General features: G+C 41.2%; 2 protein-coding genes and 1 long non-coding RNA gene across 6 annotated transcripts; 1 reads left to right on the top strand and 2 right to left on the bottom strand.

The window, feature by feature from the left end:
- Positions 1–3,217: 3,217 nt before the first annotated feature.
- On the bottom strand, positions 3,218–38,335 carry lrp2bp (LRP2 binding protein). 2 transcript variants are annotated; one of them, XM_043705951.2, is made up of 10 exons: positions 38,221–38,335; positions 35,299–35,401; positions 31,419–31,534; positions 29,263–29,378; positions 25,761–25,874; positions 14,109–14,251; positions 13,816–13,921; positions 11,274–11,497; positions 6,276–6,441; positions 3,219–4,731 (listed from the first exon to the last, which is right to left on the bottom strand). In XM_043705951.2, exons 2-10 carry the CDS (start codon positions 35,325–35,327, stop codon positions 4,666–4,668), a joined length of 1,080 nt encoding a protein of 359 aa, XP_043561886.1. In that variant the 5' UTR covers positions 35,328–35,401; positions 38,221–38,335; the 3' UTR covers positions 3,219–4,665. The 2 variants fall into 2 exon arrangements, with proteins under 2 accessions (XP_043561895.1, XP_043561886.1); XM_043705960.2 differs by lacking the exon at positions 35,299–35,401 and having other exon boundaries at positions 3,218–4,731; positions 38,221–38,322.
- Positions 38,336–38,510: 175 nt separating this feature from the next.
- Positions 38,511–42,874, top strand: LOC148151993 (uncharacterized). 2 transcript variants are annotated; one of them, XR_015750876.1, is made up of 3 exons: positions 38,511–38,700; positions 39,892–40,009; positions 42,508–42,874. It is a non-coding gene; the product is annotated as an uncharacterized LOC148151993 (long non-coding RNA). The 2 variants fall into 2 exon arrangements; XR_015750877.1 differs by lacking the exon at positions 38,511–38,700 and adding an exon at positions 39,140–39,308.
- LOC122556135 (ufm1-specific protease 2-like) lies at positions 40,236–105,159 on the bottom strand. Of its 2 annotated transcripts, none has more exons than XM_087973427.1 (12): positions 104,895–105,159; positions 90,930–91,008; positions 84,735–84,918; positions 71,702–71,765; positions 64,709–64,863; positions 56,993–57,185; positions 48,942–49,085; positions 48,624–48,788; positions 44,668–44,789; positions 43,338–43,414; positions 42,890–43,014; positions 40,236–41,401 (listed from the first exon to the last, which is right to left on the bottom strand). In XM_087973427.1, exons 1-12 carry the CDS (start codon positions 104,895–104,897, stop codon positions 41,318–41,320), a joined length of 1,395 nt encoding a protein of 464 aa, XP_087829553.1. In that variant the 5' UTR covers positions 104,898–105,159; the 3' UTR covers positions 40,236–41,317. The 2 variants fall into 2 exon arrangements, with proteins under 2 accessions (XP_087829553.1, XP_087829547.1); XM_087973421.1 differs by lacking the exon at positions 104,895–105,159 and adding an exon at positions 104,462–104,488.
- Between the last annotated feature and the right edge of the window lie 16,737 nt (positions 105,160–121,896).

The following is a 121,896-nucleotide window of genomic DNA, read 5'->3' as shown; positions in this document are numbered from 1 at the left end:
CTTGTATGGTGGACAATCATCAAGGAGACAGGTGAGTTACTTGCTATATCAAAGATATTGACACTTTGAATCCACTGTCTCAAGCAGTTTCTTGATGTCACATCGAGTAAATCTAATTGGTTCAAACCTGGCATGTATGATGTTGGTTGGCCACAGGATCTATGTATCAATTATGTGTGTGGGCCAAAGTGAATGATCTTTTTTTTAGAATGCCCATCAAAATCACGATGGCAGGAATGCAAAGTTTGTTCTTATTTCTGGTGCAGTTCTATTGTTTCATCAGATTAGCATCTACTTTTATCGTGACGTCTGATGCTGTTCTGACTATGTTATCCTGCACACTTCATTGGAACCCAGTTTTCATCTGCTCGGTAATACAGGCAATTCCTGGGTTGCAAACGGATTCTGTTCTGTTTGTTAGTCAATTTGTAAATAATCTGAAACAATACAAATGTTTATGTGACTGATCTTTAAAATTAATGATAATACAACTGTATGGGATCGCATTCATAAATATGAGCATTTGTAAGTTGGACATTTGTAACTCAGGGACTGCCTGTACTGAATCTATCCCATTTAATAAAGTTAATAGATATCCTACAGTGTGGAAACAGGCCCTTCGGCCTAAAAAGTCCACACCAACCCTCCGTAGAGTAACTCACCCAGACACGTTTCCCTCTGACTAATGCACCTAACACTAAGGCCAATTTAGCATGGCCAATTCACTTGACCTGCACATCTTTGGACCGTGGGAGGAAACCGGAGCACCAGGAGGAAACCCACGCAGACATGGGGAGAATGTGCAAATTCCACAGAGACAGTTGCCAGAGGCTGGAATCAAACCTGGGTCCCTGGTGCTGAGAGGTAGCAGTTCTAACCACTGAGCCACCATGCCGCCCCTAATCATCAACTATGCTGGACGGTATCTTAGTGTGAGGACAGGACTTCACGTTCACAGGCCTGTATTTAAATGATGAATAACTACAGAAAGCTGCAACACAAAGGGTCTTGGGGGGAAACTTATGCACAAAGTACAGAAAGCCAGCAGACTGGTTTTCTGGAAGGTTAATGCAATATTAGACCTTATTTCAAGGGGGTTCGAATGTGAGTAGAGAAGTCTAATGAAGTCCTGTTGAGACCACATCTGGAGCAATGTGAGCAGTTTTGATCCTCTTATTTAAGTACAGATATCATTTCAGTGGACATAGTCCAGAGAAGGTTCACTAGGATAATCCCTGGTATGGAGAGACTGTCTTACAATCAAAAGATTGGTATTCTATTCTCTGGAGTTTAGAAGAATAAGAGGTGCTCTCACTGAAGCATACAGGATTGTTAAGGGGCTTTACAGGGTAAATGCTGAGAGGATGTTTTCTCACGTGAGAAAACAAAGATCAGAAGGCATTGTCTCAGAATTAAGGGAATCTAAGACTGAGATGAGGAATTCCTTACCTCAGAGGGTTACATGTCTTTGGAACTCCTTCCCACCAAGAGCTTTGGAGGCAGAGTCCTTGTGGATATTTAAGGCTGAAGTATTCTTGATCAGTAGAGAAACTGACGGTTTTGAAGAGAGGACAAGAAACTGGATGTGAGAAGTGTCAGATCAGCCATGATCCTAATAAATGGTAAACAGGTTTGATGGGCTGAATGGCCTACTCCTATTCCTAATTCTTGAGTATGGTGACCACTTTTATCAATGCTATCATAACTGGATAAATTGGCAAAAATAAGGAAAATTACTTTTTTTCCTGGTTCTCATACCACATCCCACAGGCCCAGTCTTAAAGATATGATTTTAGGAGTTGGCTAACCTGCTCAGTGATGGTGCTACCAGGACACTTTGGTGATCAACCCACCCAGAGACTATCTGTGCCCTTGTGACCCTAGTACTACGATCAAGCAATGTTCAACTTGAAATTATTAGCTGAGGATGTGGAAATTGGCAGACTTCTTTTGCCTGTGGGGTTTCATGTTCTGAGTGGTTAATAAGGATTTCCAGTGCCAATTTTACTTAATTGTATAACCTTGTGCCACCACTTTTGGTGGGTCTTCCCTATTAGAGGGAGGTAGACTACAGCATTGGCTATAAGGTATGAGTCAATTGGTATGACCATGTCAGGCTTGATAAGTCTGTAGAACAGCTTTCACAGTTTTTGCCAATAATTCCTAGCTGCTGGTAAAGATTATTTTTCAGAGCTGAGTTTCTAATGTCTAGGTCAATGCTGCATGGTCCAACTAGTTTTTAAAGTTTCTCTAGCAGTTTTAGTATAAGCAAGTGGCTTACTTTTAAGATGTACACCAATCCAGAAACAGGAACAGAGTGTCTTCCCTGAGGATATTAATACTTCAGTGTGGTGGTTTCATGATCACAATTACCACAACTAGCTTGTCAATCCCCATATTTATTAATTCGTGGAATTTAAATTGTGTATCCAAAGGGTTAGTCCAGGATCTCTGGATTATTACTGCAGTACCATTATCACCATTCTACCATTACCAATACCATATTACTAGTCTCGATCATTATCACTAGACTATATGTTGTACTAAAATAAACATGCACAATAAGAGTTTTATTTTCCCTTTTATTTTAGTACTGCAGTTTTTGTTTTGCCGGTATTCCTTTCAACCAGCGATTGTGACAACTATGGAATTTTCCAAAGTTTATTTTTTGACAATTATATTTTTTGGATATTACATGGCAATGGAAATAAAATTTGTTAGAAGATAAAAACCTACCCAAATTTGGGAGAATGAAAGAACCTGCATTTACAGGAACATTTAGATTGTTGAGACGAGATGAAAAACATTTCAAAATTAAGTAAGCTATTATAGTGTACACAAAACACCCAATTTATACACTGAAAGGGCTTACAAACAGAAGCTGAATTCTTTGCCTGTGATAGGGGAGATCTCAGCTCACGGGGAACTGTGCCGTGAATTCAGTTAAACGACTCAAGGTAGAAAATCAGAATTTGATTCAATGTCTCTTCTAAAATCCCTGTATTGAAATTGCCAGCCTAGTTTAGAAGCTCAAATCTTGAAGTGGACTAGGCTAAATTAGATAGGAGAAAGTGAGGACTGCAGATGCTGGAGATCAGAGCTGAAAATGTGTTGCTGGAAAAGCGCAGCAGGTCAGGCAGCATCCAAGGAGCAGGAGAATCGACGTTTCGGGCATGAGCCCTTCAGGAATCCTGAAGAAGGGCTCATGCCCGAAACGTCGATTCTCCTGCTCCTTGGATGCTGCCTGACCTGCTAGGCTAAAATAGATGTTGAATTTCTATTCAAAACACATCAGGGTGATGTGGAAGTTTTGCTGCTGACGACATGTGAATTTGCATATCACTTGATGTTTAAACACTCTTAAGAAATACACTGGTTCCAATATTTTAAGTGTCCTAATGAATAGCTCCATATAAATAACGGGCAGGATTTTTCAGATGGCATAGTCTCTGGCCCAAACAGTCAGCAGGGAATGAACTGTTGTAAACTGTTACCCGGCAGCCATTCAGAGCATTACATGGCTGGAGAGGGGCTTCTCCAGCTTAACTGGTTGTGCTCCCTTGCAGGGGTAGGTGAGTGTCCAATGAGGAACTGAGGCACCCAACCACTCATCTCTTCCACTCTTCACCTGAAGCCCTTTCCTGGGCTTCACTCTGCTCCTGAACTCTTCCCACGATCTTCGATTTTGAGACTGATGAGAAATAACCACTAAAGGACATTAGTTGCCCTTGGTAAATGTGTGTGCAGGCAGAAGAACAGTGAGAAGGCAATCTGAAGAATTTTGCACCCCCTGAAAGCCATAGGCAGAAGACAAATTCTATCTATCGGAGTCTGTTTATTATAGACTGTTTATTTGTCATTTGAGACTTCCCACTTCAGCTTGTCCACTTTCAAAATCATTTGCATGTTTATCAACTCCAAATTAAATGTTCTCGAGTTCTTGGACTGTATGCCCATCCCCTTGACACCTGAACCTGCTCAAAATTTCACTTGCCTATAATCTTTATTGTCACTTATTTGGGCCCCTGTGCTTTACACGTAAAGTTCTAATCCTTCTGGTTAAATATTTCTGTTGCCTCACGTCTTTTTATTTCTAAATCTTTCTCGAGCACTACTTGGTACCACATTCTGTTCCACTTCATTGTTCTCCCAAACTCTTTCATTCTGTCAACTCTCACTGTGCCTCTTTCTTCCTTCAACCCATTATTGTTAACCATATCTATAATGGTCTGTAAGGATCCCGAGTTCACCCCATAAATCTCTCCCCATCTTGCTCTCCTTTACTCCTAATGTCTCCTTATGCATGATCTTTGGGCAGATTCTGCTTTCAAAACAAAAACCAAGACATTATATTAAAGTGTTCCAGGATTTCTTTTCAATATATAGCAAAATTCTGATGTATTGTAAATTGTTACATTGAGAGTTTGAGATGAACATATGGCACAATTCGATTAAGTCCTAGCTCCTATTTATCTAGTAAGAAGAAGTTGAAAATGTTTTCAGGAATCGCATGTCTTTTTACTCTCAACTTAGTTCTACAATTTCTTGTTTCAAAAATGTGGAATTAACTACACAATGGAAAAGCTGTAGTTTAACTATACTTAATTGTCATTATAATCCACAGGTGCAGGGTCTATTGAAGGACTTCATCAGAATGATTGCTTCTTAAATTCTTGCCATTATAACTTGAAAATGCAGGTCAGTTGCTATATCACGATCCATGTTAATTGCCTTAGATTAGAAAAGCATTGAAAATCAGGTTAGATAGAGAAAAACAGCTATGTGCAATGTACTAACACATTACGTGTTATGTTCTGAATGGTTGGGTAATAAGATTAGATTCTCTACAGTGTGGAAACAGGCCATTTGGCCCCAAGAAGTCCACACTGACCCTCTGAAGAGTAACCCACCCAGACCCATTTTCCTACTTTTACCCCTGACTAATGCACCTAACACTATGCTCAATTTAGTATGGCCAATTCACTTGGCCTGTGCATCTTTGGACTGAGTGTGGAAACCAGAGCACCCAGAGGAAAGCCACGCAGTCACTGGGAGAATGTGCAAACTCCACACAGACAGCCACCTGAGGCAGGATCCCAGGTCTGTGACGCTGTGAGGCAGCAGTACTAACCACTGAGCCACCGTGCCACCCTAAATATAATACAACCTTGCATGTGTCACCCTCACTCTAAGTCCCAGTAACATTCTCAGCATAACAATCAGAGACTGGGATCTTTTTGCTGGGATACACAATACTGAAACATGAAACTGAAAACCATTTGCAAAGTTCTGTTTGTGAGAGGTAATTGGGAAGTTGCTGTGGAGACTAATTTAGTATATTGAGAAGTCATTAGCACTCCATTCTCTTTCTCAGCTAACATATTGGGTTGATAAACACCTGCTTTTCACAAAAGTCATGGATATTAATTAATTATGCTACATATTCTCTCTCTCTCTCTTGGCTCTTAAGCAAAAGTCTAAATTACAACAGTTCTGACATTATAAAGACAGATATTCACCAAAAGACGCTGTAGTTCACTTGTGGGACAGGCCAACATTGAAGTAGCTTGGAATTGTGTAGGATATGTCATATATGCAGTAATTCACAGTTTTACTTGTAGTAAATTCTTATAAATTTCATAACAAGTTCAGAAGGCATAAAAGCAGGGTGGCTATGTTGGAACTCTGCAGGACTTTGTTTTTGACTTTGTGGAGTACTGCGTACCGTTCTGGTGACCACGCTATAATAAGGCCCTGGGATCCTGCCTCAGGTGGAGTACAGAGGAGGCTGACCAGGATTTTTCCTGGAATAGAGCTATTAGCTACAAAGAGAGGTTGGATAAGCTCTGGTTGTTTATTACAGCAGAGAAGGCTGAGAGGAGACCTGACTGGGGTGTATAAGATTTTAAGGGTGTGGACAGAAAGCAGCAGTCCTCCTTCGTTGAAGAGTTACTAACAATGAGCCATAATTTTAAAATGAAGGTTTAGAGGAGGTCTGTAGAAAACATTTTTCACTCAGAGGGTACTGGGAATCTGTAATGCAATGTCTGGGAGAGGAGTTGAGGCAGGAAACCTCTCAACCTTTTTAAATGCTCATCCAAGTACTTTTTTAATGTCAAAACATTCAAAGCTATGGGCCAAGTCTGAAAGTAAGACTGGTGTAGATTGAGCAGTTTTTGTTGGTGCAGACTCAGGGAGCCAAAGGAGTTCTTATATAATGTTTGAATCTTGAAATCAAACTTGTGATGATACATTGTAATACTTTTTGAACCTACCCTGCAGTAGTACTTCATGGCTTCTGTCTGATTTTGTTGTATCCCTAAGCCCAACTGTAGACATCTGGCGTAGTAGAAAGCAGCCATGGCGATACCCTTTGCTATGTAAACTGGTAAACAATCAGTTTCTTTTGCTATTCGTGGGATATTGTCATATTCAACAACCCTGGTTTACATTTGAGACAAATGAATTTGGAAAAATGGTTATGGTATGAACAATAAACAATGCACTAAATGTTCTAATTAAGTAGAAATCTCAACAAAATGATAACCAGATAAATCTTGTAACACCTCCAACTGAAGATAGTACTAATTATATTGACAATTAAACAAATTCTCGTCACTCAGCCTTACATTTTTTAATATATGAATAAGTTGTCATAAGAAATATCCAAGACCTGAAGGGGAGGTGATAGCCTAGCAGTATTATTGCTAACCTATTAATCCAGAGACAAAGTTATGTTCTGAGGATCCTGCCACAGCAGATGGTAGAATTTCAAACAAATCTGGATTAACAGTTTACATAGATTAGTCTATGAAACCATTGTCAGGAAAATTCCACTTGTTTCACGAATATCATTTGGAGAAGGAAACTGCCTGATCTAGCCTACATTTGATTCCAGACATTTGATGTCTTATGGCTTCAGGTTAAAGATGAGCAAGGAAACATAGGCTTGATGACTATGACACAGTTTGGCTGGATGAATCTGTACTCTATGTACTCATTTGGAGGAAGCACTAAGGGTGGAAAGATTACACAAGATCCTTCTGTGGCATTATCACTGTGCTAAGTGGGACAGACTTCAAGGATCTAGCAACTCAAGACTAGGCATTCATTGCACACTGTAGGTCATCAACAGCAACAGAATTTACTCTGCCACAATCTGCAAACTCATGACCTGGCAAATCCCCCACTGAACCATTACCATCAAGCCAAGAGATCAACCCTGGTTCAATAGACAGCAGTAGGGAACGCCAGGAGCAGCTGCAGGCTTACCTAAAAATAAGGTATGACCCTAATAAACAAGACTACTTGCTTGCCAAACAACATATGTAGCAAGTGATAGACAGAGCTAAGTGATCCCAAAACAAAGACTGTGGGATCTTTGTGCTGCAGTCCTACCACAGTTATGAGTGGTGGTGGACAACTAAATAACTCATTGGAAGAGGTTCCACAAGTATCCCATCCTCAATGATGGAAGAGCCCAGCACATCAGTGCAAAAGATAAGGCTGAAGCATTTGCAGCTATCTTCAACCAGAAGGATTGATTGGATGACCTATCTTGACCTCTTCCAGTGGCTCCAGCATCACAAATACCAGTCTTTAGCCAATTTGATTCACTCCATATAATGTGAAGAAACTGCTGAGGGCACTGAATACTGCAAAGGCTACAGGCCGTGACAACATTCCAGCATTGTACCATGCTCTTGAACTTGCTGCTCCCGTAGCAAAGCTCTTCCAGTACACACTGACAGCTACCTTAAAATATGGAAAATTGCTCAAGGATCTCTTGTACACAAAGAAAAGGACAAATTCAAACCAGCAATTACCACCCCATTAGTCTACTCTTGATCACCAGTAATGTAATAGGTGTCATCAGCAGTGCTATCAAGCAGCACCTGCTTGGCAATAACGTGCTCAGTGATGCCCAGTTTGGGTTCCACCAGGGCCACACAGCTCCTGACCTCATGACAGCCTTGGTTCAAACACAGACATAACTGAATTGTACAGGTGAGATGAGTGTGTCAATAAGCTGGACAATAACCTGATGTGTGATTTTTAATTTTGTACACCCCAGTCCAACACCGGCACCTTCAAATCATGACTTCCTAAGGTCAGAAGTGGAGATGTTTACCGATGACTGCACGATGCACCATTTGTGACTCCTCAGAAACTGAAGCAATCAGTGTTCAAATGCAACAAGATTTGGACAATATCCAGGCTTGAGCTGACAAATGGCAAGCAACACACAGGCCACATAAATACCAGGCAATGACCATCTAGAATAACAGACAATCAGAATGGTTGCTGCTATGCAGCCCTTTGTCCATAACTGTTTCCTGCAAGAGTAACAGTTAGTACTACTCCGCCACCTGTTCTTTCCTTCCTGTAATTATGCAATTGCTGATATGAAGAATGAAGACTGAATGTCTTCCCCCTATATTCTCAGCAGTGCATTCCAGATCCTAATCACTTGTGCTTTTTTTTAAAATGGTTTTCCTCATGTTGCTTTTAGTTTTTTGCTAGTCCTATTGAAGTTGTGTTTTTTGATATTCCATTGTTCCACCATTATGTTCTCCCTAGCTACTGTCTTCAGGCTCCTCATTATTTTTATAACTTCCATCAAATAACAACATTCCCAAAGGACATTGGGCTCAAGTGCTCCAATCTCAGTGTGACTGAAAGTCCACCTCCCAGAACCATTCTTGTAAATCTCTTCTGCACCTAAATGCCTTTATTCAATTACTAAGAATGTGGTGCCTTAGTTTGATCTTAACTGGATAATTGTGTCCAAACAATATTTTATAAATGTTCCTCATAATTTATTTAATTGTATATTCTATATTTCTATTCATAAAATATTCCATATGCCTTATTAACCATTTTCTCAACTAACGCTGCCATATTTAATGATTTATAAACATATATCCTAGCTGTCTGCTGCTGCACTTCCATGGGATTCTAATTATTTTGATCAGCCTGTTTGGACATGTTATGACACATGTCGGGGGAAGATGAGACATTACCACTACACCATAAAATCCCAAATGTAAATCAAATAAATTCGATGTACTGTTAAGGTTAATCACTACCTTCCTTATAGTATACATTAAGTTTAATCAGTCTTTGATTCTAGTTTATCTGGGACAAATCTGCTTTCACCCCATTGAAATTCTTGCCCCCCACCACAGCAATTAAGCATATCTATTCCAAATTGCTGCTGGTTCCATTCATTATTGCATTCTGGGTCTACATGCACAGGGTGGCTGTACATCTTGGTTTTGGTTGTGCCAATTTTAGCACGTTAGACAGTCCCTCAGGATGGAGGATGACATTTTTTGTATCTGTGCCATTTTTGCAATAACAAAGCATGCTCAAGGGGCTGAATAGCAGAATCTTGCTCCTAACTCACATGGTCATAATGTGACTGTGCCATTTATTAAATAATTAGATTGAATTTAACAAGAACAATCAAGAAATGCATTAAGTACCCTGATAAAACATGCACAGTGAAGCAAAATCCCATGAGACCAATATTGGCAGAGCCTTTGCAGCAGGTATGCCCCAAATTGTGTTCATTATACATTAGACAATAGGTGCAGGAGTAAGCCGTTCTGCCCCTCAAGCCTGCACCACCATTCAATATGATCATGGCTGATCATCCTTAATTAGTATCCTGTTCCTGCCTTATCTCCATAATCCTTGATTCCACTATCCTTGAGAGCTCTATCCAACTCTTTCTTAAATGAATCCAGAGACTGGGCCTCCATTGCCCTCTGGGGAAGAGCATTCCACACAGCCACCACTCTCTGGGTGAAGAAGTTTCTCCTCATCTCTGTCCTAAATGGTCTACCCTGTATTTTTAAGCTGTGTCCTCTGGTTCGGCACTCACCCATCAGCGGAAACCTGTTTCCTGCCTCCAGAGTGTCCAATCCTTTAATAATCTTATGTCTCTATCAGATTCCCTCTCAGTCTTCTAAACTCAAGGATATACAAGCCCAGTCGCTCCAGTCTTTCAGCGTAAGGTAGTCCCGCCATTCCAGGAATTGACCTCGTGAACCTACGCTGCACTCCTTCAATAGCCAGAATGTCTTTCCTCAAATTTGGAGACCAGAACTGCACACAGTACTCCAGGTGTGGTCTCACCAGGGCCCTGTACAGCTGCGGAAGAACTTCTTTGCTTCTGTACTCAATCCCTTTTGTTATGAAGGCCAGCATGCTATTAGCCTTCTTCACTACCTGCTGTACCTGCATGCTTACCTTCATTGACTGGTGTACAAGAACACCCAGATCTCTTTGTACTGCCCCTTTACCTAAATTGATTACATTTAGGTAGTAATCTGCCTTCCTGTTCTTGCCACCAAAGTGGATAACCATACATTTATCCACATTAAACTGCATCTGACCACTCACCTGACCTGTCCAGGTCACCCTGTAATCTCCTAACATCCTCCTCCATTTCACCCTGCCACCCAGCTTAGTATCATCAGCAAATTTGCTAATGTTATTACGTATACCATCTTCTATATCATTATCACATATTGTAAAAAGCTGCGGTCCCAGCACTGATCCCTGCGGTACCCCACTGGTCACTGCCTGCCATTCCGAAATGGAGCCGTTTATCACTACTCTTTGTTTCCTATCAGCCAACCAACTTTCAATCCAAGTTAGTACTTTGCTCCCAATACCATGCGCCCTAATGTTGCTCACTAACCTCCTATGTGGGACTTTATCAAAAGCTTTCTGAAAGTCCAGGTACACTACATCTACTGGATCTCCCTTGTCCATCTTCAGAGTTACATCCTCAAAAAATTCCAGAAGATTAGTCAATCAGGATTTCCCCTTCATAAATCCATGCTGACTCTGACCTATCATGTTACTACTATTCAGATGTGTCGTAATTTCATTCTTTATAATAGAAATTGTGTTCATATATTGTATATTGCCACGAGCAGACAGAGTTGCTATCATGGACAACTCAGGATTATATTACTCTGTCAAAATAGAGAAAATAAAAAATAGTTATATAACGGAAATGTACTTCAAACAATGTTGCATGTTTGTAGCTTTGACAAACTTGCTGCATGCATTATGATATTCTGAACACTCATAAATTCAATTTTCTATATAATATTTTGTGCTGTTTTAGTCAAAAAAATGGAACTGCTAAAGGCTCATTGGTTTTTCTATCTAGTTGTCAGTTTTCTTCTCTTTAGGCACAATTAGATTTCTGTATGGTTATGCTGATGAATGATTAATTTGATTATTCTTATTACCTTTGAGCAAGATCAACAGTGTTATAGTAGAGCTTACGACTGTAAAAGTAAGCAACTAGGTGACCCTGAGCATAAACATTGCCTCTGCTTGATGCTTCCTTCAGGCAATTCCATGCAGACTGTGTATCCTTACGGATACCTTGCCCAGTGAGGTACATTAAGCCCAACACACCCTGGGACTCTAGACTTCCATTGCCACATGCTTCAGAATGCCAAAAGAATGCCTAAAAGAATGGAAGCACATAAGAGCACAACTGTTAGAATGAAATATGGTCCAGGTTGTAGCACTATTAAGTTTTATGGTAACCCAAGATGAATCTCAGCAGTAAAAACTGTAGTCTTAAAATCTAAACAACTAATCCCCTGGTGGAGAAAGTGAGGTCTGCAGATGCTGGAGATCAGAGATGGAAATGTGTTGCTGGAAAAGTGCAGCAGGTCAGGCAGCATCTAGGGAACAGGAGAATCGACGTTTCGGGCATTAGCCCTTCTTCAGGAATCCCCTGGTGGCTCAAGTGGTCAGCACTGCTGCCTCACAGCACCAGGGTCCCAGGTTTGATTCTAGCCTCAGGCGACTGTCTGTGTGGAGTTTGCACATTCTCCCCATGGGTTTCCTCCCACAGTCCAAAGATGTGCAGGTTAGGTGAATTGGCCATGCTAAATTGCCCATAGTGTTAGGTGCATTAGTCAGAGGGAAATGGGTCTGGGTGGGTTACTCTTCGCAGGGTTGGTGTGGATGTGGTGGGCCGAAGGACCTGTAGAGAATCTGATCTAATTCAGTTTTAGGTATTGCAGTTCTGATTAATTTTTAATAACAGTCATTAATATTTTCCATTGAATGTATTGCTTTGTAATTCTTTTTTGAATTTTCACTTTTTGAAAAAGCAGTACAGCCATTGGACAGGGATTTTCTATTGCAGTGAAATCACTCATGTAGTAGTTGGAGGGGAAGGGAGATTTTGTATTTTCTTCAACATTGTGTTCTTAATCCTGATTATCTTCTGGGATATTATCCTTGGTTAAGGTGGGATGAGGCAATTAGAATTGTAGGGAATAAATGTTGATATAGGCCCAATGGACCAAATAGCCAATTTCTATGCTTTAGATTCTGTGTTACACATGATCAGGGTACTTCATTCATGAAAATTAGTGCAGAAGATTGTGCACCAGAAATGCATATAATGTAATAAATATATTTTTATACAAAGGATGCAATTAATATGAAATGTATTTTGATGGAAAGATAAATTTTATAAGTATTTATACTTGTCTGCTAGTTCGTATGTCTAGGAAAAGTTACACTGTTGCTGAGTTCTCAGCAGTGTCATGAGGCAGAAGGTTTGGGCACAAAATTTATGTGGAACATTTTATTCAAAGAAGGTTGTCCCATGTTGAAGTTTAAATTTAATCTGTACCTCATTGAAGAGAAGGTAAGAGTTTAGATTGAGTGGTGAAGTGATTTTGAACATTAAAGGAGATTGCAGAGAGAAAGAATGGAGTTCTAGGTATGTTAATGAAGATAAGTGGAATTAGAACTTTGTGAAGTTCTGGTCACATTATGGAAATTGCACCAGAGCAATTATAGCTATGTGAAAAAGTTGGATACATTGGGCTAATTCTTATTAAAACAGAGGGGCTGAGGTGAAATTTGATCAAAACATACAAAATTGAGAGTGGTCTGAATAGAACGGATTGAAAAGGCCTATTTATCTTAGCAGGGAGGTCAGTGACAAAGGTAATAGACTTAAAATGATTGATAGAAAGATTAATCATTTTCATTTGGAGGGTAGTAGTGGTATAGAACTCTCTGCCTGAAAAAAAAATTGTAGAGTTAGACAATCTCTCTTCTTCTGAAAGATGTCTGGATGTGCACCTCAAATGCCATATACTGGAAGGCAACAGAACAAATGCTGGGTAGTTGGATTAGGCCTTGGGACTTGTTTCTTGGCCAACACTGTGACGATGGGTGGGGTGATCTCTTTCTTTGTTATGAACCTATGACTCTACAGGAGTATGGGTGGTGACTGAGTAATAAATCTTCTCACAATCTTTGAGTAATAAAACACACTCTTTGGGCTGAATATTAGATGGTAGCTAAAATTAGGCAATGGAGGAGACAAGTTAGTTATTGCAGATGGTTACAGTGGACGGTTAGGAAGAAGTTCAAATAGGAAAAGAAAGTGTTGGGGGGACAAAAAAGCAAGGAAAAGGTTTGCGAAGTATGTGCAAATATGTGTGCGCACCAGGCAGGGTAGTACTGGGTGAGTATTGGGTGAACATTGGGTGAGTATCATGTGTAAGTGAATTTGGAATGAGGTTTCTAGACATGGGAATAGGATGAAAGGTTTATCTGGGGAATGGAGATTTTGATGAGATGAGATAAGATGAATGAGCAGTGGGAGTAGTTTTTCATCATATAAGCCATAGGAACTGCAGTTTTGTTTGGCTGCTCTTTCTGTATAGTAAGAAGCACAGTAAATGGTTTCATATTAATATTGATTATACTGTGCATTTAATATAGAGATCCCCATATTTTCTCTTGTACCTTTTGCAAATCCTGTGACTCAGATCTAGAGTAAAACAATCCTAGAATAGTTTGGGCTTTCACACTAGCTTTTGGATTACCATCATCTGCAGCAAGAAGCCATAGTCTGTAAAGACAAAAAAAAATGCGCAGTAACTGTTTTAAAAAAAAACTTGCATTAATACAGTGCATTTCATCACCACTGAACATCTCTAAGCACATTATAAACAATTAAGTACTTTTTGAATCGTGGCCTGTGCTGTTACTCTTGAGTCACACACACAATAATGTAAGAAAGAAAAACCCTCACAAACCTCTCCGCTTCTGCATTGCTCTGCTGGATGCCAAATCCTTCGAAAGAAGCTCTGCCCAAATTGTAATATGCTACAAATTTCAAATGTTGTGCTCTTGGATCTTCAGAGTTTATGATTCTGTTCATGTATTCCACACCCAAAGCCTGACATAAAAAGCAATGTAATTAAACACTGCAAGAAAATAGAAAGACTATTTACTTTGAAAAACAAGCTTGAATTTCCAGATATCATTAAAAGTTCTAACGTGGCAGACTGTGGGACTCAGTTTCCCTGACCTCCGATATCTAAATTGTGACCCAGAGGCCATATGTCACCCTTGAGCTCTGGCAATCCAGCACCTTAAGAAAAGATAACTAGTTTCTATATTTTTAAAGAACTTCCTTGCGTTGTTGATTTTGAAAGTGCAAACATTTGGGAGGAGCTGCTCTTCATGCTAACACTTCATTTATAGATAATTCCCAAATAAATTAGTATCCTGGTTTGTATCAGTAATTGCTGACAAAAGCAAAGTGATGGCAGCATAGTTTAAATCATTGTATTCAATTTTGATTCCATGTGGGTGTTAAGTAGATAGAGAAGGAGCAAGTTTAAAGTCACTTGCTGTCTTGGGTATTGTAATTTCCAGGTCTTATCTATACGTATGATTTTTCGTCAATTGTATTAAAGAAAGTAATAACCCATCAGGAGACAGGAAAGATGTTTCAGCAATGGTAATACTTTTCGTAAATAAGTAAGCCACAGCAAGAGGGTTTGTGAAAAGGGATCCTTTGACTTTGCTTGCCACAGAAGGAAGTTTTAGAGTTATGTAGTCTTCTACCTGCAAGCTGGAGATTTGCAGATGTGATTGATGCCTTGTTCATAAAAGGTAGTGAGGATAAGCTCAGCAAAAATAGACCGATCGATTTACCTTTAATGGTAAGGAAACTTCTGAAACCATTATTTGGGGATAGTCACATGAAAAAAATATAAATTAATTAGGAAGAGACAGCACAGATTGCTTAAGGGCATATAGTGTTTAACTGACTTGCTGGAGTTTCTGAACAGAGAAGAGACAGAGTTTGATTAGAGTAAACTGTTGATGTGATATTTATGGACTTCCAAAAGGTATTCAATTCAGCACCACACAGCAACTGGTCAGATAGCTCATGGACTAAATGGTACAGTAGCAACATAGATAAAATATTGGCTGACGATAAGAAACAACGAGTAATGGTGAATGGATACTTTTCAAACTGGAGGAAGATTTGTAGTGGACTTTCCCAAGGGTTGGTTTTGGAGCAACTAATTATTTTGAAATAGACAGTTAGGTGACAGATGCAGTTCAATGTGGAGAAATGTGAGGTGATACATTTTGGTAGATTGTGGAGATATAGTATAAAATAATGGATGTGCAGGAGCGGAAAGGCTTGGAATTTTATGTACTTAAGTTGTTAAAGGTGACAACACAGGTAGATTGAGCAGTAAATAAAGCCTGCAGTATTCTGGCTTTATTTATCCTGGGTATAGAGGTTGTGAACAAGGAGGTTATGTTGAACTTGTATAAAGAAAGAGTTAGACCTCAGCTGGAGTACTACATACAGTTCTGGGCATATTTATGAAACACAAATGTTAGAAGCAAGGGGAGGCCATTCCTCAACCCTGCTCCTCTGTTTATTATAAGATGATCATTGACCTCAATACCTTAATCCTGTCCTTCCCCATATCCGTTGATCATTTTAGCCACAAGAGCTATATTTACCTCCTCCTTGAAAACAGTGCTTTTTCCTTGACCATTTTTTTGGAGTAATCAATTCCACAGGCCCACACTCTCTGGTGAAGAAAGTTTTCCTCATCTCAGTCATTAAAGGTTTACCCTTATCCTTAAACTACGACACCTATTCTGAACTCCCCCATCATTGGGAACATCCTTCCTCTGTATCTAACATATCTTGTTAGAATTTCATAGGTTCTACGAGAGTCGTTGCTCCCTCCCCATTCTTCTAAACTCCAGTGAATATAATCCTAACCCACTCAATCTCTCCTCACACTGCCAGCCCCGGAATCAACTTGGTAAACCTTTGCTGCACTTCCTCTACAGCAAGAGCATCCTTCCTCAAATAAGGTGACCAAAACCACAAGAAAGGATGTGAACACTTTGGAGAGTGTAGAAAAATTTCACAAGAATAATTTCAGGGGTGATAAACTTTAGTTAAGAAGATACATTTGAAGAATTTGGGACTATATCTCCTCAGAAGAGGAGATCTGATACAACTATTCAAAATGATGAGAGGACAAACAGAGAACATAGTAAGAACCTGTTCCCTCTTGTAAAAAAACTGAGAACAAGACAGTGCAGATACAAGGTAATTTGCAACAGGAGCAAACATGATGTGCGAAAAAAACCTTTTCACGTGCAAGTAGTTAAGAGTCTGACATGGACTATGTGGTAGTCTGATGCAGGCAAGTTCAATTGCAGCATTAAAGAGGCGATTGGATGACTACTTAAATAGTGACATTCTCCTGTCTTCTTCATATATTGAATATTGTTTCTAAGTTATAATACTCGTTCAGAAGGTCAGGAGGAATGGGATACAGGGAAATTTAGCTGTCTGGATACAGAATTGGCTGGTCGACAGAAGACAGCGAGTGGTAGTGGAAGGAAAGTATTCTACCTGGAAGTCAGTGGTGAGTGGTGTTCCACAGGGCCTCTACTCTTTGTAATTTTTATTAATGACTTGGATGAGGAGATTGAAGGATGGTTTAGCAAACTTTCAGATGACACAAAGGTTGGAGGTGTCGTTGACAGTATAGAGGACTGTTGTAGGCTGCAGCATGACATTGACAGGATGCAGAGATAGGCTGAGAGGTGGCAGATGGAGTTCAACCTGGATAAATGCGAAGTGATGCATGAGTACAGGATTAAAGACAGGATTCTTGGCAGTGTGGAGGAACAGCGGGATCTTGGTGTGCAGGTACATAGATCCCTTAAAATTGCCACCCAAGTGGACAGGGTTGTTAAGAAAGCATATGGTGTTTTGGCTTTCATTAACAGGGGGATTGAGTTTAAGAGCCATGAGATCTTGTTGCAACTCTATAAAACTTTGGTTAGACCGCACTTGGAATACTGCGTCCAGTTCTGATTGCCCTATTATAGGAAAGATGTGATGCTTTGGAGAGGGTTCAGAGGAGGTTTACCTGCTGCCTGGAATGGAGGCTTATCTTACGAAGAGAGGTTGACTGAGCTCAGACTTTTTTCATTGAAAAAAAGAAGGAAGAGAGGGGACCTAATTGAGGTGTACAAGATAATGAGAGACATATATAGAGTTGATAGCCAGAGACTTTTTCCCAGGGCAGAAATTGTTAACACGAGGGGCCATAGTTTTCAGCTGTTTGGTGGAAAGTATAGAGGGGATGTCAGAGGCGGGTTCTTTACGCAGAGAGTTGTGAGTGCATGGAATGCGTTGCCAGCAGCAGTTGTGGAAGCGAGGTTGTTGGGGATATTTAAGAGACTGCTGGACATGCATATGGTCACAGAAATTTGAGGGTTCGTACATTAGGTTTACCTTACATGACGATCAATGGTCAGCACAACATCGTGGGCTGAAGGGCCTGTTCTGTGCTGTACTGTTCTATGTTTTATCTATTCAAAGAGCTGGTGCAGACCCAATAAGCTGAACAGCTTACTTTTGCACTGTGACGATTCTTTGATTTAGTTGGCGACTACCTTGAGCTTGGCAGGAAATTGTCCCAGCTTCCTTGCTTCAAGCCCCAGATCAGCTCCTTCAGATCCCAACTTCTGTAACATCAAGAGTTCACTGCCTGCTTTTAACAGTCTTAACTGCTGCAGAATTCTACTGTTTAAATAGGAAATAGCACAAAAGTGAGTGACTTCTGGAAAAACTGATCATTTTCTATTGGAAACTAGGGAGATTGAATTTGGATCAATTTCTACATAGTGGCTTTGAGGGTCTATGGTACAAACCTCTGAGGTGTACACAGGCAGAAAAAATATGGTTGAAGGAATAAAGCAAAAATATTGGAGGTCTGAAAACCTTTTGTTTTGTTTCTCCCTCAATATTGTTTCTGCTGTTGGAGAAACTCAGCAGGTCTGGCAGCATAAGTAAAGACAGTAACAGAGTTTAATGACTCAATTTCAAAATGTCCAATTTATATTAATTCAATTAATTTTTTAAAAATCCTTCATGGGTTGTGGGCTTCACTTGCTGGGCCAGCATTTATTGTACATTGCCAGTTGCTCTCCAACATGCTGGTGAACTGCTTTCTTGAACCGCTGCAGCCTATTTAGTCTATTTAATGTTATTGTGGAAGGAGTCTTTATGAATTTATACAATGAGTCTTGTAGATGGCACAAGCTGCTGCTACTGTGCTTCAGCGGTGGAGGGAATGAATGTTTGTGGGTTATTATGTTTTGTCCTGTGGATTTGCCTACACTGTGTGAACATAAACATATCTTCAAAGTTACCATTGCAATACAGAATTTATAATATATAAAAATATCGGAATTGCAACCTATTTCTTTTAGAGAGGGAGGTAATCTTTATTCTCTTGAATTCATCTCCAAAGCAAATTTCCTAACTTAGCAAATAACTTGGTGTCAGATTTCCACCACTGCTACTCTGTGCGAAAGTGGGAGTGAAATAAAAGGAAATATTCAGGTAGTCACTAGAGAAGGAACTTATTTAATGTTTCAAGGTCTTTCATCAGAACTGTTTAATCTGGGGCACTTCCAGCATTTTGTTTTTGACAAATCATAGTACTTTGGTTTTAGTGATAGCGAGAATTCTGGGGTAATTCTTCTGCTCTTTTATATTTTCATTCTTATGACATAGATTCCTATGGCATCTGCTCTGGGGTCTCTTTAAATTGATCCTGAGTGCAGGAAAAGTTTGCAAGATGTTAATTCTGTGTCCATGCCATTAGGTTACAATACATAGACAAATTCCCATGAGTCATGTCATATGCACTGCTGACAAGTTGTGGTCATGGACTGCAATCTTGGGTTCAAGGTACTTTTCAATAGCAGATTGGTGCAATCTTTCAGTTTTCTACATGCTAATTTTAAAATCAAAGTTATCGTATGCATTTAAGAACCAAATCCATGCTCTACGTCTTAAGCTCTGATCTGCAGGGTAGGGCAGTCATTGGTCTGGAACCATCTCCTGTTGAGCAGCTTTGCCTTTACTTGATATTTGATTTCTTTAAAATAGAATCACCATAATTGAAGATATCTGAGATCATGGTGGTGAAAACCATGCAGAAGTGGTTGGATTCTAAACACAATTCCTACATGGACAAAAATAGTTCAGTCATTTCTTTTGACCAGGCACTGATCTCCAGTTTTGTAACCTTCAGCTGGGAAACATCAGTTCCTAGGTAGGAGTGTGTTTCATTCATCACCTCTAATACCACGGGAGGGTCGGTAAAAGGAGAAGTGATGGCAATCTGTGGAACTCCACTAACTTCTTGACGGATGAACGCCGGTTGAGGATGTGATTAATGTTCTCTCCTCCTAGAATCTGGGCATATTTGTAAGCGGTGTCTGCATCAGGGATTAATGATTCCTGCCTTGGGTGACTGTGTGGAGTTTGCACGTACTGCCCATGTCTGTGCGGGTTTCCTCTGGGTGGTCTGGTTTCCTCCCACAATCCAAAGATGTGCAGGCCAGGTGAATTGGCCATGTTAAATTGTCCACAGTGTTATGTATATTAGTCAGGGCTAAATGTAGGGATAGGGGAATGGGTCCAGGTGGGTTACTTTTTGAAGGATTGGTGTGGACTTGTTGGGCTGAAGGGCCTGTTTCCATACTGTAGGGAATCTAATCTATTCAGCCTCTCTCTATAGTTCAAATCCTCCAACCCTGGCAACATCCTTGTAAATCTTTTCTGAACCCTTTTGAGTTTCACAACATCCTTCCAAAAGGAAGGAGACCAGAATTGCATACAATATTCCAAAAGTGGCCTAACCAACGTCCTGTACAGCCGCAACATGACCTCCCAAATCCTATACTCAATACACTAACCAAAAAAGGAAAGTATACCAAACACCGCCTTCACTATCCTACTACCTGCAACTCTACTTTCAAGGAACTTATGAACCTGCATTCCAAGGTCTCTTTGTTCAGCAACACTCCTAAGGACCTTACCATTAAGTGTACAAGTCCTACTCAGATTTGCTTTTCCAAAATGCAGCACCTCCCATTTATCTATATCAAACTGCATCTTTCACTCCTCCGTCCATTGGCCCAATTTGATCAAGATCCCATTGTACTTTGAGGTAAACTTCGCTGTCAACTACACCTCCAATTTTGGTGTCATCTGCAAACTTACTCACTCCACCTCCTATGTTCACATCCAAATCGTATGTTAGATATTTTTCCTCTTACTCCAAGCTAGGCAAATCTTATCATCTCTTCCTCCTCCATGATCTCTGACAGATAAAATCTGCACTGGCCTTCTGTGAGAAACACCCAGATAAATTAAACAAAGGAACCCTGCAGCTCCCACAATCCTTCTCCATGACAATGGGACAAATTTGGAACATTCAAACAAAAGTAAATGAATTAGAATCACAGAATCCCCACAGTGTAGAAGCAGGCCATTCGGCCCATCGAGTGCACACCAGCCCTCTGAAGAATATCCCACCCAGACCCACTATTCCAATAACCTGCACATCCCTGGACACTATGGGCAATTTAGTATGAATAATCCACCTCAACTGCACATCTTTGAACTGTGGAGGGAATCTAGAGCACCCAGAGGAAACCCACACAGACACGGGGAGAATGTGCAAACTCCAGACAAACAGTTGCCCAAGGAATCGAACCTGGGTCCCTGGTGCTGTGAGGCAGCACTGTTGACCACTGAGCCATGGTAATTATTTTTACTTTAAACACGATACTTTGATTCCATAACTCGTATCAATTCTTTTTAATGATTAAAGCAATTTGACAACCCTCTTCCCCAAAATTGCTAGCTTTTAGCTTTTTTCATCTGAAAACTACAGAAATAATGTTAAATATTTCACTGAAGTAATGGTAAACATCCTGGCTTCATTAAAAAGCTCAAAAAGATGCCATCCATTCTGCACCAGGGCAGCATGGTGGCACAGTGGTTAGTATGGCTACCTCACAGCACCAGGGACCCAAGCTGAATTTAAACCTCCAGGCTACTGTGTGAAGTTTGCACATTCTCCGCATCTCTGTGTGGGTTGGGTCCGATTTCCTCCCACATTCCAAGGATGTGCAGGTTAGATTGGCCCATTGTGTCCAGTGATGTAGAGATTAGATGGATTAGTAGTGGGAAATACAGGGATAGAATAGGGTTGGAAATCTGGTTGGAATGCTCTTCGGAGAGTTGGTGCGGACTTGTTGAGCCGAATGGCCTGTTTCCATATTGTAGGGACTCTGAACTGTAATGAATCCAAGAATGTTTGATTTACATTTACTTCAGGGTTGTTTATTAGGTTCTTAATCATGTTTTCTATTTTTCTTACTTTTTACACTTAAATCTCCACCCTAAAATCTGTATTCTGAAAATTAAAAGTTATATCTCTAAAATAGACCTATTATGGAATCAGATATTCCTAACCGTGTGACTGAATTTTGGCCGTTTTCTGATTCAGCCTGTTTCTGAGGTAACTTTGGGCAGTCCTGCAGATGTTACGCATGCATATTAGTAAATTGCAAAGACTATCCAAATTCACTTAGTCATAGAGTCTTACTGTATTGAAACAGGCACTTCAGCAAAGCCGAACAGGTTTCCTAAATTGAACTAGCCCCATTTGCCTGCGTTTGGCACATATCCCTCTAAATCTTTCCAATCCATGTACCTGACCAAATATCTTTTAAATATTGTAAGTGTACCTGCCCCTACCACATCCACTGGCAGCTCATTCCATATGCGCACTACACACTTTGCGGAAAAAATTTCCCTTGAAATCTTGTCCCTTTCACCTTAAACCTATGCTCTCTAATTTAGACTCCCTACCTGGAGAAAAGACCTTTGCTATTCACCTTATCTATGACCCTAATAATTTTATAAAACTCTAAGGTTATCTTTCAGCCTCCTATGCTCCAGGAAAAAAAAAAATCCCTGCCTATCTAGCCTCTCCTTATAACCCAAACCTTCAGGCTTGGTTACATCCTTGGAAATCAATTTTGCATTCTTTCTAGTTTAGTAACATCCTTCCCATAGCACAACAACCAGAACTGTATGCAGTACTCCACATATGGCCTTGCCAATGTCCTGTACACCTGTAACATAAAATCCCAACTTCTGTACTCTGTGATTTGACCGATGAAGGCAAGTGTGCGAAATGTTTTCACCACCCTGTTTATCTGTGACACCACTTTCAAGGAGCTATGTACCTGCATCCATAGGTCTTAATGGATTTTATCTACCTGGACCTCATGAAGGCCTTTGACAAGGTGCTGCATAGGAGGCTACTGAGTAAGATAAAGGCCCATTGTGTCAGAGGGAAGGTGCTAACATGGATAGAAGCTTGGCTGTTTGGCAGAAAGCAAAGAGCGGAAATAAACGGGTTCTTCTCAGGATGGTAGCTGGTGACAAGTGGCGCTCCACCAGGCTCAGTGTTGGGACCACAACTTTTCACTTTATACATTAACGATCTAGATAAAGGAATTGGAGGCATTCTGGCTAAGTTTGCAGACGATACAAAGATAGGTAGAGGGACAGATAGTTTGAGGAGGTGGGGAGGTTGCAGAAGGATTTGGACAGGCTCGGAGAGTGGGCAAAGTAGTGGCAGATGGAGCACAACATGGGAAAGTGTGAGGTCATGCACTTGGTAGGAAGAATAGCGGCATGGCCTATTGTCGAAATGGGGAGAAAATTCAGGAGTCTAAAGTGGAAAGAGACTTAGGAGTTCTTATCCAGGATTCTCTCAAGGTAAACTCGCAGGATGTGTCAGTAGTTAGGAAGGCAAATGCAATTTAGTTTGAGAGGACTTGAATATAAAAAAAGAATGTACTTCTGAGGTTCTATAAGGTTCTGGAGTATTGTGCGCAGATTTTGGTCCCACATCTCAGGAAGGATGTAGTGGCCCTGGAGTGCATCCAGAGGTGGTTCGCGAAATTGGTCCCAGGAATAAAAAGCTTAACATATGAGGAATGTTTGAAGTTTATACTCGATGGAGTTTAGAAGAATGAGGGGGGGATCTGTACAGAATACTGAATGGCTTGGACAGAGTAGATGCTGGTAAGTTGTTTCTAAGGGTAGGAGAGACTAGGACCCGAGGGCACAGCCCTACAGTGAAGGGAAGACCTTTTAGAACAGAGTAGAAGAAACTTCAGCCACGGAGTGGCGAATCTATGGAATTCACTGCCACAGAAGGCTGTGGAGGCCAGGTCACTGAGTGTATTTAAGTTTGAGATAGATAGTTCTTGATTGTCAAGGGGATCAAGGGTTATGGGGAGAAAGTGGGAGAATGGGGATGAGAAACTTATCAGCCATGATTGAATGGCAGAGCAGACTTGACGGGCTGAATGGTCTAATTTCTGCTCCTGTGTCTTATGATCTTTGTGTTCATCAACACTTCCCAAGGCCCTACCACTAAATGTGTATGTCCTGCCCTGGTTTGTCTTACCAAAATGCAGCACCTCATATTTATCTGAATTAACTCCATCTGCCATTCCTTGGCCCACTAGCCCAGTTGATCAAGGTCCTATTGTAATCTCAGATAACCTTCTTCACTATCTACTATACCACCAATTTTAGTGTCATCCATAAACTGACTAATCGTGCCTCCTATATTGCCATCCAAACCATTTAGATAAATGATGACAATAGTGGACCCAGCACTGTGGCACACCACTGGTCACAGGCTTCCAGTCTGGACAATAGCCGTCTGCCACCACCCACTGTCTCCTACTGTCAAGCCAATTTTGTATCCAATTGGCTAGCTCTCCTTGGATCCCGCGTGATCGAACTCTAATAAGCAGTCTACCATGCAGAACCTTGTCAATGACCTTGCTAAAGTCCAGGTAGGCAACGTTCATCTCTATTCTTGGTCACCTCTTCAAAAACTCAATCACATTTGTGTGACACTATTTCCCGTGCATAAAACTATGCTGCCTATCCCTATCGCTCCTTGCCTTTCCAAATGCATTTAGATCCTGTCTCTCAGAATACCTTTCAACATCTTCCCCGCTACTGATGGGATATGGATCACAGAAGTGACTGTAGTGGTCAGATATGACTAATGCACAGTACTCTTTGTAAAGAACTGTCTGCACTTCGGAAGTGTTACCTTTCCAAAATTCCCAAGATTTAGGAAACTTCCATTAAACTAGAAAGTAGCAAATTTGGTGCCTTTATTCAAGAAGGATCACAGTAAACAAGAAACTATAAGGCTGACTTGTGTTGTAGAGGTGTGAGAATTAGAGATTAAAGCTGCATGCTGAGAGAAGAACTCAAGATAATTGGGAACAGTCAGCAAGGTCTTTGAAAATGAAATTGTAATTTTCAATTTTTGGAGTTCTTTGAACTCCATGCACTTTGGATAAGCGGAAGCCTGTTGAAGTAATGGATTTCCAGAAGGCAAAATACTATTGTAGAAAGTGCAAGAATATGGAGTAAGGGCTAACATGGATAAAAGATTGGCTGACTTGGACAAATGCAGTCCTGCAGAGGCCTCAATGTTTTACAGTTCATATAAATGACTTAGACGAGGGGAGTGAAGGCATGGTAGCTAAATTGGTAGGAAAGTATGTTGTGAAGAAGAAAAAGACTTGCAGATGGAGTAATGTAACGTGGGAAAATGTGAAGTTGTTTTCTTTTGCAGGGAGAACAAAAAAGCAGAATATTACCTAAACAGACAGCAGCTATGGAATTCCAAGGTGCAAAGAAGTATGGATGTTCAAGTACATGAGTCACAAAAATGTTGGTATGCAGATACAGCATGAAGGCTAATTGGATGCAATCCTTTATTATGAGAGGAATTAAACATCAAACTAAGGATGTTTTCCTTCAGTTATGTCGGGCATTGGTGAGACCACATCTCGAAAGCTGTGTACAGTTCGATCTCCTTATCTAAGGAATGATGTAATTACAATGGAGGCAGTTCAGAGGAGGTTTCCTAGCTCGATACCTGGAATGACAGAATTGTCTAAAGGAGAATAAATTGGTCAAGCTAGGCTTTATTCTACTGGGGTTAGAAGAGTGAAGGGTAATTTAGCTGGAGTGTATAAGATCCTGAATGGTCTTACCAAGGTGAACATAAAAAGGATGCTTCCTGTTTTAGGTTATTGCCGAATCAGAGCACATTGTTTCAAAGTTAGGTTTGCCTCATCAGGACTATGAGAATTATTTTCTCTCTGAGGGTTGAGAAACTTTGGAACACTCTGTCTCGGAAAGTTGTGGAAGAGGCATCATTTTTAAAGACAAGAGTTGGCAGGGCAACTGAGGGTTATCAGGTATAAATGGGAATATGGACTTTGAAATGCAAACAGATCAGCCTTGTTCTTATTGAATGGCAGAGCAAGCTTGTTGGGACAAATGGTCCATGGATCCCATTTCATGTTTGAATGTTCACTGAATAGGGGAGTGACTCTCCAATTTACTCTATTTGTAATATGACTGGCACACAAAAATATGGTATTGAAACACATCAGATAGTAACAGTAGTTTATTTACTCACAGGATTCTCCTTAGTACCTAAGCCATCATAATACATCACACCAAGCTGATACAGAGCTTGAAAGTCTGTGTCTTTAATTTTGTTAAACTCTTCAAAAGCTGTTTCAAAGCATCCCTAAAGCATACATAAAAAAGCCAGTCAAACAATAGGATAATTTTCGATTTTGTTCTTAAAAAACATTGAGTTTACTTCCTGCAGTCAGCCTTCTTACATATATGTGAGAATTTGACTTTAAGTTTGGGTCTTAGTCTTTACTTTTAAGTCAAGTTAGTTAATTTAGGAAGATCCGACACCATTAAGTAGCAGCATCTGGTCATGAAATAGCAGCAGTATTTGCAATAAGAAAGGCTGTAACCTTCAGCTGGACTTTAGACCTCTCTGCTAGTACGAAGGGTTGGAGATGGATGAGGAGGCGTGCAGCATCTGGCCTGTCTCCTGCCTTTCCATCTACCTCTACTTTTTATTTTTGTTTGAGGGATATGGGCATTGCAGATTAGGACAGCATCTATTGCATATCTCTAGTTGTCCCTGAGACAGTGGTGAAAATTAGCCACTGGAACTACTGCATTACGTTTGGTATAGGTACACTCACAATGCCAATGGAGTGAAGGCACGGTGAAGCCACTGTACAAATCACTCAGATTGGGGTCTACTGAAGTCTTTAAGTAGCCAATTAATAGTCAGTCCATTGCTTCATCCAGTCCCATATTATTGTACCCACAATGGGGAAAGGCGCACACCAAATTGGTGACTACTGAGCTTTTACTCAGCAGGAGGTGCCAGAGCAAGAGGGGTCAATTATTTCGGGACTCCCTGTGCTCAACACGGACATATAAGCCCACATCCATGCTGGGGACTGCCAGACTGGCCTCACCAACAACCTGTGCATACCCTCTGTCCCACTTGCTTCAACTTCTTCTTCCTATTTGTGGACCAAACTGGAGTCACTGAAATGGCAACTGCTCAAACCATTTTTTTTACCCTCGGGCGGCACTGGCTGGGCCAACATTTACTAGGTAAAAACAATGACTGCAGATGCTGGAAACCAGATTCTGGATCAGTGGTGCTGGAAGAGCACAGCAGTTCAGGCAGCATCCAAGGAGCTTCGAAATCAACGTTTCGGGCAAAAGCCCTTCATGAGGAATAAAGGCAGTGAGCCTGAAGAGTGGAGAGATAAGCAAGGGGAGGGTGGGGGTGGGGAGAGAGTAGCATAGAGTACAATGGGTGAGTGGGGGAGGAGATGAAGGTGATAGGTCAGGGAGGAGAGGGTGGAGTGGATAGGTGGAAAAGGAACTAGGCAGGTCGGACAAGTCATGGGGACGGTGCTGAGCTGGAAGTTTGAAACTAGGATGAGGTGGGGAAAGGGGAAGTGAGGAAGCTGTTGAAGTCCACATTGATGCCCTGGGGTTGAAGTGTTCCGAGGTGTAAGATGAGGCATTCTTCCTCCAGGCGTCGGGTGGTGAGGGAGCGGCGGTGAAGGAGGCCCAGGACCTCCATGTCCTCAGCAGAGTGGGAGGGGGAATTGAAATGTTGGGCCATGGGGCGGTGTGGTTGATTGGTGCGGGTGTCTCGGAGATGTTCCCTAAAGCGCTCTGCTAGGAGGCGCCCAGTCTCCCCAATGTAAAGGAGACCGCAGCGGGAGCAGTGGATACAATAAATGATATTAGTGGATGTGCAGGTAAAATATTGATGGATGTGGAAGGCTCCTTTAGGGCCTTGGATAGAGGTGAGGGAGGAGGTATGGGCACAGGGCCAACATTTACTGCTTACCCTTACATAGAGGGTACATCTTTGAGAAGGTGGTGGTAAGCTTGCCTTCTTGCAGTACCATTGTCCAATTGGTTTGAAAGGACAGAGTTGAAAGATTCTGATAAATCACTGATCCATCAGTGTCACTGTATTTCCAAGTCAGGATGGTGAGAGCTTAAAGGGGAACTTGTAAATGGTGGTGATGGTGGTGGTGTTTCCATATAGCTGCTGCTTCTGTCTTTCTAGATAGTAGTGGTTATGGGTTTGGAAGGTGCACTGCACTACGGTTAGATTGGCCACTACCTTTTCTAAGGTGAGACTTCCTATAAAAGTTTCACCCTAGACCAGCTGAGTGTAAAATGGTTGCAGGACAGTTGGCATACTGTGGGTGGATCTCGACTGATAGTTTAGTTGGGTTAGGAAACACAAAACCTGCAAAATCCAGCTATTTATTTTGTGTTGGTTTCATTATTTTTTAGTTGACATGGTATTCAGTCTTGAAAAGACTGGCCAGGATCTCACAGAGGTGTTTCCAATCAATTGGCCATCAGGTCAGAAGTGAGCTTGCCTCTGCTAGCCCGGAAGCCACAAGCAGGAGGGGTGGTTATTGCTGTGACTGCAACATGCTCTGGATCAAAGGATTGTTGGAGTCCTCAAAGAAGGGTGGGCTTAGCAGATGAGGTAGAACAATTAGGTAGATCCAGGAAGGCAAAGTTGATTTCAAAGGCTGGAGGGTTGAGTGGTCACACCTGGGGTAATCAATGCCTCTATGGGTCAGTTTGTGTGGCATAGGGTACCTGCTCTTGAAGACTCACCCCTGCTCTCCAACTCCACAGCTAGGAATTATTTAACCTTTACTATTAAGTTGTCCAAAAGTGATTGGGATGTGGAATATGCCTCCTTCCTGCCCTTAGGAAAGTGGATGTCTACCTGCAGAATTTACTTACCAACTGCAGAATAATTTTACCAAATATACAAAATTTTAAGTAAACTGTTCTTTTACGCATTAATTTTTTTTACAATTAAACTTTATAGTAAAGTTTATGCTACATATTTTATTTTAGCCTAATATTTGATTGATTTTTGAGATAATATCATCCAGTACATAATTGAATCAAAAGATTATACAATTTGGGGTTGAATGGGCTAAATGGGCTCCTTCTGCAGGACAAACATACTCTGTTGTTACATGTTTGGCATGAATGATAATGGCAGATGGTTAGCAGCAAACTGTCTTTACTGTTTCATTGTGTAGACTTGCTAGTTTGAAGGAATCAACCAAAAAAAGTTACCAGCAAAATAAAAGGAGCAAAATTCCAGGACAAAAAGAATAAAAAATCTGCTTGTGAAATTTTAATTTAGAAACAAACACATAGCTCATCCATTATAAAGTTAGGCAGGGATAAGACAAGAAAATATCTGGTAACATGATTACAATCCATGAATGTCCACATAATCATATAAAAATAAAAAATTGGCCTATTGCAGGCTTTGCTTAATATTTAATTCTCTTGAAGAAAAGGAAAGTTAGCCTGCAATAAGTTTGATTTTCAATAATCACCTACAATAATGATGTTCACTCCAGAAATCTGATGACAAAATTTGATGTGGAAGCATATGATACAAACTATTAGTTTGGGATTGCAGATAAAAAAATACAAAAGAACAAATTATTATAGCGATTTTCATCTGCATAATATATTAACAATCTAATAGCTTCTTTTTTGGCTATATTTATTCATTATTATCTTACCTCTTCAAAGTAGAGTTGCCCCAGCAGGAAAATTGCTTGCAAATCTCCATCATTGATTCGTTTCCTTAAGATAGCATCTGCCCTTTTCACATCAGAGGTTTTCTTGAAGTTTTTAGCTGAATGTAAAGTACAAAAATACGCATGTAGAGTCCGTATTTCCACATTACAACAGATTCCTTGGGGGAGTCAGTCAGCTCAATGAGGTAGATGGCTATTGGGAGCTAACAGCACAGAACTCTGGCTGGCGACAATTCAGAACCTGCTTCCTTGCTCTAACCATGCGTTTTGTAGTATCCATTCCTTATTACCTGACAGATAGTGGTGGTAAGCTTCCTACTTGAACTGCTGCAGTGAATGGATGGTAGGTGAACCCACAGTGATGTTAGGGAGTAACAGTTTTTTGATCCATCAACACTGAAGGAACAGTGATATGTTTCCAAGTTAGGATGGTGAGTAACCAGAAGGGGAACTTACAGATGGTGGTGTCCTGATTTTAGTGTCATAACTGTCTAAACAGCCTGAGAGTTGCTGCAATGCATCTTGTAGATAGTGCACACTGCTGCCCCTGTGGATTGGTGTTGGAGTGAATACTGAAGGTAGTGGATCAGTTGCCAATCAAGCTGGCTGCTTTGTCCCAATGGTGTCAAGTTTTGACAATTGTTGGAGCTGCAACCATCCAGCTAAGTGGAGACTATTCTACCATGCTTCAGACTTGTGTCTTGTAGATAGTGGGAGAAACTCCATGGAGCATTCACTGTAGATTTTTCAGGCTTTGACCTGCTCTTGTAGGCACAGCATTTATATTGCTGGCCCAGTTCAATTTCTTAGAGGCAAAAAAAAAAATGCAGATGCTCAAATCCAAAGTAGACAAGCAGGAGGCTGGAGAACACAGCAAGCCAGGCTGCATCAGGAGGTGGAGAAGTCAACATTTCAGGTATAACCCTTCTTCAGGAGTGAGGGTGGGATTTCTGGCTAATGGTAATCTTCTGGTGGTTACACAGTGAATCTGAAAGAGAGATGATTAAATTCTTTGTCTCTTGTTGGAAATGGTCATTGCCTGGCATTTGTGTGGTGCATCTATTTCTTTTTGCTGATCAGCCCAGGCTAGAATGTTGTCCAGCTCTTGCTGCACACAGACATGGGTTGCTTCAGTATCTGAAGAAGTCATTAGCCCATAGTTCACACACGGCACGGTGGCACAGTGGTTAGCACTGCTGCCTCACAGCGCCGGAGACCCAGGTTCAATTCCCGCCTCAGGCGACTGACTGTGTGGAGTTTGCACATTCTCCCCATGTCTGCATGGGTTTCCTCCCACAGTCCAAAGATGTGCAGGTCAGGTGAATTGGCCATGCTAAATTGCCCGTAGTGTTAGGTAAAGGGGTAAATGTAGGGGAATGGGTGGGTTGCGCTTCGGCGGGTCGGTGTGGATTTGTTGGGCCGAAGGGCCTGTTTCCACACTGTAATGTAATCTAATCTAATAAAAAACAGATCAAAAGTATTAGAGAATAGGTTGTGCGGTTTCTGGGGCACCACTTTGCACCAAGCATGGGGATGGTTAAGGTGGCAAATTGAGATGAACGACAACAGCTGGCATTATTTTGGGCTACACTCTAGCCATCTGGCCAAACAAACGGACTGATCCCCATTTAGCAACATTTGAAAAAGGTGTAGACTATGCAGTCCTTTGAGCCTATTCTACCATTCAATTATATCATGCCTTATCAGTAGCCTAACCTAATTTTCCCAATTTATTACTGCTGACAAACCTATGACTCACAATATTGAGTTTCAATTCATCTAACCTCAATGATGTTTTTTGCAGATAAGAGATCCAGATTTCCACTAAAACATTGATGGAAGAACTGTTTTCTGATTTCACCCCTGAATGGGCTCGCTCTAGTTTTCCTTATGTTCTGTTATAATGCTCACACATTTTTTAGTACTGGATGGACTCTCACACCACAGGGATTTCTATTTACAATATCTAATCCTTGGAACATATTAAATACCTCAATTATCTCGCTTCTTATTGTTTTATAGTCAAGTCTAGCATATGCAAATGAATGATTCAAACTCATTTGCAGGAAATTGCCAGGGTACTTTCAACAGGACTACTCTCAAATTTTTAAAAACATTCTTGTTCCTATATCATTTACCTAAATTCTGGGCAGCGCTGTTCTTGATCCCACGCTCTTGCAACGACGGACACTTGTTGGTTTGCTTCTGAGGCAACAGTTCAGAGGTTAATTTGTTTCGATTTATTGACTGCACCCTGCAATTTATTTCATTATTAGCATGCTGAAATTCAAGCTTCCAGTGGTTAAAAATGCTTATTTATTAAAACTTACAAATGAACTAAGAACTATTTAAGAATTTGTCTGCACAGCCCTAGTAATTTTGCTTCATACATTCCATTTTTAAAAAAATCTAATTCCTTTTAGAACCAGGATTCTTGTTTACGTAATGGACAACTGTACCTGTGGGCAGCACGGTGGCACAGCAGTTAGCACTGCTGCCTCACAGCGCCGGAGACCCGGGTTCAATTCCCGCCTCAGGCGACTGACTGTGTGGAGTTTGCACGTTCTCCCCGTGTCTGCGTGGGTTTCCTCCGGGTGCTCCGGTTTCCTCCCACAGTCCAAAGCTGTGCAGGTCAGGTGAATTGGCCATGCTAAATTGCCCGTAGTGTTAGATAAGGGGTAAATGTAGGGGTATGGGTGGGTTGCGCTTTGGTGGGTCGGTGTGGACTTGTTGGGCCGAAGGGCCTGTTTCCACACTCTAATGTGATCTAATCTGTCTTGCCTGAGTAAAACAAAGACAATAAGACCAATGTTCTAAGCTGAATGGATGCCTGAAATACTTTCATTCTATGATTGATTTTGACAATCTTTCAAATAATCCCTTCAGTAAACCTAAAGTGATCATTACGCATGTTTCAAAAAACATAGCTGAGGAGCAGGAGTGTTTTTTCAACTCTACCGTCTGCCTAATGCAACCCTCCCCACCCCAACCAACCGTCATCATTGGAAAATGCTGGTAGCGCCACTAAGGACATGTCTTACCAACTTAATAGAATTATTCTTTGAGGAAGTGACAAAGTTGATTGATGAGGGAAGGGCTGTAGATGTCATATACATGGACTTCAGTAAGGCCATTTGATAAGGTTCCCCATGGTAGGCTGATGGAGAAAGTGAAGTTGCATGGAGTCCAGAATGTACTAGCTAGATGGATCAAGAACTGGCTGGGCAACAGGAGACAGACAGCAGTCGTGGAAGGGAGTTTCACAAAATGGAGAACTGAGACCAGTGGCGTTTCATACTGGGGCCATTGTTGTTTGTGATATACATAAATGATTTGGAAATAGGAATAGGTGGTCTGATAGCAAGTCTGCAGATGACACTAAGTTGGTGGAATAGCAGATAGTGAAGGGGACTGTCAGAGAATGCAGTAGAATTTAGATAGATTGAAGAGTTGAGCAGAGAAATGGCAGATGGAGTTCAATCTGGGCAAATGCGAGGTGATGCATTTTGGAAGATCCAATTCAAGAGCAAACTATACAGTAAATGGAGAAGTCCTGGAGAAAATTGATGTCGATTGTACCCTGAAGGTGCAACGCAGGAGAATAGAGTGGTCAAGAAGGCATATGGCATGCTTTCCTTCATCAGACAAGTTATTGAGTACAAAAGTTGGCAGGTCATGTTACAGTTGTATAAGACTTTGGTTTGGCCACATCTGGAATATTGCATACAGTTCTGCTTGCCACATTACCAAAAGAATATGGATGCTCTGGAGACGGTGCAGAGGAGATTCACCAGGATGTTGCCTGGTATGGAGAGCGCTAGTTATGAAGACAGGTTGAGTAGATTAGGATTATTTTCATTAGAAAGACGGAGGTTGGGATTGGAGCTGATTGAGGTCTACAAAATCATGAGAGGTATAACAGTGTGGATAGCAAGAAGCTTTTTCCCAGAGTGGGGGACTCAATTACTAGGGGTCACGCATTCAAAGTGAGTGGGGAAAAAGTTTAGGGGTGATGTGTAGAAATTTCTTTACGCAGAGGGTGGTGGGTGCCTAGAACACACTGTCAGCAGAGGTGGTAGAGATGGGCATGATAATGTCATTTAAGATGTATCTAGACAGATACATGAATGGGCAGGGAGCAGAGGAATACAGTCACTTAGAAAATAGGCGACAGGTTTAGATAGAGAATCTGGATTGGCGCAGTCTTAGAGGGCTGAAGGGCCTGTTCCTTTGCTGCAATTTTCCTTGTTCTTTGTTCAAGTAACCTGATCAAGGTCCAAGTCCATTTTCAGACTAACACTGGGTTGTCATGAAACTCGCTCAGTATTCCCAAATTTGAATGAAGAGACTTTGTGCTTTGATTATGCAACATTCTGATCATATTACATTTCAAGTTGAAAAGGCAATTCATGTGACATCTGATCATATGATATTTACAATTGCCACAGCATTTTATCCTGCCAGATATGTATGGGGGTTGGTTTAACTCAGTTGGCTGGACAGTTGTTTTGTGCAGAGTGATGCCCACAGGAGTGGGTTTAAATTCTACACCAGCTGAGATTACAATGAAGGACTCTCCTCCGCAATCTCTCCTCTTCCCTGAGATGTGGTGACCTTTAGGTTAAAACCACCACCAGTTGTCTCCCTCTCTCTCTCATGAGAGCCAGCCCTATGGACTGATAGAACTATGGTGACTTTACCTTTTTAGCTATGTATTTATCTCATTGTTTACAGTATATATAAGGTGCCAAACCTACAGCCAGCCAGCCACACATGGTATTTCATTGGCAGACACCTGCTTCAACTGGTCGACAGATTTGCAGCTCTTTAATATGGTTGTCATAATTAATTATAACATAACCTTACACTAGAATAGACCAGGAAAGAAAACTAATCGTTTATTGTAGTTTAATTTATTTTATTCATATTTTATTTGAGTTGGAATTTCAAATACAGGTAAGTGGAAGTGGAAGGTTATGTAAGGAACAGCTTCTGCACCAGAGGCCCTTCCTCTCCCCAGGTGCTGCTGCAGGCTTAATTGGTGGGCTCATCAGCAAGATATGTGGGAGGAGTAGCTTAAGGCCAGGGCTTGTGGCAGAGAGTCTGCAGGCTGGGTTTTGGAATAGGTCAGTTTCCTGGAGACTAGCTTGGGGAGGGGGCTAAGGAGATGAGAGTCACACAACAGGGAGAAGGCAATGACAGTCATATGGCAAAAGGTAATTCTGAGTCTGGCCACATGGTGAAGGCAGGAATGAAATTCAGCCCACCAGGTAGCTCCTGCTAATTTTTCTGTTAAAAAAAATAGCTTTTTGCAGTTTTGGTTTTAGTCTGGGAAATAAAATGTGGCCACCTTTATTTCACTGCATGATGTTTTCTGGTGGGGTAACAGCTTGGTGGAAACTTTTGGAACTGAAAGCCTCTGCCTCAAAGCCAAAAGATTACTAAAGAGGACAGAGTAAGAAAAAACAGTGATAGAGGTAAGAGAATGAAAGGGGCAAGAGAAAAAGAGGGAAAGGGACAAGTGTAGGAGAGGAAAAGCAGGCTGTGAAAGAAGGAAACTTATGGTGAAAGTCAATTTACTTTCATGCCCCACTTTCATGTGAATTCTGGCAAAGGTGGTGCCCCATCAGAGGCAATCCAAAGTTTGTGCTCATTAAACCTAACTCCTTAGCGCAGACCCAGTCACTATCCCTTTCTCCACTGATCATGAACTGAAGCTGTTTTTTCTCTCTAGTTTTGCTTCTTAGTCAAAAAATGGCTTTATTATTAAGCTTTACTGTTTGGCACTTTTTAATGACTATTTTTAAATTATTAATGTTTAATTTATTGCTGAGTATTTTTGATAAAGTTCATGTTTACTGTTGTGGTAACCTTTACTGTTCTGCAATTTGCTCAGACTCCCCTCCGATATGAAATGTTGCCCCTCATGTGAATAAGTTGGTCACCTCTGCTATAGGGTAATCTAAAATTCTGAATGTTTTAAGATGACTACCCAGTTCTGCTGTTTTTTAAACTTACGGATGATGAGTTTTCCTTTTGCCTTCCATACAGTACGGATGCACTTAGCCAGGAAGATTATGTTTGAGAGATCTGAACAACACCCAATTCCAAATAATCAAACCTGGAAATTAGATGATTAGGAAAGGTGTAAAACCATTTCATTGCATTTCAAAGTTTAAAGGCTACAGGATAATTTATGAATGTATAAGCTGGCATTTAAATCACAACCTTCACAACCACAGGAAAAGCACATTACTATCTCCTTTGAAGTCATTTATCAGTACAGACGTATCATCAGGGTTGATTTGCCATTCAGCACTCTTCTCTTGTAGAGAATGTTGTTGTGATTGTTTCAAATTTAGCATTTTTATATTTGTCCTAACGAGTGCAAGATAAAAACCTTTGGCAACATTTATCTTATTTCAGTAATTTATATGAAGTAGAGTCACGGTTGTGGTTTTGTAAACATGCAGCCAATGCAGTACAGGAAGGTCCCATGAATGGCAAAGTAATAATGACCAACTATGCTGTTTGAGTGAAGTTGGTTGAGGGATAAATATTGGCAGGAATAACTCGCCTGTTCTTCTTCAAATAGTTCCATGTGCTCTTTGTCTACTTAAGACAGCAGATGGGACCTTGGTTTAACACTTCATCTGAAAGACAGCACACTCAACAGTTCAGTAATGGTGCAGTACTACACTGGAGTGTCCAACCAGATCTTTGAGTTCAGGTCCCTGGAGTGGGATAGGCAGAATTTTGGAGAATGAAGCTAGCAAAAAGACAGTTTTGCTGCAAGTAAAAGGAAAAAGTGAATTTAACCCCTGAGAAAAATAACAAAATTAGGGTGGACCAATTGGCATGGTTGAGTGATTAATTTACTTTAATGTTATTTAAACAATAAGCAGTTTAAAAGGTGAAGTTGGTCTACTATTGTTATGTGTGTTGTTTTGTGCATACTGCAAAAGTTAAATAAATCCAGTTTATACAGTTCAGACTCTGTTACTAACTTGAGTAAAGTGTATGGCTTATGCCATCTTTCATCAGTTAGTGAGAAATCAAATGACAATGACACAAATGTTTCAGGATAGTGCAAGTAACGTCTGCTTCAGAAAAATACAAGACCATTTATGAATAATGGAAAAAAATCAACTTGTGCCTCACAATACATAAAATTAATCTGTTATTTAGCTAATTAGTCATAATGATGATTAGCCAATAACATCCAAAAATGCTGGCAACTGCTACCTGATACCTCTTAACTTTACAATGAATTCTGGACAGAGGAAAAGAGCCTTTTAAAGATGCCTGGAGTTCCTTGGCATTAGTGTTTGTGTTCTTTCATCTGAAACCGTTTTTGGTTCACAAACAATCCAGGATGATATTTCAGTGTAGTACTGAGCATTGCTACACTATTGGATATACAGTACCTAGAATTTATGTTTAACTGAAGCACTATATTAAAAACAATGGTGAAGTACTTTGTGCCAGCCAATGATTAAGACTCAAACCAGCTCTCAAAAAATATTGGTTATGGGAACTTGCTGTGTGCACACTAATGATTGGTACTTTTTGCTGTAACATAAGAAAACAAAGTTATTTGAAGTTATAAAGTCTTTTGGCAGGCCGCCTGGTTATGAAATTCGTCATATATATTATTTTTGAAATCTCCTCCACTGCATTCTGTTAGGCTAAAGATGCAAACAAAACTTCCAGAATTGCAGATACTTTTCATCTTTGTTACTATGATCATCTGCAATACTGTCTAAATCAATCAATCAAAATAAACCTTTGCTTGTTAATGGGAATGACCAAAGTCGTTTACAACCAGGAAAATGGTAGTGGGGAGGCGATGTTAGTGGTCTTAGCATCGGACTGTTAAAAGAGAGATCCAGGTAATGTTCTGGGGTCCAGGTCTGAATCCTGCCATGCCAGATGTTGGCATCTGAATTCAATAAATATCTGGAACTAAGAGTCAAGTGATGACCATGCATCCATTGCTGATTGTCTGTTTCACTAGTGCCCTTCAGGTAAAAAAAACTGCCATCCTTACCCAGTCTGGCCTACGTGTGACTTTAGACCCACAACAAAGTGGTTGACTCTTAACTGCCATTTCGGCAATTAGAGATGGACAATAAATGCTAACCTAGCCAGCAATGCCCTCATTACATGAAATGAGTTTCAAAGAGTTCTATTTTTGAGAAGTAGTTGTGGCTTTAGTATATGAAACACAGCAAACAAATTGTGCCCAAAAAGATCACAGAATCCCTACAGTGTGGAAACAGGCCCAACAAGTCCACACTGATCCTCTGAAGAATAGCCCACCCAGAACACTTCTGCTATATTTATCCCCTGACTGATGTATCTAAATTACACATTCCTGTATACGGTGGACAATTTAGCACAGCCAATTCATCTAACCTGCAAATCTTTGGAATGTACAAACTCCACACAGTCGCCCAAGGATGGAATCAAACCTGGGTCCCTAGCGCTGCGAGGCAGCGGTGCTAACCACTGAGCCACTGTGATGCCCCAAGCACCCACAATATGAAACTGAACAGGCAATCTGCATTTATATTGCTGATTGATTGGGAGGAGATAAAATATTGTCCTGGGCACCACCTTTGGAACATCCAATGTACCTCAGACACGTTACTATTTATTTTAGGCACAAATTATTCAGCACAGCACCGCCAATGGAACATCGAATGTACCCCAGACATTTTACTATTTATTTTAGGCACAGGTTATACAGCAGGGCACCACTATTGGAACATCCAGTGTACCCCAGACAGATTACTCTTTATTTTAGGCACAAGTCATTCAGCATTTTTCTTGCATTCACATTATTTTTAAATAACAATTTTCTCCTGCAATACCGTTTTTTCTACTAATGCATGTCATTTTATCTACGTTAACGTGAACATATATAACTCTCCCTACATTAATATTTGCTTCATGACGTATTCGTTCTCAGTGCTGAGGCGCGACGGCAGCAGCGGTACCACCAGGCCGTTCTTCCCCACCTGCGCTGGGCGCCTTTCGCACGGTGGCCCCGCTTGTCTGCCTTCCCTCCCCCCCACAGCCCGCGGCGGTCCTCAGGGAAGGACAGTTGCTGTGGAGACAGCGCGCCCGGCAGTTGCTAGGCTGCCCAGAAGTCCGCCCCCATTGTTTTGCACCGGGTGCAGCATCATTACAGCGCCCTGGCGTCTTCAGCTGGGAAGTTAAGGTTCCGGGAACTTGCAGAGATCGGTAGCTGAGAGAAAATATTTTTCCATCAACTGGATGCGCCATTATCCGGAACACCCCCACCTGCCCTAGTGTTAATTTTGTTTTGGGTGTCGATTGAGGGATAGATGCATTTAATTAATTTCGTGGAAAACATTTAATTGATTGCTACGACATACTCCACAGCAAGAAGATGTGAGAGAAATATTTTGGCCTACATCACATTCATATATTTACTTTTCATTTGTGGCTGCAAGTGGGAACTTAAGAAAAGGCCATCCTGGATGTTTCAGAGCATCTAAATTTTTCAAAGTATCCTTCACTCTTCAAGAACTATATGCATCACGATTTGGAGATGCCCGTGTTGGACTGGGGTGTACAAAGTTAAAAATCACAACACCTGGTTATAGTCCAACAGGTTTAATTGGAAACACACTTAGCTTTCTGAGCGACGCTCCTTCATCAGGTGATTGTCACTATCTGATGAAGGAGCGGCGCTCCGAAAGCTAGTGCTTCCAATTAAACCTGTTGGACTATAACCTGGTGTTGTGTGATTTTTAATTTTATATGCATCACAACAGGATTTGTTTTCACATTACTATTTTCTCCTACATCAATGTAAATGATTTATAAAATCAAATTTAAAATAAGATCACAAATACAAACAACAGCTATAAATAGTTTTAAGATTTAGAGTTTTACTGTCCAAAACTTATTTAGTTGCATCTACTCGTTTCAATATAGTTTGGAAGAATTTAAATAACTTACCTGGATGACGAACATCTCACTTAATATTTATTCAAGTTGAGTATTGGACCAACAGTCTAAATGTCAATATTTTTGTATTCATTTCTACCTCCATCTTTAAATATTCTTAAGTTTTAGTAGTGCCTTTGATTTCACAAGTAGTTAGACCAATTTACTAAACTGCAATTTACAAGAAGTATCAATGGTCCAGATCCTCTGGTCCCAGACTCTCAAATTGGATGACCAAATGCCAGGACTCTGGTTGTCCAGATGCGCCAACTCTGTGGGAAGTGCCTGGAGAATGTTAATTTTTAGGAGGCAATTCCTCTGTTCTCTTGACCATCTGAGAAAGTTAGAGTTGGAGACTTCAGACAGTTAAGAAATTTTGACAGAAAATCACAGTTTAATTTTTGGGAAACTATGCAACTGACTCCCCATCACCAGAGTTCTGAATCCACTGTGATCTAACCTCACTAGCCCACACTATGAACTCCCTGTGGACTTGAGTTAATTTGGATTGCCACTCAGGTGACACTCCACCCAATTATATAATCACCTATTCACTCATACAATGAGAAGCTTTAAGGTTTTACTTGTAAAAAGGCATGACTTCACTTTTTTTTGTTGTTCTCTCCAAAGTTTCATGCACTGAAGGAATTATGCAGAATCCTCCAATCCAACATCGGACTTTTTGGACAGAAAAGTCAGAGGAATATAAATTGTTTTTGTCTGGTCAGTTCAGTGTCAGAAATCAATGGTAAATTTCAGTCATATTTCAATAATTAGTTGCAATATTGTGATCTTGGTAAATATTGATCATTAATTTCCAATTTCCATCATCTGATTTTAATACCAGAGACCTTCATGGTCTAAAATGTTTTGTTTTTGAAAAGAAAGCAATGTGGATCTAAAGTAGCTGCACTGAACACCTGACCCCAGGATAAGGTAAGTTAGGGAACTAATGTGGAATGAATGAAAATGTCTGAACTGAAATTATCATTTTATTTAAAGACATTAAAACAAGTCAACTGAATCAGGCTTCAAGAAAAATCTCTTAATTTACATTTGTTTGATAAGCTGCATATTTGAACAAGAAAGGTGGTCTATAACTAGACACCTTGGAAAGAACAGTGCTTCTGACTCAGTGGTACTGTCCCTCCCTCTGAGTCAGAAGGCAGAGTCCAAGTCCCACCTGTTTCAGGTGTGTCATAAAACATCTGAACAAGTTGATTGTAAATAACTACACCATGGCAAGACAATGGCACCATACTGAGGAAAATACAAGCTACCTATATTTTAGGAACGTTTTGGCTGACAAAAGAAAACCGAGATGTAACATCAAGTTCAAGAAGATTCTTTTACTCAGTTTCCTTCTTGAAATCTTAAAAGCTAGCACTAGTGATGAAATAAATCATAGAAATACTCATTCAACTATAACTCAAAGATTCTACAAATTTTAGTACTGCAGAGGATACAAAACATCAACTAAGAAGGCATGGTCTTGGTTTCAACAGTCATAACTCAGACTCCAAGAACTTGTAAAACAGCGTATTATTTTTATACCGTTTTGTGCTAAGCACTTAGCTTTAAACTTTGTTTCCATGTTTGATGTCATATCTCCTTCTCAGGGTAGTAATAATATTTGTCTTTCTTTCACTCAAGAAAACCATGTATTTGCCTACTTCATTTTGACTAGTACCACATTTTAATTGAAGTGTGATACACCTGCATGCTAGAAATAAAAATCTTTGTTACAATCAACCAAGTAGTTTAAAAAGAGAGGTACTGATTCATGCCTCCATACCTTTTGTAACAATCTGAAGTGTTAAAAGAGTATATTTAGAGTTTGCCTATCCTATATATGAAGTTTTTAAAATAAAAAGTAGTAAAGATACATTTAGCTCCTGTTTTTATTGGTGTACTACATAAAAGTACATACGGCAACATTCAATTTCTGGTTTGATTTGAAGATCAAAAATTATAAGAGTTCTGATCATCTGAAAATTCTGTTCTGTTACTTTCCAGGCATAACATTACAAAAATATGTATTCAAGTGCTGGTGGCTTTAAACACCCTGTGGTCTCTGAGGCAGGCAGAGGTTGTAAGGTTCCAATGGATCCCAGAAATCATCATCTTTCCATTCAATAGCCTGAAATACAAATAACATGGGAACTTAAAATAAAAGCAAATTCGCACAGTTGAAACATATTTATAAAATATGTTTTTTGTAGCTGGACCAGCAATTGGAATAGAAGCTTCAGACTTGTCACATGACTGTGCAGCCTTGACATTTTCACACAGCAGCTTGAAGAGGGAGATGGAATGTGGAAAGAGAAGGCACTTGGGCATTCAACCTTGGGCTGAACGTCACAAATTCTTCCAATAACTGGATCTCTGAACATTTGACCAATCCATAACTGTTGAAATATGTCAATCAGACAGCACAGAAGAGGTCCTTTGGCCCATCGAATCTATGCTGACCTATCAACACTAATTCCACTTTTCAGCCCTCAGCCCGTAGTCTTGAATGTTAAAAGACATTTCAAATGCTCACCCACATTTTTTTTTAAAAAGGTTGAGGTTTCCTGCCACTAGACTCCAGGCAGTGCGTACCAGATTCCCAACACTTTCGGGTGAAAATATCTTGCCTCAAATCCCAGCAAACCCTCTGTCCTTCAGCTTAAAATTTTGTATCTTTATTTGTGACCCTTCAAGTCTACAACTTTCTCCTCAGTTTTCTCTTTAAACTTGCTGGGTTTTTAAAAAATGATTAATTGCAACATTTGAACTTCTTAGATTTGCAGGACTGACTGCTATCTCACTGGCTTAAATTGAAGGGTAACAATGTTCAAATGTTACAACCAAAGAAGTATGTATATGAAAGCATACATAAAGAACCGGCCAAAACCTCCAAAGCCTGGCCTGGTCTTTGGGCCTTGTTTTGGACATCCTTTACTTGACAGTTCAGTGTACAGATACAAGAGTTAATTAGGAAATCAAATCAGATTCAAGACAATCAACCTCATACAATAATTATTTGGACACTTCACAGCTGTTGCCAAACGTGCTGAATATTTCTAGAATTTTCTGTTTTCAAATCAGACTGCTAGCAACTGCAGTATTTTGCTTTCAGGTATGGCAGCAGAACCTGATAGCTTTCATGTGGAAAAATTAAATTTTGAATGAAAGACAATGTATATTACTCCTGTTTGGTGCATGACTATATAAATATTTTCAGCATTTTCTCTTTTTCAGACTCTGAATAAAATCCGGCAAGTGGAGATGAACTAATCAAAGCTATTCTAATTCTAAAGAAAATGTTCTGTGACAAGTGTATAAAATTACTCGCTACGTAAAGCAGTATTTTTTATTTTAACAAAATAATGGAATGTTAAAGTGTGAATTAACACTCTATTGGTTAGGAATGGCTATGTAAATCATTTGAAAATTGTGCTTGTTTCTCAGATGGAACTCATTTAAGGCATTAAGGTAAAATAAAATTTGAATTGATAGATCATTTCAGCATTACCAAAATACTTAATATCATCATTGGCACTTAATTTGCTTTCCATTGAAATTGCATTTTAAATTTTACAGTTAGAAAAATATATTGTGCTGCTGGTTTTCCTGTATATACCTTATCAATTACACTGGCCCAGTCATCCTCTCCTGTATAATGTGCATCTAAGACAAGGAATTTTACTGCTCCGGTTTCTTCATTCCATGCCACTCCCAGAAGAGTATGAGCTAGAGGTTCACCACCTGTTTTGCAAAGCAATAACAACAACAAAGTCTAAAAAGACATTAAGGAATCAACACTGAAATGTAGGACTGCACATACCAAAAGATTTTGTTCTGCATTTAAGGACAGTGTAGATATATTCTTAAATTTAAAACATATGACTGATTAAAAATAACATCCTGTTATGAAAAGTTAGAAATCATAAAACATAAATTCAGCTCTTTGTGAAGGCTACTTTAAATAGTCATGTCTTGTTTTATAATTTACTTGACACACTTGTTTTGCAGTATTCAAATAAAAGTTTAGAAGTAATGAAAATTTAACAAAGAAATCACAAACTTACCAACCATGACTGGAGTACCTTGCACCTCAAAATGTTCTGCAAGTTCCCTTGCTGCCAAAGCTAACTCAGAGCCTGCCCTGCAAAAGTTCAAAATTTCATTTTAGTTTCACTAATCGTTTTCTTTTCACAAACTATTGGAAGTACTTATAGTCTGCTTTTATGTTCCTTGTAAGTTTACTCTCACGTGCTATTTATCCCCACTTAAACCACCTCAGGATCTTACTTTGCTGAATTGTTAACTACTCCAATCCTTTGACTTGCTACTTTTTAAAGATAGAAACTAGGAACAGGATTTGAGCCTGTTCTGCCATGCAATCTGATCATGGTGATCTTCTATGTCCAAGCATGTTCCTGCTTTCTGTCCATACCATTTGATGCCATTAATATCTTACAAGAATGTCAATCTCTTCTTGAATATACTCCGTGATTTGGACTCCGCAGCCTTCTGTGGTAGTGAATTCTATAGAATTACCACCCTCTAAGTATAGAAATGTCCCTTTATCTCAGTCCTAAATGATCTGTGTGTGGCGACTGACTTTCTAATAACTTCATTTGACTCTTCAATGTTGGATGTAATAATATGCTTATGTTATTTTGTTGGTCAGGGTTGGACCATATTTACTACTGTATTTTTACACCAGAAAGAATTATATAACTGCTGCAATGCATGCGTTGGTTCCTTGACTGAGCTCGGTCCGCATTTGTTATTTCTGGTGTTGATATGGTTTATCCTTATTATTGTTCTACATGGTAATTCAATACAATGGAGTGGCATGCTAGATTATTTTAGAGAACAGTTGGAAAGTTGTTGCCGTACATCTGGCATCACATCTAGTCAGACGAGAGGACGCTATCGTGTACTCTCTGTAAAGTTCAACGTGAGCTTTCTTGATGATCCAGTAATTTCATGATCATATTGCTATACTGGCATTTTTCTTTTTTTTGAGACCTATTTGATGCTGTCTCCTCAGCTTCCACGGTGAGATTTTAACTATACTTTCTTGATCATTAGCTGAGACCTCTATTACTATTCCTACAACATTACACACTGCTATAAGATGACTTTTTAAAAAGACAAGATAAAATAATAAGGTTCATTTGTGGTCACTGGAAAGTTCAAAATAAGCTGAAAAAAATGACCATAAAATACAAGGACAACTGGCTATGTGATCTGATTATAGAAACTCCAATTCAGCAAAAGCTTTCAGTGCTAATCATAAAAATATTAAATAATAATACATTTGAGGCAAATCTGATGAATCAAATAAAGAGCATGTAATTATAAATATGAAAAGTAAGTTGATAGAAAAGTTTACTTAGACTTTCTTACCGAATGTTCATGATCTTTGAAGTAATCCCAAACGAATTTAATACTGACCGGATTTCAAAAGACCCAATCCAATCCGTTGATCCTACAATACTAGGGCCTTTATCTCCAGCAGTTACTAATATCTAAAAATACAATGTTAAGCAGTAAACTAAATGGCAATTTTTGAAAGAGATATAAACAATTTAGCAGAAAATATACAACTGAGAATTAGATTTGGCTATCATTAGTATTTTACTTTGCTGATTGGATATAAATTAAAAGAACTAGTGGTTTGGCCTCTATGAAGAACTGCACCTATCACAATGCAAGTCTGATCAAGTACAAAGATGTGAAGGCATCATATGACCTTGAATATGCCATATCACAAAAAACAAGAGCAGTTAATTTATTCCCCAAGAGGGATAAAATAAATATTTCCAATAAGATAATGCTGATTAAGTTGATGTCACCTGCTAGTTGAAGATAAAGAAGATAGAAAAGCTACCAATCCTTTTTTTTTTGTTTTTATATATTACTTGCACTAATGGAGTTGTTTGGATAGGGGAAAGTGAGAACATGTTTGTTTCTGAATAGATCAGCTCACTAGATGTGACAGCTTTCTAAAAAAAAAATTCATTTGTGGGATGTGGGCATCACAGACTCGGCCAGTATTTATTGTCCATCCCTAGTTGCCGTTGAGAAGGCAGTGTTGAGCTGCCTTCTTGAACCAGTGCAGTCCACCTGCTGAGGGTTGACCCACAATGCTATTAGGGAGGGAATGCCAGGATTTTAATCCAACCACAATTTCCAAGTCAGAATGGTGAGTGGCTTGGAAGGGAACTTGAAAGTGTTGATGTTCCCTTGTATCTGCTGCCCTTGTCCTCTCGATATAAATTATCATTGGTTTGGAAGGTGCAGTCTGAGGAACTTTGACGAATTTCAGCCAAGATCTTAGTGAATGGCAGAGCAAGCTCAAGGGATGAATGGCCTACTCCTCTTTCAATGTTTTAAGTCTTAAGAACACCACTTTCCAATATTAGGAAGTATCTATCACCTATAAGTACAAAGGCATGAGAACATCACTACCTCCAAGTTCTCCTCCAATTCATACATCAACCTGACTTAGAAGTATATTGTTGTTCCAAATCTTGAAACTACCTTTAAGTGCAATATTATGATCCCAGCTGATGGTAATACTGGACAAGTCAGATTCAAGAGTGAAACCTTACTCAAAACTGTTTTAGTTTTACAGTTTGGTTTTTCAGTCAGTCAGTGAACAGAGACACATGAAATTTATGTACTTTCAACAAAATAACACAAGATCATTAAGGAAAAGAAAAAAAGTGCAGAATAAGCCAATTTAGAAACTTATTAACATAGACAACAACAAAACAGTCAATCGTTTTCCAAGTCATAGTTTTACGGTCACTCGGTGAAATATCTAAACTCTTAATTCCTAACTCAATTAACTAGGTTACAGGTGTTTCCTTTTGGACTTACTGTCCATTCACCATAAGTGATTCTCTCCTTTATTGCTTTTCCGAGAGACAAAACGACAGACTAACACACTGACTCTTTCCACTGAATTTAAAAAGAAACATACGATCTTTTACAGCTCTTTTCCGTGGAAACTCGATTCTGGTCTCTGAACATCTGTTTTTTCTGTAGTTGCACAAATTGCACTATATAAATATTCACTGATTAACTTCACATGTACCTTGCTTCTCATTTAAGCCACATTCTTTCTTAGTAATTATTTTGAACTCACTAGTCAAAAATGGTTATCTGGCTTCTTCAAAAACATCAGCTCCACATAATTTAAAATTAAAGTCAATTTTCCCCTAATTTAGAATCCAATTTCCCAAATACTATTACAACCAAGAAGGCAGCTTACCACTATTTTCTCAAGTGCAATTGTGTACACGGTTCTGGAATCCACATTATAGGAGGTATATGACAGTACTGATGTTGTCTGGGCTGGACAGTTTTAGTTATGATGATTGGACAAACTGGGATTGTTTACCTTAGAGAAGGTGGAAAGGGGTCATGACACATGAGATGTGAGGAAAAGCTTTTCCGCCTAGAGGGTGGTGGGAACCTGGAACTCATCTAGTAGATTGGTAGAGACAGAAGCCCTCATATCATTTAAGAAGTATTTAGATGTGCACTTGTGATGTAAAAGAATACAAGGCCCTGGACTCAGTGTTGAAAAATAGGAATAATAGTTAGGTTTTTTTGGATGGGCCCAGGGGCTGAAGGACTTGTTTCTGTACTGTGACATCTCTATGACTCTATTAGGAGTAGGTAATAAATGCTGGTTTAGCCAGTGACACACACATCCCATGAATGAACAAAGGAGAAGCAAAAATATTTTAGCAGCAGTGTCCTTTAGGACTCAGCCAGCTCACAAGCAATAGTGGTGTTAGTGAATCACTCTTGATGATTGACTTCAAAAGCTCTCAACTCAGGAGTAAACTCTGCCTTTGCCACCCTCAGAGCTTCTTGTAGTTCGTCTTCAACATGCAGATATGCTGATGCACCAGGTGAGGTGGTTGTAGTAGATGATAGCCATCAAGAAGTTTCTCGTCCATCTTTGAATTGATGAGCCTTCATGAGATCCACAGTCAATGTCAAAGACTTCCAGAGCAACTATCTCCTGAACGTACATCATTGTGTCACTTCTGTTAGGTCTGTCCAAAGAGATAGCAAATACCCAGGAATGGTGATGGTGGTGTCTGGAATATTGTCTGTAATATATTATTGAATGAGTAGAATATATCAAATTGTTGCTATGGAACAGCTCTCCCAAGTTTGGGACAAGCCCTGATGTTAAGAAGGTGAATTTTGTAGAGTAAATTGGGTTGAGTTTGCCGTTGTTGGTCTTGGTACCTAGGTCAATACCAGTTGATTTATTTGGTATCATTCCTTTTTTTTGACTTTGTAGCTGTTTATATAACTGAGTTGCTTTTAAGAAGCAATTCACATATCTCTGGATGTGGAGTCACATCTCAGCCAGCCAGGAAGGCGATAGATATTCTTCCCTAAAAGGACATTATTTTATAATGACGTAATACAGACTTTTAAATATTCAAAATCCCAACAAATACTTAAAACCTCAGACGTAGCTTATGAAACAAAGTTAAAAATGAGTTGTGGCATTTTAAAATGGCCATCAAAGTCACCTGATCTGAAACAGCCAGGGATTCAAAGTATATTTCTAAATAATATGGTTAGAACTATGTGCCTCACCCTGAAAAGGGCATCTAAGGCATAATTATCTGGATATTAAAATTCATCATATGAAATGTATAGCTCACAATGAGTCCTTCAAATGTCTGTGGATGAAACCTCTCGATTGAATCCAAACAAGGAGGCGGCTTGAAAATTACTTAACTATATCAAAGAATAATAAAAGAATTTCTAACAATGTATAAATCCAACTTTTCGTGAAGCATAGATTGTTCCAATTGTGGCCAGCATCAGACATGAAATATCGAACATTTCCTTGTGAGAAGTCATGATTCCAAGTTTGAGGTTTCTGTTGTCAGAGCAGCGTTGGTGAGTTGCTGTAGTGCATTTAGACGATTGTACGCAGTGCTGGCAGGAGTAAATGTTACAGTTACTGGATAGGCGGCTTTCTTCTGTCTAGTGGTGAACTTCCTGAGTATTGTGGGAGCTGCGTGCCTCCCTATTGTCTTGTATTTTGTCCTTAACTTTCCAAATCTCACTTCACTACTTGGTTTAAAGAGTACTCCACAGCTCCAGTTTTCCAATCTGCCAGGACACAAATCATATAGCAAACAAATTCTTCTTTGAAATTAAAATTATTACTGTGCTGTCTTTTGTGGCTACTGAAAAAATAAACATTTCAATGAAAACATGTGACATAAAATAATGCTTTTCTAAGATTCCTGTTGAACAGCTCCCAAAAGCATAGAAAAAGAGAAAGATATTGATAACTCAAAGACTACTCAAACCTTTTGGATCTTCTCGTGTGTTGGTATAGGTACATTGATGTACCCCTGATGGTTGTACCAGGATAAAATGGTTTGTAAAGTACGGTATGCACAACCCCATCCACCATCATTTATGTCATCCTGCAAGTAGTGATGAAAGGTGTATGATCCATACACAACAAAAACCTTTTGGAAAGCAAATAAAAAGCATCTGTAAACTCAAACATTGAAATTGCAGATTCTATAGTTATGATTTGATACTGTACCATAAAAGTGTTTGTAACAGCAAATGGCTACTTTACGAAAAGCACATATAATATTGTGAATTCTGTGCTGTACCTGGAAATCATCAGAGCTTGGTGATGGGATATATTTGTGTATTGTCTTCAGATATTTATTCGATAAATCATCATTTGGAAAACTATAAGCCATAGAACGGCGCAAAAAGGGTTTATCTTGTAGACTAAATTGGTGATGTAGCTCCTGTACACAGAAAGAAAAAGTGAACATTTTAATCTGATTACTTCATAGAAACTTTGCCACTTCAGATAATAAGTATCAATGTTCGGAAGGATCTAATTTTCACAATATTTTTTTCAATTCATCAAGGTTCACTTCGTTAATGTAGCAAATAAGTCTTGTTTCAGTTGTAAAGAAATCTGGTTAGACTGTAACCGACATACTGTGAGCAGTTTTGGTTCCCTTTCTTAAGAAAGTATATACACTTCATATAGAAAGAATGCAGTGGAATTTCATCAGGTTGATTGCTATGATAATGGGATAGTGCGGAGAAATTGAGGAGACTGAGCTTGCATCACTGGAGATTAGAAGAATCAGAGGCAAGCTCATAAAAACATACAACATGCTTAAAAGGTATGATCCAAAAAATATGTTTATCCTCACTGTGGGGTGTAGAATCAGGTAACACATTCTCAGAATAAAAGGCAAGCTATTTAGGACTGAGATGAGGACGAATGTCTTCACTAGATCTCTGGAATATCCAAGAGGACTATGAAATTGTCTGGCTATAGAATATGGTTCTACTATTGCCCACCTGTAGCCCTTGGTATAAATTTGTCATCAAGGTCTAGACAGGGATTGATAAATTCCTAGATACTATTGAGATCAAGTAATTGAGGGAGCACCGACACCAATTGGACCACAACGGTTCAAGAAGACAGCTCACTGTCACCTTCGGAAGGGCACTTAGGGATGAGCAATAAATGCTGGCACAGCTGGAGAAGCCCACATCCTGGAATGAGTTTAAAAAAAATAAGAGATAGCACAGAAATAGAATGAGGCAGACGATAAGCCATAATCTAAAATGGTGGAGCAGGCTCAAGGGGGTTGATGGCCTGTTCTTGCTCCTATGTTCCCATGATCTTATCTGCTCGCACTCAAAGTTAATTGTGCTGCTTGCTCTAACAAATCTATACATCTAGCAGCTATTAGGGCAGCTGCACTATAGATTACGAAAACTTTAAAATTATTGCCATTTCTAGAAGTGAACAATCTAGGGCGGCACAGTGGCTAGCGCCAGTGGTTAGCGGGTTCAATTCCTGCCTCGGGCAACTTTCTGTGTGGAGTTTGCACATTCTCCCCATGTTTGCGTGGGTTTCGTCCGGGTGTTCTGGTTTCTCCCCACAGTTCAAAAATGTGCAGGTTAGGTGAATTGGCCACGTTAGATTGCCCATAGTGTTAGGTGCATTAGTCAGGGGGGAATGGGTCTGGGCCGGTTGCTCTTCGGAGGGTCGGTGTGGACTTGTTGGGCCGAAGGGCCTGTTTCCACACTGTATGGAATCTAATCTAATCTAATCTAGATTGCAGTTCACTTTGCCCTCTTCCTTGGTTGGAATATCCTTTTACTCCCAAATATCTGAAATGGGGGACAACAATCAGAAAACAAAGCAATTCCAATTAGTTAATTAGTATGTGTCTTTACAAATGGCTCAAGTGTCAACTTGTTTCTAATGTGGAGCAAAGAGGGGAAAGATAACTTCTATTATAATATTCAATTGCATGGATACAACTTTTAACATATTATCGGTGTTATGATAACATAAAATATGGTCATAATGTCAGAAACAAAGAAAGTATAGGTTAATAAGCTCCTCATTTTTGTTCAATGAAATCACAGTTGATCTGTAACTACCTTTGCCAATTTTCATACCTTTTATTAACAAATATCTATCAATCCAATTTTAAAATTAACAATTGTCCTAGAACCAACAGTTACTTATGAATGAGAGATTCAAACTTTCTTTCCAAACTTTCTATGTGTAAGAAGTATTTCCTAATTCACTTTTGGGAGGGTTGGTTTTACATTTCATCTCCTGCCCCTTGATCCTCAACTCTTCAAGCAACACTATAGTTTTTCTTCATCCACCCGGTTTGTTCCCATTAACGTTTGGTAACTTCAATTAAATCCCTTAACAGTCTAAATTGTGTACAAATCTCAGTTTATAATTTCTACTCATAATTTAGCCTGTGGGATCAAGGTATCACACAGGCAAATCTACACTGCATTGCCTTAAACTTTTTGATTATTTGCTGTAGCTGTCTATAACATTTTAACAACTCTCTACATATTCCCTAAAGTTCCTTTGGATCTCTCTTGCTCCTAGCTTTCTATTTAGAACATACAAAGATCCACCCCATTTAAGTCTAATTTGGAAACACTCATAGGTACACACACTGAGATCCATTTGCCACAATCTTGCCAAATCACTTGATCCATTAATATTTTGAACATTATTGAAAAATACACATTTTGACACATTTTGCATGAGTGTCAATTCAAGGGGAAAAATTATATTTATACTGCCAGAAAAGAATACCAATTGCTTGGTAATTTAATTCTGATTGCTAGAGACATGAGGAATGCACATATTAATGCTGATTAACAGTTAACACCCATGCTTTCTTCAATTTCAAATCAAAAGGTTGACTGTAAAGGATATTAACTGTCTGTGTTGTGATAAATATTTTTTAAAATACTTCATTGATCTGTATTCTTTCCCATTAACAAATTTTCTCAGATTTACTATGAACAATCTTACTTTATAATCACCATCACCAGAATCTATAATATTAATAGCTATTTTTGTTTTACTCTTTTGAAACATAGCAATGAACCCAATCATATTATGATTGCCATTAGATATGTCTTCACATGCACTTGGACTGTTCACTGTGTACTTATTATTAAAATATTATATAATCTGCTATTGGTTCTAGGACCTATTGCTACAGGAAACTATACTGAAAAAGTAAATTTGGTATTTTTCTCACAGGGTCCAAATTGCTAATCCAAAAATTAACAATTATTTAAATACCTAATTAAAACCAGTTGCCTTTGCTATGCACTTGTAATATCTGCACTCAGATCACAACTGCTACCAGGGGGCTTATTCACAATTCCTATTCGTCTTAATGTTTTTCTACTTCTTAAAAGAGCTTAAAAAGTCTGATGCCTTTCATCATATCCTCTCTTTTCATTTAAATTTAACATTATTTGAACCACTTGGGCTAATCTCTCCCACTACTGGTTTTGGTTTCCTTCCTGAACTTTATCATCTGTTTTATTCGGTTGCTAGGTCTTACCATCTGTCAACCAGATTTCAAAGATGATTACCATGTAGCACCTTTCAAGTTGAAATTGCATCTAAAATTCATTTGAAGTATTCCTTACATTGTGATGAATGAAGAGCGCTTATTTGGATCCTAAAATTCATGTGGTCTTTCTGTTCTGATTTTGTTTCTCCAATCACATTCTTACCTTCTTCATATCCACCCTACCAAATGTGGTAAACACTAACAACACTTTGACCAAACTATCCTTCAATCCTCTGTACTGAAGGGAATATAAACTCATTGTATTCTAACTTTCCATAGCTTGCTATCAATCAAGTAGTAAAACTGTTCAGTCTGATACTGTTCTAAAAAATAACTACTGCTCACGATGAAGAACTGAAATTGAAACAGAAAATGCTGAAAATCCTCTGTAGATCAGAGAAAAAGAGGTATTGTTAAATGCTGTGTCCCTGTTTGGCTCAGGTCTAGCTACATCAAATCTGTCACAAAGTGCTGTCTCTGTTACAACACAACTATCAGACAGATCACCTTGTCGCCAGTATCCTTCCTTACTCCCTGTCGAATAATTACATACCATTGATCACTGGGCAAAAATAAAATGGTGTCTATTGAGACACTGATGTTTCAAGGAAGCAGATGGATCTGATTCAAAAGTGTTTTGAGGTTTCATTATTTGAACAACTTATTTCCCAATGAAGAACAAAAAGGAAAGAAAAAAAAGCTTTCAAAGTGATTTTGAGGCATGGGAAGTGACGCAGAAATCAGCATTTTCACTGCTTTCAGGAACACTATACAAAATCGGGAACTATAAACATACTCAACAGAGGTATCATGAGATTTAACTTGGAAGACATGTTAACTCTTAATTTTTATTAACAACCAACTAAAATCAGAACTGAAAAGACAAATTTGGATCATGAGGAATTATTGCACAGGAACAGACCATTCAGCCCATTGTGTCTGCACTGATTTTGCAGGTATTTCTGTTCAAATAGTCACACAATGCTGTCTGAAATGCCTCAACTGAATCTGCCTCCACCACACTTTCTGGTAGTGTATTCAAAGCCTGAATCACTTGTGAGAAAATGATTTTTGTCGTACCACGGTTGCTATTTTTGCAAATCACTTTAAATCTGTGCCTTCTTGTTCTCAATCCTTTAACTTGGTAGAAAGGTTATCCAGATTTCTCATGATTTTGAATTTTTTTTTATCAGATCTCCTTTTAGTCTTTTTTTTTCCAATGAGAATAGAGTTAATAGAATTAAGGAGAATCAAAAGAGATTCTATTTGTATATTAAGTACAAAGAGTAACCAGGGAGAGAATAGGGCCCCTTAAAGATCAACAGAGCCTATACGTGGAACCACAGGAAATGGGTGAGGTACTAAATGAATACTTCATGTCAGTATTTACTGTGGAGAAGGATGTGGAAGCTAGGAAATTTGGGGAAATAAATATTGAAAAGAGTTCTGTAATGGACCAGACTAAACCCCCTCAAAATATTCAGAAGATAGTCTAGACCATAAGACCCAACTGATTTTAAAGGTAAATGTAAGATGTTGCATTCCAGATGCAATGTGATTGATCAAACAACCAGATTTAAAGCAAAACACACTTTATTCATGCACTATGATCAAAATACAACAAAAGAAAGAAGGAATTGGCATAACTTAACTCTACTGGAAAACTTAATAATATATATAATAACTATTACTAATTAATGGTTCCAATACAGTAATATTCCATAAACACATCCTTGGCAAAAGGCAAATTCAGAAAATAGATTGTGTCACGTGCAACTCCCACAGCAGGAAGAGAACACCAGCTTTTTGCTGTCGCCAAGAAAAGGGAAAAAAAAATCTTCCACTTCTTTTAGTTCCCAACAGTAACTGCTGAAAGCTAAAACTAAAATTCCTGGCTCTGTGGGAGCTTGACCATACCACTCAGGCTGCTTCTTTTGTTCCAATTTTTTAAAAAATCCAAGGCCTGACAAGTTGTTTACACTAGTGGCTCTGGTAAACTGCTTGGTGCCTTAAAACCACAGTATCGTCACAGTTCATATTACAGAAGAGAAGGTGCTTGGGGTCTTAAAATGCATAAAGGTAGATAAATCCCCAGGATCTGATCAGGTGTTTCCCAGAATTTTGTGGGAAGCTAAGGAAGAGATTGCTGGGCCTCTTGTATCATCGACAGTCACAGGTGAGGTGAAGAAAGAGTAGAGGTTGGCTAATATAGTGCCATTATATTAAAATGTTGGTAAGGAAATACCAGGGAACTGTAGACCAATGAGCTTTACATCAGTGGTTGGTTAAGTTGTCGGAAGGGATTCTGAAGGATAGGATTTACACGCATTTGAAAACAGAAGGAACTGATTGGGATAATCAACATGGCTTTGTGCATGGGAAATCGTGTCTCACTAACTTGAGTTTGTTGAAAAGGTGACAGAGAAGATTGATGAAGGCAGAGTAGTAGATGTTGTCTATATGGACATCAGCAAAGTATTCAACAAGGTTCCGCATGGTAGATTGGTTAGTAAGGTTAGATCACATTATTTCCAGGGGACTGCAGATGCTGGAGATCAGAGTCAAAGAATGCGGTGCTGGAAAAGCACAGCCAGTCAGGCAGCATCCAAGGAGCAGGAGAGTTGACATTTCGAGCATAAGCTCTTCATCAGGAATGATCCGGGGGCCAGCCAGCCAATTGGATACAAAATTGGCCTGTAACCAGAAGTGTGCCACAAGGATCGGTATTGGGTTCACTGCTTTCTGTCATTTATATAAATGATTTGCATGTGACTACAGGTGGCATAGTAAGTTTGCACGACACCAAAATAAGTAGCACAGTGGACAGTGAAGAAGATTATCTCAGAGTACAACAGGACCTTGATCAGTTGGACCAATAGACTGAGGAGTGGCAAATGGATTTTAATTTAGGTAAATGTGAGGCATTTTTGGAAAGGCAAAGCAGGACAGAACTTATATAGTTAATGGTAGGGCCTGGGGAGTGTTGTTGAACAAACAGACATAGGGGTGCAGATGCATAATTCCTTGGAAGTGGAGTTACAGGTAGACATGGCGTGAAGGTGGCATTTGGCACATTTACCTTTCACTGGTCATAAAATTGAGTTAGCAGTTGGGATGTCATGTTGAGGCTGTACAGAACATTGATGAGGCCACTTTTAGAATACTGAAGACAATTCTGATTGTCCTTCTATAAGAAGATGTTGTTAAACTTTAAAGGGTGCATAAAAGATTTACAAGAATGTTGCTGGGACTGAAGGTTTGAGCTTTCAGGAGAGGCTGAATTGGCTCAGACTTTTTTCCCCTGGAGTGTTGCAGGCTGATGGGTGACCTTATAGAGGTTTATAAAATCATACGGGACATGGATAGCGTGAATATCCAAGGTACTTTCCCTAGGTGGAGAGTCCAAAACTAGAGAATATAGGTTTAAAGAGGAGTGTGGAAAAATTTAAAAGGGAACACAGGGGCAACATTTTTTATGCAGAGTGTTGTGTGTGTATGGAATGAGCAACCAGTCAAAGTGGTGGAGGTTGGTACCATAACATTTAAAAGGCATCTGAATAGGTTTATGAATAGGAAGGGTATAGGGAGGTATAGGCCATATGCTGGCAAATGGGACTAAGTCAGATTGGAATGTCTGGTCAGTACAGACCAGTTAGATCGAATAGTCTGTTTCCATGCTATATGATTCTCTGTCTCAATAACAATCTCAATTTCAAAGAATCGTTATGATGGAGAAGGATGCCATGTGGTCTATCATGCTCGTACTGGCTCTTCAAATGAGCATTATTATTTAGTGCCAACCTAATGCTTTATACACCCTTACCTTTGCATACCATTTCTATCCAAATAATCATCCAATGCCTTAGAAATGTAGAAAAGAGGAGGAGTAGGCTATTTGGCACTTCATGGCTGATCATCAAACTCAGCAATTTATTCCTGCTTTATGTGCAACAGAACATAGAACATAGGAGTAGTATGTCATTCAAAACTTTTGAAAGTCTCAATAGAACCTGCCTTAACCAGATTTCCAGGCAATACATTCCATATCCTAACTACACACAGTATGAAAAAGTTTTCTTTCACAACATGCTTACTTTTTTTGCAGATCACGTTTTTAAATCTACGCCTCCTTCTTTCTATTTCTTTTATGAACAGGGCAGCTTATCCTTATCTACCCTATCCAGTGTGTTGATACATTTTGAAAACCGCTATAGATTTTTCTGACTTCTCTCAAGGAGAGCAGTACCAACTTCTTCAATCTATCCTCACAGAAGTTTTTTATTCCTGGAACAGCCATTGTAAATCACTTCTGCCCTCTCTCCAATACATTTACATCTTTCCTATAATGTGGCACCCCATAATTGTACCTAAAACTCCAGTTAAGTCTAACAAGTGACTTCCTATTGTAGTCCATACTCATATTAATATAGCTGAGGATACAGTGTGCTTTTTAAATTGAACTCTCCACATAGCCTGCCACCCTTAATGAAAAGTGCACGTATACACTCAGGTCCCTCTGCTCCTGCATCTACTTTAAAATTGGAAACACTATTTTATATTATCTTTCACTGCTCTTAGCAAAGTGCATCACCTCACACTTCTCTGCACTGAACTTTATTTGCTACCAGTCCGTCCACTCCACCAACTTATCAATACCCTTTCAGAGCACTCCTCAATCTATCCTCATAACCGAATTTGTCATCCAATAAATTGCTGCTTTAGTAGCTGATGAACAGACTTCATTAAAGGAAAAAGTGATTGTATTCCAGTCCTACTTTTCGTAGCGGTTCCAGATCCTTTTCAGTGTATCCAGCAGGGTATATTACTGTCGTAAGAGCACTAGACTCTGGCAGTTCAAAGTGGAATGCTTGCGGAATTGGGACAGACTTTCCTTTTGTAAATCTCTGAATGCACTGGTCCATCTCATATAGCTGTGTAGAAACTGCTTTTACAAATTGCTCTTGCAGCCTGTCAAAAATATAATTAATAATTAAAAGCATGTTCTATATTACATACGGTGCACCACTGAACAAAACAAAAACTATTGCAGATACAAAATTAAATAAAGTTGTAATTTAGCTTCACTGCTATCTACCGCTTTCTCTTCAAACATTAGGAGAAAATAAAACCTTTACACGAAGTAAATTTGGAAACCATCGAATGTTTTCACTCATCAATGAAATCTGTAGCTTTGCAGTAGCAAATGTTCTTTCTAACATATTAAAAATCATCATAACTCATCAAAAATTCTCTTCATGATAAAAGCAGAAAATCTTAATGCAAAATACACAAATCAAAATTTCAATATAAAACCATTATTGGAATAGAGCTTGGCTCTATCAATGGAGAAATGTCAACAATTTCTGAAAACAAAAATGAACTCTCAGAAGGAGAAAGTGAGGACTGCAGATGCTGGAGATCAGAGCTGAAAATGTGTTGCCTGAAGAAGGGCTCATGCCCGAAACATCGATTCTCCTGCTCCTTGGATGCTGCCTGACCTGCTGCGCATTTCCAGCAACACATTTTCAACTCTCAGAAGGAACATTGTACAGCAATGAAAAAAGGGTGCTGCTGGTTGGTTGGAAAGTCAATTGATTGGTTGAAACATTGTCATGAGAAATGCACCAGGGAAGTACTGTCTGTAAATTAACAGAATGTACTCCGGTGTAAAAGCAAGAGATCTTTTTATTTAGAATTTATGGTATTTCAAATATATTAATTGACCCTTCTACTCCAGGCTCATGTACTACGTATGAGGTCAACACAATCCTCAGCAAATACACTTGCCTGTTTTGACTTGTCCGGAAGAATACTAAGCATACAATTTCAGCACACAAATGACAAGATAACTAAAATGCTAGTGTTTCAATATGGCGGCAGACTGGCAGGGCTGTTTGCGCACTCTTACCCAGGGCTCATCTGCTTTATTTTTTGTTCTTTTCTTTTGCTCTTTTTCTTTCATTGTTTTTGACTTTTTTTCTCTTTTGTCCTTTGTATTTTCTGTGGCTGGTTGGTCGGCATCATCAGTGCGGCACTAAGAGCAGGCTGCATGTGGAGTGGCGGATGTGACTTCTCCCAGCAATTGGAGTGGCCGCAACAGCAGCAAGAACATTCATTTAGCATTTGGGATTGGTGACAGTAGCAGCAAGGATATCCTCCCAATGTTCAGGTGCCAGTAGCAGTGGCAGTAAGAATATCCTCCAGGCATTTGGGACAGGCAGCAGAAAAACTCCTCTAGTGATCAGTAGCACAATGGTCTGGCAGCAGAGCCAGGGACTCTTAGTGACAGTAGGCCTAGAGTCAGGACGCTTGACCTGGCAACATGTTCAAAGACTTCTGGTTATTGGTGAGGCAGTGGCAGCAGCGGAGCTGGGGACTCGTGGTTGTGGGCAATTGTCGATTCAGTGGCCTCAGCGAAGTGGGCCCAACAGCAAAGAGATGGTGCCTAAATGTAGCAACTCCTGCACTGGTGGGTATCGTGCAGACAGCAGTGAGGCGGTGGAGGTCTCTCTTTCAGTTACTGGAGGCTAGGTACAGGTGTGGACTGGGTTGAAAAGACTCTGAACTTTTTATGAATTTATTTTTCTAATTTATTTCTATGATCTGTAAAGCTGGACTTGTTATTTCTTTACTTTTCTATACTCTTTTTTTCCTGAGAATTTATTCTTTAGAATCTGTACCTAGTAGCTTTCAGCCTAAGATGGCACCGTTATGCGGCGACTTGTAAACTTTTCACTGTACTCATTTTAGTATGTGACAATAAAGCTAATTCAAGAAAATTCTGTTATGATTTGCATGTATGATTTGTGCATTTAAAATGTGAAGAAGTAACTAGTTGTCTTAAAGAGTTTTGTCTAAATGTGCACGTATGCAAATATGTATGAATATTTGAATCATGCATCAGAACAATGATACTCAGAATGGAACAGGAAAGGGCAGGCAGGAGAAGAAGCATAAAAGCTTTTTCTTATACAAGCATAAAAAAGAGCAAATAGGAACAAAGGTCAAAATTAACGTCTCTTTACTTAAGTGAATGTGTTATTCAGAACTAAATAAATAATTTAACGGCACAACTAAAGGCTAATAGGGATGACCTATGCAAATTCATGATTGTTAGGAGGTCAAAGTTGTAAACTAAATATCCAGAGTCGACATGACCTCTCGAAGGCAAACGCAGCAAGGAGAGGCTGGTAGTGTCGCTTTGCCAATATGAGATGGAGTAAATGTTAAAGGAAAAAATGATCGTGGATCAGATAAAGTAAAATCCATATGAATGGAAGTTATAAACAACCAATGAGAATCACTGCTGGAGTAAAAGATAGGTCCCCAAACAGTAACTGTTCTGTAGAACACAGAATCAATTAAGAGATAATATGGGCATGTTGAAAAGGTAATAAATCAATTATAATCTTCTTGTAGATTGCGAAGATCAAATTGGATGTGGTCAGCACTGTTGCTTCACACCACCATGGACCCGGGTTCAATTCCAGCCTTGGGTGACTGTCACATTCTCCCCGTATCCCCGTGGATTGCCATCCGGTACTCCGCTTTCCTCTCTTAATCCAAAGATGTTCAGGTTAGGTGGATTGGCCATCTAAACTGTCTAGTGTCCATTGATGTACAGGCTAGCTGCCATTAGCCATGGTAAAACAGCATTACAGAGATAGGGTAAGGGGCTGGTTTTGGGTTGGATGCTGTTCAGAGGCTTGGTGCAGACTCAATGGGTTGAAAGGCCTCTTTCCACACTGTAGAGATTCCATGATTCTAGATAGCGATGAGTTAAGAAATCAAAAAAGAGTATTTAAGCTGATTTCCTATGCTGTGGATCAAACTAGAGATCAGACTGTTTTGGATCTAGTAATGTTTATTAAGGCAGGTTTAATAAATGATCTCAAAGTAAAACATCCCTGAGGAATCAGTGATCATAACATGGTAGAATTTGGCACTCAGCGTGACAGTGAGAAACTTGGGTCAGAAACAACATTGCTAAATAATGGTAATTACATGGGAATAAGTTCAGAGTTGACTGGAATGGATTAGGAAAGGAGTTTAGCAGGAAAGGCAGTCAATGAACAGTGACAGATCTTTAAGAAAATATCTCATGACTCAGAGCAAATAAATACTCTATCATCCCTGAGGGTAGTGAGTCTGTGGAATTCTTTTACTGTTGATGACATAAGTTGTTCAGTATATTTACAGCTGAGATGAACATATTTCTAATCACTAAGAGATTTAAGCATTATGGGATAAGGCAGGAAAATGAATTTGAAGATTAAGAGATGAGCTATGATCTAATTGAATAGCAGTGAGGGTGCAATGAGCTTAATGGCTTACTTCTGCTATTAGTTATTTTGTTATATAGTATTTAAAAAATCAAATGCAACAAACTGCCTGTACTTTCCCACTCATACAGACATACTGTTATACAGCACAGAAACAGGCCTTTGGTCCAATTCGACCATGCCAACCACATATCCTAAACTGATTTAGTTCCATTTGCTAGCATTTGGCTGATATCACTCTAAACGTTTCCTGTTCACATGCCTATTCAAATGCCTTTTAAATGATATAACTGTACTTGCTTTCTCTGGCAGCTTGGTCCATACACGCACCACACTCCGCAAAAATGTTGCCCCTCAGGGTCGCTTTTAAATCTTTCCCCTCCCACCTTAAACCTTTTGGATTCCCCTGTCCTTGGCTATTCACTCAATCCCCTCACAAATTTATAAACCTCAAAAACCTCAAATTTATAAACCTCAAATGCTCCATGGCAAAAAAGACCTAGCCTATTCAGCCTCTCCCTATAGCTGAGATCTTCCAATCTCAGCAACATCCTTGTAAAGTAGTAGAAAGTGAGGACTGCAGATGCTGGAGATCAGAGTAGAATGTGATGCTGGAAAAGCACATCAGGTCAAGCAGCATCTGAGGAGCAGGAGAATCAACATTTCGGGCATAAGCCCTTCATCAGGAATTCACCACACCACCAATTTTGATGTCATCTGCAAACTTACTAACAATACCTCCTATACTCACATCCAAATCATTTATATAAATGGCGAAAAGCAGTGGATAGACCCAGCACCAATCTTGCTGCATACCACTAGTCACAACCCTCCAGTCCAAAAAACAACCCTCCATCACCACCCTGTCTCCTTTCTTCAAGCCAATTTTGTATCCAATTGGCTTGCTCCCCAGGATTCCATGTGACTTAACCTTGCTAACCAGTCTACCATGCAGAACTTTGTCGATTGCCTTGCTGAAGTCCATATAGACAACAAATGTTGCTCTGCCTTCATCGATCCTCTTTGCCACCTCTTCAAAAAACTCAGTCAAATAAGTTAGACACAATTTTCCATGCACAAAACCATGCTGACTATCCCTAATCACTCTTTGTCTTTCCAAATGCATTTAAACCCTGTCTGTCAGAACGCCCTCCAATAACCTGCTCTCTGGTGACATCAGGCTGTCTGATTTATGGTGTCCTGGCTTTTCCTTACCACCTTTCTTAAATAATGGCACATTAACCCTCCTCCAGTCTTCCAGCACCTCACCTGCAGCTGTCGATTATATAAATATCTCAGCAAAGGTCCCAGCAATTTATCCATCTTTATGCATTTTAGTACGTACAGCATCCTCTCTTCTGTAATTTGATTCTAGTTTTCCAAGACATTAGCTATGTTCATAGATGAAATATTCTTCCAATAGCCAACCCAAGTCCCTTCAGGATTTCATATGAATCAATAAGATCAACTGCAGCTCCATAGGTTAAAGATCCAAATGTTCAATCTTTCTTTGTAAAATAACCAAATTTACAAAACCTCACTCATAACTTTCCTTCTGTCGAACTCCGTACCCCCTTTACAAAGCTCACAAATCCTTAGATGTCAAATGCGTGGCTAGTCAGCCTCATCATCTTACTCCCTTCAAATGTCTTTCTGTGTCCTCAGTATTTTATCTCAGTACTCTCTTCAGAACTGGCCCAATATGTTTATACTGCCTCTGCCTGTCTGCCAAAATACATGACCTCATATTTCGTTTCATAGCTTTAGACTCTCGTTATCTCATTTTTGAAGGCTTCCCATTTTTCAGCTGTCCCTTTACCTGCGAACATCTGCCCCAATCAGCTTTTGAAAGTTCTGGCCTAATACTGTCAAAATTTGCCTTCCTCCAATTTAGAACATCAACTTTTAGATCTGGTCTATCCTTTTCCATCACTATTTTAAAACTAGTAGAATTATGGTCGCTGGCCCCAAAGTGCTCCCCCACTGACACCTCAGTCACTTGCCCTGCCTTATTTCCCAAGAGTAGGTCAAGTTTTGCATATTCTCTAGTAGGTATATCTACATACTGAATCAGAAAATTTTCTTGTACACACTTAACAAACTTCTCTCCATCTAACACTATGGCAGTCCCAGTCCATGTTTGGAAAGTCAAAATCCCCTACTATAACCACCCTATTACTCTTACAGATAACTGAAATCTCCTTACAAATTCTTAATTTCCTGCTGACTATTAGGCGGTCTATAATACAATCCCAATAAGGTGATCATCCCTTTCTTACTTCTCAGTTCCACCCAAATAACTTCCCTGGATGTATTCCCAGGAATATCCTCCCTCAGTACAGCAGTCACACTATTCCTTATCAAAAACGCCACTTCCCCTCCTCTCTGCCTCTCTTTCTATCCTTCCTGTAGCAATTGTATCCCAAAACATTAAGCTGCCAGTCCTGTCCATCCCTGAGCCACGTTTCTGTAATTGCTATGATATCCCAGTCCCACATTCCTAATCATGCCCTGAGTTCATCTGCCTTCCCTGTTAGGCCTCTTGGTTGGAAGTAAATGCAGTTTAAGTTATCAGTCCTACCTTGTTCTCTGCTTTGTTCCTGCCTGTCCTGATTGTTTGACTCTCTTGTTATTTATGCAAATAATTTGGATGTGAACATAGGAGGTATTATTAGCAAGTTTGCAGATGACACCAAAACTGGACGTGTAGTGGACAGCAAAGAAGGTTACATTAAAGTACAATGCAATTTTGATCAGATGGGCCAATGGGCTGAGGAGTGGCAGATGGTTTAATTTAGGTAAATGCAAGGTGCTGCAATTTGGAAAAGGATGTTCCCAGGATTGAAGGATTTGAGCAACAAGGAAAGGCTGAATAGGCTGGGGCTATTTTCCCTGGAGCATTGGAGGCGGAGGGGTGACCTTATAGAGGTTCATAAAATCATGAGGGACACTGATAGAATAAATAGATAAGGTCTTTTCTCTGGAGTGAGGGAGTCCGGAACGAGAGAGCATAGATTTAAGGGACTTAAGGGGCAACATTTTCACATAGAGGGTGGTACATGTATGGAATGAGTTGCCAGAGGAAGTGGTGGAGGCTGGTACAATTACAGCATTTAAAAGACATCTGAATGAGTATATAAATAGGAAGGGTTTAGAGGGATATGGGACTAGATTAGGTTAGGATATCTGGTCGGCATGAATGAGTTGGACCGTGCTGTACATCTCTGTCACTCTATTTCTATCTGCCATTTGTCTAACCATTCTGCTCACCCTCAATGTTTGCCAAACCACCAAGTTTGGTTGTTCTGGCAAGTAGTTACTTTTGAATGGTTTGTAAAATCATGCAGAGAAGTTGCACAATTGCTAACAGAGAATTAATGAAGGAAAAGGGATGAGGTTGCTTCCACTAATGATCGAAGCAAGGAAGGGATGAATATATTTACAAGACATTGCATTATTTAGGTGTCAGCCAGAGAGCTAGGAATAAAATGAAGAGAAACTTCTTTAGTCAAGAATTAAAAGAGTTGTTAGGATTTGCAATGTGTTGTCTGGGAGAGTAGTGGAAGCAGATTTCATATGAAGATTCAAAAGAGAGCTGGATATATATTTGAAAACAATGAATTTATGGGGCTATGGAGACGGGGCTGGAGAATTTCGGAAGATAGTAAAGATACGATAGGTCAACTGGTCTCCTGTATTGCAAAATTCAATGATACTTCCATGATATTGACTTGTTCCATTTAAGATTGGAAGGGGATCAATGTTCACTGTAAATGTATTCTTCTGGAGTTCAGTGTACAAACTTTATTTTGAAATAATTTTGACGTTCTTCCTCATTTATTGATTTACCACCATGTTATTTTTGCTGCCACCTACTCATAAAAACATGGTTTAATAAACACTGTTTTAAGAACAAGTCAATAGCAACACAAGGGAAAATATAAAATTTTCCGAAACATACTTAAGACAATACCAAAGAATATAAAAGAAATAGAAATAGTGTGTCTCTCGACAATCCAGTCCATTATCACAAAGTATGCTGTAAATGCCTCAGAATAAAACCAGATAATTTTGGACAGCCAGCTTCAATGCCTAAAGAAAACATTTAGCCTAAGATATTATATAGCCAACGTGTTTAAAATGATTTTACCGAAATATTACTGACTCTGGATTATATGTTGCATTGTTAATAAATAGAACAATACATACTGTCCCCATTCATCCTCTGGATTAGCAAATACGACCACATCAATGGGGAGAATCAGTCTGAAGTGGATTCGTGAATTTTTATTGTTCTGAATAGTTACAATTTCAAAGACATCAGGCCTTGTCAATTCAAACAAAAGCTCTAGGTTTACAACTTTCTGAAAGTAAGAACAAAATGAGTTATTAAAATAGCTCTTCACAAAAAAAAACCATTTCACCATCAAGTCCTGAGAAAGTAATATGCATGTTAATCTGAGGCATCTTTGAAAAGTGTATTTACTGACCTCTATTTGAATTGATTTTACTTACAAATTTGAAATACTCTCTGGTTTCTCAAACATTAATGCATTACATGAGGAAATCAACTACTGCCTGCAAAACTAAACGGATAGAGCTGTGGGATTTCATGCAAAAGACGCAGAACACTATTGTAAATACCATGATCAAGCCTTCTTATGTTCTCAGGGAGATAGTATCCAGTTTTCTAAATTATCCTTCCAACCACTCTTATTCTTCACTGAGTCTATCAGTCATTTCCATTATTAAAAAGTTTGATGAGAAAAAGTGGACTTCGCCTCTGTTACAACATGGTGACAGATAGCCGAACCAAATCAGCTTTTCTACTTCTGTATAAATCCGAAGACACCCAAAGTCACTCAACTGATTCCTAACTAGACTTTTGAATAACCCACCCCAAACTTTGCAAATAATTAATTTTCAAGACACAGGTTTTATATCTTAAAGAATTAACTACTTATTAGATACACAGTAACTGTAGCAGAAGGAAAGTTAAACAACACTGTAAGCTCATTAATGTCTGTGTTTTATGCCTAAAGCATTTATTTTTAGCCCCCATTCACACAAAGACAGGCAAACAAACACAGTCAAGCAATAAACAGGCAACAAAACTGGCCAGATTATTTAAAAGGCTTTCATGATGCATTGTATCACAAGTTATGAACTCCTTGGCTGCTTTTCTGGAAATTTGTTCATGATCATGCTACCAGTTCCTGAAGAAGGGCTTATGCCCGAAACATTGATTCTCCTGTTCCTTGGATGCTACCAGTTTTCAGCATGCTACCAGTTTTCAGCATGCTATCAGTTTTCAGCATGCTACCAGTTCACCCATGCAAGGGCAGTAATACTTCAAACTCAACATTTTATTCTTTGGGTTTCCAGAAGCTGATGTATCAGGCTAGGCAGAGCACTTTCAAATCTCATACTGTCTCATCAGCAGCCCAGAAAACATAATTCAAAAGAATTAAATTCTGCCTCCTCGTTGATAGTCTGATTAACTCTTTCCAAATTGCTGTGTTTTGGAGACTGATTAGCAAGATTAGATCTCATGGAATACAGAGAGAACTGGCCATTTGGATACAGAACTGGTTCGAAGGTAGAGGACAGTGGATGGTGTTGAAGGGTTGCTTTTCAGACTGGAGGCCTGTGAGCAGTGGTATGTCACAAGGATTGGTGCTAGATCCATTGCTTTTCATCATTTATATAAATGATTTGGATATAGGAGGTATAATTAGTAAGTTAGTAGGTTACACCAAAATTAGATGTGTAGTGGATAGTGAAGAAAGGTTATCTCAGAGTATAATGGGATCTTGATCAGATGGGCCAATGGGCTGAGGAGTGGCAGATGGAATTTAATTTAGATAATTTTGGAAAAGCAAATCAGAGCAAAACTTACACACTTAATGGTAAGGTCCTGGGGAGTGTTGCTGAACAAAGAGACCATTAAGTGCAGGTTCATAGTTCCTTGAAAGTAGAGTTGCAGGTAGATAGGACAGTGAAGAAGGCGTTTGGTATGTGTTCCTTTATTGGTCAGAGCACTGAGTATAGGAGTTGGGAGGTCATGTTGTGGCTGTACAAAACATTGGTTAGGCCACTTTTGGAATATTGCATGCAATTCTAGTTTACTTCCTATTGGAAGGATATTGTGAAACTTGAAAGGGTTCAGAAAAGATTGACAAGAATGGTGCCAGAGTTGGAGGATTTGAACTATAGGGAGAGGCTGAATAGGCTGGGGCTTTTCACCGGAATATCAGAGGCTGAGGAGTGACCTTGTAGAGGTTTATAAAATCATGAGGGGCATGGAAAGGATAAATAGACAAGGTTAGGGAGTCCAGAACTAGAGGGCATAGGTTTAGGGTGAGAGGGGAAAGATATAAAAGGTACCTAAGAGGCAACGTTTTCACACAGAGGGTGATAAGTGTATGGAATGCGCTACCAGAGGAAGTGATGGAGGCTGGTACAATTACAGCATTTAAAAGGCATCTGGATGGGTACATGAATAGGAAGGGTTTAAAGAGAGAAATGGGCCAAATGCTGCAAACAGGACTAGATTACGTTAGGATATCTAGTTGGCATGAACAAGTTGGACCGAAGGGTCTGTTTCCATGCTGTATATCTCTATGACTCTACAATTGTCATAGGGTCTCTTCCAGGCTTAACAGAACCAAGTACCAGGTACTGAATTTGTTAATAGCCAACTTCTGCTATCTCTTTAAACATGATGCTCTTCTGGCGGTCACTGTGTCTGTTAGGATCCTTTTAACCATGAGTTCAAAAGTGCAGCCTGGAAAAACATCACAGATCAGACGGCATCCAAGGAGCAGAAGAGTCGACGTTCAGGCATAAGCCCTTCATCAGGAATTTGTGTGTGTGTTGGGTGGGGGGGGGGGGGTGCGGGGGAAGAGGTAGCTGGGAAGATGATAGGTAGGTGCAGGTGAGGGGTGATAGTGATAGGTCTATGTGGAGGGTTTAACAGAGGGAGAGAAAGAAGATGGACAGGTAGGACGGTTCAAGAGGGCAGTAACTTATTGGAGGGTTGGATCTGGGATGGGATGGGGGGAGGGGAAATAACAAAACTGGTGAAGTCAATGTTGATGCTGTGTGGTTGGAGGGTCCCAAGGCAGAAGATGAGGTGTTCTTCCTCCAGTTGTCGGGTGGCTTGGAATTGGCGGTGGAGGCGGCCCAGGATCAGCATGTCCTTCGCAGAGCGGGAGGGGGTATTGAAGTGGTTGGCCACAGGGCGGTGGAATTGTTTGGTGCATGTGTGCCAGAGATGTTCCCTGAAACAGTTCACGAGTTGGCGTCCTGTCTCCCCAAATGTAGAGGGCACCACATCGAGAGCAAGGGACACAGTAGGTGAGGTGTTTGAATATGCAGGAAAATCCCTGCTGGATGCGGAAGGACCCTTTGGGGCCTTGGACGAAGGTGAGGGGGAGGTGTAGAAGCAGGTTTTACACCTCTTGCGGTGGCAAGGGAAAGTGCTGTGTGTGGGTTGATGGGGGGGGGAATGGACCCAACAAGGAAGTCGCGGAGCGAATAGTCTCTGCGAAACGCAGATAGGGGTGGGGAGGGAAATATCTCTCTGGTGGGGTGGTCTGATTGTTGGTGAAAATGGCGGAGGTTAATGTGCTGAATCAGGAGATTAGTGGGGTGAAGGACGAGGAGGGTTCTATCCTTGTTGCAGTTGGAGGAGTGTGGTTCAAGGGTGAAGGTGTGGGAAGAGGAGGAGATGTGCTGATCCTCACTTTCCACCCCACTAATCTCCAGATAGTGCGTATTATCCTCTGCCATTTCCTCCACCTACAATCAGACCCCACCACCAGAGATGTATATCCCTCCCCACCCCTATCTGCGTTTCGCAGAGACCATTCGTTCCCTGACTCTCTCGTTAGGTCCAAGACCTCCACCAACCCACCCTCCATGCCTGGCACCTTCCCTTGCTGCCCCAAGATGTGTAAAACCTGCGCCAGAACCTCCCCCACACCTCCAGCCCAAAGGATCCTTCCATATCCAGCAGAGATTTTCCTGCACATTTAAAACACCTCATCCACTCAGCCTGTTGCTCTCGATGTGGTTTCCTCTACAATAGGTGGACAGGAAGCTAATTTTCAGAATGTTGCAGGGAACATTTCTGGGACATACGTATCAAACAACCCCACCAACCTGTTGGTCAACCACTTCAACTCCCCCTCTCACTTCCCCGAGGTCACTCAAGTCCTGGGCAGCCTCCTACACAGCCAAATCCAAGCCACATGACGACTGGAGGAAGAATGCCTCACCTTCCATCTTGGGACCCTCCAATCATACAGCATCAACATCGACTTCACCAGTTTCTTTGTCTCCCCTCCCCTTACGACACGGGGTAAACCCTCCTGCTTAATTTAAACCAGCAACACAGAAAAGATTTATCCCGTGAAGTCATCTGTGAAAGTTTGAGAGGCCAAGAACTATTTAAAGTAGAAATCAGAAACTTTATTTCTTAAAGTATAACGGAGAATAATTAACTCAACTATTTACACCTCCTTTCTCTCACCTATCTTTACCTTCCCTTCTATAATACTAGTCTGATAAAACTCCCAATTAAGATTTACAGGAAAATTCAAATTTTAAAACCCAGCCAGCGATCAAATCTCTTTAGATTTAGTAATCTAATCTAATCTTATCTTCATAAGTAGATTGGCTCTCCAGGTCAGTGTTGAGGTTTTTCTCTGTGCAAACTCCTTCTCTAGAAGGTACCTCTGATGAGCAGTTTGTCTGATGGCAGTTCTCCTCCCAACTATTCAATTTTCTCCAGTCTTTTACCCCAAAGCATCAGATTGTGTCATTGGCTTTTAAGATTGTCAATATACTCAATTTAAACTTGACTGGAATTTGATATTTTTCAGGGTATAATTTAAACTGATTGGCCTAATTCGAATCTGTTTTGTTGTTTCCAGGCAACTAGTTACCCCAGTAGCTGGAGAACATTACATTGTGCCTTATTGAGAACACTTGGTGCTGTCACTGCTAGCTTTTACTCTCTTAAAGGTATAGTACACCCATATCTTCATAACACGGGTCAGGAAATTGCAGAAGGAGAACAGAATCCTTGGTCTTGGAGTTTGGAGATGAGTTTTGTTGTAATTAAGGTGCTGAACATGGAGCTAAACTCAAGAAATACAGTTCAAGTCAATGACAGCATCCTTGTTATCCAGATGCTCCAGGGTTGAGTGTAGGGCCAGGGAGATGACGTCTGCCATGGACCAATTGTGATGGTAGACAAATTGGAGTGGATCAAGGCAATCTGTGGGGCTGGAGTTAATGTGTGCCATTACTGACCTCTCAAAACACTTAATAATGATGGACGTCAGAGCTACCAGGTGGTAGTCATTAGGGTGCATTACCTGATGTTGCTTTGGCACTGTGGCAATAGTGGTATTCTTGAAACAGGTGGGAACCTCAGATCAGAGCATGGAGAGGTTAATGTTATTTATGAACATTCCTACCAGCTAGACTGTGCAGGAACAGAGCACACAGCTGGAGACTCCATCCAGTCCAGTTGTTTTTTGTGGATTCACTCTCAAGAAGGCCAATCTGATGCCTGCAATGGTGACTGAGAGTCCAGGTGCACTCAAGGCTGTCGGGGGCAGATGACATCATTTCATAGACCTTCTATTCAAAATGACCATACAATGCTCTGGATCTATGATTTAGGAGTACAGCAAACAAACAAGCTGGTGGGTGTTGCATTTGGAAGCAAGCCTTGTACTGCAAAGACAAATTCTGAAAAATCTCTGAATACAAATCAATAAAAAGCAACACATTTAGCAAAAAAAAAAAGCCTTCATGTAAAGATCATGGTCACCAAAGACCATTCTGATGTGTCAGAACAATTACACAATATACATATTGTATACATGGAGTATGTAGACCAGAAAACTCCAAATATCCAGTATGGGATCAACATTAAACAATAATGATGCCTCTGGCAAACCCATCTTTTCTTGGCCACAAATGAAATCAAAATGATTTGGAAGCACCAATCTATACGTGAATTTATTACCCACATTTACAAAATGAAGTATCCACATTGAAACTTTATTGCTGGAACAGCACAGCAGGTCAGGCAGCATCCAGGGAACAGGAGATTCGACGTTTCGGGCACAGGCCCTTCTTCAGGAATGATTCCTGAAGAAGGGCCTGTGCCCGAAACGTCGAATCTCCTGTTCCCTGGATGCTGCCTGACCTGCTGTGCTGTTCCAGCAATAAAGTTTCAACTTTGATCTCCAGCATCTGCAGACCTCACTTTCTCCTCGAAGTATCCACATTGCCAATGAAGCTAGTTAAGTTTATCTTACTGTATATTGGGAGTCACAGCATGGAAACAGATCCTTCGGTCCAACTCGTCCATCCTGACTAGATATCCTAAATTAATCTAGTCCATTTTCCAGCATTTGGCCCATATCCCTCTAAACACTTCCTATGCATATACCCATGCAGATGCCATTTAAATGTTGTAATTGTACCAGTCTCCACCACTTCCTCTGGCAGCTAATTCCATACACATACCATCTTTTGTGTGAAAACGTTGCCCCTTGGATCCTTTTAAATCTTTCCCCCCTCACCTATCCCTATAGTTTTCGACTCCTCCACCCCAGCGAAAAGATCTTGAGATTTCACCCTATCCATGCCCCTCCTGATTTTATAAACTTCTATATGGCCACCCTTGAGCATCCAACCCTCCAGGGAAAATAGCCCCAGCTTACACAACTCCCTTATTGCTCAACCCCCCAGTCTCTACAACATTCTTATAAATCTTTGCTGAACCCTTTCAAGTTTCACAACTTTCATCCTATAGCAGGGAGGCCAGAATTGCATGAAGTATTCCAATAGTGGCCTAACCAGTGTCATGTACAGCGGCAACATGACCTCTCAATTCATAAATTCAATGCACTGACCAATAAAAGTAGCATGCCAAATACCTTCTTCACTATCCTAACTACCTGTGACTCCACTTCCAAGGAACTATAAACTTGCACTCTAAGGTCTTTGTTCAGCAACACTCCCTTAGAACTTACCATTAAGTGCATAAGTCCTGCCCTGATTTGCCTTCCAAAATGCAGAACAAGCAAAAACTGGTTGAATTTCTTAAAATCATTAGATATGTTGCAGAAACATTTGAAATAAAAACAAACCATTTTCAAAGATATATAGGCTTACCAGAGGTTTAATCTTTACAGATTTCCTTGCAGGAATCCTTTTAAGGTAGTCATTGACTTCAATGCTGAAATAAAAATTGTGATAAGACATCACACAAATAGAGCCATTTGCACATAATTCATCATTTCCATTCATTTAACTAATCTATTGATTTTCAACTGGCTGAAACATTTCTGCTCACTGAAGTACTTTTTAATCCACAGGTAAAATAACAGTTACAATATAAAATAACAGCAATCAAGGCATTTAGTAGACAGTTGTAAAACCCATGCAACCTACTCCAATATTAGGGAGGGTAACCAGCCATCCTGGCCCATGCTGTGTCCAGATCCTTTCTGTTGAGTATTTCACTCAGTTGTAACAAATCACAATTAGGAAGTCTAATAAGAACATAATGAGACAGAACAGTCTGTAATAGCTGAGGCAACAGAAAAGACAAAGTAGTCTGCGAACCCAACTGGCCCTATGCATCTTCTTTCCTGAAATCTGAATACTTATTGGAAGAACCCTCCCAAAGACCAACTAGTCAACCAAAAGTGGTAACATGAATTGAAATTCTTTATTGTCACGTGGATTCAAGACAAAATACAGTGAAAAGCGTGTACTACTGCTCGTACATAAGCACTATTCACAGAATAAAGAAAGATAACTTAAAGAGAGAGTACAATTTTTTCTTCTCTGCTGCTGCAGCATACTGCCGTCAGACACCTGCTTCGAGCTTTCCAGCCCATGCCATGCCAGCAAGAGGTCTTGCTTTGGGCTTTCCAGCCCAAGCCATACCGCAGAGTGCGTCCTGCTTCGGATTTCCAAGCCCACGTCAAGCTGGCGAGAGTGTCCCGCTCCGGGCTACACCAGCCCATGGTTTGCCACATGAAGAGTCTCGCCCTTCGGGCTTTCCAGCCCATGCAATGATGCCGAGACAGTGTCCCACTCTGGGCTTTTCAGCCCATGCTATACTGCATGGATGTCCCGCTCTGGGCTACATCAGCCCACACCCTGCTACTGAGTGTCCCGCTTCAGGCTACACCAGCCCATGGCTTGCCACATGAAGAGTCTCGCCCTTCGGGCTTTCCAGCCCATGCCATGATGCCGAGACAGTGTCCTGCTCTGGCTTTTCAGCCCACACCGTGCCAGTAAGTGTCCCGCTTCGGGCTTTCTTGCCCATGCTATGCCATTGTGAGGCGCCTACACTGATCGACTCTGTAGCCTTGCTGCCTCTGAAAATGCTGCCACCATTCCAGAGCCCATCGAAGCTGCCTCCTGCCAAAGAACTCTCTTTACAAGGTAAGTTTGAGGAAGAGGGAGAAGGAAAAAGAATAATAGAAAAAATGCAGAGGAGGAGCAGGACAAGCCCGGGTACAGGAGCCCAAACGCTGTCCCGTCCGCTGCTGCCATCTTTGTATAGGCAAAAGTAAGACCATTGTGTTTACCACCAAAAATGGCTAGAAGAAAGTTAAACTGACTTAGTTGGCAGAGTCCTGAAAGATATATCTGTCCATAAGTGCCTGTGGAAAATAGTGAGAGAATCAACATGAGGGAAAAGTGTACTGGATTTCACTCATCTACCAATCGCAGATGCATCTAACCATGAAAACATTGATAAGTGTGACCACTTTAGAGAAACAAAATTCGGATTTCAGTCCATACTCACGCCATCGTATTGTGCTGCTTCCACCTGTCTCAACAAGATTTAGCATATGTGTTGCATCACAAAACTGAATATCCATGAGTCATTGTGGAGAATCTGCAGCAGAATAGTATCCTATCACAACCTGTAACACGATTGCTGAACCTAACCTTGACTGTACCATCAGATCCTCAGGACATTAGCCATGGCCAGGAGTTTCAAATCACATCACAATTTTAAATTCAATTAGTTAATAAATGTATGGAATTGAAAGCTAGTCTCAGTAATGGTGTCATGAAAATATCAATTGCCATAACAACTTGCCCAGTTCATATATGTTCTTTATTGAAGGTTTCTGTCACCCTTACCTCATCTAGCCTAAATGGGACTTCAGACTCACAGCAAAATGGGTGATTAATGTCTGCTCCCTGAATGGTGTGGCAAGCCACTCAACTGTATCAATCACTACAGAAACATCAGAGAAGAGAAAGAAAACGACTAAACATTTGGTATCTGTAGGTGTATCGGTGTCATATGGAGTGTACAGTTCAAATAGGAGACTCGGGATCACATTCTCAAAGTAATTAAGGATGAGCAACAAAAGAATAAAAGGAGGAGCAATCATTGAGGGACTGCAGCAGTGTGGGTCCTTGACACACACCCAGAGAGAGAGAGAGAGAGTGTGAGTGAGAGAGAGAAAGAGACAGAGACAGAGACAGAGACAGAGAGAGAGAGAGAGAGAGAGAGAGAGGCCAAGTGAGCTACTGCCTACAGTTGAAAATTTAATGCAAAGTGGAAATTTGACAGAAAGTGCAACAGAAGTACAAAGGGGAACAGAGGTGCATAGGATGACAGAGGTACTTTAACGAGGGTTTGCTATAAGTAGTAATCTCTGCAAAGCGGGAGGTAAGTAGGAGAGGATAAAAGGCATGTGCAGGGGATTAAACTGATTGGTGAGTTGGACTATTGAATATTTCTAGTCTTTCAAGTAAAAGGGAGAACACATAAAATATATTCAGGGAAGTTTCCTGGATCAATATGTTGTGGATTCAACCAGGGATCAGGGAATTTTGAATCAGGTGTAATGAAGAAGGTTTAATAAATAATTTCAGTGTAAAAGATCCTTTAGGAAACAGTAACCATAACATGATAGAATTCAGCTTGAACAGAGATCTGCATCGGAAATAACTGCTCAACTTAAATGAGCATAATTGCAAAGGAATAAAACCAGAGCTGGTCAGAGTGGACAAGGAAATTAGCAGTAAAGATGGTTGATGAACAATGGAGACATTTAAGAAAATAGTTCATGGCTCACACCAAAGACATATTCCAGAGAGGAAGGAAGATTCTAGGAAGGGGATAGCCATACAATGGTTTAATAGTGAAGTTAAGGATCGCATCAAATTAAAGAAACAAATTGCAGCAAAGATTAGTGTGTGATGATACCATGCTTTAAGACATTTATTTTGTCCTTTGATGTAATGAAGAGAGATTGAGACAGAGATAGAGAGTGGTCTGTTCCAAGACAATGAATTAAACAGCTTATGAGGCCATGTGGATTTCATTATTGAAGATGGAACAATAGAAGCAGCATGAACAGATGAGGTCAGGCTTCTACAGAACCAGGATTTTAGTATAACCTCCAGTTCTACAGGTTCAACACTGTGTTGGTGAAGAAACGTCTCTTCCTCTCACTCCTAAATGACTTATTTTTACTTCTATGTTACTCAAAATGGCGCCAGAGTGTGGCGAGAGTTGAAGCTTTTCACTGCATTTTTTTCCTTAAATACAAATGACAATATATCAACCAATCAATCTACTCGATATCCTTAGACTATGATCCCTGGATCTGGATTCATCGGTTATTGGAAATGTCATTGCTTTTACCCTGCCTAGTTCTATTAGAATTTACAGGTTTCAATGAAATTACCCCTTCATTCTTCTAAACTTCAGTCAATATAGTCCTAACCGATCCAGTCTCTCTGTATGTCAGTCTTTCCATCAGAAGAATCAACCTGGTAAACTTCTGTTGCACTCCGTCCATAGCCAGCTACATGCTTCTCAGAAAAGGAGGCCAAATTTGCAATGGTCAATAGCACCACATCCTCGAATAGGGAACTGGGATCTTAGAGTCAGAGATGTACAGCACGGAAACAAACCCTTCGGTCCAACTCGTCCATGCCAACCAGATATCCCAACCCAAACTAGTCCCACCTGCTAGCACCCGGCCCATATCCCTCCAAACCCTTCTATTCAAATACCCATCCAGATGCCTTTTAAATGTTGCAATAGTACCAGCCTCCACCACTTCCTCTGGCAGCTCATTCCATACACATACCACCCTCTGCGTGAAAAGGGGGCCCCTTAGGTCTCTTTTATAACTTTCCCCTCTCACCCTTAACCTATGCCCTCTAGTCTGGTGTCTCCCAATCCAGGGAAATTCTTTGTCTATTTAGCATATCCATGCCCCTCATTATTTTATAAACCTCTAGAAGATCATCTCTCAGTCTCCGACACTCCAGGGAAAACAGCCCCAGTTTATTCAACCTCTCCCTCTAGCTCAAATCCTCCAGTGTGAAAAACGACCCTCCACCACCACTCTGTCTTCTACCTTCAAGCCAGTTTTGTATCCAAATGGCTAGTTCTCCCTGTATTCCATGAGATCTATGAGGAGAAAGTGAGGTCTGCAGATGCTGGAGATCAGAGATGGAAATGTGTTGCTGGAAAAGAGGGCTAATGCCCGAAACGTCGATTCTCCTGTTCCCTAGATGCTGCCTGACCTGCTGCGCTTTTCCAGCAACACATTTCCATCTTCCATGAGATCTAACCTTGCTGACCAGTCTCCCATGGGGAACCTTGACGAACGCCTTACTAAAGTCCATTCGGATCACGTCTACTGCTCTGCCCTGATCAATCCTCTGTTACTTCTTCAAAACACTCAATCAAATTTGTGATACATGATTTCCCATGCACAAAGAGTGGTGACTATCCCTAATCAGTCCTTGCCTTTCCAAATATATGTAAATCCTGTCCCTCAGGATTCCCTCCAACAACTTGCCCACCACCGACATCAGGTCTATTGTTCCCTGATTGTCCTGACCATCTTTCTTAAACAGTGGCACCACGTTAGCCAACCCCCAGTCTTTCGATGACTACCTGTAACTATCGATGATACAAATGTCTCAGCAAGGGGCCCAGCAATCACTTCCCTAGCTTGCCACAGAGTTCTAGGGTACATCTGATCAGGTCCTGGGGCTATATCCACTTTTATGGCTTTCAAGACATCCTGCACTTCATCCACTGAAATATGGACATTTTTCAAGATGTCACCATCTATTTCCCTACATTCTATATCTTCCATGTCCTTCTTCTCAGTAAACACTGATGCAAAATATTCGTTTAGTATCTCCCCTATCTCCAGCATTTTCTTTCACCCTATCAGGAATATACTATCTCTGGACTATCGTTATCTCATTTCTGAAAGCTTCTCATTTTCCAGCCATCCCTCTATCTGCGAACATCTGCCTCCCAATCAGCTTTTGAAAGTTCTTGCCCAGTACTGTCAAAATTTGCCTTCCTCCAGTTTAGAACTTCAACTTTTAGATCCGGTCTATCCTTTTCCATCATTATTTTAGATCTAATAGAATTATGGTCGCTGGCCCCAAAGTGCTCCCCCACTGACACCTCAGTCACCTGCCCTGCCTTATTTCCCAAGAGTAGGTCAAGTTTTGCATATTCTCTAGTAGGTATATCTACATACTGAATCAGAATATTTTCTTGTACACACTTAACAAATTCTTTTCCATCTAAACTCTTAACACTATGGCAGTCCTAGTCTATGTTTAGAAAGTTAAAATTCCCTACCATAACCACCCTATTGTTCTTACAGATAACTGAGATCTCCTTACAAATTTGTTTCTCAATTTCCTGCTGACTATTAGGGGTCTATTGTACAATCCCAATAAGGTGATTATCCCTTTCTTATTTCTCAGTTCCACCCAAATAACTTCCCTGGATGTATTTCCAGGAATACCCTCCTTCAGTACAGGTGTAATACTATCCCTGATCAAAAACGCCATTACCCCTCCTCTCTTGCCTCCATTTCTGTCTTTCCTGCAGTATTTGTATCCTGGAATATTAAGCTGCCAGTCCTGTCCATCCCTGAGCCACGTTTCTGTAATTGCTAGGATATCCCAGTCCGATGTTCCTAACCATGTCCTGGGTTCATCTGCCTTCCCTGTTAGGCCTCTTGCATTGAAATAAATGCAGTTTAATTTATCAGTCCTAATTTGTTCTCTGCTTTGTCCCTGCCTGCCCTGACTGTTTGACTCACTTCTTTTCTCAACTGTACCAGTCTCCGATTGATTTCTTTCCTCACCAGCTCCCTGGGTCCCAAACCCCACCTTACCAGTTTAACTCCTCTCAAGCAGCTCTATCAAATCTCCCTGCCAGTATATTAGTCCCCTTTTATTTCAGGTGCAATCTGTTCTTCTTATACAGGTCATTTCTCCCCCAGAAGAGATTCCAATGATCCAAAAATGTGAACCTTTCTCCGATACACCAGCTCCTCAGCTATACATTCATCTGCTTGATCCTCCTATTTCTACCCTCATTAACTTGTAGCACCGGGAGTAATCCAAACATTAATACTCTCGAGGACCTCTTTTTTAAATTCCTGCTAAACCCTCTATATTCTCCCTTCAGAATCCCATCCTTTTCCCTTCCTATGTTGTTGGTTCCAATGTGTACAATGACCTCCTGCTGGGTACTCACCCCCTTGAGAACATTTTCTTTCCTCTCTGAGACATTCTTGATCCTGGCACCTGGGAAGGAACACACCATTCTGATTTTTCGCTGCTTGCACAGAAACGTCATTCTGTGCCTGGGACTAGAGACTCCCCTAACATAAATCGATCTCATGGAACCTGACGTACCCTTAATTGCATTAGAGCTAGTCTCGATACCGGAAACTTGGCTGTCCATGTTACATTCCCCTGAGAATCCATCACCCCTTACATTTTCCAAAACAGCATACTTGTTGGGGATAGCCACAGAAGACTCCTGCACTACTTAACTACCTCTTATCTTTCCTGGAATTAACCCATCTATGTGACTGTATCTGCAACTTTTCTCCCTTCCTATAACTGCCAACAATCACACCCCCTTGCTCTTGTAAATTCCTCATTGCTTCTAACTGTCGCTCCAACCGATCCATTCAATCTGATACGATTTGCAACCAACGGGATTTATTGCAGATATGATCCTCAGTAACATAAATTCTCCCTAAACTCCCACATCCGACAAGAAGAGCATATCACTCTATAAAGGTCCATTTTTGCTTCTTACAATCCACAGACCCAGAAAATAGTACCATTTTATTCCTCTACAAAACACTGCTCTAGGCTAACTTAATACTTATGGCTTATATTTTTAAATTTAATCAAGAGACATATCTCAATAAAACATATAAATCAAGAAAGAACCACTCTGTTCACTATTGTAAATTTACAGCAAGGCTATACTTAAAACTATTCACTTATCTGTGCTGTGACCTCTCCAAAACAGGTTCCTCCAAGGTCAGTTATGAATTTCACTGTTTGTTCCTTTTCCTAGACGCACTCTGATGTCTAGCGATACATGAATTCAACAGCAAAGACAGTAACTGCGCAGGTTCACTGCTGTGTCAGTTAGCAGTGTAGGTTTCTTTCTCACTCTCCTGCACTGACCTGACCATGTCTGTTCCTCTCCCTTTTAAAAGTGCCGTTGTTTTGACTTTTTTTCTCCAAAGTTCCAAAACAATGCGACAGCATATAAAAAAAATTGCTGCTTCTGGATTTTGAGGAAATCACCTTCAACACCTAAAACAACTCAAAAAGGGAGCAGCCTGTTACAGCCAGAAATTTTTCCCATCCTCCATCTTGGATTAGCCAGAACTTAGTGAATAGGTAAGACAAAACAAGACATAGGTGCAGACGGGGCCATTCAGCCCACCGAATATACTCCCACCATTCAATGAGATTATGGCTGATCCAATAATCAACTCACTTTCCTGCCTTTTCCACATAGTCCTTAATTTTCTTACTGATTGAAAATAGGTCTATCTCAACCTGAACTTAAGGGAATTTATATTTGCCAGGAATTGGTGTTGGAGAGACTGTTAGGTCTGAAGGTTGATAAGTCCCCGGGGCCTGATGGTCTACATCCCAGGGTACTGAAGGAGGTGGCTCGAGAAATCGTGGATGCGTTGGTGATTATTTTTCAGAGTTCGATAGATTTGGGATTGGAGGGTGGCTAATGTTATACCACTTTTTAAGAAAAGTGGGAGAGAGAAAGCAGAAAATTGTAGACCAGTTAGTCTGAACTTAGTGGTGGGAAATATGCTGGAGTCTATTATAAAAGATGACATTACGACACATCTGGATAGTAGTAACATGATAGGTCAGAGTCAGCATGGATTTATGAAGGGAAAGTCCTGCTTGACTAATCTTCTGGAATTTTTTGAGGATGTAACTCTGAAGATGGACAAGGGAGATCCAGTAGATGTGGTGTACCTGGACTTTCAGAAAGCTTTTGATAAAGTCCCACATGGGAGGTTAGTGAGCAAAATTAGGGCGCATGGTATTGGGGGCAAAGTACTAACTTGGGTTTAAAGCTGGTTGGCTGATAGGAAACAAAGAATAGTGATAAACGGCTCCATTTCGGAATGGCAGGCAGTGACCAGTGGGGTACCACAGGGATCAGTACTAGGACCGCAGCTTTTTACAATATACGTTAATGATATAGAAGATGGTATTAGTAATAACATTAGCAAATTTGCTGATGATACTAAGCTGGGTGGCAGGGTGAAATGTCATGAGGATGTTAGGAGATTACAGGGTGACCTGGACAAAGTTAGGTGAGTGGTCAGATGCATGGCAGATGCAGTTTAATGTGGATAAATGTATGGTTATTCACTTTGGTGGCAAGAACAGGAAGGCAGATTACTACCTAAATGGAATCAATTTAGGTAAAGGGGCAGTACAGAGAGATCTGGGTGTTCTTGCACACCAGCCAATGAAGGTAAGCATGCAGGTACAGCAGGTAGTGAAGAAGGCTAATAGCATGCTGGCCTTCATAACAAGAGGGATTGAGTACAGAAGCAAAGAGGTTCTTCTGCAGCTGTACAGGGCCCTGGGTGAGACCACACCTGGAGTATTGTGTGCAGTTCTGGACTCCAAATTTGAGGAAAGACATTCTGGCTATAGAGGGAGTGCAGCGTAAGTTCACGAGGTCAATTCCTGAAATGGCGGGACTACCTTACACTGAAAGACTTGAGCGACTGGGCTTGTATACCCTTGAGTTTAGAAGACTGAGAGGGAATCTGACTGAGACATATAAGATTATTAAAGGTTTGGACACTCTGGCGGCAGGAAACATGTTTCTGCTGATGGGTGAGTGCCAAACCAGAGGACACAGCTTAAAAATACAGGGTAGACCATTTAGGACAAGAGATGAGGAGAAACTTTTTCACCCAGAGAGTGGTGGCTGTGTGGAATGCTCTTCCCCAGAGGGCTGTGGAGGCCCAGTCTCTGGATTCATTTAAAGAAAGAGTTGGATAGAGCTCTCAAGGATAGTGGAATCAAGGGTTATGGAGATAAGGCAGGAACAAGATACTGATTAAGGATGATCAGCCATGATCATATTGAATGGTGGTGCAGGCTCGAAGGACAGAATGGCCTACTCCTGCACCTATTGTCTATTGTCAACCTTGAATAGCAGTTCCTCAACAACCAGAATGAAAAGTTAATGTCCGAACCAATAGCAAATCAGATACAGTGTGAAATCATGAATGGTAAAGAAAGGCTTCGAGAGAGAGCAATAAGAAAAAGAGAAAGCTAATAAATGATATTTAATTTTTCAAAATCTCCAACAATAATTCAAATCTAAAGCTATTTGACTCCATAATTGTACAAACTAATTTCCATTGCCAGAGAGGTTGTTCAGTTTGGAAGTATTTGAGACTTATCATGCTTAAAATTTATTTGGATTGGAGAGGACAATCTCTCAGTTTTTTTCACAACTGTAGCTTTTATATCACATAAATAAAACAATCTTACACCATTCCCTGTATTTCCAATGCTCGTCTTTCAATGACATGGCACAGTGTCTGAAAAACAATACAAACTAGCAGAAACTTGCAGGGTTCTACGGTGAAATATTCCATTATAGTAAACTTTGGTTGGATATTTACTTTTGAGCAAAGTAAAATATTAACCTACCTGATAGCCTCTTAAAGCAGTATTGTAAATTGTATCAAACTTAAATTTAAAATTAACCCCTCCGGAGCCACAGGTTGTGAAAATCCTAAATCGTATCAATGGACACTGTGTGCTCTCTCTTCAGGGGCACTCAGGTATGCACATACCACAGAAGAGACACAGGCAGTCAGCACCCTCATCAGTGCATCTATGTATTTTTTTTTAAACAATACTACAATCAGAACTGCATGTAGCACTCAAAAGATTTGACCTATGTGGATTTAGCATAACTTCTCTACTTTTTTATTCTGCCCTTCTAGATTTAAAAGATGGGGCTTGTTTTGCTATTTTACAGAATAAATCAGAACGGAATGGAATGGAATGGAATAGAATAGAATGGAAATTTATTTGTCACATGTACTTTTACATAAAAAATACATTGAAAAGTTTTATAAGTCTCCCAACCATAATGCCTATATTAATGACAAAAGTCATATATAATAAACAAAATAAAGTAAAATTAAAACAAAAGTTCATCACAGTTAACTGCTCCTGGGCTTGGGGAAAGCAGAGTAAGGAACAATGGAAGGCCCTGTAAATGTAGCTAGGACAAGACTGCCATTCCAGAACGAGAACACCATGCCGGGACAAGACCGCCACGTCACGCCTCTAGAATATTGGGTTGGAAGCCTCCACCAAAGAAGACCGTCATGCTTGGCCGAGACCTCTTGCCAGGCCACTGGAATACCTGGATGTAGAAGATGAAGAAGACCTCCACACAGGAATAAATCCTTTACACCAGGATGAGATATGCTGGGACAAGACCATTAAACCATACTGAGACTGCGACTTCCCCTTTAGGCGCCCATTCCTAGCTGCGGACCTGCATTCTCAGCCTAGCTTCCAAGTCCGGGCCAGTGGAGTCAGCCCAGCACCTGCTCCTCAATCACCGGGAGAACCCGGCTGGAGTGGAACGGTGTCCAGATCACCCTGGTGCTGCTGCCAGGGGCCTTCTCCTTCACCAGTGATTTCCAGACTTAAAAAGAAAAGAAAACGAAGAAAAAATAAAAAGAGCTAAAAAGAAGAGAAAAGAAAGAATGAACGCTGACTGGTGTGGACAAACCTCAGGTTCAGCCCACCTCCTCCACTTGCACCTTGTGCATCACTTGCTTTGCTAACACATTACACACATTTAATGATTGATGTATTTGTACTCCGAGATTCCAGTCATTATCTACCTCAGACAGAATTTTCTCATTTTGTAAGAAGTTCCCTCTCTAATCATATTACTGTGTCACACATTTATATGCCTTGAACTTAACTTGCTAATTATTTAACCATTCTGCAACTTCATTAATGTTCTCCGAAAATTCATTAGAAGCAACGTTAGTACTCCCAATTTGATAACATCTGCAAATTACAAAAGTTTGGCTTTTGATTCAAAACTCCAAATCCTAATTAATCTGTCACTCAATGAGCCAATAGTATTATTTGGCATAAAGCTACATATATTCTCAAAAAAAATTCACATTGCAGAAACCTGCATTCTTATGGTGATAGTTTACTCTGTGAAAGACACAAGGTATTTCACAGGACCACTATCAAATTTGACACCAAGGAGATATTGGTCAAGGAGGTTGGTTTAAAGTAACACCAGAAAGGAAGTTAAAAATCACACAACACCAGGTTATAGTCCAACAGGTTTAATTGGAAGCACACGAGCTTTCGGAGCGACGCTCCTTCATCAGATGGTAGTGGAGGGTTCAATCCTAACACACGGAATTTATAGCAAAAATTTACAGTGTGATTTAACTGAAATTATACATTGAAAAATTGATTGTTAAGCCTTTCATCTGTTAGAATACAGTGATAGTTTCACTTCTTTCATGTGTAAATCACAAAACCTTTTTTTAAAAATGTTGCATTCTCGGGTTAGCTGTTAACAATGGGTGATAGCTAGACAATATATTGAAGGTGTTGGCCCCCTGTGTTCTCTGTCTATGCCATGATGTTTAGATTGATTCTAATCTAAAAAGTGAGATAACGGAGTTTTATATAAATTCATGCAGTTTTTGAGCTCAGAGTTCTACACGAATGCTTGCAGTTTTTGACCAAAGTACAATGTTACCCTGCAGGGTTACATTGTACTTTGGTCAAAAACTGCATGAATTTATGTAAAACTCCGTTATCTCACTTTTTAGATTAGAATCAATCTAAACATCATGGCATAGGCAGAGAACACAGGGGGCCAACACCTTCAACATATTGTCTAGCTATCACCCATTGTTAACAGCTAACCCGAGAATGCAACATTTTTTAAAAAAAGGCTTTGTGATTTATACATGCAAGAAGTGAAACTATCACTGTATTCTAACAGACGAAAGGCTTAACAGACAATCAATTTTTCAATGTATAATTTCAGTTACATCACACTGTAAATTTTTGCTATAAATTCCGTGTGTTAGGATTGAGCCCTCCACTACCACCTGATGAAGGAGCGTCGCTCCAAAAGCTAGTGTGCTTCCAATTAAACCTGTTGGACTATAACCTGGTGTTGTATGATTTTTAACTTTGTACACCCCAGTCCAATACTGGCATCTCCAAATCATGACCAGAAAGGAAGAAATAGAAGTACAAAAAGAGCATTTTAGAGCAAGAAAAATTCAGAGTTTCTAGGCAGCCAAGTGCAGGCCCACCAAAGACGAAAACCAGAAACACTCAAGAGGCCAGAACTGGAGAGGGCAGCAATAAAGGTGATGCTGTCTTTGTTTGAGACTTGCAATTTAACATATCAAATTATGCTTACTTCTAGCCCACCCTGGGGCATAACTGCAGACAATTTTATTGTACTGTTCAAACAAAAAAGTACTGCAGATGCTGGAAATTAGAATTAAAATCAGAAATTGCTGGAAAACTCAGCAGGTCTGGCAATATCTGTGGAGGGAAAGCAGAGTTCACATTTTGGGTCCAGTCACCCTTCATCAGAAGGGTTCTATTTTACTGCTAAAGTTACATGGCTCAAAGAGTCTCCAGACACAATCAAAACTTCAAAGGATCAAATCTATACCAGGAAACAAAATGGATATTCAGAAGTTTAACATTAACGCCATAAGTCTAACTCAAAATCTCATGTCCACCCCCAAAACATACATTCCACTCTGCTACTTACGGCACAAGTTTTAAGATGCTTTTGCAGGTGCTGTCCTCTTGCAGTTCTGTAGGCAAAGTGTTCAAATGGGATTTTGGCCAGACATATAGAGAACTCTCCCAACCAAATAAGACGAAAGACTGTGAATTCACTTTCGCAATCAAATTCTTTATGGCTTCTGACAAGCCTTCTTTAATTCCGATCTCTGATATCAAAAAAGAAACAATGTTACAAGTTCTGTAGATGTCAATACTCATATTTATAAATTGCATAACAGTTCTATGGCACACAAGCGTCAGACAATAACTATCCTCGATGAGAGAGAATTGAACCATTGCCCCCTGACATTCAGGGTCATTACAATTGCTGAATCCTCCACTGTTAACATCTTGAGGCTTAGCATGGATCAAAAACTGAAGTGAATCAACAATACAAACACTGTGGCTACAAAAGCAGGTCAGAGGCTTGTAAACTCACCTGTCCATGCCTGTCCACCATCTATAAAGCACAAGCCAGGTGTGCGAGGAAATACTCTTCATTTGTTTGAATGAATGTAGCTCCAAATGACACTCACTAAGTTTGACACTATATAGATCAAAAAAAGCTAGTTTGATTGGCAACCTATCCATCATCTCCAATTTCACTCCCTTCATTGATGCTGCACATTGACCAAATCATTCACCATCTACAAGATGCATGGCTCAACAGTACCATCCTAACTCAACCTTAACAATCCCGAAGAAAAAGGACAGCAAATGCATGGGAACACCACCACCTCCAAGTTTCCTTACAAACTACACACCATCCTAACTTGGAACTATATAACTGTTATTTCACTCTTGCAGTATTAAAACAGCAGTATCACAACATGAAGATGTCCCGACACCTCAAGGATTGAAGTGGTTCAAGAAAGGAGTTATTATCTTCTTCTCCAGAGCAATTAGCGATGGGCAATAAATGTTCAACTAGATGGTCACAGATATCAATGAGGAGAAAGTGAGGTCTGCAGATGCTGGAGATCAGAGCTGGAAATGTGTTGCTGGAAAAGCGCAGCAGGTCAGGCAGCATCCAGGGAACAGGAGAATTCACGTTTCGGGCATAAGCCCTTCTTCAGGAATGAGGAAAGTTTGTCCAGCAGGCTAAGATAAAAGGTAGGGAGGAGGGACTTGGGGGAGGGGCGTCGGAAATGTGATAGGTGGAAAGAGGTCAAGGTGAGGGTGATAGGTCAGACTGGGGTGGGGGCGGAGAGGTCGGGAAGAAGATTGCAGGTTAGGAAGGCGGTGCTGAATTCGATGGATTTGACTGAGACAGGGTGGGGGGAGGGGAAATGAGGAAACTGGTGAAATCCGAGTTCATCCCTTGTGGTTGGAGGGTTCCTAGGCGGAAGATGAGGCGTTCTTCCTCCAACCGTCGTTTTGTTGTGGTCTGACGATGGAGGAGTCCAAAGACCTGCATATCCTTGGTGGAGTGGGAGGGGGAATTGAAATGTTGAGCTACAGGGTGGTTGGGTTGGTTGGTCCGGGTGTCCCAGAGGTGTTCTCTGAAACGCTCCGCAAGTAGCCGGCCTGTCTCCCCAATATAGAGGAGGCCACATCGGGTGCAGAGGATGCAATAGATGATGCAATAGAGGATGCAATAGCCCTGAAGAAGGGCTAATGCCCGAAACGTCGATTCTCCTGTTCCCTAGATGCTGCCTGACCTGCTGCGCTTTTCCAGCAACACATTTCCATCGCTGATCTCCAGCATCTGCAGACCTCACTTTTTACCTTTTATCTTAGCCTGCTGGACAAACTTTTCTCATTCCTGAAGAAGGGCTTATGCCCGAAACGTCGATTCTCCTGTTCCCTGGATGCTGCCTGACCTGCTGCGCTTTTCCAGCAACACATTTCCAGCACAGATATCAATGCACAAGAAATAAAACAAAATCAACAACTGACTTTAAAGCACTAAGATATCCCCAGGCCCTTTAAGAGCATTATAAAATACAATTTGACAAACAACATTAGGAGATTTTACACCAGACTTGCAAATGCCTTTCAGAGAGCTAGGTTTTAAGAAGCACCTCAGGTACATAGTTCTTTGAAAGTGGCATCACAGGTAGACAAGGTGATGAAACAGTTGTTTGGCATGCTTGCCTTCATTCATCACAACACTGACTATAGGAGTTGGGACATTATGCTGCTGCTCTACAGGACATTGATGAGGCCACTTTTGGAGTACTGCATACAGATCTGTTTGCCCTGCTATAGGAAGAATATTATTAATTTAGAAAAGGTGCAGAAAAGATTTATAAGGATTTGACCAGGACTGGAGGGTATTATGTCCAGAAATCATCCATAAATCATCTTGCCTGAAAGTTGGTTTCTGAGATATTAGGAAGGGGCCAGGTATCCTATCATTGTCAACTTCCTGATAGAGTCAGAGATGTACAGCATGGAAACAGACCCTTTGGTCCAACTTGTCCCAACCCAATCTAGTCCCACCTTCCAGCACCCGGCCCATATCCCTCCAAACCCTTCCTATTCATATTGAAAGGTCGATTTTCCCGCTCTTCGGATGTTGCCTGACCTGCTGTGCTCTTCCAGCACCGCACTCTCTGCTCGAATCTCCAGCATCTGCAGTCCTCACTTTCGCCTTACTCCATTATGTGCCCTTCCTCCCACCACAACGAAGGTAAAAATTCCTCAGTTATTGTATCAGGTTGATCATCTTTCATCAGAACAGAAGGAAAGTTGTTTACTGAAACCAATGGAAATAGGAAAGGGTAGGAAGAGCAATGACATGATTTGTGATACTTAATCACCCATTGTCACCACACTAACATAAGATCATTTGATGCAAAACAGTATGGTGATATGTATAGTCAAAGGCTCTGTCCAGATTAGATATGAATAATTGTATAATAAACATCTGAACAAAGCAGGAAGAGACCAAGATAGGTCATGGACAAAAAGATTCAGAGTTGGACCAAGATGAAGAACTTAAATGACAAGCGACAGGAATTACAAATTCATATTTGTGAATTGAACAGAGGTGTTTCACAAAGTAATCACCCAGTCTACACTTGGTGTTTCTAATGTAGTGACAACTCACTAAACTGAAAATTGTACAGGTAAATCACTGTTTCACTTGGAAGGAGTGATTAGGGTCTTGGATGGTGAGAAGAGAGGTGAAAGAGCAGATATTGTATTGTGCAAAAAGGTCCTAGAGGGGAGGATGTGATAAAATGACTGAGTGGATCAAGTTACTATAAAAAGCAAAAAGACAATGGCAGAAGAGATGGGCTTAGTAATGTCATCAGTCCTTGGTATCAGTCATTGAAGTTGCACCTCTTACTTGTGATGCACCAGGCTGCTGTTGCAGTTACCCCTGCAAACCATTCAGAGTATGAGTGTTTTGCACTTGTATTCAGTGGTAGATTCCTTTGCTTGGGCAGAAATATTTTCAACCTTGATGAATGTACAGGTAGCCTGCCAGGAAGAAATCTGTGCCCAGTCCTTGATCTTCAAAGAAGATCCACTTGTTTACTCCCCCTCCCTTCTACAAAATTAGAACCTTCCCTGAGGCTAGAATAAAAAGATCCTTTGACCACATTCAAAGAATTGTACTAAAATTCTTTCAATACCTTGACCAACCTTTGTAGTTTACAAGCATCACTAAAACAAATTATCTGGTCACTGCTTTTTATGTGACAACAGATAGACTTCCGTGACCATATCTCAAATGTACTTCACTGCCAAACAAATAAGTTTGGAAGTATTTTTTAAAATTACAATTGATTTAAAAAAAAACCATAGGATTTCACTGAATCAGTATCCTGTTCGCTACACCTAGTAGTCTATATATTCGTATAAAAGGTATATTAGATTTAGAGTCATAGAGTCACTGAGATGTACAGCATGGAAACAGATCCTTCGGTCCAACTCGTCCATGCTGACTAGATATCCCAGCCTAATCTAGTCCCACTTGCCAGCACCCGGCCCATATCCCTCCAGACCCTTTCTATTTATATACCCATCTAGATGCCTTTTAAATGGTGCAATAGTTCTAGCCTCCACCACCTCTGGCAGCTCATTCCATACACACACCACCCACTGCGTGAAAACGTTGCCCCTTAGGTCCCTTTTATATCTTTCCCCTGTCAATCTAAACCTATGCCCTCTAGTTCTGGACTCCACCACCCCAGGGATGTGAGTTCCACACATTCCATGTAAACTATATTATCATGAGAGCAATTGTGAAAGGCTGAATTGTGCATCCATTAAAAGAGAATATTCAGTTAATGCACCCAGAGATGCTGATGAAAAATGCTTTTGAACATGGTACATTAATGCCTTGTGGATTGATTTCAGTTCTTGCAAAATTATACAATATGTTGTTGTGCATTTTAGCAGTAACTAATTACTTTAGTATATTAGTTTATTTTTAAATGCAGAACTGGCAGGTTTGTTTTCAGACGTTTTGTCACCATACTAGATAACATCTTCAGTGAGCCTCTGGATGAAGCACTGGTGGTGTAGCCTGCTTTCTATTTATGTGTTTCGGTTTCCTTGGGTTAGCGATGCCATTTCCTGTGGTGACATCATTTCCTATGGTGATGTAATTTCCTGTTCTTTTTCTCAAGGGGTGGTAAATGGAATCCAACTCAATTTGTTTGTTGATAAGAGTTCTGGTTGGAATGCCATGCTTCTAGGAATTTTCATGCGTGTCTCTGTTCGGCTTGTCCTAGGATGGATGTGTTGTCCCAGTCGAAGTGATGTCCTTCCTCATCCGTATGCAAGGATACTAGTGAGAGTGGGTCATGTCTTTTTGTGACAAGTTGATGTACATGTATCCTGATGTGTAGTTTTCTGCCTGTTAGTCTAATGTAGCAACAGTCTAAACAGTGCAGGAGTGATGTTGCCAGCTGCATACTGAATTTCCACAAGCAAGGTTAATATGGTTTTCTTTTTGGATTTCAGTCAGTTGAAGTTGAAAAGTTTTCTGTCTATCCTGTAGATAATGTGGACAATCTCTATGATGAATGGAAGCATATAGAGATTTTCTTCTGTAAATCACTAATCAGTTCAATCATGGGTATAGTGCTTCCATTTATCGTATAGAGATTGTCCACATTATCTACAGGATAAGACAAAAAACTTTTTAACTTCAACTGACTGAAATCACCAACCCAAGGAAACCAAAACACATAAATAGAAAGCAGGCTACACCACCAGTGCTTCATCCAGAGGCTCACTGAAGATGTTATCTAGTATGGTGACGAAACATCTGAAAACAAACCTGCTAGTTCAGCGAGGAAACCTATATCCAGATAAGCAATTTGTCATGATGGAAACTTATGTCGATCCTGGGACAGCAGGAAACTCCTGTAAAGCCATTTACGCATGGAGAAAACTAATGACATAAATAGGCCTTCTACATTTGAATGTAATTTGTCATTAAAAATAATGAATTTAGATAAATCACTTTTGTGTCAGTATAGAATACAGTGCTGCACATAATAAAAATGTCTTTGTACCCAAGTCTTGATTTACCAAATCTAAACTCCTGTGAAAGTCTCTTTTCGTCCACTTAAAATAACAGTACAGCACATGGCAGTCAAGATTTAAAAAAAAGGATCAAATTGTAACCAGGCTGCCCTCTTCAGAGGTGCCAAACTGATATGCTGTGTGCTTCCAGTATTTTCTGTAGAAATATTAAATAACAAGGGCTTGGTGGATCAAATAGGTATTTCTTATCCTTGGCTCTTTGTGTCATTCTAATAAACCAGGTACCTGCTGAATTTCTAACCTCTCATAATCTGCCTTTATTGGAACTGGTCAGAGTCTTATCAATTATAACATGTTTATAGACAACCAAGGAAACAAATGGTTAGAACAAATTTTCACTATTATTTTTGAGCAAAAGAAATGGTGAAACTGTCATGAAAGAGGAATGAGAATTGATGACAAACTGAGACTGCCCAAACGGGTAACTCTAAAAGAAATATCAGAGATGCAAACTAATAAATAGTTAGCACAAAGAAACTGAAATTTTCCACAACAGCCTCTAATCTGAAATAAAAATAAGAAATGAATTCAGAATTAGAGCACAAAAAATTAACATTGCTAAAGTGGAGCAAAAAATTCTTAGTTACTCAATGGTGCAAAACAATCTACTTTAGAAGAATACATTAAATTCAAATTTCAAAATAGATCTAATAGGTAACATACGCACCATCGGTTTTGTTGAGGATTCCATCCAAATAAAGTCCCCCTCTTATTCGAAACAACAGATCATCAGTATCAAGTGGCACCTGAAATAAATTGTTTCAAACAAAGTAATCCATTTGTCAAAATAATGCAATGAACATTTTTGTGCATGTTGCACAGCCCTTCTTGGTCATCACTATTCCCTGACTCTGTTTCGTCTGCAGCTGCACATTCTTACTATCGGATGGAATTTCATATACCCCAGGAACTCATACTCCTATTTCTAAGCATCACTAAAGCAGTGAGGAAATTTTATTTTGTCCTAACATTTCATGGGAAAAAGCCATTCGGGACCATGGAATATAAATTTACACAGTGCATCAGTAAGATTCTCAGCAATATTCTTCAATGTGCCTAAACCATTTTCAATGTTCCTCGACTCTATATAGTGATCAATCATCATGAGTAGACAGTTTAATTTACTTATTTCTGAGATTTAAAGCTGAAAGAAAAGGTCTTATGCTCCTCTGAGCATAGTAGGAATAATAGAATAAATGTGCGAAAAACTGCAATCCAGGTGAAAATCTGTGACTGGATACATTATATAGTATAAAATGTTATTAGGGATTGGGAGGGTGGTCCCTAGCTCCTGCCTAATACTTATGTAATTTGCTCTCCCCCAATTTAGCAATCTGCCACAAGATCCTGACTTATCCTTATTCATAGCTATCTTAAAACTTACAAGTTGTGATCACTGTTTCCAAACTGCTCTCCCACTGAAGGGTCAGTCACCTGGCCAGGTTCATCATCCAGTACGTCCAGTATGGCCCATCCTCTAGTTGGACTATTCACATACCATTTAAAGAAACCACCTTTGTGCACCTAACAAATTTTGCCCTGTCTAAGCCTTGTCATCCTTCCACAATCTGCCCAAATACTGTGAAATTCATGCCCGTCAGAATTCATACCATATCATTAGCAGAAGCCCAACGAATAAAGGGAATAAAAACGAATTACGGTAGTTCTGAAAACCTGGAACGGAACATTACTGCCAGAGGACTGGAAGGCTGGGAGCAGAATGGAACAACCGACTGCAAGGCCTGAGCGGGACATGACAGCCACCACACTTACTCATAAATGTTGATCTGTTATCTGTGAAGAATTAAGGATGACTTTTACATGAGATATATGGAAAATTCCAGATTATTTGGCCAAAAATAAGGCATCAACATTTGCATGAGATCAACTATTACTCGAGTATATATGGTACTTGTTCCTCAATGTCTCGACGGCAGTTGGGGGGGTGAGGGGGCCTATAATATAATCCCATCATAGTGAATATTTTTAAGTTCCACCCGCTTTGCCTCAGTGGATGAGCCCTCCAAGTTTGTCCCCTCTGAATTCTATGATGCTATGAAGCACTTCAACAATAAATGTCCTGTTGTGAAATATGGACAGGAAATCCTGGAAATGTGTGTCAGATCTGACAGGGTCTATGCACTAAAATATCATTTAACATTTAAGTCTTGTGTCCTGTACCTTGAATTTAGAATTCCAGGTAAATAATTCTTTGTTTAACAGGTTAAAAAGCAGTTTATCAACTGAAGGGCTCAGTGTCTGGGGTAACATAGGTCTCAAATTAAGCAAGAGGTCAGTGCCCTGGGCATTAGGCTCTCAAATGGAGAACTGCTCAGGCAGCATCCGAGGAGCAGGAGATTCGACATTTCAAGCATAAGCTCCTCATCAGGAATGAGGGGTGGCCCAAGGGAGCCGAGTGATAAATTAGGGGTGGTGGTGGTGGGGGGGGCGGGAAAGAGGTGAATGGGAATCCAATAGGTAAATGAATGTGGGGGTGAAGATGATAGGTTCGAAGAGGAGGGTGGAGCAGATAGGTGGGAAGGAAGATGGACAGGTAGGACAGTTCATAACGGCGGTGCCATGTTGGAAGGTTGGATCAGGGATAAGGTGGGTGAAAGGGAAATGAGGAAACTGGTGAAATCAACATTGATGCTGTATGGTTGGAGACTCCTGAAGTGGAAGATGAGGCATTCCTCCTCCAGGCATCGGGTTGCTAGTGTTTGGCAGTGGAGGCGGCCCAGAACTTGCTTGTCCTTGGAGGAATGGGAGGGGGATTTAAATTGTTCAGCCACAGGCCGGTGGGGCTGTTTATTGCGTGTCCCCCCGAGACGTTCCCTGAAACATTCTGGAAGTTGGCGCTCTGTCTCCCTAATGTAGAGGAGACCTCATCAGGAGCAACGGACACAGTAGATGATGTTTGTGCAAGTACAGGTAAATCTCTGTCGGATGTGAAAGGATTCTTTGGGCCTTTGATGGAGCCGAGGGGGGTGGTGTGAGCGCAGGTTTTTTCACCCTGTGGCTGAGCACTTTAAATTCCCCTCTAACTCCACTAGTGACATGCAAGTCCAGGGCTCCCTCCACCGCCAATCAAGCCACTCAATGCCTGGACGAAGAACACCACATCTTCCGCCTTGGAACCCTCCAACCACAGGGAATCAATGTGGATATCATCAGTTTCGTCATTTCCCCTCCGCCACCTTTTCCCAGATCTCAGCTTCCATCTCAGCACTGCCCTCTTGAACTGTCCTACCTGTCCACCTTCCTTCCCACCTATCCGCTCCACCCTCCTCTCTGACCTATCACCTTCACCCCTCCTTCATCTACCTATTGCATTCCTACCTTCCCTCCAGCCCCAACCCCCTCCCATTTATCTCTTAGCCCACTTAGGCCACCCCCTCATTCCTGATGAAGAACCTGTGCTCGAAACATCAACTCTCCCAATCCTCGGATGCTGTCTGACCGGCTGTGCTTTTCCAGCACCACACTCTTGGACTCTGATCTCTAGCATCTGCAGTCCTCACTTTCTCCTCCTCTCAAATGGAGAAGTCTATACTTTTATGCTCCCAGTAGGTGTCATTACTGAATAGATCAGATTCCACATTGATGTCTTGTTTGACAGCTAATAGTTTATGTGAACCTGGAAAAGCGCAGCAGGTCAGGCAGCATCCAGGGAACAGGAGAATCGCCGTTTCGGGCATAAGCCCTTCTTCAGGAATGAGGAAAGTTTGTCCAGCAGGCTAAGATAAAAGGTAGGGAGGAGGGACTTGGGGGAGGGGCGTCGGAAATGCGATAGGTGGAAAGAGGTCAAGGTGAGGGTGATAGGTCAGACTGGGGTGGGGGCGGAGAGGTCAGGAAGAAGATTGCAGGTTAGGAAGGCGGTGCTGAATTCGATGCCCCCACCCCAGTCTGACCTATCACCCTCACCTTGACCTCTTTCCACCTATCGCATTTCCGACGCCCCTCCCCCAAGTCCCTCCTCCCTACCTTTTATCTTAGCCTGCTGGACAAACTTTCCTCATTCCTGAAGAAGGGCTTATGCCCGAAACGGCGATTCTCCTGTTCCCTGGATGCTGCCTGACCTGCTGCGCTTTTCCAGCAACACATTTTCAGCTCTGATCTCCAGCATCTGCAGTCCTTACTTTCTCCTCAGCTAATAGTTTATATTCTTTTTTATTTAACAAGCTGGTCTTTCATAGAAAAACAAGCACACAATGTTACAGATATGGTTTCAACAATAAAACAGAAGTTTACCATGCAAAAGGAATGATAAAATAGAATAGACTAAGTTATTTATATATAATTTGAAATATTTCAGAACACAGTGAAAAATAAAATACTCTTCATCCCAAAATAAAACCTTTATAGTTCAATAAAAACCTAAAGAACAGCAGATGTTGGAAATCAGAAGCAAGTTTCTCCCAGGAACTGACTGCAGTCCATGTTCTCAGATCCAACTCTGACTTTGTAATTAAGTCTGTTCATATGGGTGGTACTGTTGTTGTCTGGCTTACTGACCTCTACATTGCAGAGGCTGAGCACTAACTCTCAGATACTTCCTTTTATCCATGACATCACCATTGAACATCAGGCCATTGTGCTCAGCACAGACACCAACCTTATTTCATGAAGTGATCTCCCCCACAGTGGTTGTAAGCTGATAGTCTCTCTCAGCTCACTTCAACTTGCTTCCCTAAATCCACAAACAGAAATATCCCGGCAGACCCATTGTTTCTGCCTGCTCCTGCTCCACAGAACTCATCTCTTCCTACCTTGTCTCAGACTTTTCCTCCTCTTGACCAGTCCCTGTCCTCTGAAATTCCTGTGATGCGTTAGTTTCAGAATTTCCTGTTTGCAGGGTCAGACCACCTCCTCTTTACCATGGACGTGCAACCCTTTACACATCCAACCCCTATCAGGAGGATCCCAGGGCTCTCCACTTCTTCCTGAAAAAAAGGCATGAACAATCCACATCCACCACTACCCTCCTCCACGTGGCCAAGCTTGTCCTCATCCTGAACCACTTCACTTTTAACTCCTCTCATTTTCTTCAGTTCAGAGGGTGGCCATGTGTACCCGCCTGTCTCTTTGTGGCGTACATGGAACACTCCTTGTTCCAGCCCCCATCCACAGCTCTTTTTCTGGTATATTGATGACATCAGACATCATCGGTACTGCTTCCTTCTCTTGCCCAAAATTGGAAACATTTGTTGATTTTGCTTCCAATTTCCACCCTGCCGTCACTTTCACTTGTTCCATCTCTAGAATATAGAACAATACAGCGCAGAACAGGCCCTTCGGTCCTCGATGTTGCGCCGACCTGTGAACTACTCTCAGCTCATCCCCCTACACTATCCCAAAATCATTCATGTGCTTATCAAAGGTTTGTTTAAATCTCTCTAATGTGGCTGAGTTGACTACGTTAGTAGGTAGGGGATTCCACGCCCTTACCACTCTCTGCGTAGAGAACTTGCCTCTGACATCTGTCTTAAATCTATCACCCCTCAATTTGTAGTTATGCCCTCTCGTACAAGCTGACGTCATCATCCTAGGAAAAAGTTTTTCACTGTCTACCCTATCTAATCCTCTGATCATCTTGTATGTCTCTATCAAATCCCCCTTTAGCCTTCTTCTTTCCAATGAGAACAGACCCAAGTCTTTCAGCCTTTCCTCATAAGACTTCCCTCCAGACCAGGAAACATCTTGGTAAATCTCCTCTGCACCTTTTCCAATGCTTCCACATCCTTCTTGTAATGGGGCGACCAGAACTGTACACAATATTCCAAGTGTGGCCACACCTCCCTTCCCTTCCTTGACACCTCTGTTTCCATTTCTAGGGGTAGACTGGGCACCAATATTCATTACAATCCAAACAATTCCCACAGTTACTTCGACTATACATCCTCATACCCTGCTTCCATTCTCCATTCCATTTTTCCAGTTCCTCCGGCTCTGCTGCTTTAGTCTGATGATGGTTTAAAAATGTGTTGCTGGAAAAGCACAGCAGGTCAGGCAGCATCAAAGGACCAGAAGAATCATCGGGCTTATGCCCGAAATGTCAATTCTCCTGTTCCTTTGATGCTGCCTGACCTGCTGCGCTTTTCCAGCAACACATTTTTAAGCTCTGATCTCCAGCATCTGCAGTCCTCACTTTCTCCTCTGTTCTGATGATGCCAATTTTAACAAAGATGCCTTCAAAATTCCACCTTCTTTTTCAACTGAGTATTCCCCAAGACTATAGGTGAAAAAGCCCTCAGCCGGGTCTACCCCATCTTCCACACTTTGATCCTCACCTCCTCTCTTCCCTCCCACAACAGCAATAGGGTTCCCCTTGCCCTTACTTACCATCCCACCTGCATCACATCCAGAGGACCATTAGCCATCATTTCCACAACCTCCAGCAGGATGCCACCACCATCCATATATTCCCCTCCTTTCCCTTCTCAGGCTTTCACAGGGACCGTTCGCTCCAGGACACCCTAGTCCACACCTCCTTAACTCTCAATACCCTCCACAGCCTCATGGCACCTTCCTCTACAACTACATGTGCAACACCTGTCTGTTTGCTTCCTCCCTCCTCAGTATCCAAAAGCCCAAATACACCTTCCAGATGAAGCTCCGCTTTACCTGCATTTCACTTAATCTAGTTTACTACACTTGGTGCTCTCATTATGGTCTCCGCTACATTGGAGAATTGAAGTGCAGACTGAGTGTCTGCTTCATAGATTATCTACGTTCTGTCTGCAAAAAAGCCTCTTAGGTTCCAGCTGCATGCCACTTCAATACACCACCTTATTCCCTGGCCAACATCTCTGTCACAGGCTTCCTGCAGTGCTCCAGCAAAGCTCAGTGCAAACTGGAAGAACAGCAAGTCATTTTCCATTTGTTAACTCTACAGCTTTCCGGACTCAATATTAAGTTCAACAATTATGGGGCTTGAGCTGTCCAATGTCATTACCCCAATGCCCACACACCAGGCCTTGCTATTACTTGGTCTGTTTTGACATACAGCCTATTGTTAGCCACTAATGGTCTCCATTAACAGCTAATCATCCTCCGAGCCTGATCATTATCCAGTCCTTTGTCTGTTCAACTGTTCTTCTCTCATTCTTTGGGCTCTATCTCCATCTATCGTTACCCCCTACTCCCACCCTATCTCCTGCATAAAAATCATTATTTTCCTTGCTTTCATCCATTCTGAGGAAGGGTCACTGGACGCAAAATGTTTACTTTGGATTTCTCTCCACAGATGCTGCCAGATCTGCTGAGCTTGCAGCAACTTCTGTTTTTAATTCTTTATAGTACAGATAGTTCTTCTAATAATACCACGGTTGCGTTCTTATGCAACCCCGTGTTACAGAAAAATCGCATAATGTGGTGGCAATCATGTTACAGCCAACACATGCTTTAAAAACAGTGTCCCCAATTTATCATGTTATACTGACAAAAGACGCATTATAGCATAGTGCACTGTACTCGAATAGACAGAATTTTCTTCTTTATTACATCTGTAGTTTGACTTAGCTATTGCTCTTAATTCTGGGTCTTGAGGTTAGTTTCTGCAATAATCATCCAGCAGTAATACCCCCTCCCCCATCGTGAATAGAGAACCTAAAGCCCAGGAGACTTCCACTGTTTAGATAAAGATGTCCAGGCTGGTGTGTGAATAGAGATGTCGACTCTTCTGATGTATTCACACCATTGAATTTAGACTTCCATCATTAGTTCAAATAACCTCATGGTTCTCACTACCCATTTATAGTCTGAAACTTTTAATCTCAACCATTACACTGATGTGGTGTATTTCTAACTTATCTGAACTAATTCTTTGGTCCAGAAAAACATCCAACTTCAATCAGCATATCTGCAAACTGATGCCAGGAGGTGTGCAGCGATGGGTGTTTCCCCTAAGCAACTCAATCAATCCCTGATACAAACTGAAAGAATTGTGGATGCTGTAAAATCACAAACAAGAATATGGAGATTGCTGGAAAAGCTCAGCATACCTGGCAGCATCTGTGGAGAGAAATCACAGTTAACATTTGGGTTCTAAGGAAGCGTCACTCGAAAAATTAACTCTGATTTCTCTCCACAGATGCTGCCAGACATGCTGAGCTTTCCTAACAATCTCTATTTTTGTTTCAAATCAATTCCTGACCCTTCTAATTAACAATAGACTAAAGTTCTTCAAATGTTTAGTCATAATTCTTTCTCAATGGAAACAGATTCCCAATAAGCCTTCAGGAACCCTCTCTCTCATACACAGACTAAAATCCACTTATCACTAGGTCAAAATCCAACTCTTAAAACAATATTAAAATATTTACACTACACACCCCCAACATTACAATATGTTGACTATCTCTGCTGAAGACTGTAAAGAGTGTGTTAGGCACACTATTTACAGAGTAACCTCAATTATCCGAATATTATCTGAAGGAGATCTCAAGGTCCCGATAGAAACACTACATAAAAGAGGTGTTTCCAACACTGATCGCGTCTTTTGTTTATAAGATTAAAAACGAACTTGGTTTACTAAAATGCTGCAGAGAACAGTCCTGGACATCGATGGAGACTCCTCCCCCCCACCCCCCCCCACCCCCAGATGGCCAGGGGTGAGGGGGTGACCCAGGGTTGGACAGGGTTAGGGGTTGGACGGGGGTGGGGGCACATGCGTAATGTGCTGATGCCTAGTCTCCTGAACAGGGAGAGGACTTAGCAAGTGCTCGCTGTGTCAATCCCATTGAACTGATGAGGGGTGCAGGAGCCTTCAGCAATGCTGCAGGCCTCTTACACACAAGTGTATCTCTGCTCAGAAACAAACCCTGAGACAGAGAGAGGGAGCAAGGAGAAAGGAAAGGTCAGAAAGCTCCGAGCTCCAGAGGAGAGGCATTGAATCAATTAACCGAATAAATCAATTATCTGAACGAAATAGTGCCCACCCATCTCGTTTGAATAATCGAGGTTTCTCTGTAATATACAAGTAGTGCCCTGAGCATTCGGCTATCTCTTTACGAAAGGGAGAGATTCCTAGGCATCAGACTCTGTATTTGCACACTGTCCTCTGCATGAGGCTCTGCATTCATGACGAGGATACTGTCCTGGGCATGAGACTTTCTATGCACACACCAACCTGATTTCCACTCTCTATTCACACATCAGCCTTGGCATCAGGCTCTTTATCTACAAAGTGAAAGTCTCCTGGGCTTTAGGTTCTCTATTCATGATGGGGAGGCAATGGCCTCGTGGTATTATTGTTTGACAATTATTGCAGAAAACTAACCTAATGATCTGAGAACCCATGTTCAATTCCCATCACAGCGGATGGTGGAATTTGAATTCAATTAAAAAAAATCTGGAATTAAAAATCTATTGTTGACTTTGAAACCATTATTTTGCCACCTGGTTCACTAATTCCTCTGGTCTGACCTACACATGACTCCACAGTAATAGCAATGACTCTCAACCACCCTCTGCAATGCTGTATCAATTGCTATGAAGTCTCAACAAAGAAATGAAACCGGACAGAACACCTGGTATTGACCTAGGCACCAGAAAAGACAAAGGCAGAAACAGCGCTGTCAATCCTGCCAAGTCCTTTTTACTAACATCTGAGGCTAGTGCCAAAATTGGAGAGTTGTCTCAAAGACCATTAAGTGGCAAAAACATTTGCAGATGCTGGAAACCAAGATGGACAAACAGGAGGCTGGAAGAACACAGAAAGCCAGGCAGAATCAGGAGGTGGAGAAGTCAATGTTTTGGGTGTAACCCTTCCTCAGGACTGGGGGTGGGTGACAGCAAAGTGGTACTCATTCAGGTCGGAGTCCTCAACATTGACTCCAAATACCATGCAATTCATGGCTTCAGATTAAACATGAATAAGAAAATCTCCTGCAGATTACCATGCACTATCCTCCCTCAGCTGATAAATCAGTAGGCCTCTAAGTTGAACAATGCTTCAAGCACTGAGAGCGTCAAAGGCACAAAGTGCACTCTGACTGGGGGTTTCAATGTCCAGCAGCAAGTGTGGCTCAGCAGCGATTGTGCTGATCAAGCTCATCAGGTCCTAAAAGGACATAAATGTTAGATTGCGTCTGGAGCAGGTGTTGAAGCAACAACGAGAGGGAAAAACTTACTTGACCTCATCCTAACCAATCTGCCAGCTGCATTTGCCCATCACAGTATTGGTAAGAATGACCACTGCATAGTTTTTGTCGAGATGAAGTCCCACTTTCACATTGAGAATATCCTTCATTGTGTTCATGGTTTAGAGGTGCTGGTGTTGGACTGGAGTGGACAAAGTTAAAAATCACACAAAACCAAGTTATAGTACAATAGGTTTATTTGGAAGCACTGGCTTTTGAGGCGCTGCCTGTTCATCAGGTGGATGAAGAGGCAGCACCACGAAAGCTAGTGCTTCCAAATAAACCTGTTGTACTATAGCCTGGTGTTGTGTGACTTTTAACTTCATCATGTTGTGTGGGCACTTTGCTAAATAGGACAGACTTCGAACAGATCTGGCAACTGAAGACTGAGTATCTATGACTCACTGTGAGCCATTAACAGCAGAATTGTACTCCAACATAATCTGTAACCGGTCAGCATGGCCTGACATGGCCCCGAATCATTCTTTACCATCAAGCCAGAAGATCAACCCTGGTTCAATGGCAGTGCAGAATGTATGTTAGGAGCAGGATCTGGCATACTCAAAATGACAAGTCAGCCCAGTGATGCGACCAAACATGACTACTCGTGTGCCAAACAGCGCAAGTAGCAAGTGACAGACAGAGCTAGGTGATCTGACAACCAACAGATGAGATATCAGCTCTGCAGTGCTGCCACATCTTGTTGTCCACAGTAGTAGACAACTAAATAATCACTTTGGGCAGAGTCTCCACAATAGCCAGGCAATGAACATCTCCAATAACACACAATGTAATCACAGTCTCTTTACATTCAATGATGTTACCATTACTAAAAAACACAAAATCTTCTTGTGGATTACCACTGACCAGAAACTCAGCTGGACTCACTACATGGTAAAAACAATGACTGCAGATGCTGGAAACCAGATTCTGGATTAGTGGTGCTGGAAGAGCACAGCAGTTCAGGCAGCATCCAAGGAGCTTCGAAATCAACGTTTCGGGCAAAAGCCCTTCATCAGGAATAAAGGCAGTGAGCCTGGAGCGTGGAGAGATAAGCTAGAGGAGGGTGGGGGAGGGGAGAAAGTAGCATAGAGTACAATGGGTGAGTGGGGGAGGGGATGAAGGTGATAGGTCAGGGAGGAGAGGGTGGAGTGGATAGGTGGAAAAGGAGATAGGCAGGTAGAACAAGACTCACTACATAATCACAGTGGCTACAAGAACAGGTCAAAGGCTAGGAATACTGCAATGAGTGACTCAGCTTTACTCCCCAAAGCCTGCCCTCCAGCTACAAGGCACAAGTCAGGAGTGTGATGGAATACTCTCCATCTGTCTGAATAGGTGCAGCTCCAACAACACTAAGAACCTTGATACCATCCAGCACAAAGCTGCCCACATGATTTGCAGCACATCCACAAATATCCTCTCCATTCACCACCAAAGCTCACAGCAATGTGTACAATCTAAAAAACTCACTGCAGAAATTCATCACCCACTAAATGCACAACCATTACTACCTAGAAGGGAGCAGATGCGTGGGGACAAGCTCTTTGTTGGTAAGAGCCATACCTGGCACATAAAGATAGTTGTGGTAATTTTAGGTCAGTCATCTCAGCTCCAGGACATATCTGCAAGAGTTCCTCAGGGTAGTGTCTTCAGTCCAACCATCTTCAGCTGCTTCAATGACTTTCCCTCCTTTATAAAGGTCAGATGTTGTGATGTTCACCGACATTGCACAGTGTTCAGTACCATTCGTAAGTACTGAAGCTGGCCAGGTTCAAATGCAGGAGAAAGTGAGGGCTGCAGATGCTGGAGATCAGAGCTGAAAATGTGTTGCTGGAAAAGCGCAGCAGGTCAGGCAGCATCCAAGGAACAGGAGAATCGACGTTTCGGGCATAAGCCCTTCTTCAGGGCTTATGCCCGAAACGCCGATTCTCCTGTTCCTTGGATGCTGCCTGACCTGCTGTGCTTTTCCAGCAACACATTTTCAGCCCAGGTTCAAATGCAATAAGTCTTGGACAATAACCAGTCTTGGGTTGATAAGTGGCAAGTAACATTCATGCCATACAATTGCCAGGCAATGGCCAACTCCAATAAACTGACAATCTAACCACTGCCCCTTGATATTCAATGGTGTTAGCATCATTGAATCCTCTGCTATCAACATCCTGGATGAGCACCTATGACCAGTAAGCCAACTTTACCTCGCCATGTAAATACAGTAGTTAGAAAAGTATGTCAGGGGCTAAGAATATTTCAGTGAGTAACTTACTTCTTGACTTCCTAAAGCTTGCCCACTATCTACAAGGCACAAATCAGGAGTGCGATAGAATACTCCCTACTTACCTGGATGGGTGCAGCTTCAACAAGATTCAAGAAGCTGGACACCATCCGGGACAAAGCTGCCCACTTGACTGGCATCACATCTACAATCATCCACTCTCACCACCACCAATGCTCATTGCAATGTTCAAAGATGCACTGCAGAAAATTAAACAGCACCTTCCAAACTACTTCCCCCTAAAAGGACAAGGCAGGAGATATATGGGAACACCACCATGGCTAAGTTCCCCTTCAAGCCACTCACCTGACTTAGAAATATATTTGTGTTTCTTCACTGTTGCTGGAGTCAAAATCCTGAAATTCCATCACTAAGGGCATTGCAGGACCAGGGATTTCAGCAGTTCAAGAAAGGAGCTCGCTACCATCTTCTGTAGGGCAATTACAGACAGGAAATCAATGCTGACCAGTTGGCGATGCCGATGTCTCACGAGCGAATTTTTAAAAGTCTTGGGCATCAGCCTTTCCATTCACGATAAAGACACTGTCTGGGGCATCAATGCCTGTATTCACAAACATCAAGTTCCCCATTTCCACACCATCTTGGGCATCAAGCTCCCCATTTCCACACCGTCTATGGCATCAAGCTCCCCATTTCCATACTGTCCCAAGCATGAAGCGCCCATTTCCATACTGTCCCAGGCAATAAGCTCTCCGATTCCACATGGTCCTGGGCATGGAGTCCTCCTTTTCTACACGGTCTTGGACATCAAATTCCCCATTTCCACACCGTCCTGGCCATTAGGCTCTCTACTTACTCACTGTCCTGAGTGGCAAGCTCCTAATTTATGAAGAGGACACAGTCCTAGGCAATGGGTTGTTATGGACGAGTCCAGACCTTCTCAAAACATTTTACGAAAGTAGCCCAGACTCTAACTTTGCTCGTTGTTTTAAGCAGGTGTACAGTGGATATTCCAGGAGAGATGCAGCTGGTCAAACCACTTAGTTTTAAACAAAACAGAATTTATTTACAAGATTACCTAATGAGAAACAGACAAAAGAGAACAGAATACTGAAGAACTTAACCTATCCGAAAACCCAACAGATTATCCCAACTTCATGATGCTGTTCCCAAAACTTGCAACAATCCCTATAAACACCCCTTGGGACAAAAGGTAAACTCAAACACAGGGTCTTACAGGAGACAAGCCAAAGGGACAGGAGGATCAGCCTAGACCTGCTTCTTTGGGTTCTAGCAGCTTTTTCAACACCTGTGCTAAAACCAAACCAAACCAAACCAGAGCAAAGCTGAGCTCGGAGAACTCCCCTTGAATTGTACAAGTCTTTTTTTAAAACTTGATAGCCTCTTGACCGAGACAGTGTCTGCTAGCTGCAGTCAAATTGGCCCCAAAACCCTTCAACTTAGATTTTTTGGAGTTTGTGTCTTTTACGACATCTCTGAAAAAATAACTAAGGACAACATAACCTTGATAAAGAGGCAGCATTGTCACAATGTTCTCTATTTACACACTGTCCTGGGTATTAAGTTCTCTACTTATGCAGAGGGCAGTGTGCTGGAGATCAGACTACTTACATATGGTCATGGGCATCAGACTTCCTATTTATGAAGAGGACATTTCTATTTACAAAGGAAACATGTCTCCAGCATTAGGCTATTTACACACCTTCCTGGAGACCAGGCTCTATTTATGAACAGCACAGAATCCTACTTTTGAAGAGGACAGTGGGTTATGCACATCAGACTCTTCTTAGTACACACCAACTTAGGCATCAGGCTCTCTGTTCCACACACTCCTGGCTTTCAAGCTTCCATTTCCACACTGTCCTGGACATCAAGCTCCCCATCTTCACACCATCCTGAGCATTAGGTTCCCAATTTATGAAGAGGGCACTGTCCTGGGTATTAGGTCCCCTCTTTATGAAGGAGACACTATCCTGGCCATTAGGATATCTGTTTACAAAAAGGGGTATTAGGCTCTCTATGAATTGGGCATTGGGATTTCTATTTACGATGGGGACATGGCCTGGGCGTTCATGCGGCAAGAGGCCAGCGGCAGGACACGAGTACAACTTGAACCCTGTACAAAGGTTCGAGGCCCAGAATGAAGAGATTTAGATTTTATTATCCGGCGTAGGCAGAAAAAAAAAGTCTCCGACCCAGCTGTGTCATATTACGAGTGGCTGAGACTCACCATTTTCACCGCCGAGAAGGATGGTTCCTCAACCGTCGGTCCCAACCTGCAGCCGCCACGTCACCCAACGTCCCGCGCCGTTACTGGGGAAACCAGTCGCCAGTCGACCATCTTTATGCGGGGCGACTTGGAGACCAGGCCCCGGCTGTCGGCCAAACCGTCATGTGGGAGTACGTGCGATTATCCTTTACAGTACATATAAAATAAGGCTTACACTACTGTTGTGGTGCAGCAGAGAGATGTCCGTGTGCACCAACTATTGAAGATTTCACCTCTCAGAGAGTAACAAAGCAGATCGGATTCTCGGATTTATTTTTGTGGGTAGAAAAAAAACATAGGATGTTGCATTGAACTTGTGTCAAGCGACCTCTGCTGAAGTGTTCTGTTGTCTTTCCATTACACATTATGGAAGATGCCAGACTGAAAGTTTATGGAAATGTCTCCCAAGAATGGCGTTCCAATGCGACCAATGAGATCTTCAGCATATGACTGATTTTTCAAGGAGGCAATACCCAGTGGTATTATTGACAGACTATTAATCTGGAAATTCAGCTAATGTCCTCAGGGTGCAGGTTCAATTCCCATCAGGCAGATAATAAAATTTGAACTCAGTAAAAAAAAAATTGGAATTAAGAATCTACTGATGTCCATGAAACATGCCAATTTTCATCTGGCTGACTCATGTCTTTCAGGGAAGGAAATCTGCAATTCTCACCTGGTCTGGCCTACATGTGACTCGGGACCCACAGCCATGTGGTTTGACTCTCAATTGCACTTTGAAAATGGTTGGGCAAAAATGCAACTTGACAAAAAAATACAGTGACTCCCATGAGGGATAAAAAACTTGCAACATTTCATAGAATCAGTCAAAATCAAAAGGAGTCTCAACAGCATAGGTAGGGAATACCATTCATATTGATGGAAAGAGTGAGAACTGAAGACTACCAGGTTTTAGATAATTGACAGAAAAACACTATGGTGACTCCAGAAAAACCTTTTGCTTAGGATGTGTAATGTACCAACTATATTTACTAGAAGATCCATGCAGGCTTTAATCAAAGCCTTCAAAAGTCAATTGGATAAGTAATTTCAGGACAGTGGAGAAAAAGGCTAAGGGAGTGAGATAGGGGCTCATGTGGGTATAATCAGTTGAATAGTCTCCTTCTGAACTGTTATGAATCCTTAACTCTAATTGTAGGTTAGGGAGTAAGCAGTTAACGCAAATGGAACCTTATATCAGAAGTGAGCAGTAGGAAGCAAATGATAGCATAGTTTTTAAAATTCATTTGTAGGATGTGGGTGTCACTTGCTGACCAGTATTTATTGCCCGTCCATAGTTGTCCTTGAGAGGGTGGTGGTGAGCTGCCTTCTTGAACCGCTACAGTTTACCTGGTTGAATGGGGGGTTATGACAGGCCATGAGTTGACAGATTATGCTGGAGCACAATTCTGCTGCTGTTGATGGTACACAGCACCTCAGGGATGCCTAGTCTTGAGTTACTAGAACGGTTCAAAGTCTGTGTCATTTAGCAAAATCTGTCTCTGTACACAATGGAGGGTATTCTCAATGCGAAGATGGAACTTCATCTCCACAAGGACTGTGCAATGGTCACTTTTACTGATACCGTCATAGACAGGTGCATCGGCAGCTGGCAGATGAGGTCAAGTACATTTTTCCCTCTTGTTTATACCATAAGATATAAGAACTGAAGTTAGACCATTCAGTCCATCAAGTCTGCTTCGCCATTCAATCATTGCTGATAAGTTTCTCAATCCCCCTTCTTCCACTTTCTCCCTATAGCCTTTGACAATCAGGAACCTATCTATCTCAGTCTTAAATACATTCAATGACCTGGTCTCCATAGCTTTCTGTGGCAATGAACTCCATAGATTCACCACCTTCTGGCTGAAGACATTTCTCCTGATCTCCATTCTAAAAGGTCTTCCTTTTACTCTAAGGCTGTGTCCTCAAGTTCTAGTCTCTCCTACCAATGGAAATGTTTTCCCACTGTCCACTCTGTCCAGGCCATTCAATATTCTGTAAGTTTCAATTAGATCCCCCCTCATCCTTCTCAACTCGATCAAGGAAAAACCAAGAATCCTCAAACTTCCTCATATGTTAAGCTTTTCATTCCTGGGACTATTTTCGTAAACGTTCTCTGAACATGCTTCAGGGTCAGTACATCATTCCTGAGATATGGGGCCCAAAGCTACGCACAATATTCCAAATGTAGTCTGACCAGCCTTATAAAGTCTCAGAAGTATACATCAAGAGGCCAACAAGAGGTGAGGCCATACTGGATTTGGTTCTGGGTAACGAACCAGGCCAGGTGTTAGAATTAGAGGTAGGTGAGCACTTCGGGGATAGTGACCATAATTCGGTGATTTTTACACTCGTGATGGAGAGGGATAAGTGTGTACTACAGGGCAAGAGTTATAGCTGGGGTCAGGGAAATTATGATGCGGTGAGGCATGACTTAGGATGTGTGGCTTGGAAAAGTAGACTCCAAGGCAAGAGTGTAAATGATATGTGGAGCTTGTTCAAGGAGCAACTATTGAGTGTCCTTGATAATTATGTACCTGTCAGGGAGGAAAGGGTCGTGCGAGGGAGCCGTGGTTTAATAAGGAATTGGAATCCCTTGTTAAATGGAAGAGGGCGGCCTATCTCAAGATGAGACGTGAAGGTTCAATTGGGGCGATTGAGAGTTATAGGGTAGCCAGGAAGGACCTGAAGAGAGAGCTAAGAGCAGCAAGGAGGGGACATGAAAGGTCCTTAGTCGGTAGGATTAGGGAAAACCCTAAGGCTTTCTATAGGTATGTTAGGAATAAAAGAATGACTAGGGTAGGAATAGGTCCAGTCAAGGATAGTAGTGGGAAGTTGCGTGTGGAGGCGGAAGAGATTGGGGAGACACTGAATGAATACTTTTCTTCAGTATTTACTCAGGAACAGGGCATTGTCGTCGATGTGAATACTGAGTCACAAATAAGTAGAATGGATGGCTTTGAGGTATGTAGAGAAGAGGTGTTGGAAATCCTGGAAAAGGTGAAAATAGATAAGTCCCCTGGGCCTGATGGCATTTATCCTAGGATTCTCTGGGAAGCAAGGGAGGAGATTGCAGAGCCATTGGCCTTGATTTTTATGTCCTCTTTGTCTACTGGAGTAGTGCCAGAAGACTGGAGGATAGCAAATGTGGTTCCCTTGTTCAAAAAGGGGAGTAGGGATAACCCTAGTAACTATAGGCCGGTGAGTCTCACTTCTGTTGTGGGCAAAGTCTTAGAGAGAATTGTAAGGGATAGGATTTATGCACATCTGGATAGGAATAATGTGATCAAGGATAGTCAGCATGGTTTTGTGAAGGGCAGGTCGTGCCTCACAAACCTTATTGAATTCTTTGAAAAGGTGACAAAGGAGGTTGATGAGGGGAAAGCGGTAGATGTGGTATATATGGATTTTAGTAAGGCGTTTGATAAGGTTCCCCATGGTAGGCTACTGCAGAAAATACGGAGATATGGCATTGAGGGTGAGTTGGAGGTTTGGATTAGGAATTGGCTGGATGGAAGAAGACAGAGGGTAGTAGTTGATGGCAAAGTTTCTTCATGGAGTGCCGTCACTAGCGGTGTTCCGCAAGGATCTGTTTTGGGACCATTGCTGTTTGTCATTTTTATAAATGACCTGGAAGAGGGGTTAGAAGGTTGGGTGAGCAAGTTTGCGGATGATACGAAAGTCGGAGGAGTTGTTGACAGTGAGGAAGGATGTGGCAGGTTACAGCAGGATATAGAGAAGCTGCAGAGCTGGGCAGAAAGGTGGCAAATGGAATTCAATGTAGCTAAGTGTGAGGTGATTCACTTTGGGAAGAATAACAAAAAGATGGGGTACTGGGCTAATGGTCGGATACTTGGTAGTGTGGATGAGCAGAGGGATCTTGGTGTCCATGTACACAGATCTCTGAAAGTTGCCACCCAGGTAAATAGTGCAGTGAGGAAGGCATATGGCGTACTGGCTTTTATTGGTAGAGGAATTGAGTTCCGGAGTCCTGAGGTCATGATGCAGTTGTATAAGACTCTGGTGCGGCCGCATCTGGAATATAGTGTGCAGTTTTGGTCGCCATACTATAGGAAGGATGTGGAGGCACTGGAACGGGTGCAGAGGAGGTTTACCAGGATGTTGCCTGGTATGGAAGGAAGATCGTATGAGGAAAGATTGAGACACTTGGGGCTGTTTTCATTAGAGAAAAGAAGGTTTAGGGGTGACTTGATTGAGGTGTACAAGATGATTAGGGGGTTAGATAGGGTTGACAGTGTGAACCTTTTCCCGCGTATGGAGTCGGGTATTACAAGGGGGCATAGCTTTAAATTAAGGGGGGGTAGATATAGGACTGAAGTTAGGGGTAGGTTCTTCACTCAGCGAGTCGTAAGTTCATGGAATGCCCTGCCAGTAGCAGTGGTGGACTCTCCCTCTTTATGGGCATTTAAGCGGGCATTGGATAGGTATATGGAGGATAGTGGGTTAGTATAGGTTAGGTGGGCTTGGATCGGCGCAACATCGAGGGCCAAAGGGCCTGTACTGCGCTGTATTCTTCTATGTTCTATGTTCTATGTTCTATCACTGCTTTTATAGTCAAGTCTTATCAAAATAAGTATCATCATTGCATTTGCCTTCCTAACTACCGACTCAACCTGCAAGTTTACCTTGAGAGAATCCTAGACTAGAACTCCCAAGTCTCTTTGCACTTCAGACTTCTGAATTTTAGCCTCATTTAGAAAATTGCCTATGCCTCAATTCTTCTGACAAAAGTGTATCACCTCACATTTTCCCATGTTGTACTCTATCTGCCACTTCTTTGCCCACTCTCCTAACCTGTTTAAATCTTTCTGCAGCCTCCCCGCTTCCTCAATGCTACTGTCCCTCTACCTATCTTTGTATCTTCTGCAAACATAGCCAGAATGCCTTCAGTTCCTTCATCTAGATCATTAATGTATAAAGTGAAATGTTGTAGTCCCAACACTGAGCCTTGCAGAACATCATTTATCACCGGCAGCCATCCTGAAAAGATACTTTTATTCCCACCCTTTGCTTTCTGCTAGAACGCCAGGCTTCTATCCATGCTAACAGCTTGCCTCTAACAGCATGGGCCCTTTTCTTACTCAGTAGCCTCCTGTGTGGCATCTTGTCAAAGGCCTTCTTTAAGTCCAGGTAAATAACATTCATTGGTTCTCCTTGGCCTAACCTCCTCATTACTTCTTTAAAGAATTCTAGCAGATTTGTCAGGCATGACCTCCTTTGATGAAACCATGCTGACTTTGCCTTATTTTACCACACATTTTCAAGTATTCAGAAATTTGATCCTTTACAATGGATTCCAGTATCTTATTCACGACCGAAGTTAAGCTAATCGATCTATAATTTTCCATCTTTTGCCTTACTCCCTTTTTAAACAGAAGTGTCATGTTAGTGATTTTCGAGTCTTCTGGGACCCTCTATGACTCTTAGCGATTACTGAAAGATCACTACTAATGCCTCCACTATCTTTTCAGCTATCTCCCTTAGATCCCTGGGGTGTTGTCCATCTGGTCCAGGTGAATTATCTATCTTCAGGCCATTCTATTTTTCAGTTTGTTCCCTCACCACTTGCTGCAGATCCAATGTAACAGCTATATCCTTTAATCAATGTTGAGGACTCCCAGGGCAGCTCCATTCTTGCTGTATACTAGTTTGCTGCTACCTCTGCTGTGCCTATCCTGCCGGTGGGACAGGACATATAAAGGGATGGTGGTAGTGGTGCCTGGGACATTATTTGTAAGGTATGATTCTGTGAGAATGACTATGTCAGGCTGCGACACAGCTCTCCCAATTTTGACCCTAATCCTCAGATATTAGTAAGGAGGATGTTGCAGAGTTGACAGGACTGTTTCTCCAGTTGTCTTTTCCGTTGCCTAGGTCGATGCCAGGTAATCCATCTGATTTCATTTCTTTGAGGCTTTGTAGCAGTTGGTACAACTGGATGACTTACTAAACCATTTCAGAGGGCAATTGAGAGACAAGCACATTGTTGTGGATGTGGAGACACATGTAGACTAGATCAGGTGAGGGTGGCAGATTTCCTTCCCCATCAGATGGGATTTTCCTGACAATCGACAATGATTCACGGTCATCATTAATTCCAGATTTTTTTTATTGAATTCAAATTCAGTCATCTGTCAGGTCCCCACAACATTAACTGAGTGTCTGGATTAATCGTCTCATGATAATACCGCTAGGCAATTGCCTACCCTATGCTATGATAGCATAGTGGCATAATGTTACTGGACTAGTAAAGCTCAATCATACCAGTCTCCTCATCTGCGCCAAAATCAATAGCTGTCTCATCCATTTTTATCTCCCTTAATTTCTGCCTTTCATTCTAGGAAGAAAACAGCCCATCATAAAGTTGAAAGAATCAAGACTGGCGGTATGCCGCTTACTCTTGGCACCTTATTAGGAGAAATCCTGACTCTGACCACTCCAAGCAGTTGACAGTCTCCAAGCCCCTGGACTAGTCTTGGAGGCTTTGATTTACTATGCCAGGAACCTGTGACTGAAGGCTATCTTGTTTGACTTGACTGAGGATTGCTCACCAGGCGTAGTGAGTTCTTCATGATGTTGAGGTAGGCTTTGCTGCGATTTCCCACCCGATCACACATTGTTCAGGCTTGCATTAGATTTTGTTCTTATTTTGTTTCATTACAGTGTGACTCCAGAGGTCTGCCCATGGTGGATACAGGATCAGGTGAATGGGTGGATTGTCTGAGTTGGCATGAAGATTCTGAGAGGCCAGTAGGGTGGGTGTAGTGGGGCATTGATTGATATGATTTGTCATAGACTCGGCATGGTGAATGTGATGTGTTGAGTCAGTCTAGAGAGCCAAACTAAGCATTCCAAAAAGTTCCTGCGATTCACCATTCAAACTGAAAAATTCCCCAACTCCTGCTATCTGAGTCAGATAGGGAACTCTGGGCTAAATTGGCAGATAGAGTAGAGGTGGAAAACTTAAAATTACAGCAAACATTTTAATTAGCAACTTAAGCATTCATACTCAATAAACCAGCAAAAAATTATATATCTAAAATACAATAGGTTTGCAGTGTTATCGTGATCTCTGCAATGTCTGAAGAATCAGTTGAGGGTGCAAATGAGAAGGCTATCTGCGCTAAGATTTATTTAAGGCAAAGTTGCATTTTATGCTGTAAAGTATAACAGTGATATATATACCCTCTGCATTACATTTCTATTGCTTAGTGCGCATTTTTACATTGATTATGCTGACCGCTTGATCAACTGGCATACTCCTGGTCCCACAGAGTCATAGAGATGTATAGCACAGAAACAAACCCTTTGGTCCAACCCGTCCATGCCGACCAGATATCCCAATCCAATCTAGTCCCACCTGCCAGCACCTGACCCATATCCCTCCAAACCCTTCCTATTCATAACCCACCCAAATGCCTTTTAAATTTTGCAGTTGTACGGTGACAACTTCCATTTATTTAATAGAATTCTACATTCTGTAATATAGCACTAAGACATTCACCTAAGTAATCTTGGCTGGTTTTTGTGCCCAAGCCAGATCTGTAGCCACCTCACAATAGTTATAAGCATAGAAACTAGGAGCATAAGTCAGCCATTTGGTGCCTGCTCCGCTATTCAGTATGAATGTAGTTGATCTTCTGTCTCAATGACATTTTCCCATTCAATATCGCTTGGTGCCTTTAATATTTAAAAATATATCAATCTTATTTTGAATATACTCAGTGAACCAGCCTCCCTGGCCTTTTGTGATAACGGATTCCACAGATAGGGAAGTCGGAGCCAAATTGGCAGATAGAGTAGAGCTGATGAAGGGCTTATGCCCAAAACCTCGATTCTCCTGCTTCTAGGATGCTGTCTGACCTGCTGTGCCTTTCCAGCACCACAATCTCAACTCTGATCTCCAGCATCTGCACTCCCTACTTTCCTAAAATTATAAACCATTACTGTTCAGTATTAAATATCTAAGTGAAGATAATAGCTCAGCCAGACATCCCTTCTTAGATCTAACAGCCCAATCCAAAAATAAATCAAATCGACCAGTGTGTATTCTTACAAGCTCCATACACAAAGCAAAGATATTTAGGCTTAGCGTCCATGTATGAGATCAAATCACTTGATAATTCAGCCAGTAGTATATTGTAGTACAAAGAGCCTGTAAATATTTCAGAAATGGAAATTTGCAAATTACTTCCAAATTTCAAAACAATATTGAAAACAATCCAAACACTAAACCTGTATGATTACAGTCTCTAAGCAATAGAGAAATCAACCTCTACATTGTGAATTGGCACTGAACAGACAGTATAATTCCCCCGTGATTTTGCGCCTTACCCAGGTCTGGCATACCCATCCTTATACTGTGTCTAAACGGGTTTTGCTAGGGACCCTATGGGATCAGAGGTTTGAGTTGTAAGGCTAACTGCTTGGCAGCTGCATATACTTGCCCATCACTTTATAAATAGTATCATTTTCATCAGCATGAGCCAGATATCTTGATAACTGTCAGATTGATTGGACAAAATATCATTACTATAACGCTGCCCCCCTTTGGAGTTAAAAATCTTCAATGTTCCCACAAGGCTCCAAAATCGTGGATCATATCAAAAACACAATAAAGAGACACTGTATATTAGTAGATTTTCCTTTCGATAGGATGAAAGCCTGTCGATTCCCAACGTCAGCTCCGAGGTAACATTAAAGACACATTACTCCACGTTGGCCACATTTCAACAGTTAAAGCAAGGGCCAGGCATTTGCCCCTGGGTTTCTTTTTTGATATCTTGTTGCCAGTCACAAAGGTTAAATGTTGTGGCCTGCCTGTCCCCATTTTCAGGGTCCCCTCAGGAAAGCGTTGTCCAGCAGTGGTCGTCAGGTAGGTACATGAGGTAGGTTCCGCCCCCAGTGGGTATCTTGGTTCCAATCAACCCTACCAGGGATGGCATACGGCATTTGGGATCACGAGGATGCTGAATATAATTTGTTTTACCTGTAACTTGCATCATGGTTCAGTCTGGTTCTGGCCATCCCAAAGGAAAACCAGCTCTCACCTCATTTGTGACAGGAAATTCCTGGACTGGTTTATACTGTTGGTCTGGATCATGTCAGTAACTCCAGCCAGAAAACATTGCAAAAGCATAGGGTTAAATAAAGGTAATTGAGCTTCTTGATTATTGTTCAATTGTTTGTCACTTCCATCAGACAGATAGGCGCATCTTTCAGACTTGTAACACAAGCCATTCGTATTCAGGCTACTCCTAGAATTTTACTGCATTTGTATCCGTGTCACACTTGGACATACTGAGCAAATTTGGCCGTTCTGTCTTGCAGTCAGTTCATTATTTTTACTTTAGTACCTGGGATGGGACCTTATTTAGGATGGCGCAAGTCATTCATCCCCATGATATCGGCTATGAAGACTGAATGCTTCATTTTCAAAAAGAAGGAAAAGTTTAAATGAGTGGATGCTTTAAACTAAGGCTGGCGACAATCAGGAGATGATTCAATTTCCTAGAGTGTGGAAACAGGCCTAACAAGTCCGCACCAATCCTATGAAGAATAAACCACCTAAACCCATCTCCCTCTGACTAATGCATCTAACACTAAGGGCAATTTAGCATGGCCAATTCACCTGACATGCAAATTTTTGGACTGTGGAAAGAAACTGGAGCACCCGGTGGAAACCCACACAGACACAGGGAGAATGTGCAAATTCCACACAGACAGCCATCCAAGGCTGGCATTAAACCCGGGACTCTGGCACCGCAAGGCAGCAATGCCAACCACATAGCCACAGGGCTCAGCATGTATACAGGAACGAAAGCCCAATTCTCAAAAAGGGTCAGTATGCCAGACATAGGCTCGGGATTCCGAGTAGAATCTAAGATTTTTTTATTTTACAGTATTGTTGCTTTAACCTTGTTTATATGTTCCTCAACCTTAGTGGCCTTACATTGTCTTCTCATGTTATTTCTATTTTTTTAATATACATATTATATAACCATTCACAATCACCTCCCCAAGTTTTGGGAGTTTCATCTGCCATATTTATATCTATCCCTATCCCCCAATCATATGCAAACTTTCTTCAACTGGCCAGTAATGTAGCTTTCCATTCTTTAATTAACAATGAATTAATGCAGTCATGTTTTAAATTAGCCATGAATCAATATAACAGGTCACTGAGAATGTGTGAAGGAATCCTGCTAATTAATATTGATTCAGGCTAATTCAATTGATTTATTATAAATATTAATAATTTAAATAATAATATATAATTAATAATAAATATTTCTAATAATAAATAAAATAATCATTATCTTTAATTCAGGGTGGAAACCCAACAAGTGACTAAAACATTTTAAAAACTGTACTCTGCTACTTTATCCTCCTTATTGCATCATCCTCTTCCCTTCTGTAGTTGATCTCCTTGTCTCTATTGACATTTTAACCTCATTTAACCAATTTATTAATTTATGCTTGTCTAACTTTAAAACCTGTTCCTAACTATATATTTTGGAATCTTACTTGTCATATTCTGAAAGCTAATTTTAGGATTTGAATTTTCAGCTAATCAAAAATTACAAGAGGAGAATAACTAAATAGGTGTCTCATTCACTTGTCCTAGTCATTGTATCACATAGCTGTGACATTATGGAGCTTGCCAACTCCATGAAATGGGGCAGTGATGCTGCAAAAGAAATAATGATTGATATACCAACCTATTCCTTGATATGTTTGGCTGTCCCTATTTTCCAAAGGTTGGAATGCTGGGTAACAGTAGTGCCTGCTTAAGTAAGGCAGTAGTCCTTTTTCTTCGTTAGGGACACCTAATGATATGGATGGAATTCAGCTTGAATTTTGGAGAGAGCACTGAGTGGAGTGGTACCACGCGTACTTTATGCATTACTGAGTGTGGATACATCTGAAGAAGATTATGGAAAATAAGTAAGTTTTCAATTATTTTTGTGGACATTGGAGGATCAACAGAGCTGAGTTCTCAATGTCTTGTTTTTGAGAGTAGATCTCCTCTGTGGTAATATATCTGTGGTCATTTTTTATAATATATCTGAGTAACATAAAACATTTTATTTTCTTATATCATTTCTAAATATATATTTATATATTACATATAAATTGGAAATTCATTTATTCAGTATTTAATATTTAAAATGTAAAATGCCTACAGTTCCCAACTTTGAAATCCAATATAATTGCCCGGTTTTAGTCCCTTAATTGAAATCCAAAATTAGTTTTCTTAAGTAGTCCTGACCAGTCATTGCTCAATTGCAATGCTATAGGTCAAATAACCAGAGCTGCCTTAAGAGGATTTGTCTATTCAAGTTAAAAAAAACTACTAATGCATAAAAAATGGCCGAATCCAAGGACACAGACATTAACCATAAGATTTTTTTTGATGATTTATTACAATCTAATGTTGAACTGAAACTTCAACTGTCATTGAGGGAGGGGACTTTCTGAATAAAGCTACGGCTGGCACATCATAATCACCAATGAAACTCATCAGTCTTAAAATTAAGTGGAAACAAACGAGTCTGAAACACAATAAAAAGGTTATAATGTTTTCCTCCTCATTAAGCAGATTTGAAATTGAATAAGGTTGGCTTTTATGTAAGGATAAAAGAGATTAGTTAGAAACTGATAGTAAGGCACTCATGACCTGTAAAAGGAACAGGAGTTAATATTTTATTTCATAATCACTGTAAAATCCTTAACCTTAAAAGAAATCATGTTATATTTCCATAATAGAAATCAGATTCAAAACAGTCCCGGATCTCAAGTTCCAGGGAACAAACAAACAAATGTGCATTCAAACTGAATCACAAAGGGTTAAACTTTCTATTAGCTGTACAGCTCTTTTCTCTCTCTCTCTCTCTCTCTCTCTCTCACACACACACACACCATATCTCAGTTTTGTCTGATAGATCCTGGCTGTGGCATAATTGCTTAACCAAGTGTGGAAGAATTGTTACCACTGGGCAGCCTTATTTTTTAACACATCAAGAAAGAATAACGGCCACCCTCCATATTCCATAAACAAAGAACAATCACCAAAGCGAACAAAAAAGCAACAAAGCAAGACGAGCCAAGCTGAACAGATACAACAGGTACAACAACAACAATACAACAGATACACCAGCGAGATTATTATCTTGTCAATGTTGTTCCTGGACTACACCAGTAAAGTTATTGAGAATTAAGTGAAACAGCTATAAATTCCAAAGACCGATCAGCCTGTAAGGAAGAGTCTGAAATGGGAGCTGCAAAAAAAATTATATAATACTATATAAAACAACACCACTCATCTAAATCCGAATTATCATTGTCTTCCTCATTAAAACTAAGGCTAACAATTGAATTGCGCAATTATGTTTGTTTACCAGTCACTTGTGACTTCTCCTTTTGTTTCTGTATTTATTTTGCTTGAGCACTTCACTTTTAAGAACCTCAACAGACTTCATAGCACCATTTGCAGTTAACTTAATCCGTAATTTGGTGGCAGTATCCTGCCACGAGCACAAAAATGATTCTTTGTGCCTCTCATCACAAAACTGTCACCATAGTCCAATTAACTCTTTCGTTCCCACTCCCATGTTATGTTGCTAAATTAATTGCTGAGCTGATTTAACCAACTGAACAGATTTAGGGACTCCTAATGATATTTTTCATCACCCAATGTTTTATTTAGACTCCATACAGTTTTCTAAAGGCTTCAGACCTTTTCATATAATTTCACTAACGTTGACGATGAATCATCAGTTCTGTATACGTAATTATCCACTTCAAAGGTACTTCAGTTTTATGCCAACTAATTTTAAAAAATATTACCCAGTGATCAAACTTCCACAGATGCTAATCAATTATCAAACCTTTCTATTAAAAAAACTTTCATTATAAAATTTAGTGATATTTCTTTCTTATTTAAAAAAAAAATTATTATATCAATAATAACCTAAAATTAAATACCAGGACCCTCTTGCTCCCTATAACTTCAAATATCAGGAGCCTCAAGCCCCCTGTAACCTCAAATACCAGGGGCCTCTTGCCTCCGTAACCTCAAATGCCAGGGGCCTCTTGCCCCCTGTATCTTCAAATATAAGGGGCTTCTTGCCCCTGTCACCTCAAGTACCAGGAGTCTCTTGCCCCGTGTTGCCACAAATATCAGGGGCCTCTTGCCCCCTCTAACCTCAAATACCAGGGACCTCTTGCCCCCTGAAACCTCAAATGACAGGTGCCACTTGCCCCCTGTAACCTGAAATACCAGGGGCCGTTTTCCCCTTGTAACTTCAAATATCAGTAGCCGCACCCCCTGAAACCTCAAATATCAGGGGCCTCTTGACCCCTCTAACCTCAAATACCAGGGGTCTCGCCCCTGAAACCTCAAATACAAGGGGCCTCGCCCCGAAACCACAAATACTAGAGGCCTCTTGCCCCCTGTAACCTCAAATACTGGGGCCTTTTGCCCCCTGAAACCCCAAATACCTGGAGCCTCTTGCCCCTTCTAACCTCAAATACTGGGGCCTCTTGCCCCCTGTAACCCCAAATGCCAGAGGCCTCTTTCCCCCGTTAACTGTAAATACCAGGGGCCTATTGCCCCCTGTAACCACAAATACTGGGAGCCTCTTGCCCCCTGTAACTTCAAATACCAGAGGCCTCTTGCTCCTGTATCTTGAAATATCAGGGGCCTCTAGCTCCCTGTAACCACAAATACCAGGGGCCTCTTGCCCCCTGTAACTTCAAATACCAGGGGCCTCTTGCCCCTTGTAACCTCAAATGCCAGGGACCTCTTGCCCCCTGTAACCTGAAATACCAGGGGCCGCTTTCCCCTTGTAACTTCAAATATCAGGAGCCTCGCCCCCAAAACCCCAAATACATGGGGCCTCTTGCCCCTTCTAACCTCAAACACCAGGGGCCTCTTGCCCCCTGAAACTCAAATACCAGGGGCCTCTTGTCCCCTGAAACCTCAAATACTGGGGCCTCTTGCCCCTGTATTTTGAAATATCAGGGGGCTCTTGCTCCCTGTAACCTCAAATACCAGGGGCCTCTTGCCCCCTCTAACCTCAAATGCCAGGGGCCTCTTGCCCCCTGTAACCTGAAATACCAGGGGCCGTTTTCCCCTTGTAACTTCAAATATCAGTAGCCTCACCCCCTGAAACCTCAAATATCAGGGGCCTCTTGACCCCTCTAACCTCAAATACCAGGGGTCTCGCCCCGAACCCTCAAATACCAGAGGCCTCTTGCCCCCTGTAACCTCAAATAGTGGGGCCTTTTGCCCCCTGAAACCCCAAATACCTGGGGCCTCTTGCCCCCTGAAATCTCAAATACCAGGGGCCTCTTGTCCCCTGAAACCTCAAATACTGGGGCCTCTTGCCCCTGTATCTTGAAATATCAGGGGGCTCTTGCTCCCTGTAACCTCAAATACCAGGGGCCTCTTGTCCCCTCTAACCTCAAATGCCAGGGGCCTCTTGCCCCCTGTAACCTGAAATACCAGGGGCCACTTTCCCCTTGTAACTTCAAATATCAGGAGCCTCACACACGAAACCTCAAATAACAGGGGCCTCTTGCCCCCTCTAACCTCAAATACCAGGGGTCTCGCCCCCTGAAATCTCAAATACCAGGGGCCTCTTACCCCAAAACCTCAAATACTGGGGCCTCTTGCCCCCTGAAACCCCAAATGCCTGGGGCCTCTTGCCTGCTGAAACCTCAAATACCAGGGGCCTGTTGTCCCCTGAAACCTCAAATACTGGGGCCTCTTGCCCCCGTAACCCCAAATGCCAGGGGCCTCTTGCCCCCTGTAACCTCAAATGCCAGGGGCCTCTTGCCCCCGTAACCTGAAATACCAGAGGCCGTTTTCCCCTTGTAACTTCAAATATCAGTAGCCTCATCCCCTGAAACCTCAAATATCAGGGGCCTCTTGACCCCTCTAACCTCAAATACCAGGGGTCTCGCCCCCGAAACCTCAAATACAAGGGTCCTCGCCCCGAAACCTCAAATACCAGAGGCCTTTTGCCCCCTGAAACCCCAAATACCTGGGGCCTCTTGCCCCCTGAAACCTCAAATACCAGGGGCCTCTTGCCCCCTGTAACCCCAAATGCCAGAGGCCTCTTTCCCCCATAACTGTAAATACCAGGGGCCTATTGCCCCCTGTAACCACAAATACTGGGAGCCTCTTGCCCCCTGTAACTTCAAATACCAGAGGCCTCTTGCCCCTGTACCTTGAAATATCAGGGGCCTCTAGCTCCCTGTAACCACAAATACCAGGGGCCTCTTGCCCCCTGTAACTTCAAATACCAGGGGCCTCTTGCCCCTTGTAACCTCAAATGCCAGGGACCTCTTGCCCCCTGTAACCTGAAATACCAGGGGCCGCTTTCCCCTTGTAACTTCAAATATCAGGAGCCTCGCCTCCGAAACCTCAAATACCAGGGTCCTCTTGCCCCCTCTAACCTCAAATACCAGGGGTCTCGCCCCCTGAAACCTCAAATACCAGGGGCCTCTTGCCCCAAAACCTCAAATACTGGGGCCTCTTGCCCCCTGAAACCCCAAATACCTGGGGCCTCTTGCCCCTTCTAACCTCAAACACCAGGGGCCTCTTTCCCCCGGAAACCTCAAATACCAGGGGCCTCTTGTCCCCTGAAACCTCAAATACTGGGGCCTCTTGCCCCAGTATTTGAGGTTTCAGGGGACAAGAGGCCCCTGGTATTTCAGGTTACAGGGGGCAAGAGCCCCCTGATATTTCAAGATATCAGGGGTCTCTTGCTCCCTGTAACCTCAAATACCAGGGGCCTCTTGCCCCCTCTAACCTCAAATGCCAGGGGCCTCTTGCCCCCTGTAACCTGAAATACCAGGGGCCACTTTCCCCTTGTAACTTCAAATATCAGGAGCCTCGCCCATGAAATCTCAAATACCAGGGGCCTCTTGCCCCCTCTAACCTCAAATACCAGGGGTCTCGCCCCCTGAAACCTCAAATACCTGGGGCCTCTTGACCCTTCTAACCTCAAATACCAGGGGCCTCTTGCCCCCTGAAACCTCAAATACCAGGGGCGTCTTGTGCCCTGAAACCTCAAATACTGGGGCCTCTTGCCCCCTGTAACCCCAAATGCCAGGGGCCTCCTGCCCCTGTAACTGCAAATGCCAGGGGCCTATTGCCCCCTGTAACCACAAATACTGAGGGCCAAATGGCCCCTGTAACTTCAAATACTAGGGGCCTATTGCCGCAAAACCTCAAATACTGGGCCTCTTGCCCCCTGAAAACCCAAATACCTGGGGCCTCTTGCCCCTTCTAACCTCAAATACCAGGGGCCTCTTGCCCCCTGAAACCTCAAATACCAGGGGTGCCTTGTGCCCTGAAACCTCAAATACTGGGGCCTCTTGCCCCCTGTAACCCCAAATGCCAGGGGCCTCTTGCCCCTGTAACTGCAAATGCCAGGGGCCTATTGCCCCCTGTAACCACAAATACTGTGCCAATTGGCCCCTGTAACTTCAAATACCAGAGTCCTCTTGCCCCTGTATCTTGAAATATCAAGGACCTCTTGCCCCTGTAACTCAAATACCAGGGGCCTCTTGCCCCCTGTAACCACAAATACTGGGGGCCTCTTGCCCACTGTAACTTCAAATACCAGAGGCCTCTTGCCCCCGTAACCACAAATATCAGGGGCCTCTTGCCCCCGTAACCACAAATACCTGGGGCCTCTTGCCCCCTCTAACCTCAAATGCCAGGGGCCTCTTGCCCCCTGTAACCTGAAATACCAGGGGCCACTTTCCCCTTGTAACTTCAAAAATCAGGAGCCTCGCCCACGAAACCTCAAATACCAGGGGCCTCTTGCCCCCTCTAACCTCAAATACCAGGGGTCTCGCCCCCTGAAATCTCAAATACCAGGGGCCTCTTACCCCAAAACCTCAAATACTGGGGCCTCTTGCC

The sequence above is a fragment of the Chiloscyllium plagiosum genome, unplaced genomic scaffold, assembly GCF_037043375.1.
Source record: "Chiloscyllium plagiosum isolate Xiang-an unplaced genomic scaffold, Cpla_swu_hap1 HiC_scaffold_2, whole genome shotgun sequence".
Lineage (NCBI taxonomy): Eukaryota > Metazoa > Chordata > Chondrichthyes > Orectolobiformes > Hemiscylliidae > Chiloscyllium > Chiloscyllium plagiosum.
This window is presented reverse-complemented; position numbering and strand designations above follow the sequence as displayed.

Bases quoted from the DNA above. Each gene is read 5' to 3' on its own strand.
- lrp2bp (XM_043705951.2), bottom strand. From the start codon at position 35,327: ATGGAAGGCAAAAGGAAAACTCATCATCC. The intron at 31,535-35,298 runs GTAAGTTTAAAA...AATAAATTGCAG, and splicing joins AAAAGGAAAACTCATCATCC to GGTGCAGTCAATAAATCGAA. The intron at 29,379-31,418 runs GTAAATGATATA...CTTTACATTCAG, and splicing joins CAGCGCTGCCCAGAATTTAG to CTAAAAACTTCAAGAAAACC.
- LOC122556135 (XM_087973421.1), bottom strand. The intron at 57,186-64,708 runs GTATGTATTGTT...TATTTTTGACAG, and splicing joins CCAGAGGATGAATGGGGACA to GCTGCAAGAGCAATTTGTAA. The intron at 48,789-48,941 runs GTACAGCACAGA...GCTTTCCAAAAG, and splicing joins CAAGCTCTGATGATTTCCAG to GTTTTTGTTGTGTATGGATC.